The sequence below is a fragment of the Syngnathoides biaculeatus genome, chromosome 2, assembly GCF_019802595.1.
Source record: "Syngnathoides biaculeatus isolate LvHL_M chromosome 2, ASM1980259v1, whole genome shotgun sequence".
In the NCBI taxonomy this organism is placed as follows: Eukaryota; Metazoa; Chordata; class Actinopteri; order Syngnathiformes; family Syngnathidae; genus Syngnathoides; species Syngnathoides biaculeatus.
Window position 1 is genome coordinate 26,056,834 of NC_084641.1, and position 143,266 is coordinate 26,200,099.

The following is a 143,266-nucleotide window of genomic DNA, read 5'->3' on the forward strand; positions in this document are numbered from 1 at the left end:
AAACTCTAAATGTGCGCGCCCTCAATTGGTCGAAGGACAATAATGACGGATTCATCTTGGGAAGCATTGTTTTAATTCCTGAAATATTTCCAGTACACGACTCTAAACCAAACGCGAGTTTTTCCACGCCAAGTCGCTAAAACGCGTTTGTTGCTGCCGATTGTTGCCTGCAAACCTGGGCGTCCCGTTAAAACCGAACTGGCTGCGGTGAAGACGGTCCGGTCCACGTGTTTCTTTGCTCCGTGTGGAACGATGGCGGCTCGCCAGAGGGTCACAATCCTGGAATTACGGAGGCGCTCCGCCTGACAAAGGCCTGCTTTCAAGCTTCCTCACCTGGCCAACCTCGAGCGCTTCGTAACAATGATCACATGGGCGATGTTTTATCACCTCGGAGTTTCACAAAAGACAGCGGCGGCGTCATTATTCTCTCTAAAGATGAAAGACATCAAGAAAGATTACGGTACTCCAAATTCATGCAACCGATGCAATTGTTATATAAAATGAACCAGCTGCTCTTTTCCCAAAATATACACGAAATATGCGGGTAAGCCTTCATAGAACTGATAGAATGTTTCCCTCGTCATCACAACTTCCCGTTAATTGCCTCTGTCCAAACACGGCAATGTCCCGGAACGTCGGGCTGCGCTGCGAACGCAACCCCGTTGCGATGCCCACAGACCAGTTGAACGCATAAAAGTTGTCTAATACCCAACCGTTTAATCTGTAATCCGCCGACTAGACCGGGACAAAACAACCCTGCTGACCCAGCGCGAGTTTATCGGGCTCTCGGCCTTTCATTCTTTCAGAAACTTGGGAATTTTCTCCGGTTGGGGATTTGGAAAGGTAACCTATTGGTTTACGCAACAAGTGTTCATTTGCAATTTCAGCCATTTTTATTTGCTCAGTCAGTGCTAACGAGTTAGCAAAGACATTTTCATTTGGACAATATTAGCATGATACAAATGGATTTGAAGATGGAAGGAGAAAACGCCGAGCAATCAGTGTGGCGTGACGGTATGGATGTTACAAATAAGGTCTGTTGTTAAGTAATCAGGAAATATTCTTCCAAATATCGTGAGAATGGCCCAGAAGTTATAAATTATTCTATTTGAGTTGATATCACTAAAAAAACAAAAACAAAAAAACACTAGAATCCTGCAAGCTCGGCTTTCCGAAAGAAAGTGAAGGCGCATCACTTGGCCAGACCGAACGGGTCAAGGGAGGAAGGTTTAAAAAAAAAAAAAAAAAAAAATCCCTGGGAGAGTATGTGGTACCGGATTGAGGGGAGGGCATGTGAGGTTCAGGTTTCAGCTCGACGGGGGGTCTGGGGGAAGGACTGGCATTTTGGAATATACGAAGATCCACGCAAGACGCAGCGGACATAAAACCGCGGTGCTCGCCCTGACGCGGTGGGTGCAGAGTGCCGGCTGGGGCCCCGCGTTGGATTCCACTTCAGTCTTTGGAGGGTTTGACTGCATGGTGCCTTCGGTCTCTGGGAACACGCATTTTACACAGAACTGACCGAACGCCTCGTCCGTCCCTTCACACGTCACCCGAGCTGTCGCATGTCTAATATTTAGACATGTTCGGCTTTGTGGATTCAAGGACTGTTCTGCTACTTGTAGCGTCCCAACTTGTTTTACTGGCTGCGGTCAGGTGTCAGGAAGAGGATGACCGTGAGTAGTCGACTTTTCTCTCTTCTTCTCTTGAATTCCTTTTTTCTTTTGCAGATCAAAATATTAAACACGACCGATATTTGCCAAAGATTTGCCAGACTATTCAAGTCTGGAGTAGTATTTTAAATGCAGTGGTGTTCTTTGGGGGGGGGGGGTGAAGTAAGAAGACGCTATTCTAAGTATTCCAGTGCGTCCTCTGTAGACTTGATGAGGATGTCAAGACCGGTCTTTGTGGGATGGTGGACCAGGTGAACAAAGTACTCATTTGTACTCACCTGGGACTGACTGTACAGAGAGTTTTTTTTTCTCCCCAAAATTCTTCAGCTCAAGATCCAAATCAGTGTTGCCATCCCCGCACAAATGAACGATTAAAAAAAAAAAAAAAAAAAATGCCCATTAAAACGTAAACCTACTTGACGATTGGCGAAGTAGCTCGGGGCGGTGTCGCTTTGAGAAGCCGTCAAAACACCGAACCCAGGACCGATTCTGGTTCCCAAGGCAAAATTTCGCTGCGTCGTTTACACTTGTTTCCCATTCTGTCGTTTCCCTCAGCAGGGACACCTGTATGCTCAGTTCAAAGGTCACGGCAGGGTGGGATGATTATGTAAGTAATTGGAGACCCGGTCATCGCCGCAAAAGCAAAAAGCATCGTCGTGATGCGAAGTGACAGGGTCAGGCCGTGCGTGACCTCCGTCTAAGGAGCCGCAAACGCCGGCAGGAAGTCAGCGGCGCTTATGAACGGAGTCGGTTTATCGCAACATGATTTATTTTTTATTCATTCAGACGCTTAGCTGTGAAGTGGATGGCGATGTTTGTCCTGAGCATCAACGCCTCAAATACCGCAAAAAAAGCAAACAGCGGCAGTTAGCAGTTGGCCGGACAAACAAATTGGCCTTTCTTCAGCCGCCGGAGTGTTTGTACTGTCCCTCGACGCCACGACGTGGTCCAGATGGAGAATTTTGGGACACCCCCTGTTTACCCAAGGCAGCGGCTCGTCAATTGGACACAGTGTTCCTGTAAGAGGCTTTCATTCATCGGAGCAGCACAGGCCCAACAGATGAACTATAGTCAGCGATTCCAAAAAAAAAAACAAACAAAAAAAGGATAAATTCATCTTAGCTGCAATTATTTAAGACTTTTGTAAGTTTGTGATGTAGATTTCAAAGTTCTGCGTTTACGGTTTCGTGGGCAGCGTCGATCACCCCGACGAATCTCTGCGGGTTTTTTATATTTTGAAAGATGCGCACTTTGCGAGGGTTTCCACACCTGCGACGTACACTCCACAAGTTCTCCGTCTCACCCCCGATGTCGCGCCTGCCGGCTCCTCCTTTTCGCAAACAGTTTCCAAACGTCAATTGCGCTCGGCTAAATTCCTGAACTTTTCCTAACTTTCTGCGCAACTGTCTCCTTGCCCGGCCAACCCCCCCCCCGTGCCACGCGCCGCAGACGAGGGAGGTGGCTGCGCCCAGGACAGCCGGCTGTTTCGCGATAAGGATGTGTGGAAGCCAGAGCCGTGTCGAATCTGTGTGTGTGACGGCGGAGCGGTTCTGTGTGATGAGATAATCTGCGAGGAGATGAAGGAGTGTGCCGACCCAGTCATCCCATCTGGAGAGTGCTGCCCCGTGTGCCCCGCTGATACCAGTGCCCTCATTGGTTGTAATTTATTTATTCACGTCGCCATAAATAAATTACTCTAACGCTCTGGGGGAATGGGGGCCGCCGCATGGTCCGACCTGGCCGCATGATCGCCTCTCGCATCAGCTCGGAACTCTTTCAAACCTTTTCGCTTGTTTTCCAGAATCCGTGCTTCAAATCCAGACTAACCTCGAAACGAGTAATTGCAAAGGTGTCTGCATTTATCACGGCCGGGTTATTGGACTCGGTGTGAAAACCACGATGCATTTGGTCCAGATTCGAATAGAAACCTCACAAGGATAGAAGATCGTGAATTCCAAAAGCACTCTCATATGAAATGCTGCCATCTATTGGCTCATGCGTATATTGTCGTTTTTATAAAAGGAGCAAAACTCCACCATAAACTTTTTCTTCTAACCTGATTTCTCTGAATATGCAAAAAGAAATTTTGACTGCTTTGATGTTTGGTATTAAATGATGCTCTTCATCATCATCATCATCCTCCCATGCTTGCATTTGCTTCAGCTCCCTCCGCATTACACTAACCAAGATGGGTTGGCCTGTGGGTTTTGGTCACCAATGAATCAACACATTTGATCATTTCTTCTCTCCTTAAACTCAACGGTAGATTTAAAAAAAAAAAAAATCCCCAAAATGTCACGAAACGCTTTTAAATGTGTCCTTCTTTCTCTCCCACCACCCGTCTCCTCGACGACATCAGAGACGATCGGCACCAGGGTGAGGCGCCGTGAAAGCGAATTTGTCGAGCGTTCTTGTTGCTCCGAAACTGAATTATAGCCTCCTAACGTTCTCTTTTTTTTTTTTTTTTTTTTAAAAATCAAAACAGGGTCAGAAAGGTGAACCAGGCGATATTGCAGATGTAAGTCAAGTCGCGCCGCGTTGCGGTCGAAATGCACTTTGTCATCCGCAGTCGGCTGAATCGGATTGCTTGCCTCTGACTGGCAGTTGCCTGATTATGCCCTCAATTATTTGCCCGACTTTTTTTTTTTTAAATTTACTGCCATTTTATTTCATTTTTGGAAATAAAAATTCCACATAAAAGGTAAATTGATTCCCCGTTAAAGAGGCTTACGGTCATGATGGGCTGTCGACGCGGGTGGCTTGTCAGACTTTCTTTAAATGAGCGAAATCCTTACATTCCTGGGACACAACGAACCACATCAAATCCTCTTAGATGGTCTCAGCAGCTTCGAAATCAGGGCACACGTCAGGTGAATCAAGCCAGTTCAAACGGAGGTCAAGCAAAAGTGTTGTTTTCCGCCAAACCCGGCCTGTCAAATGAAATTTTTCACCATGGACGCCACAACTACAGTACCACATTGTCTCCCCCCCCCACCTGCAGGTAGTCGGACCAAGAGGACCAGCAGGCCCCATGGTAAAGTTCAGGATCTTTTCGACACCGTTTGGCCACTTTGAGCAGGCGACAGCCGCACTCGGGATGCTGCTGGGTTGAAGAACTTTTTTTTCTGCTCTGGCAGGGCCCACCAGGTGACCAGGGAGTACGTGGACCAGCCGGTGCAAAGGGTGACAAGGTTGGAGACCACAACAACATACATTAGCAAGACTAGATTTGAATACTTTTTTTTTTTCAAGTGGAAATATTTCAAAATAACCGATGGGTGGACTCCCGTGATCATGTTTTGCTTTTTCATCCTTATTAGTCATTCCAGTGACGTGTCGCTCAAAGGCCATTTTTTTTTTACCCCGGCCTTTAGGGAAATGCTGGACCTCGTGGAAGGGACGGCGAGCCCGGCACTCCCGGAAACCCCGGACCCGCTGGCCCACCTGGCCCGCCTGGAGTCCCAGGCCTTGGAGGGGTGAGTCTGCAATCTGTGGGTCACAATTTTTCAAAGCGTGCTTTATGTTCACCTCAACGTAGGTATTACCTGAAATAAAGCCGTCGTTCGCTATACGCCGAACAGTACCTTGATTGTAGAACAAACCGAATCTTTATTATTATTTTTTTTTTTAGAACTTTGCTGCACAGATGTCTACAGGTTTTGATGAGAAGGCGGGAGGTGCTCAGATGGGTGTGATGCAGGGACCGATGGTATGTGCTGTGTTTATTCGCTGGAGCCAAATGTTTGCAATGCTGCCCTCTTGTGGTAAAAAAAAATAGCGCCTGTTTTTTGGAGCCTCACAACGAATCGTATTGCAGAAATATGGTGCTTGAGAAATAATTTCTCCTAATATAACCGTGATATTGTTTCTCTTGCAGGGTCCAATGGGTCCTCGCGGTCCCCCCGGACCTAGCGGAGCCCCTGTAAGTGTGTGCACACGGCGCAAAATGCAAAGAACAGCAAAAACAAAAAATCATTACAATTTATTTATAAAGAAGCTTATAGATTTGCTAACGAATGTGTTATTGTTTGCGCAGGGGCCACAAGGCTTCCAGGGTGCCCCCGGGGAGTCCGGAGAGGCCGGTCCAGCTGTGAGTTTTATCCCGCAACGAATGTGAATGAATATATCGCTCATAATTTCCATGAAATAACACCACGAAATGTTATTTCTTCATTATTACGAGAGCACGGCTGCATATTAACGTTATTTTGGCGGATTTTTCCTCAATGACCGTTTGCTTTATAATAGGGAGCGATGGGACCCCGAGGACCACCTGGACCTTCTGGAAAACCAGGAAGTGATGTAAGGATTTTGAAATGTTCTGTTAAATATTTCTTTGCGACAGGGGGTCACTTCAGAAACATGCTAACGTTCTTGTTCTTGGGTCAATTTAGGGCGAGGCTGGCAAACCTGGCAAAGCTGGTGAGCGCGGACCTGCTGGACCTCAGGTTAGAGGAGAAGTGGAATGACTTGATGATCTCATGCGAGGAGGGATCTGAACTTCATCCCTTCGCTCTCTTTGTGCGTTCATTTCAGGGAGCTCGTGGATTTCCCGGGACACCTGGCCTTCCTGGAATCAAAGGACACAGAGTAAGCGTCCCCTTCCCACTGGAAATGTAACGATAGCGCAATGTGGCCCAACCACTCTCGTCACTGTCGCCTTGCAGGGCCATCCCGGTCTGGACGGAGCGAAGGGGGAGAACGGTGCTGCGGGAGCAAAGGTGAGCTGGTGCCACGCTTGCAAAACAATATTCAGCCTTTTGCCCCCGCCTCCGCTTGCGTGCCAGTCTTATGCCCTCTCGTTTCTTTGCGACAGGGTGAGGCTGGAGCTTCTGGAGAGAACGGCGCCCCCGGACCGATGGTGAGTGCTTGTAACGGCCATCGCTTTATTTTGAAGTTCGTAGTGCGGCTGCAGGTTCCGAGCTGATTGTCTGTCGTTACAGGGCCCGCGTGGTCTGCCTGGCGAGAGGGGACGCACCGGCGCTGCTGGAGCCGCAGTGAGTTTTCATCTCTGCTTCGCGTCGTTCGAACGCTGTCCTGTCTCGTCCCTGACTTTCCGGTCCCAACTCCGCAGGGTGCCCGTGGAAATGATGGCTTGCCTGGTCCTGCTGGTCCACCTGTAAGTTGTGTCATTTCAAAAATATCTCATTATTTCACTGGCTTGAGCTCCTCCACCATTTAAAGTGCTTAAAATAGCACTGACCCGAAGGCTGTTCTTGTGTCTGCAGGGGCCTGTTGGTCCTGCTGGGGCTCCCGGCTTCCCAGGATCCCCAGGAGCAAAGGTGTGTACGGAACGCCACTAGATTTTATGGTTAAAACCAACAAAACAAACGAAAAGCACAACTTGGTAATGTCTCATTGTGGAGCTACAAATGTTATTATTGTGTCCTGCCAGGGTGAAGCCGGTCCTACTGGAGCCCGTGGAGCCGAAGGCCAACAGGGCCCCCGCGGAGAGGCCGGTACGCCAGGATCTCCCGGACCTGCCGGAGCATCGGTTCGTGGCTACTGTCAACTGCAGCAGTAACTCCGACTGTCCTCGAGATCTTCTTGTAACATTTCTCGTTCATCCCCGTGGAACAGGGTAACCCCGGAACTGATGGCATCCCTGGAGCAAAAGGATCTGCTGTAAGTTCACTCTCAGATATATAAAAAAAACACTTAAGGTGGAATTGATGACACAATGCATGAGGGCAGGTGCTTGAGCACCACTTGGGGCCTATGTGCGCACACGGCTGAATACGGAGCATGCATTGTTTGTCTCGATTCTGACTTTTGGTGTGTCCTATCTTACTTTTAAGGGTGGTCCTGGTATTGCCGGTGCCCCTGGCTTCCCTGGCCCGCGTGGGCCACCTGGACCACAAGGGGCAACGGGCCCGCTGGGACCCAAAGGACAGTCCGTGAGTCACTTGAGACTGATCCGTAAAGCTATGAATGTTGTTGACAAAGACTCAACCCGTTTTGATTTTCATGTCTGGTTTAGGGTGACCCTGGTCTTCCTGGATTCAAAGGTGAAGCTGGACCCAAGGGAGAGCTTGTAAGTGCTCAACATTGCAACGTAATTTAGTATTCAATTATCGCGATGCTCAACAGATATAACCTGATGTTTCCAGGGGCCTGCTGGTCCCCTAGGTCCACCCGGCCCATCTGGTGAGGAAGGAAAGAGGGGTGCTCGAGGAGAGCCCGGAGCTGCTGGACCACTTGGACCACCCGGAGAGAGAGTAAGAGATTCCCCTCTATTTAGCAACCCGGCTTCAAAAAGGAACATATTCAATCAGATGTGTTTATGTTATACTCATTCTGATTACGTTTCTACTAATCCTCACAGGGAGCTCCTGGCAACCGTGGTTTCCCGGGTCAGGATGGTCTTGCTGGCGCTAAGGTGGGTCCTTCGCTTGCGTTCAAAATCCAAATTTCTTGAAGCTCAGAAGACCACACCTCTGAAAACAATGGTTGGAATCAGCAAGGTTGCAAACAAGCGTAAGTGACTTTGGAGTCTTGCTGTTCTTCAGGGTGCCCCAGGTGACCGTGGTGTACCTGGTGCTGCTGGGCCTAAAGGTGCAACAGGGGACCCAGGACGTACAGGAGAGTCTGGTCTTCCCGGAGCAAGAGTGAGTGCCGCCTCACGTCATCACTTCAAATGAGAGGAGCAGGAATCTCCATTTTTTTCCTCACTTCTTTTAGGGTCTTAAGAATCGTTTTGTCTTTCACAGGGTCTTACTGGCCGTCCTGGAGATACCGGTCCTCAGGGAAAAGTTGGACCATCCGTGAGTACTCTTTCAAGCCCCACTTTTTTCTCCCTTGTATTTTTTTAACTCCTTTTGGAATTACAATACAGTATTTCCATCGAGCCATCCATCCATTTTCTTCACCGCTTATCCTCACAAGGTTCGCAAGAGTGCTGAAGCCTATCCCAGCTGTCATCGGGCAGGAGACAGGGTACACTCTGAACTGGTCGCCAGCCAATTGCAGGGCACATTGAAACAACCACACCTAGGGGCAATTTAGAGTGTGCAATTGATGCGGGAAGAATCCAGAGTGCCCGAAGAAAATCCACACAGGCACGGGGAGAACACGCAAACTCCACACAGGGAGGGCCGGGATTGAACCAGAGTCCCCAGAATTGTGAGGCCGACACTTTACCAGCTGCTCCACCGTGCCGCCCAATACAGTATTATTAATGATAATAATGTGCCGGTATTTGGGGCTATCACACCATCACAAAGTCAACAAAAGCTGATCAGTTAAAAGGCAACTTTTGCAGTAAAGTCCTCGTTTCAGAATTTGAACATAACAATATAGAGAAATTTTACAATACTTTCTCAGTTGAGCGTCATGGTTCAAAGTCCTGCTTGTGATACAATGTAAAAAAAAAAAAAAAAAATGGCAACAAGTTGCTGGAGAGATGCTAGCCTGCTTCCTGGCGAGTCTCGAGGTGCCTTTGAGCAAATATAAATACAGAATATGGGGAAATAAATCATGGCGGACCGGCTAGAATCATCCTGCTGCCTATAATTCGTTAAATAGCATTAGCTGGTTAGCATAGTTCCTGAAGTCATATTTGAACTTGGAAAATGGACGGATGGAAGAAAAACGATTTTATGTGTTTATTTTGAACATGTATATGTATAACAATAACAACGGTTAGCAGAAGTAAACGTTTTGAAAAAAGACAAAAACAAACAAAGCAGCGGTGAGAACAACAAAAGAGAATCGTCAAGCCAATTATTGGTAATAAATGACCCACATACAGTACACAGGGGGGAAAAAAAGCGTGGGAAGAAGTATAAATTGATCCGTTCTGAGCTTTTCAATTCATCAATATATCAGCAATATTTGACAATTTTAATATAGTCCTTCCATGACATCCAATACACTTTCTTATCCACCAACCATATTTATATGTTTAATTCTGCATAGTGGAGGCACAATGGGGCCTCGGCTGGAAAAGCGTTGGCCTCGCAGTTCTGAGGTCCCGGGTTCGATCCCGGACCCGCCTGTGTGGAGTTTGCATGTTCTCCCCGTACCTATGTGGATTTTCCCCGGGGACTCCGGTTTCCTCCCACATCCCGAAAACAGGCAACATTAATTGGACACTCTAAAATTGCCCCTAGGTGTGATTGTGAGTGCAGCTGTTTGTCTCCATGTGCCTTGCGATTGGCTGGCGACCAGTTCAGGTTGACAGCTGCGATAGGCTCCAGCACTCCCCGCGACCCTTGTGAGGATAAGCGGCAAGGAAAATGGATGGATGGAATTCTCCGTAGTGTATTGGACTATAGTACATAGCATACAATTTGATGTGACTGTAAGACAGTTCATCTAATATTTAATGATTAAAAAAAACATGGGCTTTTTCATAACAATAACATATTCCTGTAACAACGATGATTAGCATTAGTACGACGAACTACAAACAAGAAGAATTCAGTTGACGCAATTAAATGTACCAGAGTACCAAGACCTGGATGACTGAGAACTACTCAGACACAATTTTTGGCAATCACGTCGATATTTTAATAATGTTGTGACCGTAAGTTAAAAATGACTTGGGAAATTGTCTTTTGGGCTAATGATTTTTGAATAAATGTTGGCAAGTAAATCAAGTAACACGACGACACCGTTCAGTTTTGTGTCTTTGGTTGACGACAGGGCGCCGCTGGCGAGGACGGCCGCCCCGGCCCCCCTGGCCCTCAGGGAGCCCGTGGACAGCCGGGGGTGATGGGATTCCCTGGACCAAAAGGAGCCAATGTAAGTTTGCCAGGCCGGAGATGGAAATATCGGAACTGGTTTCATCTTTCGTCATGACGAAATCATTCGTCGTGTTTCTCTCGCTGACTGTTTTGCGCTCAACAGGGTGAGCCCGGAAAGCCCGGAGAGAAAGGTCTTCTGGGTCGCACTGGTCTGAGAGTAAGTGTCCTTTCTCCGTTCCTAATCTATTCTTCTCCTTTCCGCCCATGCGTGGGTTTATTGACACATGTTTTATCAAAATGCTGAGCCAAGTCTTCCTTTCTGAACAGGGCCTGCCTGGAAAAGACGGTGAGACTGGATCTGCCGGACCACCGGGCCCCGCTGTAAGTCCTTCATTCTCCGCCACTCCGCCAGATTGCGCATCTACTCCACACTATTATTTCTCTACTGTCATCGTTATTATTATTTACTTCTATCTCAGGGACCTGCCGGAGAGAGAGGAGAACAAGGTCAGCCCGGACCTTCTGGTTTCCAGGTAATTTCCTTCACCAAAGTCCGCAATCACGTTGAGGACCCACACGATGTAAAAGTATGAAAGATGAAGTGTGGTTATTATTCTACAAATGGAGGGCTGCACTGTTAAGAGATTTACACTTGTAGATCGAGAATAAAATATTTCAAAATAGGATCCTTGAAAGCAAGCACAGGGGTAGACGAGAAAAGGACTAGTCGATCAAAACCAGGACTGGCGGAAAATCTTAGTTTATGAGAATTCTCCCGTGAAGTCGTGTGTTTTCAAACTTGTGACGACGTCTAAACACAAAGAAGTCACTCAATAACTTCCCAACTCTCTTTTTGCCCGACAGGGTCTGCCTGGACCAACTGGTTCCCCTGGGGAGGCTGGAAAACCTGGAGACCAGGTGAATGCTTTTTTCAGTCGGGGATCTCCAACCTTGCTCTTTGGATGAAATTGTATGATGCCAGAATGAGGTGGTCTTGTCAAAGATGGCAGCTGAAGTAGAGAATTTGAAGTTGAACAGGAATTCAAGAATGATTCTCACCGTACTTTCTTTCTGTACTGCATTCTTGGACTGAGTTCGGATTTTCCCGAACACACCACCAGTCATGGTTTTTCATGCTAATGCTAATGAAGTCATACAGAAAAGTTACCCGGCGTTCCATTTTAAAATGATTCCTCCAACCGGAACGAACCTGTTTTCCGTTTCTCTCTGCAGGGTGTTCCAGGAGAGGGTGGAGCTCCCGGTGCTGTTGGACCCAGAGTGAGTTGCCATATTGCTTTTCTGTGATTTAGAAGCGAACGTGTATGGAGAAATGTTTCATGTTAAGGTCACGAAGAAGGTACATAACATTAATTCAGTGTACCTGTTCCCTAACAGGGTGAACGTGGTTTCCCTGGTGAGAGAGGTGGTGCTGGTCCTCAGGGTCTTCAAGGACCTCGTGGACTTCCCGGAACACCTGGAAGTGATGGACCCAAGGTCAGTGAGAAACTAAATACTTTTCTTTTCGTCGGACTCCTCAACTTGCACTGTTGATAAATTATGAAAACCGCCACACACCCTCCATTCTCTCAAGTTTTAATGCATGACCCACCGCATGTTCATGGTACAGGGGATCATTCTTGCCAGTCGAAAACTTGGTAACCATACAATAGTTGGGCTGGGTGGTGGATGTTCAGATTTGGCTCTTGGCTTGACTCCTGGGGCTGTCCTGCCCTTTTGTCCCATTGGTTAATTCTTGGATGTCCTCACCTTTATAACATTGCTTGTAGTCAAATCTCTAGACCCTCTATTGTTTTTTTTTTTTTTTTTTTGTGACGAGCACCCCTACTTCTCCTTGTCCATTCTGTGCCTCTGTCTGTCCCACTGCATTTTCAATAAACATCAGAATCTTCTTCTTTTCCTTTCGGCTTGTCCCGTTAGGGGTCGCGACAACGTGTCATCTTTTTCCATCTAAGCCTATCTCATGCGTCTTCCTCTCTATAACAGCCACTCACCTCATGTCCTCCCTCACAAGATCCATCAACCTTTTCTTTGGTCTTCCTCTCGCTCTTTTGCCCAGCGGCTCCATCCTCAGCACCCTTCTACTAATATACTCGTTTTCTCGCCTCTGGAGGTGTCCAAACCATCGAAGTCTGCTCTCTCTGACCTTGTCTCCAAAATATCCAACGTTGGCTGTCCCTCTAGTGAGCTCATTTCTAGTCCTATCCATCCTATTACCACCAAACGAGAACCTGAACTTCTTCATTTCTGCTACCTCCAGTTCTGCTTCCTGTTGTTTCTCCAGAGCCACCGTCTCCAATCCATACACCATGGCCGGCCTCACCACTGTTTTATAGACTTTGCCTTTCATCCTCGCGGAGACTCTCTATCTCATAGAACACCAGAAGAGAAAATAAACAGAATAATTAAGAAAATTCAAACGTAAGCACGGGGAGTATTCCAAACTACAATACAAAAGGCAGACATATTCACCATTCTTCATGACCATGCAGCTGAAGAGGACTGGTTAAAACAATTATGAAAAACTAACAAAACCCGCTGTCATCGGGCCAAAACCTCCAATGTTCAAAATCGAGTGCACATTATTTTCAAGAAATACATACTATTGGAAGAAAGAGTCACTGATGGTGTAGTGGTACACCCGCCTGCCTTTGGTGCGGGCAGCTGGGGATCGATTCCCGCACAGTGATGGTGTCAATGGTGGTATCTGCCCTGCGACTGACTGGCGACCAGTTCAGGGTGTAGTCCGCCTTTCGTACAAAGCTAGCTGGGATAAGCACCAGCTTTCCCACGACCCTTGTGAGGATAAGCTTGGATAACGACATGACATACTATTGGTCAGTCCCCACATGGGCACGTTATTAATGAATTCATTCATGTTCTGCGCCACTTATCTTGACTTGGGTCGCGAGGTTGCTGGAGCCAATCCCAATCCTGGGTGAGAGGCGGGAAACGCTCTGAACTGGTTGCCAGCCAAACACAGGACACATGCAAACATAAAAATAAATAAAAAAAACCATTCGCTCCCACATTCACACCTATGAGCAATTTAATCTTCAATGAACCTACCATGCATGTTTTGGGGATGTGGCAGAAAACCCACACAGGCAAGGTCGGATTTGAACGTAGTCCTCAGATCTGCGAGGCTGACGTGCTATAACCATCATGCCTGAAGGGCCCGTTATTATTATTATTTACAAATGATTGACCAGTGCTAAGTGTTGAAATTGAAACTAAACATGGGTTTCCTGAAAAGTGTTGGTTTTGAAGATGCGCGGATTCTACCCGATACCAGCACCAAACTTGTCCTGAACCTCAAACAAAAGACAGATGTCCAAGCGATTTTACATTTTGTTCCACTAGCCATTGCGCGACTGGACTAACAAGTGACATAATTGTCATTCAGGGAGCCATTGGACCTGCTGGAGCTGCTGGACCCCAGGGACCCCCCGGCCTGCAGGGTATGCCTGGAGAGAGAGGAGCCGGCGGCATCCCAGGAGCCAAAGGAGACAGAGTGCGTGGCCGATTACATCTTGCTCAAAAAGACGTGTATTTTTACCTTATCATGAATATCGATAATGAATAATTATTTGCTTTGTCTTCAACCAACAGGGTGATAATGGGGCTAAGGGACCTGAAGGCGCTCCTGGAAAAGACGGTTCTAGAGTGAGTCCACAGTGGAGTTGTCCTTATTAATTTTTTCCCATCTCTCCTAGCAACTTCTGTAACACTGCTGTGATCCTTCTCAGGGTTTGACTGGTCCCATCGGTCCTCCTGGTCCCGCTGGACCCAACGGTGCCAAGGTAAGAACAAGAGTGCCGCTTCTTTATTGGGAAAGAACTTTCCATTTAAATTTAACAGCCCGAGACCAATCCGCAGTCTACCGTCCAAGTTGTATGTTATTTATTCTGAGTGGCTTGACGGTTTTTCTTCCATCAAGGGTGAAACTGGACCTGCGGGACCTTCTGGTGCTCCTGGCGTCCGTGGTGCTCCTGTAAGTACACCGCAAGCATATTACGAGGCTTATGGTTTTTGCAACATTCCAACGAAGGTAGCAAAGGTCGATAATATTTCGAGAAACTTTCCATGCAAGGTGCGCATGCTAATATTCAGTTTTCGAATTACATTTGTGTTAATTAATGAATTATAATTGATTATATATATAATTATAATCAATTAATGTATGAAAAAAAATTCCCCCCATTGATAAACAAAAAATATTCATATTCACCCCTAATGGGGTTGAGGCCGAAATAGTCTATCATATATATATATAGTGTTATGTGGCATACGGTATACGTGGGACTGAGGGGAAGAGACTTAAATCAAATTTGTATTAAATATTGTTTTAACCAACATATTTGTTCAATAACATTTATTTTCACTAATTTCTTTTAGTTCCTGTCAATATTTGTATAGTCACATTTGTAACTCTAATAAGCGATGGCTCGGCCGTCTTCAAAGCATTAGTTAGTCTAAGTTGGACAAAGCATCATATTAATAGTAGTAGTCATCATATATCATCATATATTCGTATTTATCATCATCATCATGATAGTATATTCATATTGATGAGTGCTGTTTACATTATGCCTGTTGGATACAATAAAGCATGCCCTGATTGAGACTCTTCCAATCGACCACAGGGTGACCGCGGTGAGGGGGGTCCTCCCGGGCCCGCCGGCTTTGCCGGACCTCCTGTAAGTACACGCGACGGACTGGAACCTTTGTCCCGAGTCCTCTTGAGCAAATACGCCAACGTTGCTGCTTTGCGCGACACGTCCAGGGTGCAGATGGTCAGCCCGGAGCCAAGGGAGAGCTTGGTGAGAGCGGACAGAAGGGAGAGGCCGGCGCTTCCGGACCTCAAGGACCATCAGGAGCACCCGGACCAGTGGTGGGTACTCGGCCTCCATCGCAAATTGAAGCCAATCACTATGTGCGTGGAGTACAAGTAATTTATATTTGGTGTTTCTCATTATCAGGGTCCAACTGGTGTTTCTGGACCTAAAGGGGCACGTGGTGCTCAAGGAGCTCCTGTAAGTAAACCAACAAAAAACTTTACAGGAGCAGGCGAATTTTTTTTACCGGCTTTTGTGATCAATCCAAGCAGCACGGAGCTGGAACTCATGTAATTAAGTGACGGGCCTGGGCACTGCCGGTTGCCCGGATTCAACTGTGCCCTGAGAGCGCTTCTGGCGACCCATGGGAAATGATCAAATTTCACTTAATTGTTATGTTGGGTTATGGCTGAAGTACGAGTCTAAAGGTCTGGTGTCTTTGACAGGGTGCCACTGGTTTCCCTGGCGCTGCTGGTCGAGTTGGGTCTCCTGGCCCTAATGTAGGTTCATTTATTTTCATCGTAAAACTCAAAAGATTTCTTCGAGACCGCCATCGGCCAATGGTGTTTTCTCGGTCGTAGGGTAACCCTGGCCCCGTTGGACCTGCTGGACCTGCTGGCAAAGACGGGCCAAAGGGTGCTCGTGGTGATGCCGGAGCCCCAGGAAGACAGGGAGATGCTGGTCTTCGGGGACCCGCCGGTGCACAAGGAGAAAAGGGAGAACCCGGAGAAGATGGACCCCCTGTGGGTCAACTTTTCAGATTGATTGTTTGTAATTCCCAGGCGGAGATCTGTACTGGAAGCATATCTTGTCTGTCCGTGTAGGGTGCCGATGGACCTTCAGGGCCTCAGGGCTTGGCTGGATCTCGTGGTATTGTTGGTTTGCCCGGACAGCGTGGCGAGAGAGGCTTCCCTGGTCTTCCTGGACCTTCTGTGAGTGCTTGTTTCAACATCCATTGAAATTGAATCATAAAATATTAGCTATATTACAATCACTATATTATAATTACAATCATGTAAAATAGGACCTTGGATTTCAATCATCGATACAGTATAATTAATTTTTGGAATCATCTCAGGTCATAAAAGAGAAACCATAATTCAAGGACACTGAGGGCGCAATGAAGGGAAAAGATTACTTGTAAACTATATAATCGCTTCATGTTTAGGGTGAACCTGGTAAACAAGGATCTCCTGGCTCTGGTGGTGACCGTGGACCTCCTGGACCTGTAGGACCTCCTGGACTTACTGGACCTTCTGGAGAGACAGGAAGAGAGGTGAATAAATGAAACTTGGGCAAACAGACATATCAACCACTGAACTAAGACCACACAGTAATAACAAATTGAGCAGCGTAACAGAGTAACAATATACATCTGTGTTTCAGGGTACTCCTGGATCAGATGGACCACCTGGTAGAGATGGATCTGTTGGAGTCAAGGTGAGAGAAAGTAGTCCAAGTTCTCCCAATCTGGGTGGGAAAAAAAATCCAATCAAATAAAAGGCAAACTTGATGGCAGCGACTGAGTCAGTGAGTTTGTCTTCCTGCAGGGAGAGCGAGGTAACACTGGACCCGCTGGTGCCCCTGGAGCTCCGGGTGGCCCCGGTGCCCCTGGCCCTGTCGGACCTCTTGGCAAGCAGGGAGACAGAGGAGAGGCTGTGAGTAACACACAAACACGCTAAGCAGGCTTCTAAAAATGCTAGTTTGGGGCGCACCAATTGGACATAAGCAATGGAGAAATGCACCGAGCTGAACATGAACACGAGAAAACATTCTTGTCAGGGTGCACAAGGACCGGCGGGACCTCCTGGACTTGCAGGTGCACGAGGAATGGCTGTAAGTATCAGAATTTCGAAAACAACTTCAGCTTGAAGTTGATCATTCTAGTTGAGCACAACCTGAATTGATGAATTTTGAGACACGTTTCGTGTACTCCAGGGACCCCAAGGACCACGTGGAGATAAGGGAGAGAGTGGGGAGGCTGGCGAGAGAGGACAGAAGGGTCACCGTGGATTCACTGGTCTGCAAGGTCTTCCTGGACCTCCCGTAAGCAACACATAGCCGTTTAGCATCTTTAATAGGTCTTCTCTTTGTTGCCTAATCTGTTATTTCTTCAAACAGGGTCCCGCTGGTGATGCTGGCGCTTCTGGACCTGCTGGACCAAGCGGAGCTAAGGTGGGAATAAAGAGAGGAAAGAAACAAGTCGCATATTTTCCTTCATGCAGTTAGTATCAGCGAGAAGATTTGATGCTAATGGGGGTTAAAGGGTCTCTGCGCAATTCTCCAATCACTTGACAAAGATGGGGACGCCAAAGTGCGATGCCTTTAATTACCCGCCAGTGTGATAAGATGGGCAGCGGAGGCATTTTGTAATTAGTCTTCGGAAGGAAAAGAGGCTGACGGACAGGCGGAACCTGTTGAGATCAGAAGAAGCTGCGATAGCTCTTGGAGATTAGGGAAGTAGAGAGGTTATGATAAGAGAAACGAAGGAAAATGTCATCACAAATTATCTTTGTGCATAATAAAGGGTCTGGAGGTCCTTGCAGTAATCGAGAAAACCTTAAAGTACATTTTGATGACTTCATCAGACTTTTGGGTGGCATTCTAGCAGGGAAAGTTTTATTCTTAATATGCAAAGTTTAGGAATTATTTATATTTATGTCATGGCCACAGGTTTTAAATTATCACTCTGTTTCTTTTAGGGCCCACCTGGACCATCTGGCCCTGCTGGGAAAGATGGATCTAACGGACAACTTGGCCCCATCGGACCACCTGGACCTCGTGGACGCTCTGGAGAAAGTGGTCCACCTGTGCGTGACACTGAAATGAATTTCATTTCAGGTTATTTATTTTTGGATAGTACTGCCCCTTCTAGAGCCTTTGCTCTTTTTGGCATTCTTTAGGGTCCTCCTGGAAACGCTGGACCCCCTGGTCCTCCTGGCCCCCCAGGCCCTGGCATTGACATGTCTGCCTTCGCTGGTTTGGGCCAGACTGAGAAGTCTCCTGATCCACTGAGGTACATGAGAGCTGATGAGGCCTCCGGCTCCCTGAGACAGCACGACGTTGAGGTCGATTCCACACTCAAGTCCCTCAACAACCAGATTGAGAACCTGCGTAGCCCCGACGGCTCCCAGAAGAACCCCGCTCGTTCCTGTAGAGACCTTAAACTCTGCCACCCTGAGTGGAAGAGTGGTGTGTATATTTGATTGAAAAATAAATTTAGGGCAGTTATAGAAAGATAGATATATTCTTGCTGCCAAACAAACAAACAAAAAAAAAAACGTATTTTCCGCACTATAAGGCGCACCAAAAAGCCTTTAATTTTCTGAAAAGCCGACAGTGCGCCTTATAATCCAGTGCGCCTTATATATGGATCAATTTTTAGCCTTTAGTGCAGCTCCAACTAATGGATGCATGACGTAACCCCAGCCTCTACTGCAGCGTCTATTCTATGCGCCTTATAATGCGGTGCGCCTTATATATGAAAAAAAGTCTTAAAATAGGCCATTCATTGATGGTGCGCCTTTTCATGCGGTGCACCTTATAGTGCGGAAAATACGGTAAAACTGAATTCCTCATGCCTTGCTAGACTAATTAAACAAATGTAAAATGTGATTTGATCTCAAGCTTTAGTCAACATTTCTATTTAAAGCACAGCATCTTATACAGTATATTGGAGCTCCGCATATTTGTTCTTGGCATCGGTATGGAGTTCCGTAATATGTGAAACGGGTAATAAAAATAGACTGATCGTATCGATGGTTACTGTTCTCATAATTAAGGAAGATTAACATTGAGCTAAGTACTAATACCTGCCCAAATGATGATAAGGAATTATAAGTAGCAACAGCTCAGATATGTGCACCCGTGGTAACAGTGGCACTCGTGTATTAATCAACGGCCCACATTTTCCCACGTCTCAAGGTGACTACTGGGTTGACCCCAACATCGGAAGCATAGCTGATGCCATCAAGGTCTTCTGCAACATGGAGACCGGCGAGACCTGCGTCTACCCAAGCATCGCCAAAGTACCAAAGAAGTCTTGGTGGACCAGCAAGAGCAAGGATCGTAAGCACATCTGGTTCGGAGAGACCATGAATGGAGGATTCCACGTGAGTGTACTTGAACAAAACTACCTCATGAGGTGCTTAACATACTGTAAAAGCGCTTTTGGAAAGTTACTCATCATCTCCCCATCTTGGATGGTTACAGTTTAGTTACGCTCAGGACGGCCCTGCTGCCAACGCTGCAAGCGTTCAGTTGACCTTCTTGCGACTCCTTTCCAATGAGGCATCCCAGAATCTCACGTACCACTGCAAGAATAGCATCGCTTACATGGATGAGGCCACAGGGAACCTGAAGAAGGCTTTGCTGCTGCAGGGCTCCAACGACGTGGAGATCCGCGCGGAGGGCAACAGCCGCTTCACATACGGCGTGTTGGAGGATGGCTGCAAGGTGAGTCCGAATGCCAGAAAACAGTATTTGATAAAGGATAAGTGAGATCAAATCTGACGCGTTTCTGTATTTTCTGCCGACAGAAACACACGGGCCGGTGGGGCAAAACCGTCTTCGAGTACAAAACGCAGAAAACCTCCCGTCTGCCCATTGTGGACATTGCTCCTATGGATATCGGAGGAGCAGATCAGGAGTTTGGTGTGGATGTAGGCCCAGTCTGCTTCTTGTAAAAGTGGAATATCACCTTGACCCCCCCACCCCCAGAATAACAGGAACAAAATAAACTCAACCACGAAACATTACACACGATTCCACAATAAAAGACGACTGGAAATGTTAAAAGAAAAATTGATCTCACAATGAAGTGCTCTCCAGGTTGGATGCTAGCACTGAAGGGCATCGGCAATAAGTGTACATCTCTGTCAACCCCGCTTCCTGAGATCCAGTCATGTTTCCCATGGCCCACTGTTGACAGGATCGAGTCCGGAGGAAGAGGGACCGAGCAAAAGTTGTGGAGAACTGAAACATGACTTGATGTCACTTATTTATTGTCTCATCTGAATGGGCAGAGATGAGGTAGGACTGGAGGGGTTCACTTTGTAAGTACGACAAGACCCTTTCCACTCCAGAACAGCCGCATAACCTCTGTCAGTCCTACTCCACCTCCCTCCCTGTTCCCTCCTGTCACACTAATATGGCATTTTTGAATCCGTGTAGACCAATAAAATATTCTCAAAATCCAGGTACTCCACGCCTGTCCATCGTGAGCAGGAGCAAAACCTTTACTGTGTATTATAAAGCCTCGGTTCTATGTTGTAAAGGTCTGTGTTTATAAGCGACCGGATGGTTTGTATGTGTATTTCCAAATTATGTGTGTACATGTGTTTATATGCACACCAACACTTTTTGAAAAGTGAGGTTACATTTGGGGTGTACGTTCCAAAGTCCTGTACCCCTTCGCCGCGCATCAGAGAAGGGAGACACAATCGGCTCCTCATCCCAAATTTGCCATTTCTTGTAGACACCCAGATGGTTTGAAGCTACCTCATGCTGGAAAAACAAAGTGAAACCGTAGCGATGGAGACAAAACGTTTCTACGATCAGGCAAATCCCAATGGCTGTCTTTGCTTTGGGTGGCTCTCTCTTCTGAAGGTGCTATGAGTTCTGTAATAGTCGTTACCAAAAGACCCCCCCCCCCCTCCCGCCATCCCTAATTCCCACTACTAAGCCCCCACACCACACACTCACACTCCGCCCTGAAAAAAGGGGGGTGCCGCCGGGTAAGACAGGTGGAGACCGGGGCGACTTCAAGACGTCCGCACACCGAAGCTGAACCAGGTCACTTAATAACAACCAGGGTGGGACGTCTCTATGTGCGTGAGGGTGTGTACATTTTTTTTTAAATTAATTTTATTATGATCCATCTTGTTTTTGTTTTGTTACTCTTCTTATTGATGTAAATTGGAAATAAAAGGAAAACGGAATTAAGAAGTTGATTTTTTTTTTTTCGTTTGAGTTTTCAATAAAGTATCACAGTCGTGGGAAAAGCTTTCTTCCTTTTTTTTTTTTTTTTTTTTTTAACCAAAACATTTGGACCACATTACTTTAAGTTTTTTCCCCTTACTAGTTGAGGCGAGCTACATCCTGAAATATTTAGAATATGACACAAATCTGAAGAAAAGTACTGTGTTGGTTCTTCGCTTTCAGGGTGCAGCTGAGCATCATTATATGTATATACTTTCCATCCAACCATTTTCTTAGCCGCTTATCCTCACAAGGGTTGCAGGGAGTGCTGGGGCCTATCCCAGCTGTCAATGGGCTACACCTTGAACTGGTTGCCAGCCAATCGCAGGGCACATCGAGACAAACAGCAGCACTCACAATCAATTTAGAACTTCCAATGAAGGTTTTTGGGATGTGGGAGGAAACCGGAGTGCCCGGAGAAAATCCACGCAGGCATGAGGAGAACATGCAAACTCCACACAAGTGGGGCCGGGATTGAACCCGGGTCCCCAGGACTGTGAGGCCAACGCCTTACCAGCAGATCCACCGTGCCGCCTTAGATCTGTATATATACATACGTGCATATCTGGTGAGGTGTCCCGGGAAGGTCCCACCAGAAAGAGACCTTGGGGACGAACTAGGACACTTTGGAGAGACTATAACTCACGACTGGCCTGGGAAAGCCTGGGGATCCCTCCGGAAGAGCTGGAGGAAGGGAAGCCTGGGTATCCCGGTGTGACGGTCTGAGCGCTCCCAATGCTGAAAAGTCTCCTTGATATTATATTTTAGTATATATTAGTATAGTGCTCCAGGGAGAAGAGATGGCGAGGGTGGACGACGTCAAATACATGGAGTCAACAATCCAGAGCAATGGTGAGTGTGGTAAGGAAGTGAAGAAATGGGTCCAAGCGGGGTGGAACGGTTGGCGGAAGGTGTCTGGTGTGCTATGTGACAGAAGAGTCTCCGCTAGGATGAAGGGCAAAGTTTATAAAACAGTGGTCAGGCCGGCCATGATGTACGGATTAGAGACGGTGGCACCGAAGAGATGACAGGAAGCAGAAATGAAGATGTTGAGGCTCTCGCTCGGAGTGAGCCGGCTGGATAGGATTAGAAATGAGCTCATTAGAGGCAGAGCCAAAGTTGGATGATTTGGAGACAAGGTGAGAGAGAGCAGACTTCGATGCTTTGGACATGTCCAGAGGCGAGAGAGTGAGTATGTTGGTAGAAGGGTGCTGAGGATGGAGCTGCCAGGCAAAAGAGCGAGAGGAAGACCGAAGAAAAGATTGATGGATATTAGTGAGGGAGGACATGAGGACGGTGGGTGTTCGAGAGGAAGTTGCACGAGATCGGCTTAGATAGAAAAAGATGACACGCTGGGGCAACCTGTAACGGGACAAGCCGAAAGAAAGAAAAAAAGACAATAGAAAAATACCAGGCATCAGGGAACCCGTTTAAAAATGCATTCAACACATTTTATTGATTTATTGACAAACATGACGAAAAAAAAATACTTGTGACAATGTGATTGACAGTCATGACATGAGCTCAGTAAAGAGCGATTGATTGGCTAGGTCGGTATGATGTTCCTGAGGGCGTGGCAAAGACGGGCTTCCATTGAGCCCGGACCGGCCCATGTTGCCACTTAGGAAGTAGAAAGGAACATGACTGATTCTTCCCGTAGACCAACACTATTGAGGGGAAACACTTGATAAATGTCGAAATGGAATATGAGAATCAAGTGGATTACTGACCACAGTGAGCAGAGCTCCATGCTGAAAATTTGGGCGGAACTGCATGAGTCTTGGTTGTGCACCGGGATCCCCTTGAACAAAACCGCTATAAGGACAGGAGGGACAAACTCATATTAACATTCGGATACATTTCCTTTGAAACTGCAGCACACGTGAAATGCAAGCACAGATGGAAACACCTACCACGGCAAAAGTTCGAAGATGGGTTTCGTTCTGGTCTTAAACACGGGAATTATTGCAGGTTGCCCTGGACCACCTAAAAGGTCAGCAGTTAGTAACTGTCCGAAGTCATGTCGACAATACCTTATTACGGTTCATCTTTAGTTGGCAGTGTCCTGTGCAGAGTGTGATCATTATCTTGTCAACGTAATAAAGAAAATCTAAACTATCCACAGTCAATGTTGGGTTTTACAGCAGGGGTGCTCAATGTGTCGACAAGTTGATCACGAGGCAGTCATGGTCGATCGCGGGACGACAAAAGAGACGTATGTCAGCCAATGTTCCCTCTAATCTGCGCGCGTGCGCAGTTGTGCACCGCTGATGCAGTCTCCTCGCAGATATTCTGCATCGCGCACAAAAAAATCCAATGCAAATTGAAAGAATTACATACACTATTCAGTTTGTGGCATTTTGCAATGTGATTCGATGAATGAGGGATGACTGGTTGTTACATCCAATGGCACAAGTCACATACGTACTGTAAAAAATGAAAAGAAGAAGTCACTGGTTTCTTTTAGGCAGCACAAGGAACTTTCTCTAACAACGACCACTGCTCCTTTCCTAGTTTATCTTGTAACCCCCCGCCATGCTCTTAAAGACATACACTCATAATTATGCCGCCCATCAATGCGTTTTATAATGACCTCGTCCACCACCGCTGCTTTAATTAGCAACACAGTCTGGGCGACGTAGAGCAAAGACGAGCTAGACATGCTGCTTATGTTTACTTTTGATATTAATGGAGAAAGTTAAAAAAGAAATGTTGTTTTAAGATGAAACGACTCTCTGAGTATGTGAATAACTGAAGAAAAAGTGATTAAACTGGACGATATTTTCTCTTTTCCAAGTGGGAAACGTCTGGTCTGAAGCCAAAGTAGAAAGTCCAGGATGAGATGGTGTGTAATTTCAAATTCCACCCTGGCGCAGGCTGATCCAGAATGAAAGCATAGACTATACAGTGTAAAAAAAAAAAAAAAGCTAATTCTGGATTTTAAATGTAGGAGGCAACATAACATTGACCTTAAAACGGTTTGGGAGCATCATCATTATGCCACCCCCACCCCCCCTCCCGCGTTGTCGGTAGCTCACGAGAGCCTGGTTGCTTCAAAAGTAGATCTTGGGGTAAAAAAGTCTTGGCAGCCCTGTTCTACAGAATGAGGTTGGAAACAAGACAGATGTGCAAATACCTTTGAGAAGCACAGCAAGTCTTTCTCCTCTCGGATCCCACGTCAGAGACTGGATCTCTCCACCAACACTGCACGGATAAAATCCCACAATCACATACACTTTTTTTTTGTGCAAGCTTTTCAGATTACAGTTCTTACGTGACATCTCCCTCGGGTGTTTCAAATGTTGTCTGTGACAGGTCGGCCACCACTGATGCTGCTTGTGGCCCTTTTGACGTGCCTGATGTACAATAAAAGATTTTTAGGGACCCAAGGACACTAACAGATTGGGGTGATTAAAATTTGTCAGTATAGATCATCACTTTTGGAAAAATGCCACAATTGGTCAACTTTATTTTGTCTTTCATAAATTGCATCTAATATTGGTCAGTCTCTACGTGGCTTTGTCATTTTCACAAATAATAACCAATTGAATGTGTAGAAAATGGCTTGCTTTCTTTGATGATGCCATGTTAATACACAGCTCAACAAAAATACTTTTGGGGGATATTTTAAAAGGTGGCGGTTTAAGATGCCTGAGAATTCCCCCCAAGGGCAGTAATATGAATGCATATCTGTGTACAGTTTCCCCTCGTTATTCGCGGGGATTACATTCCTTACTAAATTTGTGAATAATTAATGCATTACCATGTTCCATATTTTTGCAATGCAGTGAGGAACAATTGCAATTTTACATTTGTGAGCAGAGGAAGCTGACATTGCCCCACACACTGCCAGTATAGGCAGGTCATTGCTGATGATGCTGGTCACACTCACGGTGTCACATTAAAACTAAAATGATCACACCACAGTAAACAGAATAGCATAAGCAGGCAAATAATAAAACAAAAGAATGACTGAAGAAATAATTGGCAAAACTCGCAGCAATCTTTGCGGCACTCCCAGCATGCAAACATCATTTAAAGTACAGTGATGCCTCGGTTCTCGACCACACTCCGTTCCAGAAAACAGTTCGAGAAGCGGTTTGTTCGAAAACCGAATCGATGTTTCCCATTACAATGAATGGCAAAAGAAATAATGCGTTCTAAGCCTAAAAAATTATTTTATTTTAAAGCATTTTTTTAGTTTTTCCTCATAATAAACTGCATGGTGGAAATACATGAATAGTTTAAATACTTTATATAATAAAATAATCTAAGAAATGTTTATTTTTTGCTTAAAATGTATGCTTTAGTAGTAGAGTACGCTAGGCTGGGAGTGCATTGCTGTATCTGTAGCGACTCGGCCCCCAGCCTTGTAATTTTTTTTTTTTTTTTTAAACAACAAATGTGCAGAATAACCTTAAACAAGCAACTTGCCTTCTTTGGAGCCATGATTGGGGGTTTACATGGTAGTCCTCGATAAGAAGAAAAACAACAGTCATTAATGGGACACATCTGTGCCGTGGGTGGGTCAACTGGTTGCGCCCCACGCATGATGTTATTTCCGGGTTTTTGTCGGGAATTCACAACAAAGCGCGTTGTGGTTCAGTTGGTCTGCCCGCGCGCAATACGGGGGCGTTTGAGTAACGATTTTCGTTTGAAAACAGAAGCAAAAACGATCTCAAAATTTTCCTTTGAAAACTGATTTCTTCGAAAACGGGGACGTTCGAGAACTGAGGCTTTACTGTACTTGTGCAGCAGAAAGATGAACCTGTCAAATTTACTGGTCGAATTATATTCCTCCCCTCACCTATGGTAACGAGCTGTGGGGTAATGAACGAAAGAAAAAGATTGCGACGACAAGAGGCAGAAATTTGCAGAAATGTTTCCATATGACATACTTTTCCAAAACTGGAAATGTATGGAATCAAATTCCATATGTTCCATGCATCTGTAGGAACCCCGATATAATGTACAGAACAAACTTAGCATTTTTCTTGAATTGAGGTTATGAACCAACATTAGTCACCAAATTGATTTGTGAAGACAATCGCATGGCACCAAATTAGTGACATTCTTACAAACTACCCCAATTTATATACCTGGTGTGTCAGTAAATGTGAGAGCGTAGATAACAGTTTCTCCCTGTACGGTGAAGAGAAGTCGGCTCCCATCCGGACTCCAGCAGCCAGACTAAACCCCAAAAAAAAAAAAAAAAAAAGTTTCTTTACAGTAACAAAACTTCGGAAATGTGGGCATCGTTGAAATGTGGTGGTAATTTTTACCTGGCAGCGACCCTTCTCACACGGCCAACGCTCACACGTCCACATTCTGGTCTCCCAGACCCTGAGGAATAATAAATTCATTTTGTGCACCTTGCATGCTAAACAACTATAATAGTGTGTATAAAAGTATCAACACCCTTGTTCAATTGACAGTTTTTAGTGATATAAAAAATGAAAAACATTGAACCGTAGTCACTGATGGTGTAGGGGCACACACACCTGACTTTGGTGCGGGCAGCGCGAGATTAATGGAAATTTCTGACTGGCGATCTTTCGTTCCGCCCCCTTAGCTACATTTGCTATGTCCCACAAGCTCCCAAAATGGCGACTGAACAGAACAGGTTTGAAGTGGATTCTCTAACGTGTATTCCAGATATTATTGCGGTATGTTTTTTGCCAAATGCCTCAGACTTGTCCAAGAGAGTTTTACAGAGAGGTCTCAACTATTTCATCCGAGGACATGTACACGGAATTAAGATTTTGGACGGAGCGGGATGCAATCTTAAATGTTGGCGATCGATGCAAAAAAAGTTTGAGGCCTCACAAACTTCATATTGAAATCCAACAGGATAAAATAGTGGAATAGTACTGCGCATGTAAAGCAGGGTGAGTACTTTTTGCTTGAAAAGATCACGAGTAATATAATATATTGTCGTCTTTATAAGTGAGTTAGGTTCGATTTTCTACATTTGCATCAGTACCGTAGCTTTTCTCAGGTGTTCAAATACTTATTTGCAGCTGTATCACACAAATAAATCGTTTGTAAAAAAAAAAAAAATCATACATTGTGATTTCTGTATTTTTCTTTTTAGATTATCTCTGTCACAGTTGACATGCACCTACGATGAAAATTTCAGAGCCCTGCATGATTTCTAAGTGGGAGAACTTGCAACACAGCAAGGTGTTCAAATACTTATTTTCTTCAGTGTATGTGACTGACTGGCGAAAAGTTCAGGGCGTAGGTCGCCTTTTGCCCGAAGTTAGCAGGCATGGGCTCCAGCACTCCCACAACCCTGATGAGGATAAGTGACTTGGAAAATGGATGGATGGAGAAATGGAACATCTAACCATTATGTGGCCTTTAATGGATACAATCTAAATTGGAGAAAATCAAAAAATATTTCAGAGCATAAGTAAAAAGTCAGGCTGCCACCAATTAAAGCTGAGCTCTGATTAACCGCAAATAAAAATTGAAGTAAAAGATGTTCTACTAGGCTTTTCCTGCCCTTCCTGGAGGTTTAGTGATAAAACTGACTTCCATTTCGATTAGTTCCTTCTAACTTGACTTCGGTCAACAAAAACAGTCCTACATCATGATGCTGTCAATGTATGAAGTTCTTTTGGTAATGAGCAGTGTTGTCTTTGCACCAAACGTATTTTTTGGAATTATGGCTCAATTTTGAATGCAATCAAGTTTGAACTTCCGGGCCATAATTCCAAACCGTAACACATTTTTAACACCACAAAAACTAGGATTTGAACGGAGTAGCGGTGTGTACAGCACATGTCGCATATTCACAGTATATTTGGTGAAAGGAATGTTTTCCAGCAATGTAGACATAACACCGTAAAGGATAGAAATGAGACTCAAATGAGACTTGAACCTGAAGAGAGCAGAAGGCGTTGAAGCAAGAAGGTGGCTCCCATCGGGGGACCACGACAGAAAGCTGACCCCGCCGCCTCCGATTCGCTGGAGGGCCACACAGCTCTCTGCTGCTACATCCCATACCTGGAAGAGATTATAGAAGCCAAATAAGATTTAAGGTAATTACAGTGAAGAAAATAAGTATTTGAACACCCTGCTATAGTGCAAGTTCTCCCTCTTAGAAATCACGGAGGGGTCTGAAATTGTCATCGTAGGTGCATGTCCACTGTGAGAAAGATCATCTCAAAAGAAAAATCCAGAAATCACAACGTATGATTTTTTTTAATTTATTTGTGTGATACAGCTGCAAATAAGTATTTAAACACCTGAGAAAACCAATGTTGATATTTGGTACAGTTGGCTTTGTTTGCAATTACAGAGGTCAAACGTTTCCTGTAGTTGTTCACCAGGTTTGCACACACTGCAGGAGGGATTTTGGCCCACTCCTCCACACAGGTTAGTGGAATTATGACCAGAAAGTTCCATTTTGGTCTCATCTGACCACAAAACCTCTGTATCATCCAGATGGTCATTGACAAACTTAAGACAGGCCTTGACATGTGCTGGTTTAAGCAGGGGAACCTTCCGTGCCGTGCATGATTTCAAACCATGACGTCTTATGTTGTATTACCAACAGTCGCCTTGGAAATGGTGTACATATAATACATGGAGTGGAGGTGGACTTTGAAAGGCGGACTAACAGGTCTTTGAGGGTCAGAATTCTAGCTGATAGACAGGTGTTCAAATACTTATTTCCCGCGATATCACACAAATACATTTCTAAAAAAATCTTACATTGTGATTTCTTGATTTTTCTTTTTCGATTATCTTTCTCACATGGGACATGCACCTACAATGAAAATTTCGGACCCCTCCATGAGTTCCAAGTGGAAGAACTTGCAATATAGCAGGGTGTTCAAATACTTATTTTCTTCACCGCGGCTTCATACGACAAAATACGTAACGGATTTCTCACTTATGTACCCATTTAATTGTCTTTAAGGCACAAGGATGTGTGTGGCTAGGGAGAAGTACTGCGTGGTCAGGCTATATGTGCAATGGAGCCACATAATATTTTGACCGCTCTCAATTTTTTCTTTTTCAGTCTCATTGCCTCATTTTTTTTTTTTAAATTCTGTGCCCTTGCTTTTACTTGGAAGTAAACTGGCAAAGTCTGGAGCCCAAGCCAGCGGACTTTTACATGGAAAAAGATGACATGCTGTGACGACCCCTAATGGGACAAGCCAAAAGGAAAAGAAGAAGAAACTGCACAAAACTAACAAGAGCGTCTGGAGTTTAATTTTATCATATCGTATTTATGGACACGAGGAAACGATTGACTTGAGCGTCAAATTTAACCCACGTAGGTCAAGGTGGTAACAGACTGACAATGTAGCAATTTCAGGAGATGATGCCAGTTTAGGGTAAAAGTTTTTACCATCATCGATGTGTCCATAGGCGAGGCCGACACGAGGAGGGAGCCGTTTGGTGACCAAGCAATGGAAGTGACTGGAGAGTGCCCGGGATGAGCTAAAACCTGTGCACATCCGGACGAAGGCCTGTTCAAGAGGAGGGAGGCACACACACAAGACATTTCATCGTGATGATGTACATTCCTCACGAGGACAAAATTCAAGTACCAGAAGTTAAACCATTCTGTTATTTGACCCTGGTAGAGCAAATGAGCAAATAGGTAAAGATGTACAGCAGTCACTCACATTTGAAAAATGTACGGCTGTGGTCAGTCATGCTCGCAGATATAAAGTTACAGGTGTGGTCCGCCGGTCATGCCCGCAGATATAAAGTTGCGGGTGTGATTAGGGATGGAATCTCAAGACCATAAAATAACTTACTGGATTTATATAATACAATTGTAAATTAAAAATAAAATAATCAAATACATAACTAAAATAGAAGAAAAAAAATTTCAATCAGAAATTATCATTTCCAATTTCAACTGATATTAGTAGAACATGATATAAAACGGTATTTAAAAAATTTTCATCAATAAAAGTTCTTGATCTGGCAAACTTTATCTGAAGAAAAGTTAAATGTCAAGGAATTACCACGAACAGTCTATACCCGCAATATTTTGAAAATACTGAAAGTTTAGTTCAACATAATCGGCGTCAGTGGCAACAAGCTAGCGATACATTGTAACAAACATTCCTGTCAGCAATCGTGATGTATCGTTATGATCTAGCGTAATTCACGGCGGTATCTATTGTCAATCCATTGTTGAAAGATAGCAGTAGATGATCTATATCTTCCTAAAGCATGTAGAAAAGAAAAGTTTTCAACTTCAAGATAACGCGTACCACGGGGTAAATGACCGTTCGCATTCAGATATATGGACAGACTAGTCTAACGTTAGAACTTAGATCAAGTCAAAGTAAATCACAATCTCATACTTATGATTGTTAGACACTTAAACATTACCTGTGTTATATCCCAGAAATGTTTTCAGTGTAACTGAATTTCCTTTGACATGGCTCGTGATGTCGATGACTTTCGATGTAAATTCGCTCGCAGTACGTGAAGCAGCTGTGAACATGCGCTTTTGGCCTAACTTCTGAACATGCGCAGAACGGTTAACTTGCATTTCCTGTTTCCGGGTGAATATTGATTGTTTAGGAGCAGGTTTTTTTAGTTAACAATGTTTGTGAAATAAACACGTAAATTAATGTCTAGACGACACAAAATAAGCAACGTCTTTCAATATCTAAGTATTTCTACTCGAAACAAATTTTACGCGAGTGATTTTTTTGTGCTTGACTGTAGATTTCCGAGGGCGATCACGCTCGTCAATTTGACCATGAACCTGCCTGGTGGACAATGAGCAAGGGTCCACATGCCAGACCAGTAAACAGTTCTGGCAAGCCACGGCCAGTCCAGAGGCACACAGCGGCTTCCACTGCACTGCTGCCACGCTCCTCTGGAGACGGTGCTTCAGGGTGGGAGTCGTAGCGCTAAGTTAATACAAACAAAATTGGCCGTCAAATCGGAGCAAAACCTTCACTGTCTCTGAAAATGTTACAAGCAACGGAGGCAGATTACCTTTTGGGATTGTAAATCTTAATTGAGTCATCCAAAAGGGCAACAGCAAACTTGTCAGTATGAGGATGCCAGGCAAAGGCTCGCACCACGCAGTCTGACCTGGCAAAATAGAACACGCACAGACACACACATATTGAACAGATTTTTCACTCATTTTCTAGATTAACTCAATCATAAAGCTTGAGTGCTGAAAACTGAGATAAATTGTTGCAAGTCAAAGAGGGTTAAGACTTTTTAACTGTTTAACTAACACTTTCCACAGTATATTTAAATACGAAAGTTAATTGTTTTGCCTTGTCGTGTGTCTTTTGACATCAGTCTATCCATTTTCCGAGCTGCTTATCCACACAAGGGGACAAGGGAGTGATGGAGCCTATCACAGCTGTCAAAGGTCAGGAGGCGGGGTACACCCTGAACTGGTTGCCAGCCAATCGCAGGGCACAACGAGACAAACAGTCGCACTCACAATCACACCTTGAGGCAATTTAGAGTGTCCAATTAATGTTGCATGTTTTGGGGATGTGGGAGGAAACCAGAGTGCCCGGAGAAACCCCCCCCCCGCAGGCACGGAGAAAACATGCCAAGTCCGCACAGGGGGGGGGGGGGCCGGTATTTGAACCCCGGTCCTCAGAACTGTAAGGCAGACGTTCGAATCAGTCGGCTGCCATTGAAATGCTCCCACACACCGCAAGTCAAAAGTACGAATCCTGTCTTGATGCGAGCCAATCGGAGGCAGAGTCGGGTGGGATCCATAATGGTATTCTGAAGTGTTCCTGAGCACATGTTACAAAATTATTTTTTTAAAAAAACACATGTGCCCCCCGCTAGGAATCGAATGTCACCAAGCATTCAAGCAATGTTGGTTTTCGCCCTTGCTGCTTGTGGTTTCTCCAGATTTACAGAATCTTTTCACTATAAAATGCACTGAAAATGATGAAATTCACTACATTTCTTTCAATTGTACATTGACAAACATTGTTCTTAAACTGGATTATTTGTTCTCACAGATGTTGCCAAAGTGGTTAGATTGCCCTGTCCTTGTGCGAGAAGAACTGAGGTTTTTAGAGATGCTCTTTTTTTATACCCGCTCAGGACATACTCAACTTCATTTAACCTGTTCAACCCCCCCACGTGGGTGCCCCACTATTTGGAAAGGACATTTCGAAACATTTCAGCGGACACAAACTAATTTTATACAAATGTAAAACAAGATAAATAAACGTGATGGAACAGTCATCATGGCGGCACGGTGGCTAAACTGGTAAAACGTTGGCCTCAGAGTTCTGAGGTCCCGAGTTCCATTCCGGACCCACCTGTGTGGAGTTTTGCATGCTCTCCCCGTGCCTGCGTGGGTTTTCTACGGGCACTCCATTTTGTGCCCACATTCCAAAAACATGCAACATTAATTGGACACTCTAAATTGCCCCTAGGTATGACTGATTACTCTCGATGTGTGCAGCGATTGGCTGGCAACCAGTTCAGGGTGTACCCCAATCCTGCCCGTTGACAGCTGGGATAGGTTCCAGCACTCCCCGCGACCCTCGTGAGGATAAGTGGCAAAGAAAATGGATGGATGGATGGAATAGTCGTCATATATTTCATATGGCCCTAAAATGACTGGGGGAAAAAAATGAAAAGGACCCTACTCAGACATGGGTTCTCCTCCCCTCCTACCTTCATCTGTGTGGTTTTAGCCAAATATCGGCCTGATAGTTGTCACTCACCAATTCAGCACTTGTGAAAATTCTGCGATCATGTCCTCGCTGCTCAACTGCAGACCACAGGACAAATAAAAGCAAATTTCAATGTCACGCAACATTGCATTGCATTATGAGGCAGCGCTTACTGTGAGATGGGGAAACAAGGAGCTATGAAAGGAAGAGATCCTCTGCAGCAAAGCCAGGATGCAGCCGGTACTCACAGACAACCATTTGGGCACTGTAGGAGATAAAAATAGACGACTGAATGTTACTGTACATGTCAATCACTTATAATGACTTACGCACCCTCTTCACCGGAATTACTGATTTCATTCAGTAGTCCTGTAAAACCAGCATCCCGCCTAAAGGAAAAAGAAAGAAGCTTGTTTGACAGATGTGTCCAAATAATGATCGGGCGATGACGTACAAACCCAGTTGCAATGAAAACGGGACATTGTTAAAAATAAAAACAGTATACAGTGATGCCTCTGTTCTCGACCAAAATCTTTCCGGAAAACGGTTCGAAAAGCGAATTGTTCGAAAACTGAATCAATGTTTCCCATTACAATGAATGGAAAAAGAAATAATGCGTTCCAAGCCTAAAAAATTAGGCTTTTTAAAGTTTTTTTTTTTTTTTTTTTTTTTAGCTTTTCCTGATAATAAACTGCATAGTAGAAATACATGTATACTTTAAATACTTGTATAGTAAAATAATTCAAAACATTTATTTTTTACTTAAAATATATGCTTTGCCACCACTCCCTGCTTTTTTGGAACATGTCGCAGCCATAAAATTGTAAGTTAATGACTATTTGTGGAAAAACAACAGTTTATCCGTTTGAACATTCAATATATTGTCTTTGTACTGTATTCAATTAAATATAAGTTGAAAATTATTTGCAAATCATTGCATTTTGTTTTTAATTATGTTTAACACAACGCCCCAAATCAATTTCAATGGAATTGGGTTTGTACTTCAAATCAAAATACAGCTACAATAATAACTTCAAAGTTTAACTCTACCATGCAGTTCTAATCCAAAAACGCAATTTGTGAATAATGCGCACCTATGTATAATACACACCCCAAAAGTTGACCACAAAATTCTGGAAAACACTTTCCCTCGTGTATAATGCTTTTTCTATTGTTTTACAAAGCATGATTTTGCTTTTAGGCATGTGATCAAAACAAAGTACAGTATTATCTTTAGTTTGTTCGTTTTGGCTAAGAATTTCTCAAAAGCACTATTTGAACATGTAATACTTGATTATTCACTTGCTCTTATTTTGAAGTTCACAGTCCTACTTTTATTTCGTAAATGGGAAAGCACAGCTGTGCTCATTTTTTTGTATTAAAATGAAAGTATACTCCTCTCTCATACCTCTACGTGGTGGAGGCATATTGGAAAGAAAGGGTACAGCTTTTTCATAACTTTTAGATGGTGGCATTAATTTATAAAATGTGAAAGCATTCTTCATTTTCCCTTATACCTATGTATAATGCACACTATTGACTTTTGACATTTTTTTTCCCCCAACAAAACACTGAGACACACCACTTCCGGAACTAGAAATCATGTATCTACGCAGTTTCTTCAAAACATTCCAGAAATAAAAACCCTGTCACTGCCAAGCCGTGCATTCAAAACTGTGTTCCCATTGTGTCATTATTCAGGGTTTCACCATGCGCTGAGCAATGTGCGTACCAAGCTGCTGCACTCCTCATCCACAACGTCTCAGAGTGGTCCAGAAAGGCCGCCTTACTGCTGCTGCTCTCAGTACGACTGTGAGGCTTCAGGGACTCTCGAGCGAAGTACAAACTCTGAGGACTTGACTCCTGTGGAGAACATTTATTACAACCATGAGATGAAACACAAACCAGCATTTCATAGTGCATTAAATAAAAATTAACACCTTAATAATTGCACCAAATATTTGTTGAGCACCTGCTATTTTGTTGTAATAAATACAGTAATTCAAATTCAATACGTATGTCTAACACCAATAATTCCAAACCGCTGTGGTGTGGCGTATTAGTGCGCCATAAGAGATCAGGTGTGCTTTAGGAAATAATCCAATTTGACTCAATTGGTCAAATAAACAAACAAATAAATACAAAACAAAACAAAAAAAAAACAATAGAAATTGTGTATCTTTGGTCATCTATCAATGCCAGTACTGTTTAGTGACAGGACTTGTATTTGATACTTGTTCAATGTACATTGAGTATGTTTAAAATTATTCTTGTCGGGTAACGTATTCTAATCAGTCAGGTCAAACCAACATTACAACATGACTGGACTTACTGAAATTAAGTTACTTAATAGTAATGAAATTCCTTCACACAAAATTTGAACTTCAGAGCAGGAGTCAGCAGAACACAAGCATGTTTCTATACAACCGCCAGTGCTAGCAATAGCTTGGTGGGCTGTTTTAACGTTTTGTTGCCTGCTTACGAGCGGTATCGTATTGAAAGTACTTTAGCATACCTCAAGCAAGCCTTTCATGAAAGTCCTCCCCTTTCCTAAGCACCAGTGACCACCAACACAGATCCAGATGCAAGTGTTCAAGTTGTCCAAAACTATGATTACGGCATACCCCCATCAACCCCAGCAAAAACACATCGGCTCTATAAGTTACATGTGAATGGTAAGTTCTGCAATTAAACCAGCGATTTTCACCCAATGATTTACATCGTTTGCGTCGTTTTCCACATAAAAAGTGTCATACAACCCATATCCGTCCTTCAACCAATGATATCCTTTACTTTATCTTCTTTTCCTTTCAACTTGTCCCGATTAGGGGTCGCCACAGCGTGTCATCTTTGTCCATCTAAGGCTAGCTTTTGCATCTTCCTCTCTAACACCCACTGTCCTCCTGTCTTCCCTCACAACATCCATCAACCTTTTTTTTGGTCTTCCTCTCGCTCTTTTGCCCGGCAGCTCCATCCTCAGCAACCTTCTACCGATATACTCACTCTCTTGCCTCTGGCCATGTTGAAACTATCGAAATCTGCTCTTTCGGACCTTGTCTCCCAAACATCCAACTTTGGCTGTCCCTCTTATGAGCTCATTTCTAATCCTATCCAACCTGCTCACTCCGAGGGAAAACTTCAACATCTTAATTTCCGCTTCCTGTTGTCTCTTTAGTGCCACTCTTCTGTCACATAACACACCAGACACCTTCCGCCAGCTGTTCCAACCTGCTTGGACCAGTTTCTTCACTTCCTTACCACATTCACCATTGCTCTGGATTGTTGACCCCAATTATTTGAAGACATCCACCCTTCCTATCTCTTCTCCCTGTAGCCTCACTTTTTCCCCTTCCACCCCTTTCATCCATTCACATATATTCTGTATTGCTTTACTGTGGTTATACAGGTGGCTTGTAATGTTTGTAATATACTACACCTATAATGTGGAAGTTACCTCTGTTAGTATATACATGGGAATGGTGCACAGGAATGTTTTTTTTTTTTTCAATGTGTTAATTGTCCAATGATTTGCTATTGCTTGCGCTGATTAAACTAAGTTAGCTTAGGTTAGACTTGACTAGACGAGACCTGTTGTAGCCGATCCTCCACGTTGGTCCCCGCCAGGAGCTCGTTATTAGACTCGCACAGGGTCGTGTGTCCGCTGGGGAGGGGAGGAGGGAACAAAGCCAAAGAGCACATCTTTTGGAGGGAGGCAGGGGAGGACAAAGCCTGAAGTACAAATAAAAAATGCAACGGTTTGTTAGAACCCGGACTCCCCACTGTCGATGTGTTGTTGACAGTGTCGTGCAGTAGCTAATGCTACTGCTAGCAGGCGAATTGTTGCCAAATAAAAAGTCGCACGCTTCCTGTAACAATATTTGTTCTTTGCTATAACAAGACATTCAAATTACCTTTTGCCAAGTCAAATATTTGACGAATGTAAACTTGACACTTCGCTATTTGACGCTTGAACTGCTTGAATCCCGCCGGGGAAACTACGGGTCCCCAAGAAGTACAAACCCGAGTCCGCAACATTTGCAATCCTGCACACTCGTGCTGCCCTCTTCAGGAAAGGGGTTCGCATTCCATAACAATTTTCCCAAAAGACAATGTCGAGTCCACTAATCCACTAAATAAAAAAATTAAACGAATACACTATACTCTAGTTATTCTGTATAAAATATATCTCGCAAGTAGCACGGTGTGGTTCTGTGATCCAATCTACGTTCTGACCTGCCTGCGTTGACTTTGCCCAATTTCTCCGTCCTTGTGTGGGTTTTCTTCACATACTCCGTCCAGCTTCCTCATACCGTCCTGCAAACATCCATGTTAGGTCAAATGAAGACTGTAATTTGTCCCCAGATGTCAGTGACTGTGTGTATTTAACGTTTCTTTGTACTGATTCAGTTTACTTTAATCAAGTTTCCATCTTACAAATCGCATTATTTTCAAATGCATTTGTATCCTTGGTGCAACCGTTTAATTTTGCTGTGTGTTTGAAAGGTGGTCTGCCTCGACCCAGCCTCTCCCACGCCGGACAGAATTAACAGAGTCGTCCTTTTGTTTAGGCAGACTGGCTGAAAGGACGCTGGCTGCCAAAGAGTGCTTGGAAGCAGAAAAGTACCAATACTGTACTTCATTCTAGACCTGAGCAGATTTTCACGTACTGTATCTGCCATGAGGCAAACCAAAACACGATGATCCACGATGATAGTAGAGCAGCGCCCCCTCGCGGCACACCGCGTCACCTCCGTGACGTCAATTCAGCACTGGGAGTGAGACAGCTCCCAAACCCCCCCACGCAAACCCAGCGCGCCTGCACGTCGCATGGGTTCTCGGCTATCGATACACATTCGCCCGCTGGGATCCGTCCCGGCGACGTAAAACCGCCGGAGTACGGGCCGGGAAAGAGAAGAGACGGACGGGAGAGGGGGGGGGGTGGGGGGTTGAGGGGAACGAGTGGCTGCTCATCGTGAGGATACCACAACGCGGAGCCCACCCTTTTACTTGACAACGCGACAACAAGCAGACAAACGGTATGGGAATGTCACACTAGCCGCTTAAACGCGAGAGAAGCTCAAGGTCTGCAAGACCAGCGCGAGCTTTTCCGCGTGATGCTGACGCCACGCGAACAAAACTGATGCCGTCGAAGGGACCATCGACAATTGATGCTCGCGGGTCGTATGCGCGCGACGATCGTTTGCGCCGGCGCCAGCGTTGAGCAAACGGACCGTCGCTGCGGCACTTTCACTTGGCACGCAGCGTAGTAGCTTTGCAGTGCACGCTGCACGTCGGCCGCTGAGTGTCAACATCACATCCTCGGTTATTTTAAGATCGAGCTTCCTGCATGCATGCGTGCATGGGCTCTCTCTCGCGCGCGCGCGTGCGCCTATCACAGGCCCGCTGATTGTTTATTGCCTGAATTTCCGCGCTCCGCTTTTCCGCCGCGGTGCAGTCCAAGACAAGGAGCCGCTGCGGGATCCGCCGGATGAAAATGGGCACATGCGCCCACCACCCCCACCCCGTTCTCTCCCTGTACACAAACAGCCTCGCTGGGGGGGGGGGGAAGCTGGGGGGTGGGGGTGGGGGGTTATGCAATTCATCATTTTCCAAGCATGCACGCACTACTTGAGACTTGTTGTATGGCGGGAGACGTTCGGGTCGCGGGGGTGTTGTGTGCAGTAGTTTTCAGTCAAGTGCAGGTAACGGACGAAGCGGCACGGCCGTGCTTTCGTCGACTCATTCATAAAGCCCATTTCCACTCTGGTTGATGGCTCCACCACCTCCCATTCATAGGCAGCAAAATGAGGACTTTCCGACAGAGCTTTTAGTTTTTCCTTTTTGGAAATGGGTGATTCGACTGAAGCCTGGCAGTTTGCCCAAATGATACTTAGTCTGCATTTTTTTTTCTCTCAATCCATTCATTTTCTCTCAGATGCGCGTCCTCTTTTGGGGGGGATAGATGAGCTCGAGCCTGGCCCAGCTGACAAGAGACACGGTGTACCTTGTGTGCGCACTGGGTATACAAACAACGAGGGTACTCAATGAACTCCGTGTATGCACGTTGTTAGAATGTCAGAGGAGGAAACCGTGGAAAGCCCACGCAAGCACAGTGAGGACACTTAAACTCCACGCAGGAGGGCTGGCATTTGAACCCAAAACCTCTTGACCATAAGACAAACATGCTAACTGTTATGGTACCACCACACCTGGCAAACAAGTTTTTTCCCCCCATTGCTTGAATGACAGATATGTTCATTTGACATAGAGTATGCTTTTTTTTTTCACTAATAACATTCATTTTTCATACATTATTGTCTTTTAGGTCATATTCTCAGCTGCTCATCCTCCATCCACCCTAACCTACTGGGTTGGGGAACCCCCTGATGAGTGGGACCTGTATCCATGAGCCCCGTGCCCCTTCCCCCTCCCTGTCAGGCTTCAGTACCCCAGTTTCAGAACCCCCCTACCGAAGACTTGATGGTGACACTCCCGCCTGCACCCCGGAAACGGATCTGACCCCGACGCAGTGTGTCCTCCGAAACGTGTTGTCCATTGACACCAGTGGGCCGGGGGCACCGGGAGGCACCAGTCCCACTCCCAGTGATGGACCTTCAACCCACTTTGAGAACAGCGTGCTAAAACTACACGAACATGACACCTGCCAGTGCGGCAGCGGCGCCGAGGCGGGCCACAGTCCGGAGGCCGGTGCTGTCCGGAGCCATTCGGAGAACATTCGGCTCCAGTCAGGTAGTGGAGGGTTTTTGGAGGGTCTGTTTGGCTGCCTGAAACCTGTTTGGACCATGATTGGAAAGGCCTACTCCACTGAACACAAGCATAGCCATGAAGGTACGTGAGATCAGAAACGGTCTGCTATGGATGTCCTTATGACGAGAAGTTACTTGTTTACATCGTTGTTGTCAGTCATTGATTGGTTGAAGTGAATCTGATTAAGACACCCAGACGGATTCGAAACTAAAGGCTCCGTCACACCATGACGTTCTGGTCAACGTTCTCAGAAGATTTCAATCGTTCTATTTTTCAGCGTTCTCAAATGAGGATGATACATCTGGCGTGTGATTAACGTGTGTCTAACGCATGCCTGACCTGTGTCTAATGCACCAGAAGCGTGTAACAGCGACCAAATAAGATATCCCTAAAAAACATTAGCGTGTGCTAACGTGTCACTGGCGCGCGACGAGCGATTTGTCAACATTAGACGAGCGTGTGACTAAACGGACGAATAACGACAGAATAGCGTTTTGCTGTGTGTAATTTTTACAGTGGAACGGGAACGAAAAGGTTGGAAATTTCATACTCACTTCAGTTGTTCTCGTGAGTTTGAACAGTCAGCATCATGCCGCCGAGACAAAAAAAAAAAGGTGGGGTGCGGACTTCAGGAACTAGCGCTGCAAAGCATCGGTTTATATACCCATATGCATGGACGTTCGGGAAACGCTCGAATGACGCTCAATGGACGCCAAAGGACGTTCGTTTGACTTTAGTTACATGCCGTGTGCGCTAGGGGATTGTTCAGTGGGCGTTGACAGGTCGCCAGTGAGTCGTTCACGGCAAAGCAAACGATTAAGTAACAACCAAGTAACGCTACAGTAACGGCTGACTAACGATAGACAAACGCGTGCAACGCTCGGCGAACGTTAGTAAAACGTATCACGAACGTTCTTGAACGTTCTGCAGCGTTTAAAATTATACGTTGATGAACGCTGGTCTCGGTGAGAACTTTTGTGCATGCTCAAAACTTTTTTTCCGGACCGGCGTTCTCCGCCGATTCCCAGCGATCATTGATGTTTACTCTCGTTCAAACAACGCTCTTCCGGGCCGACTACCAACGTTTCCTCAAACGCTATAGAACGCTGACCAGAACGTCATGGTGTGACGGGGCCATTAGAATCGTTTTAAAGGTGCTGCCTAATGCAGCTTCCTCTTATACACAACACCTCTAGTTGTTATTTGTAATGGATTGGAATGGAATCCTCCCAAGGTAAACAGAACTGCTTGTTTGGAACTTTTGTATTGTACCTCATCAATTAGTACAATCGTGTCAAATGTTGGCGCCAGCGAGTATGCGCGTCAAAAGTTTGGATACTCGTTCTTATGCTGTTGAATGACAAAGCGTGCCCGTGTTTTTCACAGGTACGGTGAATACTCGGTTGTCGGACATCCTTGTTCTTGAACAAATCGTTTTTTGAAGAAAATTACGAGATTTTTTGCTTCTGTTTTCGAACGAAAATCGGTACTCGAACGCCCGCGATAAATAACATAACGCGCGCAGTCCGACCATCTGACCCACGACCCGCGTTGTTATTGTAAATTCTAAGACACCGCGAAAAAATCCAGAAATAACATAGCGCGCGCGGCCCGACCAGCTGATCCACGACGCGCGTTGTTATTGTGTCCAACGCAGCCTCAGTATGCAGACGTGGGAAATATCGATTCGGCGTTCAAACAAATCGCTTCTCGAACCGCCTTCTGGAACGGATTGTGGTCGAGAACCGAGCTTGTGCTGTACTTAGAAAAGATGTCATTATAAAAACAGTGGGAAAGGTCAACCAAGTAATGAAAATAGATTTCTAAAAAGGTTGTCACGGGATTGAGACGTCGCCAGCTAACCAATAGTGTACAGTGTTTTAATTGTGTGCATCAGCGGCAGTATTCCGGTGTTGTCTGTTAACACACGTCAGATTGAGTGACTTTTAGCAGCTAGCTGGAGTGGGGGGGGGCGTTTGTGTGCATCCGTCTCCGCCAAAGCGAGCCTCCAGAGAGCTTCACACTTCAGTGGACCTCATAAAGAATAGATTTGCTTCTCTCTTTGGCTGCATTTCTCTTCAGCGACCAAGTTAGTGAAGGTGCGGCGCACAGATGTTTTGCCCTCAATTTTCATTTTTACAAGAACAACAATAATAAACACAATATCAAAATACAGACTTCTCTTTCGGGCAAAACAGAAAACCTGGTTTCGTTGTTTGAAAAGAAAAATCTTAAATGTTAGTTGCCGATGTATCGAGGTTGCATCGTAACAGACAATATGATACGTTACGATATTGCTACTTAGTGTCACCCCTTGTAAAAATATGTTGCTCCGCTGATTGGTTGCCACGTCATTTATTTGAAAGGGCAACCTTTTTGTCGCAAGATGTATGTTCTATGCTCCATTTCCTCGATGCTATCGGACAGAGGGACAGAATGGACCTTTCAGACTGGTGATCTTAAGCTCCGCCCCCTTTGCTACAGTCACCATGTCCCACAAGCTTCCAAAATGGCGACTGAACAGAACAGGTTTGAAGTCGATTCTCTATCGCGTATACCAGATAATATTGCGGTATGTTTTTTTTGCCAAATGCGTCACACTTGTCCGAGAAAGTTCTACAGAGAAGTCTCAACTATTTCACGCAAGGATATGTACACGGAATTAAGATTTTGGACGGAGCAGGAGGCAATGTCAGAGTGACAGCGATACGTTGGCGATCGATGCAAAAAAGTTTGACGCCTCACAAACTTCATATTGAAATCCAACAGGATAAAATAGTGGAATCGTACTGCGCATGTAAAGCAGGGTGAGTACTTTTTACTTGGAAAGATCCCGAGTAATATCATTGTAGTCTTTATAAGTGAGTGGCTGTATTCATTAGACTTGGCTCATAATCGAACCCAGTTTTGTCTTAAAAGTCTGACAAATAGGAATATAGACATTTCTGTTGCATGACATGGCGGATTTATATATCACAAACCTGAATCTTTGGCATAAAACATTATAAAATTCATTCAGCAGGTCAGTGATACTCTAACAAAGTGAAAGTTGTTCTCTTGCAATGCATAAAGCACTGATAATAATTCAATCAAACTCAGAGAAGTTACTTCTCCCTCACTTGCCTTCGAACATACAGTCTTGTGTTGTCTCCCTCACTTAACCGGGAACATACAGCCTTGTGTTTGTTGATATTGTTCGCATTTAGTTGTACGTGCGCTCTTCCGCGAGGCTTAATCCATGGTAGACACTTCGTCAACTGTGTTTTAGGCTTTGGAAAATGAATCAAGCGGGCCCCTTGCAACCTAGCTGGATATCTTTCATCAGAATTGCACGTTCCCCAAGCACATCTCAGAACCATTTTTTTCATAACATTAACTTTTCCAGGCGCACGCTACTGACAAGCAGCATTGCTTGTGGGACAACATGGCGGCAGGGGCGTGTCAAGACAGTGCGGTTATCTGATTGGCTATCATTATACGAGTGATTGACAGCTCGGAAAGGTCCATTGAATGAAATGTTTCTTGCTTGTCAGGGAGCCGCAGTAGACACGTTGGCGTCATTTCAAAGCCATTTGGTGATACTCGCGTTTACCGAGGTTAATTGGTTTCTCCTTGTCGGTCTGTGTTCAGAGTGCTGGGAGGTTCCGTTCGAGGAGATCTCAGACCTGCAGTGGGTGGGTAGCGGCGCGCAAGGCGCCGTCTTCCTCGGCAAGTTCCACGGAGACGACGTGGCTGTAAAGAAAGTGCGAGACATCAAGGAGACTGAAATCAAACACCTCCGCAAACTGAAACACCCCAACATCATTACCTTCAAGTAGGGAAACTCCGACATCCTATATTCACGTCGTGCATCCACATCGTCCGCCATTAACGTCGTGCTCTTATCTGCGTGCGTGTTTCCATCCAGGGGCGTGTGCACCCAGGCTCCTTGTTATTGTATTTTGATGGAATATTGTGCCCAAGGGCAACTGTATGAGGTACTGAGGGCCGGTCGTAAGATCACCCCCTCGCTCCTGGTTGACTGGTCCATGGGCATCGCAGGAGGCATGAACTACCTACACCTTCATAAGATCATACACCGAGACCTCAAGTCCCCCAAGTAAGCCAACAAGTCTTGACATCCCGCTTTCAGGGCGCTTTTAGTAAAAAGAGGATCTTATAAAATTACTTATTTTTTATTTTTTATTTATACGCGTCCACACAAGAGACTTGTGTCTTATTCTTGTACTTTCGGGTTTAAATGTAGTATTTATCGCAAAAAAAAAAAAAAAAAGACCAACGATTCCATTCTAGATTATCAAGTATTGGGATATTTATTTAAAAAAAAAAGTCATTTGATGGGGTTTAATTTTCCAGTATGCTGATCACACACGATGACCTTGTAAAGATTTCGGACTTTGGAACCTCAAAGGAGCTCAGCGACAAGAGCACAAAGATGTCGTTTGCAGGCACCGTAGCTTGGATGGCTCCTGAGGTCATTCGGAATGAGCCAGTGTCAGAAAAAGTGGACATCTGGTAGGTGAAATTTAAAGGACCGAGCATCTTTCCGGTGGTTAATATATTCTCAATCGTCTATCCTGTGTCACTGTTATCTGTGATTATTTTTAATATCACATTCTCGCGTTTTCTCTTTCTCTTTTTGACCTCTGTGAGACTGTATAAATTCAAGCTTTAACCTGACTTTAAGGTCGTTCGGAGTGGTGCTGTGGGAGATGCTCACCGGTGAGATCCCATACAAAGATGTGGATTCATCCGCCATTATCTGGGGTGTCGGGAACAACAGCCTGCAGCTGCCCATACCGGAGAGCTGCCCCGACGGCTTCAAGATCCTCCTCAGACAATGCTGGTGAGCAATTATTGGATGTCGGAAGTGAGAAGAGGCTCAGAGGCATAAATTAAAAAAAGGGTTTTGAGTCATGTATGCAACATTATAATTTCAGAATTCATGTGCCGCACGGTGAGTCAGCTGATAAAGCGTTGGCCTCACAGTTCTGAGGAGCCTGGTTCAATCCCGGCCCCGCCTGTGTGGCGTTTGCATGTCCTCCCCGTGCCTGCGTGGGTTTCCTCCAGGCACACCGGTTTCCTCCCACATCCCAACATTAATTGGACACTCTAAATTGCCCGTAGGTGTGATTGTGAGTGCAGCTGTTTGGCTGGCAACCAGTTCAGGGTGTACCTTGCCTCCTGCCCGTTGACAGCTGGGAAAGGCTCTGGCACTCCCTGCGACCCTCGTGAGGATAAGCGGCAAAGAAGATGGATGGAATGTGTCATGTCATTATCCAAGCCGCTTATCCTCACAAGCGTCGTAGGAAAGCCGGAGCCTATCCCAGCTAGCTTCGGGCGAAAGGCGGACTACACCCCGAAATGGTCCCCAGTCAGTCTCAGGGCAGATTTCGACACCGTCAATGAGCGGGAATCGATCCCACGCTCCCCGCACCAAAAACGTACATCATGAACAGGACACTCTAAATTGCCCCTCGGTGTGATTGGGAGTGCGGCTGTTTGGCTGGCAACCAGTTCAGGGTGTACCCCGCCTCCTCCCCGTTGACAGCTGGGATTGACTCCAGCACTCACCGTGAACCCTGTGAGGATAAGCAGCAAAAAAAATGGATGGAGGGATGGATGGATGTTAAAGTGCAGTGAATGCATACATGCCACACAATGTGGTTTTTCTGCAGGAACTGCAAACCCAAGAATCGGCCCTCTTTCCGTCAGATCCTTCTCCATCTGGACATAGCGTCAGCTGATGTTCTGTCCACTCCTCAGGAGACGTACTTCAAGTCCCAGGTATCGTTCCTTGTCTTATTCTCGAACGGATTAAAAAACTGTGTATTGTATACGATACATGAAAATGTGGCACAGCTGGAAAGCGTTCCCCTCACATTTCTGAGGACCTGGGTTTGATCCCGGCCCCGCCTGTGTGGAGTTTGCATGTCCTCCCCGTGCCTGCGTGGGTTTTCTACGGGCACTCCAGTTTCGTCCCACATCCCAAAAACATGCAAAATTAATTGGACACTCTAAATTGCCCCTGGGTGTGATTTGTCTCTACATGCCCTGCGATTAGCTGGCAACCGGTTTAGGGTGTACCCCGCCTCCTGCCCGTTGACAGCTGGGATAGGCTCCAGCACTCCCCGCGACCCTTGTGAGGATAAGCCGTGAAGAGGATGATTAGATGGACGGACATGAAAATGTGCACACGCACACACGGCCATTACACCACTCGGTCAAAATGTGAAAAAATATGAATTTGCCCCTGCCCTGCCCCTACTTCTACTCTTCTAGCAAGAATTTCACTTTGGAGTGTGTCTTGTAATTTTGGTTTTGTCAAGTCTGTAGTCAACAAGGCAGGTGTTCACATCTGACAAGTGCATGTGGAAAAACAAAATCTTGCTTCTGCACAATACGCATCCAGCATCCTGCAAATATGAATGTGGACAATCACCCACCCAGGCTCGCTTAGCCGTCTGTCAGCTCGGGCGATCTCCGTGCGGCTGCTTAACAGAAATGTGCTCACATCAGGCTGAATGGCGAGAGGAGGTGAAACAGCACTTTGAGAAGATTAAATCTGAGGGTACTTGTCTGCACCGACTCGACGAGGAGCTGATCAACAGACGCAGAGAAGAGCTCAGGTGCGTTTTTTTTTTTTTTTTAATGCACACACGCCGCTTCCTTTAGGCAGTGGCGTTCTTATTCTGTTTGTACACACGAATGAGGCCACGCTGTGCCAAATTTTTCACGCCGCTCCTTTTGTCCATCCCGCGTGCGGATGAAGCGCCTCGAGTGCACGCCAAGTCGCGGAGGATTGAGATGCTCTCATGCGTACGCGCGGTGACGTCAGCCGGCTCTTTTCTCTTTTGTCAGACATGCCTTAGACATCCGCGAACACTATGAGAGGAAACTGGAGAGGGCCAACAACCTTTACATGGAGCTCAGCGCCGTCATGCTGCAGCTGGAGCTCAAAGAAAAAGAGCTGCAGAGGTGCCACTGAGTTCATTTGAACATTCCGTCTTTTTGGGTGATGTTAATTTTTCTTTTTTTTTTTTTTACATGACCACTTGCTACGTGTGTATCTCCAGGAGGGAGCAGTCCTTGGATAAGAAGTACCCAGGTTTTTTTAAGCACCACAGCTCCAGGCAGAGCAGCTCTTCGAACAGCATGGACAAGCTCATCAAGAAGAGAAATGTGCCACAGAAACTGCCCTCAGGAAAGCGGTGTGATCTTTTTTTTTTTTTTTTTTGGTCCAATTTCTTAAACCAAAACACCGATTAGCTCCTGTTGAGATTTTAGATTTCACTTGTTGTTTCCCTCTCTTGCTTCCAGGCCAGACATCCTTAAGTCTGAGGTAATCATTCCCAAAATGGATTCGTCCGTAATGCAAGTCACTATCCCAACCTGCCCCGCCAGAAGCGCCACTTCTCCCGGTCGGTCTCGAAGGGTAAAAACCCGCCACCGTAAGCCTGGAAAAGGCAGCAGCGGAGATCTGGCAGCCCTTAAAGCCAATCAATCGTCTCCCAATAGAGAGACGGTGGCCCAAGTTAACAACTCGGCCGCTTATACCCCCAAGCAGCTCTTGGAGCCCTCTGCAGCCCTGCGGGGCCTCAACCATGAGCAGCAGCAAAAGCAGATATCCTCCTCCAGCCCCGACCTCATCTGCACCATGCTGGAGGTGAGCAGCCAGGGAAAAGAGGATCCACCCGCCAGTGGACTGGAAAGAGTGGGAAGCCTCAGCGCCGCGGCAGGATTAGGGGAAACAGAGGCGGGGGTCGCCGGTCTGGAGGATCTCACAGAAACTCCCCCACGCAGCGATACGCCGAGCGAGGATGCGGCGTCGTTCCCGTTCTCTAGCAGCCCCGACTCGCCTTGCGGGAGGGGGGCGGCAGCAGGGCGTGGCTCTCTTGGATCTCCCCGCCTGCCACTTGATGGGGGGGAAGATAAAGAGGATGGAGCAGGTGCTGTGAGGTTGCCCCGGGGGGCTTCAGGGGGGATTGGGAGTCAGCACCTCACACCTTCAGCCATTCTGTACAGGGCAGCTATTACACGAAAACAGGTACAAGTACAGAATCGGTTCCCCTGTTGTCCGGTTAAACGATTTGATCTTTTTGACATTTGATTACTGCTGGCCACTACAGAGGCGTGGGGTGTCATCAGAAGAAGAGGAGGGGGAAGTTGACAGTGAGGTTGAGTTGCCACGGAGACGGTGAATAACTTATCGTCTTGAAATGAGTGAATGAATTGTGAATTTTGTAGGTTCAAAAAAACTGAACTTGTCCCATTCTTCAGACGGCCGACGAGCATCACCAAGTGTCAGTCGGTGTCAACCTTCAGCTCGGAGAACCTGTCGGTTTCGGACGGCGAGGAGGGCCACACTACAGACCACTCCCACAGCGGCACCCCTGATGTAGTCAGCACCAACACGGATGACAGGTTGGACTACCGCAGCGACGACCTCCTCTCTCAGGGCTCAGAGATCCCAGCAGACAACACGGACCCCGTGCAGGCTTCCGAAGGCCTGTCAGAGAGAGACGGAATGCTGGGTCAGGCCAAAGCAAAGCTGGAAGGCGAGCGGAATCCAAATGAGGTAAAGGGAACTTCTCGGGATCTGGATGTTTTTTTTTTTTTTTTTGCTGAGAACTGTAACTGATGACTCCCACTCTTTCCTCAGGGTCGGGTCCTGTGCGACGATTCAGACTGCGACAGCGCTGAATTGGACCAGTCGGGCAGCGGAGAGCCAAGCCGACCTCCCAGCGCTGGCGCGTGGGTCCCGCCCAACCAAGCCCACCAAGGGTCACCGCAGGCATCTCACACAGGACCCCAATAGACACCGGGACTTAAATACCTCTACCGCCATACACTGAACCGTCACATTAGCGCACCTGTCGGCCAGTGCAGCATGTCACGTGGGATCACAGCTACGACGCGTCTTTAGCAAAGTCACGAGGGCTCCCAAGTACAGTGAAGAAAAGAAGTATTTGAACACCTTGCTATATTGCAAGTTCTCCCACTTAGAAATCATGGAGGGGTCTGAAATTTTCATCGTAGGTGCATGTACACTATGAGAGAGAGAGAATCTAAATAGAAAAATCCAGAAATCACAATGTATGATTTTTTTAACGATTTGTTTGTATGATACAGCTGCAAATAAGTATTTAACACCTGTCTATTAGCTAGAATTCTGACCCTCAAAGACCTGTTAGTCCGCCTTTAAAAGTCCACCTCCACTCCATGTATTATCCTGAATCAGATGCACCTGGGTGAGGTCATTAGCTGAATAAAGACACCTGTCCACTCCATACAATCAGTAAGACTCCAACTTGTAACATGGCCAAGACCTAAGAGCTGTCCAAAGACACCAGAGACAAAATTGTCCAACTCCACACGGCTGGAAAAGGCTGCGGAGAAATTGCCAAGCAGCTTGGTGGAAAAAGGTCCACTGTTGGAGCAATCATTAGAAAATGGAAGAAGCTAAACATGACGGTCAATCTCAATCGGAGTGGAGCCCCATGCAATATACCACCTCGTGGGGTCTCAATAACGCTTAGAAAGGTGACGAATCGGTCCAGGACTACACGACGGGACTTGGTCAATGACCTGAAAAGAGCCTGGACCGCCGTTTCCAAGGCAACTGTTGGTAATCCAACATAAGACGTCATGGTTTGAAATCATGCACGGCACGGAAGGTTCCCCTGCTTAAACCAGCACATGTCAAGGCCCGTCTTAACTTTGCCAATGACCATATGGATCATACGGAGGAGTCACGGGAGAAAGTTTTTTGGTCAGAGGAGACCAAAATGGAACTTTTGGGTCATAATTCCACTCTCCATATTTGGAGGAAGACGAATGATGAGTTCCATCTGAAGAACACCACCCCTCCTGTGATGCATGGGGGTGGTAGCATCATGCTTTGGGGTGTTTTTCTGCACATGGGACAGAACGACTGCACTGTATTAAGGAGAGGATTACCGCGGCCATGTATTGTGAGATTTTGGGGAACAACCTCTTTCCCTCAGTCAGAGCATTGAAGGTGGGTCGTGGCTGGGTCTTTCAACATGACAATGACCCGAAGGAAAACCAAGGAGTGGCTCCGTAAGAAGCGTATCAAAGTTCTGGTGTAGCCTAGCCAGTCTCCAGACCTAAACCCAACAGAAAATCTTTGGAGGGAGCTGAAACTCCCGTGTTTCTGAGCGATAAGCCAGAAACCTGTCTGATCTGGAGAAGATCTGTGTGGAGGAGGGTGCCAAAATCCCTCCTGCAGTGTGTGCAAACCTGGTGAACAGCTACAGTAAACGTTTGACCTCTGTAATCGCAAACAAAGGCTACTGTACCAAATATTAACATCGGTTTTCTCAGGTGTTCAAGTACATTTTTGCAGCTGTATCACACATATAAATCGTTGAAAAAAATCATACATTGTGATTTCTGGATGTATCATTTTAGATCATCTCTCTCACAGTGGACATGCACCAACGATGAAAATTTCAGACCCCTCCATGATTTCCAAGTGGGAGGACTTGCACTATAGCAGGGTGTTCAAATACTTGTTTTCTTCACTGCATATCAGCTGGCGGAAGGCCACCACATGACACAATTGTCATAACCTGACATTCTATTTTTTTGTTCTTTTGGCAGCTTGGGTGATAATCAGATAACTCTGACATAGTGTTTTGTAGTCTACATAGGTACCAAGGTAACCACCAAAAGTCCTTTAGTTCACTAACACCCACTGTGGAAGCATCCCCATACACTAATGCATCATAGACGAATGAAGAATACAGAAATGTAAATAACGATGACGTACCACATGAGAAATATTTAATTTATGAGATAAAATCCAAGAAGAAACGGTTTGCAGCCCTGTGAACAAATGCATGACTATATGTTTATAATTTATGATTCGAATGTATCCGTTTTATATTTTGTGAAAGTTTACACTTTTTTAATCCTGAACGTACTTCCCCTGTTCTTCATGTTAACAACTATTAGCACTAAAAAAAAAAAAGAGGGAAAATTGCAATGAAAAGTTCACAAAAGACAGTTATAATGCGTGTTTAGGGTTTCTCAGTAGATTTGATTTGATTTGATTTTTTAAACACTTCTCCCGCCAAGTTTGAAGCACACAAAACTTGCAGGAGGTTTCCACAAAGGTCATAAGATTTGTGTTAGAATCGAGACCTTTCAGTTCACTCAAAAGGACATGGATGTTATCGTGCAGTAGTAATTCCCAAGTGTTGTCTTTGGTGAGTGTAAAAAGTATTGCCCGCGCTCACAGGGACAAACTTCCTCTGACGTGCACTGAACCAGGACCAGGACTTACGCTTCAACTGCAGCAACACCGGTACAGGTGCTACTAAACGTGAATGTGCTTTTGTAATGAACTTAAAGGAATCATGATGTTCATTCTGTCGGTCGGCTTCATCAAAAAACCTCCACGATCCCCCAAGACCCTTTAAGAGTTCTTCAGGAGTAGCCTGGTAGATTATATAGAGCACTTCTTTGTGGTCACTCGTCGAAATGTTATCCTTTGAATAGAAATGTTTTGTTTTTATACTGCATTGCACATTGTACCTGTAATATAGGAACTATATCAAAAGAAAAAAAAATACAAGCTACAATAAATAATTTATTGGTTAAAAAGTCCATGTTTTTGTTTTTAAAAAAATAAACAGAGGATCCTTGATAAAACGGATGCTGAAAGGAACATGCTATGTTTCGTACAGTAACGTTTTTTTTTTTTTTTTGTCATGCCGTCAGTCTTTGGCATTTTTGGAATTATGCAGCACACTAAATCCTTACGGCTCATAAAAGGAACAAACTCACTTATGATGAGTACTGTACGTCAATAAGATCACCATGACTAAGCACACTGGCATGGCATAAAAATATGAAACCTTCAAACATTTTCAAGTTGTTTTTTTTTTTTTTATAATTTACAACTTTGTCCTGTAGTGGGCGTTTTAGACCACAAAAAAAAAATTAATAAAGTGGTTCAATGTAATGGACCATCAGATCGGCTATTGTCCAACGCCCACATCCCCTATTCGTCTATTATCAAGGTTCCTCTGTATATGCCTCTCTAAAAACAATAAAATCTATTTTCTGAGCTACTTATCCTCACAAGGGTCACAAAGGTGCTGGAGCAAATCCCAACTGTCACGGGGCAGGATACACCCTGAACTGGTTGCCAGCCAATCGCAGACCACATGGAGACAGATGACAGTCGCACTCGCAATCACACCTAGGGGCAATTTTGAGTCTCCAATTAATGTTGCATGTTTTTGGGATGTGGGAGGAAACCGGAGTGCCCGGAGGAAACCCACGCAGGCACGGGGAGAACATGCAAATTCCACACAGGTGGGTCCAGGATCAAACCCAGGACCTCAGAACTGTGAGGCCAACGCTTTCCAGCTACTCCACTAAGCAGCTTTTCAGATTTATATTCAGTTAAAATTACTGTATGTCCGTTTCAATGTACATCACAATTGCACATGTGGACCAAGTTGTCGGGACCCCTCGTTCAATGGATTAAAAAAAATATATATATTGAACCACAAAATTGCCTCGGTTACATTTTCAAAAAATGTGTATTACTTTTGTCAGATTCAAGTTATTTCGGTGACCAATGTGGGTTTTTCCTCTTCGACAAGGGCGTACCAAAAACTTTGTCCACGTATTCTATGCATTGTCAAACTTTCAACACTAAAAAAAAAAAAAAAAAAAAAAAACATTGAAGTTCACAATCGTAAGGTCACAACTTGTAGAAAAGTTCAATGGGCATTGAATAATTTTTCAAAAGACTGGATTTATGCCAATGATGTGTATGTAAGTTTCTAAACTATGCGCACTAAAGGTCAAAGTTCATACAAATAAAAGTAAAACAGTGTTCAAGCATCTCACATCTTTTTATTTTTCTTTAACAATTTAATTGCACCCAGATCTACAATAGTTTGAAATCGTGCACAAAACATGTTTCTTCATCCTGCAAAGAAAAAAAAAAGCAGGAAATGATTTCTTCTATAATTAATTTTCCTTCTAGTTTTATCATAATTTATACCTTGGGATAATATACTTTTAAAGACCACCGTTTCTTTTTGTAGCCTTGCATTCCCCAGCCCAGCAGTTAAAAAAAATATTTCCTCTATTTAAAACAAACATTTTAAATGTTACCATAATTAGTATGATCTTTAGTAATTTCGGAAAAATGAAAAATATTTCCCTCTTATTCAGACCCATGCCTGGCAACCAAGGTCCACCCACCCCCATCAGAATGCAGTACAAAACAATAGTCAAAATTTCTGATCGAGAAACACAGGAATGACAATTACTCGGAGGAGAAATCAAACATAGTTTAAAATTCATACAATGGCAAACTTTTCCATTTTTTTTTTATTTTTATTTTTCCCTGCGTTCAACTTCTACTGAGGCCATTTTGACCCATTAAAAACCCGTCAAACCCAAAATGCATTGCTCAAGCAGCACAGCTCCAAATATCAATAGATTCTCTTATTACAAGGAGCCGTCTTAAATAAAAATAAATATTTTTTAAAAGGGAAGGGAAAGAACAGTCCATTTTTCATGTTGCGTGGGGTTTTTTTTCTTCATTTTTGTATTTTCTAAGAAAAATCTGACATAAAAAAAGATTTATGCATTTTCAGATTTTTCTAAAACATTTGAACCTTTTATCGAGACCATAACGATGTACAGTACAAGGAAAAAAAAAAAAGCAGAAGTCTGAAGAAATTATTGTAATGGGAATTTCAACCTTTATAAATAAATAGAATACCATGATTGTGAGGATACCATAGTGACAACCGAGGCGTTTAGAACTCAAACTAGAGGAGACCAGTTCATGGAGTTCATGGCATTTTTGCATGAAGTTCAACAAGGGACCTCTTGGTAAAAAGTCGGGGTGGGGGGGGGGGGGGGGCAAAGTTAGATGCTGATGAAGATTCTCCATGTCAGTTGGCTGCGAGTCCGCTGGCTTCAGATGACAGCCTGTGTGGTATGACAAAAACAGGATGCTTTCAAATATGAATTCCAAAAAAAAAGATTTACATCATCTTTGCAAAACCCAAAATCCTCCCACAGCAGCTTTACAAGGACAGAACATCCGAATTAAATGCTTTAAATTTGAAATTAATGTAACACCTGTGCATCCATCCATATTACAAGACAGTTGTAAAAATATAGAAGTGTGTGGGTAGTCCTGGGCTATATTGGGTATATGGGGGGGGGGGGAGATCCCCATCAAGATCCCCCCCACTCCCCCACATCAGTTATTAATGTAGAGTTAAAAGCAAATGAAAAAAAATACTATATTATCAACTGATTACGGTAACACCTCGTTTCTTGACCACACTCTGTTCCAGAAGGCGGTTCAAGAAGTGATTTGTTCGAAATCCGAATCGATATTTCCCATTACAATTAATAAAAAAAGAAATCATGCATTCCAAGCCTAAAAAAAAAATGGCCTTTTTAAAACCTTTTTTTTTTCTTTAGCTTTTCCTGATAATAAACTGCATAGTAGAAATACATGTATAGTTTAAATACTTTGTATAATGAAATAATTTAAGAAACATATTTATTTTTTTCTTAAAATGTATGCTTTAGTGGTAGAGTAGACTAGGCTGGGAGTGCATTGCTGTATTTGTAGCGACTCGGCCCCCAGCCTTGTGAACTTTAACAAAAGTGCAGAATAACTTTGAACAAGCAATAATGTCAGGGAAAAAAGTAACATACAAAAACATTAACTTGCAACTCAAGTTAATGAAATCTTTGAAACCAAACAAAATGCAGAAATCCTCATGGACCAGAGCATTATTAAAGTTCACAAGAAAAAAGCAATGCAAAACTATCAACTATCAAATCTCTTCGGTGGGGGTGACTCGCCCCCTGGAAGTTCTTTTCTTTTTTCTAAGAACTCATCTAGTGTCAATTCTTTGGAGCCATGATTGGGGTTAAACAATCCTCAATAGGAAGAAAAAAAAACAGTCAGTAAATGTAGCTACCAGAACACGTCTGCGTACAGAGGCTGCGTTATACACAATAACAAAGCGCGTCGTGGGTCGTGTGGTCGGGCCGCGCACATTATTTTATTTTGAACTTGTCTTTGCTCTACGTTGCCCAAGACTGTGTTGCTAACTAAAGCACTTGGTGTTGGACGGTGTTTGTAATTATGAGTGTACGCCTTTAAAAGTCGGATGGGGGCAGAGTCAGGTAAAGTAGGAAGTAGAGTGTGTGGCCAGGTGTGGCCGAGCAGTAGCTCGTTGTGAGAGGCAGTGTGCTGTCTTGTTTAGAAAAAAAAAAAAAAGGCCGTCAATTCACTGCGCTGTATCGGTTTTCATCTGCACTGAGAGTGTGCAACAAGTGCGCAAATGCGCAGTTGCGCAGCTTAGAGAGAACGTTGGTACTCACTATGTTCTGTTACTCTTAACCTTATAAATAGGTTTGAGCCTTGGCAACCGATTGAAACTGGGACAAACCTTTTGATCGCTGATAACATTTCAGTTCCCAGTTTCAATGCTTTGTGTCCTTTGACCACGAAGAACAAAGTGGTGAAAAGCAATAATGAGGAACACCCATGAAGATGTGCTTCTGCCCAATGACAGCAGCCAACTAAAGTGTGAACTAGGTACAAAGAAGCTTTTACAACAAAGTTATCCCGCTGATTATTTGCAGTCTGGCAAAACATGGACAGAACCAAATTTGTTTCCCTGGGCCGTGAGCCACCCGCAAAATGCCTTGAGGATTCCCCGGCGTTCAAGATTTTCTTCTATCTAACATTTTACTGAACATAATTTCTACTATACGTGACATATATGGATATTGAATCATCACCAAAGCCCCATGTGGGAGTAATCCTTACCGAGCATTGATCAGGTACTCAGCAAGGTTGATGCTGGCATGGGAGCCAGTGATGGTGACCTGTCTGTCAGTGGAACCCTCCACGGGATTGGCAATCTTGATCTGAGCGCCTGACATCTGACGGATCTCATTAATCTTCGCCCCCTGACGGCCAATGATGCAGCCGATGAGCTGAGAGAATATGAGGGATGGGAACACAAACTGAGACCTAGGAAAGACGTTGTGGGAAGATGACGATACTGAAAACAGGTGGGCTTTACGTCGTTTGGAATGGTGAGCTCATGTGAGCCAGTTTGTGCAGAGGCATCCATCCCAGCTGCAGAATTGCAAAGAAACCCCGTCATAGAGCAGAACGCGTGACAGATCTAAAGCAGTGTCTGCTGACCTACCCTGGAAGCCCTGGTTGCTGTGCGCAATGGGGAAGGGGCTCTGCTGCATGGCCAGCTGGTGAAGTTTGGTGAGCTGTTGAGCCAACAGAGGAACAAACAGACAGACAGAAAACATCTAACTCAATGTTGAATATTACAGCTCAGTGACAATGAGAGGAATGTATGAAATGAATCATCTATCCTTAGGTCGTAACACAAATGTACATTCCTTGTATACATGATAGCGGTGTCTAAGTGAGACGGAGGTGACTGGAAAACTATGATGATGCTTCTCGGGACCAAACTTGCAAATATATTAGATCACTTACAGAGGGCCCTTCACTTACATCAGGCTGAGGAATGCTATGCTGCCCTTGGACAGCATATGCCTGCAAGGAGGAAAAAAAAAAATACACTCAGAAGGTTATGATAGTGTCTTCAATAATCAATCATTCCTCTGTCCTTGGGTTGCTCACAAAGCAAAGTCACGCACACTACAAAATGTGAGAACGGCTACGTTTACACTCAAAACAAATGGAAATAAGCAGCTGACAAGACTACAAACCCGACAGAAATTTAACTCCAGTCTATTTTAAACGAGGTTGGCTTTTTCCTGGCGTGTGTTAGGCAGATTCGGCACAGTGGGGAGAAATTTTAAAAATCTGACATCTTGCAAAGTAGTGCCCTCTCACTGTAAATGAGTAGATGTCACCACACATTTTATTATGTCAACCTGCGTCGACTACGTACACAGTAATGTCCATCTTTGGTGAGTTCTGTCTGAATCGAGTTTGGCTCTAATTTAACAAAAAGTTGCTGTTAAAGAGCTTACATCAATCACAGTGGTCAAACTTTTCTAGGGATCCTTTACTGGGACACATTTCTTCCAAAAAACCCAATGAGACTACCACCAATTTAATGGAACTACAAAGGGTACCCCAAACTGACAGGATTTATTTTTTAACTTTTCAACCTAAATATTCATGGGGTCACTGATGGTGTAGTGGTACATGCGGCGTGCATGGGATCGATTCCCGCTCAGTGATGGTGTCAATGTGTGTCCTGCAAGTGACTGGTGACCAGTTCAGGGTGTAGTCCGCCTTTCGCCCAGAGTTGGCTGGGATAGGCTCTTGCAACCCTTGTGAGGATAAGTGGCTGGGAAAATAGACTCTGTGGTCTGGAAAAAAATATTCATGGTCTGTTAAATTAAAAAAAATAAATAAATAAAAATAAATTGAATTCAAATAAATATTAGGACCTACAAACCCTGTCAATGCAGCCAACCTAGCCATTTGTAGCTGTATTCTGGCAACATTTCTGATGGCTTTAGCCACCAGAAAAAGTAAAAAAAAAAAAAATTAGCAACAAATAAACCTAGCTACTTATTCATTCAATAATTTTCCATACTGGGACGTTGGTCTACTGGAGCCTATCTGAGCTGACTCTAGGGAAGAGGTGTGGTCCACCCTGAACTGGTTGTTAGCCAATTACAGAGAACCTTTAAACAATCATTCGCCGTGCGCCATTCCCCTAATTGAAGGTATGCATTTGGGGACTCCAGTTGGAGTACCACAAATCTAGAGAGAGGTACGAGAAGACCAAATAAACCAATCCCTACCTGACCACCTGCAAAGATGACAGGAGAGCCTGAGGGTTTGGGTCGGTATGGGATGGTTACTCCCTTCGGAGGGGACTGAGGAAACAAGACAGTAACAGAGCTGAATAGTGAACTTGCAAGTAAAAATAAACTAAATTAAACAGTAATCCCTAGCGGATCTCAAAATGTTCTTTTGCATGAAGCAGTCTTTACCTCAAGCATGACAACACAGATCTGCTTGACACACTCAATGATGGACTGTGGGGTCCCTGCAACAGTGATGGCACGTTCTGTTGAGTTGGGCAACATGTCCCCTGCTACTTGTACCTGAGCTCCTGCTGACTGTGGACACAGACAAAAAAAATAAACTACCACAAGTGTCCTCTTATTGGCTGTGACAAGAAAGCATGAAAGATTCTTCTACATTCTTTACAGACAAGTCATTAAGCCTGTGTTTTGTTACTCAATACCTTATCTTGAGACCGGGGGCGTGTATTTATTCTACAGAGTACCAGATATGTTAAACCCAACTTCATTATTGACAACAATATCCATTTTTCATAATGACTGTCTTTGTCAGAGTGGCAGTTGAGCTCGACCCCATCCCAACTGACTATGGGCTAGATGCGAGGTAAACTTTGGATTGATTGGTCGGTTGCCAGAATAACGTTATTGGTCAATACTTTTTTTTTTCCCCCACAATAAATCATTTTTTCACAATTTGCATTTCGCATTTACACAGTATTTTTCCACCCTTCATCGTCATCTGCTGCATTTATTCATTAACTACTGCTTTGCAGGTCGTATGTGTTATGGAAAATGAGTTGAATCTACCGCAACACGTGGGGGAGATCAAATGTCATAGCAGTGGTTATTGCTGCTAACCGCTGAGCATGCTACTTTTGTCTGAGGAGAAAAAAATGTGTATTTTCAAAGTGGTGGTGGCTATTTATTGCAATGCAAAACACACAAGGGAATTATTTGGGGCATGGCGTCTAATCAAGCGGAGGTTATTATTTGAGAAAAGACAAAATATGGAGTCATCACACCACTTGCATTACTTGCAATGCAGTTTTTTTTTTAAACATCTTGAGCGTCGCTTGCCCCATATGCAAAGCAATGGACCTTTCCAACCTGTCAATCACTCGAACAATAGCAGCCAATCAGATAACCGCACTGTCTTGACACGCCCCTGCCGCCATGTTGTCCCACAAGCAATGCTGCTTGTCAGTAGCGTGCTCTTGGAAAAGTTAATGTTACGAACAAAATGGTCCTCAGATGCGCTTGGGGAACGTGCAATTCTGATGAAAGATATCCAGCTAGGTTGCAAGGGGCCCGGTTGACTCATTTTCCAAAGCCTAAAACACAGTTGATGAAGTGTCTACGATGGATTGAGGCTTGCGGAAGACTGCACGCGCAACTAAATACAGACACTATCAACAAACACAAGAATGTATGTTCGAAGGTAAGTGAGGGAGAAGTATCCTCTCTGAGTTTGATTGAATTATTATCAGTGCTTTTATACATTGCAGGAGAACAACTTCCACTTTGTTAGTCTATCACTGCCCCGCTGAATGAAGTGTCATATTTCATGCCGAAGACTCGGGTTAGTGAAACGTAAATGCGCGATGTCACTTCTGCACGGTCTCACTTATAAGGACTGCAATGATATTACTCATGATCTTTCCAAGTAAAAAGTACTCATCCTGCTTTACATGTGCAGTAAAATTCAACTATTTTATCCTGTTGGATTTCAATATGAAGTTTGTGAGCCGTCAAACTTTTTGGATCGATCGCCAACGTTTCGCTGTAACTCTGACATGGCGTCCTGCCCCGTCCAAAATCTTAATTCCGCGTACATATCCTTGCGTGAAATAGTTGAGATCTCTGTGTAGAACTCTCTTGGACAAGTCTGACTCATTTGGCAAAAAAAAACATACCGCAATATTATCTGGAATATGCGTTAGAGAATCAACTTCAAACCTGTTCTGTTCAGTCGCCAGTTTGGAAGCTTGTGGGACATGGCAAATGTAGCTAAGGTGAAGGGGGGGGGGGGGGAAGCTTAAAATCACCAGTCGGAAAGGTCCATTGCCGAGCTGACTATGATTAATAAAAAACAGCTCAGCAAACCAACTATGAAGATGAATTCCACAATCAGACTATTCAGAAACACCTCTCTAATTTCTTTGATCTTGCAGCCTCCTTTGCCAATGAGCGAACCGCACTGGCTGGCAGGCACGACGAGGCGCATGGTGACTGGCGGTTTGCTGGTGGCTGTACTATTAGTCATTGATGTGCTGATGTCCTGAGAGAGAAAGCCACATGCGGTTGTTCATGAGAAAAGTTCACCACCAGGACCTATGCTCATTTTCAAAAAGTAGTAGCAGAATCCAACCTCCTCCAATTTCTCAATGATCATGGAAAACGCTTTGAAAATGGATGTGGTGGGTCCTGCCAGGGTTATGATCCTCTCCGGACAGTTGCCCTCAGAGATGTTGATGCGAGCGCCGCTCTGCGCATACACACAAGCCACGTGGCACATGATCTATCAGAATAATATGTTATTGTTTTCTTGCATCTTACCTCTTCTCTCATTTTCTTAACAGACTCTCCTTTCTGCAGGGCAGACAAATACACACTTTCATAACAAACTAGAGTGTAAGATGTAGCGATAACACTCATCTGATGGTTAAAAACAAAACAACATACCTTGCCAATGATACTACCAACCTCCTACAAAGGAAACGCACACAAAAAAAAAAAACCAATCAGTAACATTGTGGATTATTATAAGATTAGGAAGCACTGCATGCAACCACACTCACCTTCCCATGCATGAGTAACCTGATAGTTAAGGTGACATTAAGTCCTCCTTCAACCAGACTTGGGTCCATTGATGCAGCTGGATGAGACAGACAGGCGTGAATCTTTTGTCACAGGCCAAATGTCTGAAAAAGCATGGAAAGGAGGATCGTCAGAGACAACCACCACAACTGAGCAGAAAATGTAAAACGCTGAACGTAAGGTTGACAAAGCTTAATAGCGCTTAATGTCCAAAAACTGCAATCCATTGTTACCAAAATGTGTGGGCTTCTCTACTCGTGCCCACTCGAACCTGTGAAAATTTAAACTGAAACCCCAATATTAGGGATTTTGTGTATACATCAGTAATTGACGTTTTTCTGTATACCGCGTACCTATGGAGAGGAACACCCTTAACGTACAAAAAAAATTGATATTGGGGTTATCGTTTTCAGAAGTTAAAGTGGGCATGTGTAGGGATGTCCACATAAATATTGGTGACAATGACGTCAGTTTTTGCACATTAAGCATTCACTAACTGAAGCTAACGTGCCACCAAAAGCGATTCACATCCCTTCACTTTTTCTAAATTCTGCTATGTAGCAAACTTTTTCTAAAGCTGATTTGAGTATTTTCTTTTTCTTAAAGTACATAAGATATCCTAAAATTACAAACATTTTCAGAAATGTGCAAAAATTTATATATAAAAAAAAAATTTAAACATTCAAACGATGGTTACATGAGAATTCACACTTATAGTGGGCCAGCCAGAGGCCAGACTCAAATCCAATCAAACATCTCTGGAAAGGCCTAAAAGTGGCCGTCCATCCAACCTGATTTATCTGCAGAGAATAAGGGGAGAAAATCCCCCAAAATACATGTGCCAAGCTCATAGATATATACCCAAGAAGACTTAAGGCTGGGATTGCTGTCAAATGCAAGAAAATATGAAGCCAGGGGTGTGAATACTTATGCACCTATTACCTTTACATGTTTACATTTTGAATTAACTCGCACAACTGTCTGAAAATGGTTTTACTTTATGATGGATTTTTTTCAATTCAAAGAAAACTATACTCAAACCAGCTTTTGAAGAAGTGTAACTGCAAAATAGAGAAAAAGTGAAAGGGTTGTGTGTTGTTTCTGGTGACACTGTACACATCAAAAGTTGGGAGTTTCTTGAAGACCATCCTCTCAGTCAGTGAAGATGGACGAGCGACAAGCAGCGTTTGACCTTACGGAGAACAAAAACGGCAGTTTGAAACCCAGAGAGAAAAAGAAAGAGAAAGACATTCAACTGTTGTAATTCACATTAGACTGGCGCGAGTCCACCTATTCACGGCAGTACAATGACCCACTGTCTACGTACGGCGTCGACTATTTCATGGTACCGAGGAGCAGAAGGGGCATATGCTACATGTAGGGAGAGGTCATTGCAAGCGTAAACACTTGGTAGTATGCATTGGGATTGGAGTGTCTTCATGCCAAGTGCTTCTTAACGGGCAGCGGGGGGGGGGGCTCAAAAGTCGGATGCTAACACCTACACTCTAAGGTATGCACAAACACATCACGAAATGTCTGTCACGCGAGCAAATTTCCAAGTATAATTCAAACTATATTTCCATCAACACCACGCGCGGTTTTAGATGTGACTGCCCGGTTATTCGTCACGAGCATAACAGCGCAGCAGACCTAAGAACCGCGATCGTTTCTTAGCGCAACCGGTTATTTTCCATCCGGCTTGCTAGCTTCAACGTCGCCTCCTCCAGGAACTAGTCACAACCCGCGGCCTTCGAACGCACCGAGGAGCACAGAGCTAGCCGCCGTCCTTCACTCGCAACAGCAAACAGCATCAAAACCACAACATATGACCGTCTTTGGAATGCTTACCCGAACCGTCCGTGGAAGTGTGTCCGGGGGGGGGGAGGGGGTGAGGGTAGGGTGGCAAGGGAAGAAGGGGGAGAGGTTCGGGAGGGACTTTGAAAGGATTTGGGGGGAAAAGGGAAGCGAACGCCGCGGCTCGATTCGATGCGACTCTTGACACACTCGCACTCTTCTGTTAGCGAGCACAAAAACCAAGCCGGATTCAACTTTGACCTCTCAGCGGCCACGCCCCTTACGTGGGCTCCTTCAAAATGACAGAAATAATCTACAAATAAAATTCATTTTTTCCCCCACACGATTAAGTGATGCCAAACTTAAAATACGCGTTTGTAGAATAGGCGAGATTTTCCCCCCAAAATACTATTCTTAATTATTTTACTTAATTTGCCAATTCACCAAGTCATCTCTTCATATTTCTTCACTGTCTTAATATAAAATAAATAAAATATTATCGGTGAATCAGCTGTAAAATGTTGGCCTCGCAGTTCTGAGGTCCAGGGTTCGACCCCCGAGGTCAGTGTTCTAACAAGTCTTTTTTGGTACAGTGATCAGTTGTTTTGCAGCACAGTGGGTCAGCTGGAAAGCGTCGGCCTCACAGTTCTGAGGTCCCGGGTTCAATCCCAGACCCGAGGAGTTTGGATGTTCTCCCCGTGCCTGCGTGGGTTTTCTCCGGGCACACCGGTTTCCTCCCACATCTCAAAAACGTGCAACATTCAGTCATTTTCTTAGCCGCTTATCCTCACAAGGGTCGCGGGGAATGCTGCAGCCTATCCCAGCTGTCAACAAGCAGGAGGCGGGGTACACCCGCGACCCCTGATGAGGATAAGCGGCTCAGAAAATGGATGGATGGATGTCTTTGGGATGTATGTAGCCAACGTATTATGTGTATCCCACTAAAAATGTTACCTGAGTTCCATTCATCCATCCATTTTCTTCACCGCTTATCCTCATCAGGGTCACGGGGAGTGCTGGAGCCTATCCCAGTTGGCAGCAGGTAGGGTACACCCTGAATAGTTTGCCAGCCAATCGCAGGGCATGTAGAGACAAATCACACCTCGGGGTGATTTAGAGTGTCCAATTACTATTGCATGTTTTGGGGATTTCAGAGGAAACCGGAATGCCCGGAGAAAATCCATGCAGGCATTGGGGGAGAACATGCAAACTCTACACAGGTGGGTCCGGGATTGAACCCTGGACCTCAGAACTCTGAGGCCAATGCTTTACCAGCTGAGCCACCGTGCCGCCACGACATTAACTGGACACTCTAAATTGTCCTGAGGTGTGATTTGTCTCTACATGCTGTGCGATTGGCTGGCAACCAGTTCAGGGTGTATCCCGCCTCCTGCACCTGCACCACGCACTCCCAACGCCCCTTGTGAGGATAAGAAAGTGGATGCCTAAAAAACTTCTTGACGCAATTGCGAGACTGGTGATAAAGTAGCTCTACTGAATATAAAAGTTGAGCCCATTGATGTTGTTTGAAACTGTAGATTATCGGTTCTCACTATGCCCAGTAGGGGTCTCCCCTCTCCTAGGTGTTATGTGTTGGGTCCACTCATCCAAAAAATAAAAACATTAAAAAAAAAAAAAAAGACTGGATAGCGCATCCACATCGAGCGGTATGTCGATCGTTTGAAGCCAGTTGGTCGCCATATTGGTACTCCCAAAACGAGTGGAGGACACGGTTTACAGGTTGGATTATGACGCTGGTTTTCTTAAAGTTTGGCATGTAGAATTAAAATTGATTGTGTGAGCTTGACATTTTTTCAGTTCTGGTGACATGAAGGATTTTTAATTCGACTTGGTAAGCCAAAAAATGCTAAGCGCAAAGGAAAAACTTAACACGGTGACTACCAAGAAAAGCATATTACCGAGGGCCAGATTTCGTGACATGTTAACTTTTCCCAAAATACGCTCTTAAACACTATCATTATAACGTAGCAAAAAACTAAGCATGTTTTGTGATAAAGCATTACATTTTAAGTCATTCAGTTTGATATAGTTTTGGAAATAAGGACTCGCAATGGGAAAATATATGCTAAGCGCATTGTTCATTTGTTGTCTCTGCAACGTCTTATTTCAGACAAAATTTAAACTTGATTACTCACATTTGAAAATCAAATTCAATTTGCAGAGTTCTGTACGATGAAGTTCATCAAAAATTTTGCAGAAAATGTGTTTTCTTGCTTATCCACTGATGAAGTTTGGGAAAATATTGACATCGCTTTTTCATGTAAAACCGTCTGCCTATAAAGGTGAAGCAGAGAGTGAACAGTGAACAACAACAACCGAAAACAAAACTTTGTTCAAGTGAATTAAGATTATCAGAAAATTAAAAAAACAACATTTACAAACAAAATTTAACAGTGTCAAAGTGAATCTTTGTAATTTACTGTGGAATCTTTTCTCACAGCCACGAAACTGGCGATAAACTCACAGGTCGGCATGGTTGTTTTGGGAGTATCAAGATGGCGGATGGCGAGTCCAGTTTTGGTGGCCAATGAGCCATCCAGTCTTTTCTTTTTAATTTTTTTTTATTTATTTTTTTTTTACTCCAGTAAACGCTCATTGCAACAGAAACCTGGAAAAAGTTTTTCCTTGCTGTAGTAACTTTCAAATCCACTAGATAGCAGAGTTATACCAACTACACAGGAATAAACACTTGAATTCCTTCTGCCATTTTTTACCCCCCATATTACAATATTCACACATTGATAGCTAGACGTGTTGATAGACCCGGCCATGCTTATAGCATAAACAGAAAACAACTTATCAATAATTAAACAATTATCATGGGTATCTGAAACATCCAGTATTCAGTAGTAATTCAGTCTTTGGTTCTACATCGCTGCGCATGGCCATACAGAGGAATACAATATCATGAATTTTTAATAAATGCACGGCAAGTAATATGTCTACAGTGTCCTTAGGGTTAGAACGCGAGTAACTCAGTCTGTATTAATAGGGCATGGGTATGAGTCCCGCTGTGGACAAAAATGTTAAAATGACGAGTCGTTGGTGGAGGGACGCTCGTCTGCTTGCTGGCTACTGTCAAGGTTCCCTTGAGCAAGACCTCTGATCAAGTGGTACAGAACTCTATTCACAACACCGTGCACACACTGAATCTCTCCTTGCATGCCACTGCATTTGTGTGATTTGTGTGTGGTGCGCAACACAAAGTATATGTCACATAGAGTTAAATTTTTCTGGAGTATAAAAACATCCAACCATTCAATATCCAAGCTGCTTATCCTCACAAGGTTCACAGGAGAGCCAGAGCCTAACCCATCCATCTTCGAGCAAATGGCAGATGACACACTGAACTGGTCGCCAGTCAGTCGCAGGGCAGATATCAACACAATCACAGAGCAAGAATCAATCCCATCTGTTCACACCAAAGTCAGGCATGTGTACCGGTACACCATCAGTGACCCATATGAGGCCAGCAGAACAGCGGTGAGATCTGCCGAAGCTGTGTCAGGAGAATTTAAGGTGGAGCTGGGACTGCATCAGGGATCCACGCTGAGCCCCTTCCTGTTGCGGTAGTAATGGATAGGCCGACAGATGAAGTTAGAGTGAATTCCCCTTGGACCATGATGTTCGCAGATGATTTTGTGATCTGCAGTTAAAGCAGGGAGCAGGCGGAGGAACACTTGGAAAGATGGAGGCACGCACTGGAAAGGAGAGGAATGAAGATGAGCCGAAGTGAAACAAAGTATATGTGCGTGAATGAGAGGGGTGGTGGGGGAAGAGTGAAGCTCCGGGGAGAAGAGATAGCGAGGGTGGATGACTTCAAACTCTTGGGGTGAACAATACAGAAGTAAGTGAAGAAAACTGGTGCAAACGGGATGGAACAGCTGGCGGAAGGTGTCTTGTGTGTTATGTGACAGACGAGTCTCCGCTAGGATGAAGGGCAATGTCTATAAAACAGTGGTGAGGGCGGCCATGATCTACGGATTAGAGACGGTGGCACTGAAGAAACAACAGGAAGCAGAACTTGAAGTGGCAGAAAGGAAGATACTGAGGTTGTCGCTTGCTATGAACAGGTTGGATAGGATTAGAAATGAGCTCATTGGAGGGACAGCCAAATTTGGATGTTTCGGAGACAAGGTTAGAGACAGCAGAATTCGATGGTTTGGATATGTCCAGAGGCGAGAGATTGAGTATATTGGTTAGAAGGGTGCTGAGGATGGGGCTGCCAGACAAAAGAGCGAGAGGAAGACCAAAGAAAAGGTTGATGGATGTTGTGAGGGAGGACATGAAGACTGTGGGTGTTAGAGAGGAAGATGCACGAGATATGCTTAGATGGAAAAACATGACACACTGTGGCAACTCCTAATTGGGACAAGCTGAAAACAAAAGAAGAAGAAGATAAAAAAGTCAATTGACTGTGGTGGCACGGTGGATGAATGGTCACAGGGTCTGTCATGAATCCTGGCCCCAGTGTGTGGAGTTTTTTAATTTTTTTTCCCGGGCACTCCACTTTCCTCCCAAATCTCCAAAACATGCATGCTGGGTTCATTTAAATTGCCCATAGTTATGAATGTGAATAGTTGTTTGCCTCAATTTGCCCTGCGATTGAATGGCAACCAGTTCAGGGTGTATCCCGCGTCCTGCCCAGAGTTAGCTGGAATAATCTCCCGCGCTCTCGTAACCGTTGTGAGGATACGTAGCGAAGAAAATGGATGGATGCACGGATGAATACACTGAATAGATTGAAGAGTGGAGTGACAGAAGAGCCTGCCTCACAGTTTCAGGGTCCAAGATTCAAATCCAGGCTTTTTGCGTGGCATTTGCATGTTCTCCCCGTGACTCCGTGGGTTTTCTCTAGGTACTCCCGTTTCCTCCCACATCCCAAAACATGCATGGTAGCTAACTGAAGCCTCCAAATTGCTCAGAGGTGTGAATTGTCTCTTTGTATGTGTTTATACGCCCTGCATTTCCTTTGGACCTTGGGTAGCTCGGTGCGCCCCCCGCTTCCCAGTAATCAGCAGCACTTTAGCCGTGCACCTGTTGTTAATCAGCCTTTATTATTACTGTACCTGTATTCAAGCCCGGCAGATCCAGGACTCCATTACCAGAGTGTTCACGTCCACCTGTGGCACACTGGCGATCAACTCACATGAAAGCTCCGCCAGTTCTCACAATTATTCTGATCTCCATCCATCCATCCATCCACCCATCCAGCCAGCCATCTACTGAGCCGCTTATCCTCACGAGGGTCGCGGAAGGCCTGGACTCTGGGTTTTCTCCAAGTGCTAGAAGGCAGATCAGCGGGAAGGCAGGGATCGGTAAACGGGAGATCAGGAACAGGATTGCGAGAGTGCGGGAACGAGGCATTAAGCAATGATCTGGCAAAAGCCAGACCGTACGTGTGGTTCTATATAACTGGGACGTAATTACTAAAGAAGAGGCGCAGGTCTGCGCCTCCGCTGATTGCGGGGGGAGCGTGCCGCCCCTGGGACCGGTACGGCCAGGACAGGGACCGGCAGGCCCATGACAGATTATGAGTGTGAATCGTTGTTTGTTTCTATGTCCCTCGCGTTTGGCTGGCAACCAGTTCAGGTTGTACCCGCCTGCTGCCCGAAGATAGCTGGGATTGGCTCCAGCTCTCCCGCGACCCCTGTGAGGATAAGCGGCTCAGATAATGGATGGACAAATGTATCGTGACCAAAGTCTCCGAGGTTGTAAATGTGAGCGTGAATGGTTGTTTGTTTGTTATCTGTGCAAGCAGTTCAGGGAGTCAGCTCGGATGTCCCCAAACCTCATAAGTAGTAAGGAAAATGAATGGCTATTGAAGTAAACTGCTGGTTGTGAATTTAATCATATGATCAACACGTGTAGCGCAGTTCAATTGGCCTTCTCTTTAATCCCTATCAGGGGCCCAGGGGTATTTTAAATATGAATTAGACTAAATGTACCTTCAGGCTCCGTTGATGCGATTTGACATCATTCAAGTGACTCAAGATAATACAATCTGCTCCAGCGTTCATTTTATTATTGATGACTTCCGCATTTACGACAGTTTTGCGCTATGCAATGGCATTGTTTGGGCAGTTTACCAAAAGATAACTAAAGATAGGAATGAGGGGCTCAAAACTGAAATCCAAAGGACCACATAATGTTAAAACGCTATTTATAAACTGAGGGAGGAAAACATATTTGCAAAATGGAACAGTATAGCCCTGTAACCATGTTTTCATGGTCTGCTTGCCATATATTCTGCCCGACTGCACTCAGTACGCGTTCATTAATTTGGTGCACGTCAGAGCACCCACAATGCAATCGGTCAATAGACAGAATAGCCTGCTATCATCTATTAAAAACATATTGACTCCCTGGAATGGTTCATCTTTTATAAACTCAATTCGCGATTGCAGGGGCATCGCTAGGCTCCTTTGTTTGGGGTGGCTTATTGCCTCGAAATAATTCATTGTCGAAGGGGGTGGGGTGGAGTGAATTTTTGGAGACCAATCTTTGTTTAGGGCTCTGGGGATGCGTTTTAGGTGGCGTAGGACAATAAACCTTTGCCGTAAACAGATGATACCAAATATTTTTGGCTCAAGCCCCCCTTAGAATAGCCCGAGTAACGCCATTGCTCTATAGAGCTCGTGCACGTGACGCCGTATTCCCGGTCAAACAGAGCCGCTCGACGTTGTGGGGGACGTTGAACCGGAGGGGAATATTTGCAATACCCGAGAACCGTTGTGCTGCTGGTTGTCACAACAGACGAGACAGATCTTCAAAGAGATCATTCTACGGAATACCAGCCGAAAAGACCAGAAAAGATCGATGGATTTCGGCAATTCAACGTGATTGATGGTGCCCAACAAAAGTACGCACACGTCTGTGTAGCGATGGCTTCATTTCAGGTTGGAATTATTGTTAATCTCAAATGATGAGGCATTTATAGTGGAAAATTGGCTCATTTGAGAACAATGTGTATGTCGCCGAGGTTTACGGAGGTTATTGTGGCCGCAATCGCTTCCGTGTACATTCCGTGGAAATGACTCCTTTTGATTATTTTTCAATCATAGTTAATGAATGCAAGTTTGTGTAAAACCAGGGGTCATTTATTTAAATATTGGTATTTGGATTGAATACTAGCTGAAAAGATCGATGGATTCCGGCAAAGGTTAATGTGTGGCCGAACACGCTTCCTCGTTCACGAGCCGTCAACCCGTCACTACGTGGGATTTATTCCTGATTGAGAACAGATCCAGAAATGAAGTATTTGTATGGGTCCAGACTTTTATACGCTTTCAAATTTTTCCGTGTAAATCTCGACGACTTGCTCACCAGATTCATGTGTAGATCCAGTTGTCCAAGACAAGCGGAAGCGAATTAACAGTTCAATTTCTTATCAGTGAAAACATCGACTTCGGCATTATATATGGGTCATCTATGCCGAGTTTATAAAATTTTTTCCACGTACCTTTGTTTATTTTCACCTTCTAAATGTCTAATGGTGTCGGACAAGACTATCCGCGTCGTGCTATAGGACGTTTTCGTGTCGTCTCCAACCGACTTACCATTGAACAATGCTTTGCTAGACTGGCAATATGACGATGTAAAGAAAAGTCACGTGATTTTATGACCCAGGTGCACGAGCTCTATTGTACGTGATGTAGTTTATGCATTAGTTTTGTCATTTGGCACGTACATTAAATCAAACATTTCAATAACATGTCCCCAATTTGGAGGAAATCAAGCTCAAATTTTGATTCTCTTCTGGCACGCAAATTATAGACAGTCGATGTTATCTTGTGAAGTCAGCTGGAGAGCTGCATGATTGTGCCCGCCCGGTCGTTTCAAATGCAGTCAGATTGGTCCCAACCAAATCATCTTTTGCTCACTTCTCAAACAAAGTACCCTACAGTAGCTTTTAATTGAGGCAGAAGCAAATGAACTTAATTCCAACGAAGAGTGCGCAAGAATCATGGAGGGTCTTCAGTTTTCCCACTGGTTGCACAGTTTGCTTTGCTTTCACGCGTCTCCATGGCGCGTGGCTGCTCGGTTACATAATTACCTGCTTACTTTTATCGCAAATTTTGCTCTATTACACGTTCCCGTATTCTGTTGTACTCCCACCCGATGCAAACACCTCGAGTTTGCTGTTTTTCTCCTTGGGTGCTTTTATCCCCGGTGCTCTTACTGTCTCTCCTGGTGCTGGGTGGTCATTGATTGGGGCACATGAAATGAACAATGAAATGCCTCTCGCCCACCTAACACCCTCATGTCGGCGGCCCCTGACAACCCACTCTCCGTGTGTATTACAAATTGTGCGTCTAGTAATATTGTTGTGCGGAAAACAGATGCAATATCGGGTTATGATACTGTATATCTTAGAAATCAACTATTGTACACCATTAATTTTCTTAGCCGCTTATCCTCACGAGGGGAGTGGTGGAGCCTTTCCCAGCTGTCAACAGACAGGAGGCGGGGTACACCCAAAACTGGTTGCCAGCCAATCGCAGGGCGCGTAGAGACAAATCACACCTTGGGGCAATTTAGAGTGTCCAATCAATGTTGCATGTTTTTGGGATGTGGGAGGAAACCGGAGCGCCCACTCGGAGAAAACCCACGCAGGCGGTAGGAGAACATGCAAACTCCACACAGGGAGGATTGAACCCGGGTCCTCAGAACTGTGAGGCCTTTCCATCTGATCCACTGTGCCCCCCACTATTTTACACATTTATAAATTATGAGAGCAGCTGCATTTTGTTCTCTTGAGCTTGCAATTTCCGTTATATTTTAAGGAAATGACAGCAAGGAACTGGATGATATACTCAAAATCAGAGAAATGTTTCCAATTAGTCATCTCGTTACTGAACAGGAAACAAATGTTGGCGGAAATATTAAACATCTCATAATAGGATAGAGGGCGGAAGGGTGGAGCAGCTGGTAAAGCGTTGGCCTCACAGTTCTGAGGTCCTGGGTTCGATCCCTGCCCCTCCCTGTGTGGAGTTTGCGTGTTATCCTTGTACCTGCGTGGGTTTTCTCCAGGCACTCCGGTTTCCTCCCACATCCCAAAAACATTCATTGGAAGTTCTAAATTGCCCGTAGGTATGATTGTGAGTGTGGCTGTTTGTCTCCACGTGCCCTGCGATTGGCTGGCAACCAGTTCAGGGTCTACCCCGCCTCAGGCCCGTTGACAGCTGGGATAGGCTCCAGGACGCCCTGCGACCCTCGTGAGGATAAGCGGCAAAGAAAATGGATGGATGGGATTAATTGGACACTCTAAATTGCCCATAGGTGTGATTGTGAGTGCGGCTGTTTGTCTCAATGTGCCCTGCAGCTGGCTGGAAACCAGTTCAGGGTGTACCCTGCCTCCTGCCCGGTGACTGCTGGGATTGGCTCCAGCACTCCCCGCAACCTTCGTGAGCATAGGCAGCAAAGAAAATACACGGATGGATGGAAGGATAATAAGATATATGCACGGTGGAAGATTAACTAGTGAAATGCAATACAGTATCAGGTCTCTTGGTTTAACAATCTTCACATTGCACACAGTGAGTGCGTTTTACGTTTGTGTCCGGCATGTCGTCGGACGGAGCGGAGTGGATGTGTTTGGTCGAGCCGTGGGCAAGTTTTACAGATTTGTTAACTTTCCAAAATTAGACTGAATTCTCTCTCCAGGGGGCGACGGCGATGTCACAACGCTCCCACAGTTCCAGAAGGCCCCGGAGGGTCGCGGTGGTGATGGCCGCCCCACAGAAAGACGGAGCAAAGACTTCCATCGTTAGGTTGCTCCCACAGAGACAAATAATTGGCAGGGTTTCTTTGCGGCACACGCGTGAGGAGCCGCTTGGATTTTAACGCCATTACCGGACAAAGACAAAAGTTACACGTCATTGGGCATGCTCTTCACGCGGTACATTTGGGCAAATGTATGCAACTTTTCAACTCGTATTGTTATTTCTTCTCAATGACAGCCTGATTCTCTTTTTAAAGCCCAAGTGTCATCCCTACAAACATTCTAAAATATATATTAAAATGAAAGACACATAACATTATTCACTTCAATGTCTATACAAAAAAAATAAATATGAGTGGAGAGCGCGTTATCCATGTACAAAGTTTGCCAAGTGTCATTCGACATCCAAGTGGTTGTCATATTAGCTGCATCTACTGCCCGTGACATCACCCCGGCCATTCGCCATTGAAAACACGCTGTGGCCCCTACCATGGGAGACGAACACGCCCTTTCTGACACGAAAGCTCTTTTCCAAGAAGAGAACATCTCACAACCGAGTGAAGTGACTGGGCCAATATTACAGTATCGTTTTGAGCCATATTTAGATGATATGCGGATCACTTCTAACTAACAACAGCCTCCCAGACAGTATGTATGAGCCAGCCTGGCCGAAGACGTGCTCGTCCGCGAGGCACGGCTTCGGCTGCGGCTCGTCCGCCCACCTACTATGGGACACGGAAGCTCTTTTCAAAGAAGAGAACCTCTCGCAATCGAGTGAAGTGACCGGGGCAATATTACCTTATTGTTTCGAGCCATATTTAGATGATATTCGGATCACAGCCAAACCTCCCCATCCGATTCACCTCCGCACAGCATAGATGAGTCACCCTGGCCGAAGCCATGATTGGCGGACACGGCGCTGATGGGCACATCGACACATTTAGCACCTCGGACGCGGATCTTTTGCTGCGTTCTGAAAGGATTACGTCCTCCGCCCAACTATTGCTTTTTTTTTAGTAGCTCTACACACACCTACCTGTCATTTGGAACCCACGAAGCTCTCGTCCTTTGCACCCATGCAATTCATTTTTCGCGACGAACCGGGTCTCTTGGAAACTTATGTAGGGTAAATCCATCCTCCCGAGTGTTCGAGCGACATCCAGCAATGCAACGAGCCGGCATTTTGGCTAACACGAAAAAACAACTAGCTACCTTCCCCCAGGTAAAACTAATAGAAAAAAAACAAGTCCGCTTGAATGCGTTTCTGCCCTGTACGTCATTTCCTGCTTCTTCTCCAAAACAAATCCCTAGAGAGGATTTTCATGGCGGGAGTTACAAAAAGCCATACACGTCAAAATCATGTTTTGTGGTGAAAAAACGCATGGGTCCATACCGGCTACCGTTTTATCATTCATAACATACTAAAAACCATGCATTTCATAACAGTGGATCTTTTCTACTCTATTACTTTGTTCTTCTCACATAAAATTATGAAAACGTAAAACTTTTGTTGATGGATTGTATTCCTTTTCCTCAATGGATTTTGATATTAAGTAGTTCCTTGATCCATCTTTTCATTTTTCGAACGGCTTATCCTCACTAGGGTCCCAGGCATTTTGGAGCCTATCCCAGCTAACTTTGCGCGAGAGGTGGGGTACACCCCAAAATTCGTCACCGACCAATCGCAGGGCTGTGTTGAGTTTACTACCATGCATGTTTTGGGAATGTAGGATGAAACCAGAATACCCAGTGACAGCCCAAGCAGCCACTGGGAGAACGTGCAAACTCCATGCAGCAGGGCCAGGATCTGAGATGCGGTGCTCAGAACTGCGAAGCTAATGTGCAAACCGTTAGTTCACCGTGCTCCCATATGTGCGTTCGAGGAACCCTTCTTAATTAGAAAAATATATTTTTCTTTTCCTTTCCGCTTGTCCCCTTAGGGGTCGCGGGCATATTACTATTTTATATATATATATATATATATTTTTTTTTTTTTTATGTGTGTGTGTGTGTGTGTGTAATGATGTGTTTTAATTCAAACTTTAAACAGGTACGGGTATATATTTTTATTATCATCAAGATCATGATAAGCCACATCCATCCATCCATCCATCCAGTTTCTTGGCTCCTTATCCTCACAAGGGTCGCGGGAGTGCTGCAGCCTAACCCAGCTGTCAACGGGCAGGAGGCGGGGTACACCCTGAACCGGTTGCCAGCCAATCGCAGGGCACATGGAGTCAAACAACAATTTACAATCACACATAAGATCAACATCAGCCCCGCTAACTGCACAACAGTTCAATCGGGTTGGACCAAGTTGCCTGGTGGACGGTACATAAGTGCTGTAAACATTTTTTGTACTGAGCCGCCTTTCAAGCATTTCATGATGCTGGAAGGTCTCTGACAAATGGTCTGAGCACAAAAGCTGTATTATTGTTTAGCATCGCAAATGTCTGCCTTATTATGGTCTTTGAAGTCCCATCACAAGACAACCATATTTGAAAAATAGCATACAGGAGTCCCATTCAACGATCTCAAACTCTGATTGGACTGGTAATTTGCAACATGCAGCACTTGAACTGGCTAAAAAGTGGCTTGAGCCTCTCATCAAAATCATCATCTGCTTAAAAAAGAAAAATGAGACCACATTTCAATTTGGAAGCTTCAATCCTGACTGTGAAAGTGCCTCCAAAAAAGCTCACATTGGTACTTTCTTGCGGGTGAATCATGCGAGATCTGTGCAATTGGCTTGCTGATAAAACACGCACGCGTGGTGATTCATCCGCCGTGACGGCATCATTACGGCTCCGCTGGGTTCATTTCGGGGGCTGAGTGTTTGGTCGTGGGCCCTCGGACGCCCCCACCTCTACCCCCACCCCCGCCGACTGCACTCATCCCACGTCTCGTCGGAGCGAAAGGGCTGCTGCAGCATCAGGGGCAGCCTCTTCGCAGAGCTCCCCGTGCCGCCGCGGGGCTGAGCCGGTCAGGCGCATCCAGAGGAGGGCGGCTCAGCATAGTGTGACTTGCGTTTTTCCTGCCGTTGCGGACAGACAGAAAGTCGCTTGGCTTGGCGGGGATTTGGTCGACATGCAAGAGGAGGAGAATAACTATTAGCGGGCTGCCGGCAGCAGCATCTGCTCACTGCAATCAATGGTTGAGAAGGTAAGCTTGCCGTTTTCAGCCGGGCGTTGCGGCTTTCTGTCTCCTGAAACAGTCTCCGACTGCGCGATCGGAGCTCGCCGGGCTGCATTGTTGCATCGCCCAGCCCCCCACCCCCCCCCCCACCATCCAGTGACGATTTTCGGTCGCCGTCGCGGAGTATGACCGTGCAAGATCTAGAAATGTGATTTGTAATTGTCACGCCGCTGAGCGCGGTTCAGACCAGGATGCCTGAGGAGCGCGGATCCGCTCCTCAGCTGATTGAGGCAAATGTCTGCACAGGTGACGTTTACATGCGTTTACGTCCTCTAAGGCAAGTTTTGGAAGGATGCGAATCTCTGTGAGTGCTCTTAACTTGATACAGAATTTGAAATTACCAATTTGTGAATGATCTTGATTTTTTTTTTCCCCATTTCCATAATGTGCCTACAAAGTTTAATTGCTTAAGAGATTGGGTGGGGGTGGGTGGGAGGGGGTGTTAAGTTTGCCTTGTTCTGCATCGCATCTCTCGCCTTCTTTGCTGCTGTTGACGACGGTGCATTGGGTTCACCGATAGCCAGTTTGGATGGAGGCCTGCGTTTCAGTTGTTGTCAAACAGCAACGCCGACAATTAAACGCCGGCTTGTTAGCGGAAACACGATTAATAATTCGTTGCCTCGATGGGACCACAAATCCTTTGGACGGCACACGGTGGGATGTCAGTTCTCCGAGACACATTGAGAGATTGGCAGTCTGACAGCCGAAGGTTTGCTCTTTCTGGAAATAACACCTCGTCTGGTCTCGGAATCTATAAACAGGTAAAACCATGCACTGTTCTTGCGATAAATAGGATGGGAATAGTCCACTCTCGGGCGTCAGGAGAACACGGGCTCCGATTTGTCCATGAATACCACACGATTGCAGTAAAAAGGAAGCTGAGCGTTTCTGTGACGCAAATCTGTTACAATCATCTTAACAAGATGTGATTAGACAAGACGCCGAACATTTTCACGCGTCGCATGCGAATATGAAGTTAAAAGCAGATCTGCGACATCTGAAGTGCAAAAAGTAATTGTGATGGTGAATGGATGAGAGCGGCTGGCGCGGTGCGAAGTCTACTGGAGCTTTCTCTTGTCTGATAAAGGATTTGCATCTATTAATTAATAAGCATTTTTCTCAACTCTCAGAAGAACTCAAAAGTACAGATGTGCTCCCTGTCTTCCACCACATCACTGGGACGAATCTAGACTACGCAATTAGATTTTCGATAATATGATCGGACGCAGGCGGCACAGTGAAGCAGTTCTTGAATGTTGGCTTCACGGTTCTGAGGACCTGGGTTCAAATCCCGGCCCCGCCAGCTTTTGCGTGGGTTTTCTCCGGGCGCTGCGGTCCCCCCCCCCCCCCACATCCTAAAAACACACATTGGAGATTCTAAATTGCCCGTAGGTGTGATTGTAAGACCGACTGGTTGTCTGTATCCATGTGCGCTGCGATTGGCTGGCAACCAGTTCTGGGTGAACCCCGCCTCTTGCCCGGTGACAGCCGGGTTTGGCTCCAGTACTCCCGCGACCCTTGTGAGGATGAGCGGCACAGAAAATGGACGGATGGAGGATTTGACGCAATAGTCGGTGATATTTTTAGCGTGACATGTTTTATGGGAATAGTTCAGTATGTGTTTGAATTTAAATCATCATCGAGAAAAACTATGCACATATTTGATGATAAACTGACAGAAAGTGGACAGACTGAAGTTATTGTCTGATATGTGAAATGAGATTCTCCGCCGGGAACACTCGACTTGACGTGCACACCGGTAGATATTTCGTATACGGCGGCAAAAATGTAACACACCATAAATTATGTGGTAAAGATGCAAGGGTCCGTTATTATACGCATGGACAGGAGGTGGTTTTCGTGCGCACATTAAGCATAATACATTTAGCCTTTCCTTGGCTAAAGTGATACAATTGTCACTGTCATTCTACCGCATACAAAAAATGTCTGAGTTTCTTGAAAACAAAGAGCAATGATAAATAAATTGATAGAAATGACACACATATTTAACGAGCTCCGGCTAACATGACCACACATTTTTCGTGATATTTAGGCTTAACATTTTCATCACGTCACCATCTTGACATTTCGTGGGGCAATGCATGCTGGGAGCCGTGCGGGTTCTCCGACAAACCCCCTGATCGACAAGTTAGAGTGCAGGTGTCAAACTCAAGGCCCGGGGGCCAGATGCGGCCCACCACGTGGTTTTACGTGGCCCGCGAAGGCAAATCGTGTGTATCAATTCCCATGATTTTTGTTCAAATTTCATACTGTCATATCATAAATGATGACGTTGATATATTGCAAACATTTTTGTGTTACCAAACATCAACAATAGTTGAAAAACCCACTACGCTACCTTCTGATTCCAAAACTAGTTGATAAATTTAATGTGCGAATATGATGTGTCAATTAAAGATTTTCATAGTTTCAGTCATAATGGCCCTCTGACAAAAACCGTAACTACTACGTGGCCCACAATAAAAATGAATTTGACACCCCTGAGTTAGAGCAAAAAAATAAATAAATGGATAATTCCCCCCAAAAACAGAAAGGAATGAAGCAACGGCAACGCACGGTATGTAACGCTTGTCGAAGGCCCGGATTGAAATCGCGACAGTGGCCTGCCAAAGGACATTCGGACTCGGATAACAATGAGCCTGATCCGGATTCATCCTTATCTGGGAGCAGCGGGACGTCCTCCCCTGTGCTTCCGGAAAGTCATGGCAGAGGTAAGCGCTTGCTAACTTCAAAGCTAACATCCGCAGCCTGACTGATTACTCCCATTACCATTTTTATCATGCTTCGTGCGCATCTAAGCGTGACAGTTTGTTTACAAATCATGCATCCTGAAGACAGCATCGATAGCAAGGTGAATTCCATTTTTAAAATTTTTAATGGTAATTCTTTTATTTATTGGCAGGAGCACAGAAAAACACAATTTTCGGACAATGTGATGTGTTTTTTTTTTTTTTTTTTTTTACATTTCCTCATCATATTGTGGCAACAACATGAATATTTTGTGGTCATTTTACATATTATACAGATATAAATATTTTGCGGCAGCACGGTGGTCTCAGCTGGTAAAAGCGTTGGCCTCACTCTTCTGAGGTCCCGGGTTCAATTCCGGCCCCCGCCTGTGTGAAGTTTGCATGATCTCCTCGTGTCTGCGTGGGTTTCCTCCGGGCACTCCGGTTTCCTCCCGCATCCCAAAAACAGGCGACATTAATTGGACACTCTAAATTGCCCGTAGGTGTGATCGTGAGTGTGGGTGTTTGTCTCTACGTGCCCTGCGATTGGCTGGCAACCAGTTCAGGGTGTACCCCGCCTCCTGCCCGTTGACAGCTGTGATAGGCTCCAGCGCTCCCCGTGACCCTCGTGAGGATAAGCGGCAAAGAAAATTGATGGATGGATGGATGGAAATATTTTTCATAAATTGTAGTTGGTCCATGCAGCAGCAAATGCACTCCCACACCTGTTGGCAGGAAAGATGAAAAAAATATATTTTTCTCCACACTGGAGCATGTTTCAGTTTGATCCCAATTGCGGACATTTGATCATTTATATGCTTTGCATCAAGCCGTGTTGGGGCTGTTCATGGATGGTTGCCTGCTGACTGAGGAACCCACACAAGTGTCTTTAAACATCAAAGTAAAAGTTCTGCTTGAGATGCATTTTTTTCACCAAAAGCTCATTTTTCCAAAACGGAATTTTCAAGAAACGTACCGATGTTCAACTGGTGTTGACTGAAGAATGTTAAAAAAAAAAAAAAAAAAAAAAAAGTTTTTCCTGCGGAAAGAAGAGAGTTCAATCTTTCTTTTGGTAGGTTCCATGTTTCTGTAGCCATTCATCCATTTTCGGAGCCGCTTATCCTCACAAGGGTCGAGGGAGTGCTCGAACCTATCTCACCCGTCAACGGGCAACCCTGAACTGTTTGCCAGCCAATCGCAGGGCACATGGAGTCAAACAGCCGCACTCACACTCACAATCACACCTTGGGGCAATTTAGAGTGTCCAATTAATGTTACGTGTTTATGGGATGTGGGAGAAAACCGGAGTGCCAGAAGAAAACCCACACAGGCACGGAGAGAACATGCAAACTCCACACAGGCGGGGCCGGGATCGAACCCAGGACCTCAGAACTGTGAGGCCAACGCTTTACCAGCTCAACCACTGTGCCGCCAAGAAATAGTTTAAAACATGAAATATGAATGTATTGTACTTAAAGTTGAATACAACTGGAATGCACCATTAATGTACAATACTGAATTAAAAAAAACCATTTTAAAGAGATTACAAAGCTAAGCACAATTTGAACATTTCATTCGGTGATTCCGCGTAACACACTTTGTGTTCGAATATATATATATTTTTTTCAAATTGCTATGACTCTACTATGTATTCCTGTTTTTGTCTTTTTTTCAGGTTAGCGTGAAAGACGATGTTTTCGACATCATAACAATTGTATATTTAGGCGCTTGTTGTCATGTCAGTAATTACCGCGCAATAAAGAAGTGCCCTTTCACCAAATAACAGAGAAGCTGCGTTGGCATTTAAGAAGGGTTCCGTACGCCTCAGACCGTGCGGGGTCATATCGCGCTGCAACATATCTCAAGTGACCTCGGGTGAGACACGGTAATCACGGGCAGGTCACCGGTCAAGTAAAAGGAAGCCGAGTAGAAATGGTAAAGCCAACGTGGAGTCTATTGAAAGCCCCTTCGTGATGAGAACACACAATTTCCACGTACCAAATTACCAGGATGTTGTAGGCCAGTCGTGCCCAGACTTTTCTTTTTTTTACCCCAAGATCTACTTTTCAAGCAGCCAGCCTCTCGCGATCGATCAGGGGGTAAATGTAAGTTTCTGTCCCTTGCATATATTGCACAACACAACATAATTAACTTTAAACATTTTGGGTAAAAATCTTCACTGAACACCGTCCGAGTGAAATTGCGCACATTGGCCCGTCACTCACGTTGGTTTGATTCGTCAAACTCGCCGTACTTACAATCTCTGACGTCCTTCCACACATCAGCCATGGCTTCCCAGCGCCGTGTAACTGTACTCCTTGACAGCTCCAGAGCGGTTATCGAAGATAATATTTCCGCCTTATTTTTTAAAGATAAGAACAACGAGTCAGCTGTGCCCTTTTTTTTTTACCATCTCACCGTCTTGGAAGGATTTCTTGTTATTAACGATGATGCGACGAACACGGAAACGATGCTTCGGTGGCGGCTTTCGCTGTTGAACTAGATTGTGTGAAAAAGTGACTGCTGTGCGGCCAGTTGGGTTTTCACTTCGTTCACTTTTCTCATTCTTGGCTTGCTTTTCGGCGGAATGTCGGTGTCGTATTTTCCATGACCAGTTCGAAAACGCCGCTCCACATTTCCCTTCTTTGGTGTTACAATCAGGCGGCACGGTGTCTCGGCTGGTAAAGCGTTGGCCTCGCAGTTGTGAGGACCCGGGTTCAATTCTGGCCCCCGCTTGTGTGGAGTTTGCATGTTCTCCCCGTGCCTCAGTTGGGTTTACTCCGGGCGCTCCGGTTTCCTCCCGCATTCCAAAAACATGCAACATTAATTGGACTCACTAAATTGTCCCTAGGTCTGAATGTGAGTGCGGCTGTTTGTCTCTATGTGCCCTGCGATTGGCTGGCGACCAGTTCAGGGTGTACCCCGCCTCCTGCCTGTTGACAGCCTGGATAGGCTCCAGCACACCCCGTGACCCTTGTGAGGATAAGCGGTGAGGAAAATGGATTGGTAAATGGTGTTACGATTGTACTCTGGGAGATGAGGCAAACTCACTTAAAAAAAAATACAGTGTTTGTCTTCTTTACTCCAACATCCATAATCACGTTTAGTAAGATTTCTTAAGCGAGGGTTTAAAATAGGTGGGAACTCACTGACTAGAGTGTTTTCTTGTAGGAAGTGTCGTTGTTTGCACATGCACAGTGAACTGAAGGTAAAAAAAATAGGGTTTTCTTTATTTTTCAGTTTTGCGATCGACCCAAACCGCCTCGCGATCGACCACGAGGGCCCCTGTTGTGGACCCTAATTTGTCTGAAAGAACAGTAGAAGTATTGTCATTGAGTGTAAAAAGATCAAAATATCAAAATTTACAGGAGCCCAAGTGTTTCTTATAGGAGCTAAATGTTTTTTTTTTGTTTGTTTGTTTTTCTTCCAAAGAGAACGTCGCAGGATTGTGTGTCTAGCCTACGGTCTTAGAATATTAGAGGATTGTAAGGCGTTCTCATACAGAATGTGACTGCCCACGCGAGGGTAAATTAATTGCAGTGGAGGAATGTCACTAAAGTGAACTGTCTCATTTGCACAAACTACAGCATTGAACGCAAGCCCCTTACGATATTGTGTATTCTGTATTGGCTGCGTTGGGTGGGTGTAATGTCAGGGGCGTGGAGTGCTTATTCGTGTATGACCTCTGCCTGGAATTAAAACTCCCTCGAAAACCATGTCACTACCTCGGAGTCCTGCATTTGGGTCCTCCCCCTTGTTCCCTTGCTCGTGGCATGTAAAGTCAGTGGACGTGCACTCTCCAGCAAGGCCTATCCTCTCGCTTGTGTTGTGTTGTACACTACTGGATGGTTTGGGGCTCATCATTTTATATTCTATACGGTGCAACGCAATGCAAAACTCACTGTGGCATTTACTCGTGTGCAGTCACACGCGAGAGCCTCGCTGGGGTTTGCAGTCGAACATTGCATGCCAGTCCTGAATTAGATATAAAATTGTCCAAATACATTAGATGTCTCATGTCAAGCTGTTGTTCCTCCACATTTACCATAGCAACGAGGCATCAGTGTAACTTGAGTTCAGCCTCGCGCGTGGACTTGTGTGTACACTTCCTCCCTACCCCTGTTAGAAGTGTCTTACTGCTCCATCTGTTCAGCTATTGTCTTAACATCGGCCTTTCAAATTTCTGGTTGAGAGGCCGGAAATGGAGAGGCAAATGCTGTGGGTTGTGCCCCCCAGCCCTATATATATATATATACCTGTATATGCATCCATCCCTTTTCTGAGACGCTTATCCTCACAAGCGTGGTGGGAGTGCTGGAGCCTACCCCAGCTATCGTTGGGCAGGAGGCAGGGTACACCCTAAACCGGTTGCCAGCATATCGCGGGCCACATGGAGAAAGACAAAAGTCGCACTCACAATCACACCTAGGGGCAATTTAGAGTTCCACTTAATGCATGTTTTTGGGATGTGGGATTCTTGACCGTGGTGGAACGGTGATTCAGATGGAAAGCATGGGTCTCACAGTTCTGAGGTCCCAGGTTCAATCCTAGACCCACCTGTGTGGAGTTTGCATGTTTTCCCCGTGCCTGTGTGGGTTTTCTCCGGGCTCTCCGGTTTCCTCCCACATCCCCAAAAAAACATGCAACACGAATTGGAGACTCTAAATTGCCCCTAGGTGTGATTGTGAGTGCGGCTGTTTGTCTCAGTGTACCCTGCGATTGGCTGGCAACCAGTTCAGGGTGTACCCCGCCTCCTGCCCATCGACCGCTGGGATAGGCTCCAGCGCTCCCCGTGGCCTTTGTGAGGATAAGCGGCAAAGAAAATGGATGGATCCTTGACCATTAATAGAGGTTGAACTCCCACCGTGTTGCTGAAGATCTGAAGTCAGATGCTCCTTCTTCTTCAGCTCATTGTCCGCCATAAAGGGGAGCTCCACCAGTGTGGTTTTCAGGAGCTGTTCCAATGAATTTTTAGACTTGAGTCCAGATCCTTGAGCAAGCTTTAGCTGGGGAAGAAGTTGTAGCAAAAGACAACAGACAGTGTTGGGTCAGGAATGGTCTTGCAGAGGGTCCACACCACGTTGGCTCCTAGCAGAAGCTTCTCTTCTTCCTCACTTTGAGTGACAGTGAAGAACGTGGAGGGTCCTTGGTACTGGTCCGACAGTAGGTCTTGAAGCCACTCCTCCATTAGATTGAATAGTGCGACAATCATGTCAATGACTCGAGTTTGCCAGTATTTCATATTATTCAACAAGATCCATCACCTTTTCCTTGCCTTCAGAAATTAGTAAAGGTCAGCGGTCATTTACCAATACCAGTCTGGTTACCCAAGGCTTGTTCATAGGATGGATGGTTGGACACTCATGTCAACGATTCAAGTCTTGAGAGTCAGTAAAACTCAGGATATGAATACTAAAGTGTCATGAGCAAGGCTGGACCACGGCCAAGAGTGCCGTGGCCTGGCCGCCGCTCCGAGTGGTTTCATCTCTGACACCTGTCGCCGGTCACAGCCGTGTCACATGACGCACTGTGATTAGGCAATCTATTTAAGTTGGAGTTTTGTCACTGGCTTTTGCCAGGGTTACTCCGCCACTGCACCATTATAGTCCAGTCATGCTTTTGGTTATCCTCTTTAGTTGACTCATGGTTATCGGACATTGTTTCTTGTGTTTTGGATCCTGTCATCTTGGACTGGGTTGTCATGCACAACTTTCGTTTATAATCAAACCCACTGAACATCATGTCCTCGTCTTGGGGTCCTGCATTTGGATCCGCCCGTGCACCGTTAGTTCGTGACACTAAAGCTACTTTGTGCCTGCAAATTGACCAATTGACCGAGATCACCAAGCAGAGAATGTTCGCAGATTTATGTAACGTGTGTACTAATATGGCCATGATACACAGCATGTTTTTAAAACCTATTGCTTCCCTTTATTTTTCTTTTTTTTTTCTTCAACAAGTTAAATGATTATGTTCAGTAAGCATCCATATGACAAAGAAAAACATTCCAATCTTTGAAAAAACTAACCAGAAATATGTTATGAGCGAGGGGTATTTTTAGAAAAAAAATGCATCTTGCCGGGGGCCCTACTTAAAGTGCGTTATCACAAAAAATGTCTCAGTGTTCTTTTTGTGCATGACATGTACGGTAAGTATCAGAGGTTTAATGAGTTGAAGTTCACTTCCAAGCAAATTCCTAAAATTCAAAAGATTTTAACGTTAGGGTGCCAACCGGATACGGATGTTGTTAAAGGGTTAACCCCTCATACGCTGTATAAACAAACAACCATTCGCACCTATGGGAAATTTAGATTTTGCAATTAATGAACCATGCATGCTTTTTGGGATGTAGGAGGACACTGGAGTACTGTACCTGGAGAATACCCACGTAGGCACGTGAAGAACATGCAGACTCCATCCAGGCGAGGCCAGATTTGAACCCTGGTCCTCAGAACTGTGAGGCAGATGTGCTAAGCTGTCACCCACCCGTAATATTCAATATAATGTGTAGAGTACAGTATAGGTAATTAAATGTTGCTCCGACTGCTCAGTCAGTGACCTTTCCTGCCAACGGTTCGTGCGGGACGAGCCGGGCTCGTATGACAACAACAACAACAAACCAAGGATGGACTGAATCAAACAAGGACACACTTATGTAAAAATGTTATATAAAAATTTGACTATCACTGCGTCAAATGAAGCTGCTGACAAGGACACCACCTATGTCGTGTTAGCTTTAGCGCTGGTGCAAAATGATCTGTTTTGTGTAGTACTTATGCATCCATCCATCCATTTTCTTTGCCTCTTATCCTCACAAGGGTCGCGGGGGGTACTGGTTCCTATCCCAGCTGTCAACGGGCAGGAGGCGGGGTACACCCTGAACGGGTTGCCACCCAATCGAAGGGCACATCGAGATAAAACAGTCGCACTCACAATCACACCTAGGGGCAATTTAAGGGTGTCCAATTAATGTTGCCTGTTTTTGGGATGGATAGAAAACCCACACAGGCGCGGGAAGAACATGTAAACTCCACACAGGCGGGTCCAGGATTGAACCCGGGACCTTAGAACTGTGAAGCCGACGCTTTAGCAGCTGAGACCACCGTGCCGCCATTACTTATGTAAATGAAACAATAAAATAATTGAGGGATGTTTGATCAAACACCTGCGCTGATGAGCACTTTGTTTATTTTATCCCATCCCGTGCGATTGTCATTCTAAGATACTCCTTGACCTGACTCTCTGTCACAGATCCTCTGGCACACATTTACATTTTGAACCAAATGCTCCACAGCAGGGACAAATGCATAAGTGTGCAGCAATTATGAATTTCTGTCCCTCGGTGATTAATTACGTCTTGTGCGTCCGTTGAGCTGGAGATCCTAGCAACAGATGTGTATTCACTTCGCTCTCTGCGGCAGTCCACATGCTAATAGTTTCCTCAATTTATTTGTGCTCAAGCAAAACAGAAGTACAAATCAACCACAAATATAAAAATACATTGATGGAGACGCACCATATTTGCACGGCTTGCAGTTTACAAACAAATGGCCCCTAAATTGACTTTATTATGACTAAGAGGAAGCACGGGAATGAGGGAGAAGCTGCCTAAGATGACTGAATGACAATTGTGGCGTAAACGAATATAAGCAGGTAAATAGTGCCAGGGATGGATTGAGGGCAAAGCTCGGGGGATATTTTATTATATGACGAAAGAGAGAATTTGTGTACCCTTGCTTGGATTTCTACGGGAGTACTTGGTGAATGACTGTAGGCGGTGGCGTACGTAAAAAATGATTTTTGTAAGTGCAGGGGTTGGAGGACACAGCGCTTTGTAACAGTAATAGTAAAAGTCACGGCCTGCGAACATAAAGTTGACTGAAATGATTTCCACGTAACGATTTCCATGGAACACTCGCAAACAAGAATCGTCTTTATAGCCACTGTAAGGACACTTGTAGAGGGTTGAAAGCAGAATGGACCTTTCCGACCTGTCAATCACTCGTACAATAATAGCCAATCAGATAGCCGCATTGTCTTGACACGCCCCTGCCGCCATGTTGTCCCACAAGCAATGCTGCTTGTCAGTAGCATGCGCTTGGAAAAATTTACGAAGAAAATGGTCCTCAGATGCGCTTGGGGAACGTGCAATTCTGATGAAAGACGTCCTGCTAGGTTACAAGGGGCCCGTTTGATTCATTTTCCAAAGCCTAAAACACAGTTGAAGAAGTTTTTAGGATGCATTCAGGCTCGCGGAAGAGCGCACGTACAACTCGATGTGAACAATATCAACAAACACAAGGCTGTATGTTCGAAGGTAAGTGAGGGAGAAGTAACTTCTCTGAGTTTGATTGAATTATTATCAGTGCTTTATGTATTGCAGGAGAACAACTTTCAATTTGTTAGCGTATCACTGACCTGCCGAATGAAGTGCGTCATGTTTTATGCCGACGACTCGGGTTAGTGATCCGTAAATGCGTCATCTCATGCAAGAGAAATGTCTATTTGGCTATTTGTATCACATCGGACTTTTCAGACGGAAAACTGGGTTCCATTATGAGCCATGTCCAACCTACTCACTTATAAAGACGACAATGATATCACTCGTGATCTTTCCAAGTAAAAAGTACTCACCCCGCTTCACACGCGCACTACGATTCCACTATTTTATCCTGTTGGATTTCAATAGGAAGTTTGTGGAGCGTCAAACTTTTTTTTTTTTTGCATCGATCGCGAACATTTCGCCGTAACTCTGACATTGCGTCCTGTTCCGTCCAAAATCTTCATTCGGTGTACGTACCCTTGCGTGAAATAGTGGAGACCTCTCTGTAGAACTCTCTTGGACAAGTCCGGCGCATTTGGCAAAAAACATACCCCAATATTATCTGGAATACGCGATAGAGGATCCACATCAAACATTGTTCTGTTCAATCGCCATTTTGGAAGATTGTTGGGCATGGCAACTGTAGCTAAGGTGGGCGGAGCTGAAGATAGCCAATCGGAAAGGTCCGCTATTTGCAAGATCTTGACGGTCAAGTTAGCGTGAATACTGCGGTGACCAAACATGTGGAGGAGATGAGGGGGGGAATACATTCGGAGATGTTTGAGTTTGTTTGATTCTCGTTCTGATCATGGGTTTTTTTGCGAGCCGGTTTGCGATGGTCTCACAATATTAATGCGAAGTTTGGCTGCAGAAGTCATCATGCACGGACATGAGCCTCGATCGTCAATCAGAGAGCAGAGCCGAGCCGGCTGAAGACTAACACCACGGGACGTCGCCTTCTGCCACCGTTACATTCACTCACACTAAGACTGGACCTCGGGTGCGCCGGTGTCACGGTGGCATATGGACGCCACATTTCATGTCATCGGCCATATGTTGCCATTCTTAGTGTCATTAACCTGACCTGTTGGCACGAAAAGATCTTCCACTTCTCATGCAACTGGAGCAAAAGTAAAAAGAGATAAATAGAGATGATGAACTCAAGGTGACCGTAGCGAATGTTCATGCTGACATCGGATGATGCGATAATTAAACCCGCCTAGATATTAGGGTGAGTTGACTTGAAATTCATCAAGTGATGTAACATCCATAATTTCTCACTTATGACTCCATCCCTACCATTTATCCCGGGTAGAGGTGGGGGGCGCTGAAGCCTATTCAAGTGGACTTCAGGTAAAAGTCGGACTCCAACCTCAACTGGTCACGAGTCAGTCGCAGGGCACACACAGACACGGGCAACCCTTCGCACTCACATCCAACCCGCCACTGAGCTCGACTGAGCTGAACCCAAGCTGCCCGCAACAAAGTCAGGCCAGTGTTCCACGACACCATCAGTGACCCACTTATGACTCATTTGGTGAAAATAAATCAAGTCATGTAGCTACTAAAGTATAGACACCCCGAAATTCAGTTTTTAAACGCATTTCCCTGGAAAACGGCGGTATAAAGCTCGTCCACGTGACGTCACCAGTTTCACGGCGCCATATTGCTCGACAGTGTGGGGGACATTGAACCGGAGCAGAATATACACAGACTTGCTACAGACGAGACAGATATACAGAGAGGTCATTCTATGGAACACCAGCTGAAAAGACCAGAAAATATCGATGGATTTCGGCAATTAAACGTGACGGATGGTGCCCAAACAAATACACACGACTGTGTAGCAATTGCTTCATTTCAGGTAGGAATTATTCTTATCAATCTCAAATTACCAAAAGGTATTTATAATGCCATTTTGGCTCATTTGAGAACAATGGGTTAAAAAAAAAATACTGGGAGTCGTCTCCAACATACACGGAAGCGTGTTGCAGCCACACGTTAACCTTCGGTAAACCTCTCCCCGACAGACTTTTTTTTTTTTTTTTTTTTTATAATATGCATTGTTCTCAAATGAGTCCAATGTGTATTTAATAAAAGGAAAGAAACTGTCGGTCACAGTGATGTTTACAGTACGTAGGTTAACGTGTGGCCGCAACACGCTTCCGTCTACGGGGGCTGAAGCCTATCCCAGTGGTTTATTTTCATTTTTTAAATACGCAATGGACTCATTTGAGAACAATGCATATTTAAAAAAATAAACGACCTTCACGGAGATTGTTACTGAAGTTTAACATGTGGCCGTAACACGCTTCGTGTACGGACGAGCCAACTCCCTGTCATTTTTTTCCCACTCATACTTAATAAATGCGAGTTTGTGTAAAACCAGGGGTCATTTATTTAAATATTGGTATTTGTATTGAAAAATCTGAGTGGCTCGATCACTGTGTGGGATTTATTCTTGATTGAGAACAAGTATTTGTATGCGTCCAGACTTTTCTACGCTTTCAAACTCTTTCGTGTAATTCTCGACGACTTACTCACCGGATCCATGTGTAGATCCAGTTGTCCAAGACAAGCGGAAGCGGGTTAAAAGTCTACTTTTTCGGCGAAAACATCGACATTGGCATTAGATACAAGTGTGTTTCATTTTTCCACATACTTTCGTTTATTATCACCTTCTAAATGTTTAACGGTATCGGACAAAATTCTGGGCGTCGTGCTATGAGACGTATGTATTTTCCTGTCGTCTCCAACCGACTTAGCATTGAAGAATGGCTTGTTTGACCGACACTTCTGGCCAGTGACGTGATTTGGTGGCGTAGGTGCACGTGCTCTGCACAGCGTTGTCAACCAAGAGTTGTCATTCACAAGTTGATCTTCAACTCACATTATTTTCCACATTAATTGACTTTGACTCAGGCGGACTGCAGATGCAAACATCTGGCTGGCTCTGCGCTACGCTAGCTCTTTGTCAACTGCAGATTAAAATAAGCTTTCATTTGGAGACGGGGAGCGGGAAAGAATAACACCAAGACTCGAGTTTGACTTAATCCCGCGTGTGTGAATTGTCTCGCACAGATGTGAAGTTATAACGGAAGGCAGAATGTTCGTTTGAGATAACGGAAACAATTGCAGCGATATCGATTTCAGCGCGTCAAACAATTAACAATACATTCCGCTGAAGCTAAATGTTGTTCTTATGGCGTGAGGGCTTCATTATTTATTATTGGAAACTGAAGCTTCTAGAGCTACACAAGTTTTAAATATCAGAACGAAGGAAGCGTTCGGTGCATTTATCAGGAATGGTTTATTTGCACTTGAAGCGGTTGCCACGGTAACGCTTATCCACAATTTCTTGCTGTTTGAAAAGAGGATGCGGCTGTGAAACGCCTCTCAATGTTGGGTTAATCGCCCCAGGACACTATTAACTAGCATCGATGTATGTTGTTTTTTTTTTTTTGTCATTTGTGATATAGGGGAGATTCAGTTTAACATATATGATACGCAGCAAGAGTACTTTTACTATTAGGTCATGAAATAAATACACCGCAATATTGTGTACTCTAATAGCACTGCATATTTTGTTCTGTCACCCCGTTCTCAAACTGAAATGTTTGCAAACCAAGATAATGTTTCTCACTGAAATTAATGGAAATGCAATTAATCCGCTCCAGCCACACAACAAAGTAATATTCGTCTTATATTAATCGTCGTGTGGTTAAAAATGAATAATGTGCAACACAGACATGGTTGAAAACCCAATTTTTCTTGATGAAATAACAGTGGGTTCAACAACAAATCGCACCAGTAATGTTACTTCCTCTGTGGTTACTGCTAGTTCTAAATGGCTTACATCTCCCTTTTGCATTGCATTGTGGGATGTGGTGACCAATTTATTCCCCCCCCCAAATAACAAAAGATACTTGAAACACAGAGTCAATAATGTTTATATGCCGCGAGTGAAAAAAACAATTTTCTAACATTTCACAGCCATGATAATACTGTCAGTGAGCTGAAAATATTATTTTTCTTTAAAAAAAAAAATAAACCGAACTTCCACGCTACATTTCCTCATAAAACTCCCACTGACGGGTAGTAATCCTTCCACTTACAGTAGCGTCATAGTAGAAACTTTGTTTTCAGGCTGTTTCAACACGACTGAACAATTTCATCTTTTATGCGACCCTAGTGAGGATAAGCGACGTGGAAAATGGATGAATGGATGGATGAAAACATTTGGAAAAGTAACCCTTTGGCAACATTCATGATTGTTCGAATACTGTACCTATTTACAATATTTTTTGGGGGATCAATTTCACGGATCGAACAGATTAAATTTGCCTCTAAATTATCTGTTACAAAAAGGCTACAAGATCTTTCATCTGTCCACTTTTCATCCACCCATTTTTTTGTACTGTATTGTATATATGATGGCCCCTGGGCTACCTTAATGTTGATGAGAGGTGGCGTTCACAGGTGTCAAACTCAAGGCCCGGGGGCCAGATCTGGCCCGCCGCATGATTTTTTTTTTTTTGTGGCCCGCAAAGGCAAATCATGTGTATCAACTTCCATGGTTATTTTTTTATAAATCTCTAACGTTTCAGAGTCATATCATAAATGATAATGTTGGGATAATGCAAGCATTTTTTTCTGACCAAACATGAACAATAGTTGAAAAACCCGTTACCCTTGATTTCTGATTCCAAAACCGCTTCAGAAATTTAATGTGTAACTATGATGAGGCTGTTTAGGATTTTCATGGTTTGACAGAGGTGGCACGGTGGCTCAGCTGGTAAAGCGTTGGCCTCACAGTTCTGAGGACCCGGGTTCAATTCTGGCCCCCACCTGTGTGGAGTTTGCATGTTCTCCCCGTGCCTGCATGGGTTTCCTCCGGGCACTCCAGTTTCCTCCCACATCCCAAAAACATGCAACATTAATTGGACACTCTAAATTGCACATAGGTGTGATTGTGAGTGCGGCTATTTGTCTTTATGTGCCCTGCGATTGGCTGGCAACCAGTTCAGGGTGCCCCCCGCATCCTGCCCGTTGACAGCTGACAGCTTGGATCCCCTTGTGAGGATAAGCGGCAAAGAAAATGGATTGATGGTTTGACAGTGATAATGGCCCTCTGAGGGAAACCGTAACTACAATGTGGCCTGCAACAAAAAATGAGTTTGAGACCCCTGCTGTAGACCAAAAAAAATATTCATATGAATATATGTACATCTGCTCAATTACCCTAGAATGAAGTATTTTGGAATGTGGGAGGAAGCCGGGTACTGTGAGAAATGACAGCACGGGGAGGAAAAACCGGAGTTAAGACTCCGACCCACGTCATGTCAGAACTGTGAAGCAAACAGGTTAGCCAAGCTATTTAAAACAAGAGTTTTTGTTTGATCAAAACTACTGTAATCTGAAGTATTCATCATTTGAGGTCAGTGCTTCGGTTCGGCTCGTATTCAAACAAACTACCGTAATTTCATGCTTTCAACCCTGCGGTTTATTCGGTGATGCCGCTCATTGGTGTATTTATTTGCTTACGGCCGCAAGGGGGCGCCCGACCGGAAACGATAAAAATGTGACCGGTGGAATATTATGTGCAGAGGAAGTGACTGTGCTAGTGTTAGCGCTGTGCTAGCATGTTGTTGCTGTGTTACTGCCGTGTCTCAGTGATATTTAACGGTAGGTTTGATTTTAACCGGCACTGCTAGCATTAGCCCTGGCTTTAGCACGGCGCCAGCGTTAGCGTTAAACTCTTTCTGTGTACCGTTTTTCTTTGTAAATATGTCGTGTTTCATTGTGGGTTTCTATGTGGGCACTTGTGGCTTTTACACAGCTGCGGCGTACGTATGTAGCAAATGGTATTTCCTTTACAAATGTACTCGGTGAGGCTTGTAACCAGGTGCACTCTGTGTAGGCCGGGAATTGCAATATTGAACATCTGTTCTGTAATGTCTTAACTCATTCTGTTTGCCTTGAGGGAGTGTTGCAGTTTAACAATGCAATCAGTCCTTTGGTAAGTCCTGTTTTTTTTTTTTTTACATTTATTTAATGCTACAAATGAGGTATCTGGAGCTGTTTCACCCAAGTCACGGGAATTGCGATAGTATTGCATGAGAATGAGGTCCCACTTTGAAAGTGAACAATCGCATTAGCAATTGTGACGACTGCCTTTATTTCTCTCTGTCCTTGCGCCACTTTATTATTTAGAATTAAGCTAAGAAGCACTCAAATGGCATGAATAATTTTTGGACACTTGTATAAAATCCTGCCAAACTCTCAGTTGACTCTAATGCCTTGGCTGCCTTTATGGGTTCGATTCCCAGCCGCAGCCAGTTCCCAAAATATGGGTGGGTTATGCAATGGAGTGTACCAATTGTAACTGTCACTTTGGTGCTTTCAGAGTAACGCCTTGTTGGCTCACTGCATGGTACAATAGATGAGTTTTTTCCCCATGTGGTACAAGTAGGGGGGAGGGGGAGGGGGGGGGTGGGGGGACAGAAAACACCAGATATCTTCAGATTGGAATAGGGCCTCATAAGAATGTGGCTAAAATTCGATGCGTATTGGATGTGTGAGTGTAGTGTAAACGGAACAGATTGGATTCCAACCATACAAAGACAAATATGCTGATTGGTGATGCATAAACCCCAGCGGCGGACTGCGTATTTGACACTTGGGCCTTCTGTGCGGACTTAAGAGATTTCATCCACCTTTAATTACCATCACGATCAAGCCACGATTATAGACCCAATCGATACTTGTGCTATAAAAGTTCCAGGAGTGACTTTGCAAAAAGTGCTGTATAGACTTTTTCAAATCCATACTGCAAACTACAGGTTTTCCCCTTTGAAGTCACCCCCTGAAGTCCAACAGATATGCTAACAGTCTTTGCCACACCTTTTATACACCTGGAGTGATTCTTACGGGATCCTTTGTTGTCACAGCCACCTTGATGCAATTCGGTCTCTAAAACTGATACCCTTGACGACCCCACCGAGATTGAGAAAGAGGGGGAAAAAAATCCCACAAAGTCAGGTGAAATGAGTCAGGATGTTGCTCCAGAAGGGCAATGTCCTTCTCGGCCAGGAACTGTCAGATGCTCGGCACATAGAGCGCGGGCGAAGCTGCCACGGATTATCCTGCCATAACTCTTTGGCCGGAGGTTCTCTTTGTAGGCCTGCTGCTGGTTGTTTGTCTGGCCTACATCAAAAAAGAAAACTCACTTTATATCGTTTGTGAAATCAGTCCAGAAAGTCACTGATGGTGTCGTGAGATCGATTCCCGCTCGGTGATGGTGTCGATACCTGCCCTCCGACTAACTGGCGATCAGAGTGTAGTCCGCCTTTCCCCAGAGTTAGCTTAGATGGGCTCCGGTTCCAGCGTGACCCTTTGGATAATGGATGGATGGATGGCTGGATGAAATCAGTCCTGGAAATCTATGAGGGTATAGTATAGTACCATCCATCCATTTTCTTTGCCGCTCATCCTCGCGAGGAGTGCCGGAGCCTATCCCAGCTGTCAACGGGTGGGAGGCGGGGTACACCCTGAACTGGTTGCCAGCCAATCGTAGGGCACATGGAGTCAATCAGTCGCACTCACTATCACACCTATGGGCAATTTAGAGTGTCCAATTAATGTAATGTTAATGTTTTGAGGATGTGGGCAGTGCTCGGAGAAAACCCACGCAGGCACAGGGAGAACATGCAAACGCCACACACAGGTGGGTCTGGGATTGAACCCGGGACCTCAGAACTGCGAGGCCAATGCTTTACAAGCTGATCCACCGTGCCGCCTCTGTCAAAGCATTAAAATCCTAAACAGCCTCATCATATTTACACATTAAATTTATGAAGCGGTTTTGGAATCAGAAATCAAGGGTAACGGGTTTTTCGGGACCTCAGAACTGCGAGGCCAACGCTTTACCAGCTGAGGTACCGCGCCGCCTCGTGCAGTACAAAATAAATCATTATATATACATAATCATGCCGCTAAGTACTGGAATCAAGTACTTAGTACGCACTCATAGTCAGTCGTGCAATGTGACTTCCAATGGCTGCAAAATAAGCGACTCCTTCCGTCGATGTACGCCTAAAATTCAAGGAGGTTTGTCGACTTGCCCCAAATGTCACATTGTCCCATCTCTCTGGAGAGTGTCACTCAGCACGCAAGTCACGCTGAGCTGTCAGTCGGTTACTGTATCTATGTTGAGAATTGAAGGAGGGAATTCGTCTCTTCGCCAACAGCTGACCTCGTCTGTCCTCGTTTCGATTCCTTCCGAAAGCGCCACCCGTACACAACTGTTGCATAATTCACGGCAGGAGAGGGACAGCCGTTGTGCGAGAGTGGCAGTTCGTGTGGCACTAAAATGTTGGATGACTTGCAGCAAGGCCCGAGTATCTATCCGTGACTAGTGGTTATCTTCAACCCGACTTCAGCGCTTGACGCTTCGGCAACGAGAGTAATGTATGGTGCATGCGTTGTAAGGCTTTAGGAGCGAACAAGAATCGGTGTTGATTCAAATTCGCTTGCGAGGGCGGCCAGAACCAAACAAAAACCAACGAAGGATCCCAAGTCACAATTTTCAGATTCAAACACAAGAATAGCGGCGCAGCTCAGCTGATAAAACGGTGGCCTCACCGTTTTGAGGACCCGGGTTTGATCTCGGCCCCACCTGTGTGGAAAATGCACGTTCTCCCCGTTTTCTCCGGGCACTCGTTTCCTCCCACATCCCAAAAACATGCAACATCAATTGGTCCCGGGTTCAATTCCGGCCCCCGCCTGTGTGAAGTTTGCATGATCTCCTCGTGTCTGAGTGGGTTTCCTCCGGGCACTCCGGTTTCCTCCCGCATCCCAAAAACATGTGACATTAATTGGACACTCTAAATTGCCCCTAGGTGTGATTGTGATTGTGAGTGCGACTGTTTGTCTGTATGAGCCCTGCGATTGGCTGGCAACCAGTACAAGGTGTACCCCGGCTCCTGCCCGTTGAGAGCTAGGATAGGCTACAGTACTCCCCGCGACCCTTGTGAGGATAAGCGGCTAAGAAAATGGATGGATAGATGATTATTTCTTTATCTGCGGCACGGTGGAAGAGATGGAAAGCGTTGACCTCACAGTTCTGAGGACCCGGGTTCGCTCCGGGCCCTGCCTGTGTGGCGTTTGCATGTTCTCCCCGTGCCCGCGAGGATTTTTTTCCGCGTACTCCGGTTTCCTCCCACATCCCAAAAACTGGATTGGACACTCTAAATTGCCCCCTAGGTGGGATATTGAGTGCGACTGTTTGTCTCTGTGTGCCCTGCGATTGGCTGGCAACCAGTTCAGGGCGTTCCCCGCCTCCTGCCTGTTGACAGCTGGGAGAAGCTCCAGCACTCCCCATGACCCTCGTGAGGATAAGCGGCAAAAAAGAAAACGGATGGATGGACAGACATACGAAGACAAGACAAGAGAATTGGTTTGGTAAACCAGGGGTCATGAGTTCGTATCCCACTGTGGCCTCCGCTCCCCGAGAGGGGCTGCATCAGGAAGGGCCTCCGCCGTTAAAAACTGTACCAAACAAATATGTGCGCTCATCTGAGATGACACGCCGTGGCCACCCCGAACGGGACAAGCCGAAAGAAACTTCACTCTGTACGAAGTGCTGCTGCCGCGCAGTATTGCAATTCTTACTTCCTTTGTTTTGCAACCGCTGCCATTTTGGCTTGGTCTTCTTTTGACTTCTTGTACACGTGCGCCATTCCGCACGGGCTATTGTAAGCACGCGGCTGATCATTGAGCGCGGACGCACGTAGCCGTACCTCCCCCCGGGAAGATAATCTCTGCGGAACAAGGGGTGCAATGGCTGAGCCCGCGGAGCTGGATGAATTTTCATGACTTTGACCTTGGCAGAATGAATGGGGAGAAAATTGTAATTTGTCACATTGCGGCGGACGATTGCTAGCAGCTAGCACTAAGTTATTCAATGAAAATGCCTCACTATTTCTCGCTTTATTTCTGGAGTGACATTATATAGGGCAGAACAGTGGGGTAACTGGTTAGCACATTTGCCTCACAGTTCTGAGGACCGGGGGTTCGAACCCCAGCCCTCCCTGTGTGGAGTTTGCGCGTTCTCCCCACGCCTGCCTGGGTTTTCTCTGGAAACTCCGGTTTTCCTCCCACATCCCAAAAACAGCCACGGTGGGTCGATTGCAGACTAAATGGCCGTAGGTTGAAATACGAGGGCAAATGGTTGTTTGTCTCGATGTACCCTGCGATTGGCTGGCGACCATTTCGGGGTGTAGCTCCCCACTCGCCCGAAGATAGCTGAGATCGGCTCCAGCATGCCTGTGACATTTACAGACCTTTCACAAATTAGAATTTGCATCCGGTCGTGCTGCAATTAGTGAACCAGTATACGAATATATATTTTTGCTTGGGCGGCACGCGTTGGCCTCACAGTTCTGAGGTTCGGGGGTTCGAATCCCAGCCCTCCCTGTGTGGAGTTTGCATGTTCTCCTCACGCCTGCCTGGGTTTTCTCTGGAAACTCCTAAAACATTTCCATATCTTTTTGCTTCACAACATGAAGGAGGAAGCAAGAATGATTTCATGGAAAAATAAAAAATAAAAAATCTTGACTTATATATTTTTATTTTAAGATTGGACGGAGAATTTATGAATGTCGGAAGTTGAATTTTTGGAATCTGTTGATGTTGTCATGATGCTCCCTGGTGCACTTCCACCCTTATCACTTCTGTCCCCATTTTTTTTTTTTTTTTCCCCTGCCTTATAAGATCCCGAAAGCTCAACCACAGTTGACGTTACCGCTTTGTCGCTACGTCTCTTTCGTGTTGCGCCGTCATTCAGACAATTTGAAAGTAACGAGCCTATTTTGACAAGGTCGGGTGGAGCGTAGGCACCGTACAACTCTTCTTCAACGTAGGACGTAAAAGACAAATGAATATGCAAGTCCAGGTGCTGGATTTTTAAAAAAAAAAAATCGACGTAAACGCAATGACAAAATGTTTGCGCTTTCCACCACTGTAAGTTTCAATGACGTTACAAGAGGAAATGCGCTTTTGTACATTTTCTGAAGGAGCATCTGCGGATTAATAGTGGCTCTGCTCGTGATGAAAGTGTGCGCGCGATCGATTCCCCTCCATGCGCCGAGCCACTCTCATTTGTATGGGTGTCAGCCTCTCTCCTTCAGCTAAAGCTGCCGCGCCACTACTGTAGTACAGCTCCTTGCCGAACTGCCGCATTGTACCCCGCACGGATGATGAGAGACTGTTTCCCACCAAGGATGAGTGAAATGTACTCGTTAGGTTGAAAATGTTTGAATGAAGGATGACACAATTCACACGGATACAGTATATACGCTGAACCCCTGCTGTGCCGCCGTTCAGCTTTTGGGCCTGTGCTATTTCGCAGGTATTTACAGTTTTTACAGGAATAGGAAAGTCGGAATTGCCAAGGAAGCGCTGTGCTCGACTGGATGGAAATGGGTCAGAGGATGTAGGGAAGGGAAAGAGAAGCAGAGAAACTTTCCTGGGAAAGATATACAGTAATACAATAGTGACGGTGTGTGTTATCAATGTCCGACACAAAATCTGACAAAAGCGTTACTGTTTTAGGTCAATGAGGATTAACAAAATTATTTCTTTGCCCAATGCCAGAACAATGAGAGACGGGTTTATTTGGGGACAATTTTAATTCCTTTATTGAGAGCTAGAACTTCACATACATTTTATTAGTACTTGGTAGCATTGTGTTTCTTCTTCTTCTTTTCCTTTCGGCTTGTCCCGTTAGGGGTCGCCACAGCGTGTCATCTTTTGCCATCTTAGCCTATCTCCTGCATCTTCCTCTCTAACACCCAACCGCCCTCATGTCTTCCCTCACAACATCCATCAACCTTCTCTTTGGTCTTCCTCTCGCTCTTTTGCCTGACAGTTCCATCCTCAGCACCCTTCTACCAGTATACTCACTCTCTCGCCTCAGGACATGTCCAAACCATCAAAGGCTGGTCTCTCTCACGTTGTCTCCAAAACATCCAACTTTGCCTGTCCCTCTAAAGAGCTCATTTCTAATCCTATCCAACCTGCTCACACCGAGCGAGAACCTCAACACCTTCATTTCTGCCACCTCCAGTTCTGCTTCCTGTTGTTTCTCCAGTGCCACCGTCTCTAATCCGTAGATCATGGCCGGCCTCACCACTGTTTTATAGACTCCTCTGTCACATAGAACACCAGACACCTTCTGCCAACTGGTCCACCCCGCTCGGGCCTGTCTCTTCACTTCCTTATCACACTCTCTATTGCTCCGTATTGTTGACCCCAAGTATTTGAAGTCGTCCACCAATGCTATCTCTTCTCCCTCGAGCTTCACTCTTCCCCCTCCGCCCCTCTCATACATGCACGTATACTCTTTATTTTGCTTCGGCCAATCTTCACTCCTCTCCTTTCGAGTGTGTGCCTCCATCTTTCTAATTGTTCCTCCACCCGCTCCCTGCTTTCACTGATGATCACAATATCGTCTGCAAACATCATAGTCCAAGGGGATTCCAGTCTAACCTCGTCTGTCAGCCTATCCATTACTACCGCAAACAGAGCAGATCCCTGATGCAGTCCCACCTCCATCTTTAAATTCTTCTGCATTGTGTTTAAACTGTATTAGTTGGGTCAAACCTTTTGGATATCCTTCCAGAGGCTTCTCATAATAGCAGGCTTGGGTCTTAGCCCATTCTCCCTGACGGAACCGGTGTAAGTGAGCCAAGTTTGTTGGTGCCTTCCTCGCACATGCCTCTTCAGATCTGCCCATAAATTTTCCACAGTGTGGAGCTCATAACTTCAGCATGGCCACTTCACAATATTAAGTGTTCTCCTGAAGCCACTTTGTAACCCCCAAACTTTAACTTCCTGGTTTATGTCTTGAGATGTATCTTTATTATGGTTTAGTATTCAAGTTCCCCCTGTAGAAAAACAACCCCACAACATGATGCTGCCACCCCCCTGTACTTTAGCGCAGGGATGGTGTTTGGCGTTTATGATGGCTTTTTCCTCCAAACATATTGATGCTCAGTTGGATTTTAGTTTAATCAGACCACAGGAGAAGTTGCCAAAAATAAAGGTCTCTATCTCTGAGTGCATTAACAAATTCAAAGGTCTCTTATTTTGGTCAATTAGATCCCCAAAGAGTGACTCTCTAACATGGACAGTGAGCACTTTGTTTTTTTTTTTTCAAGATCCCGCTGACAGCTACTTCTGTTTGACCCAGTTTTGACCGCTCCCTTTCCTCTGATTGGTTGCCTCTGTGTAGAACACCAAAATTTGTAGCCAGCTCTCCCTTTAAAATAATCCCTACTCCATTTCTCTTCCCATCTACTCCATGGTAAAATAATTTAAACCCTGCTCCTAAGCTTCTAGCCTTACTCTCTTTCCACTAGCTCTCTTGGATGCACAATACATCAACCCTTCTCCTAATCATCATGTCAACTAACTCCTGAGCTTTTCCTGTCACAGTCCCAACATTCAAAGTCGCTACACTCAGTTGTAGGCTCTGTGCATTCCTCTTCTTCTTCTGCCGATGAATCCGCCTTCCTCCTCCTCTTTGTCTTCGACCCGCAATAGCTGAACTTCCGCTAACGCCTTGCAGGTTAACGGTCTGGGCGTTGTTAACCAGGGCATGATTGATCCAGTATGGTATTCTCATATTTATTTGGCACAGTTTTACACCGGATGCCCTTCCAGACACAACCCTTGCATTTATCCGAGCTTGGGACCGGCCTACAGATTGCACTGGCTTGTGTCCCCCCCACAGGGCGGCATTACTTGTGAGAGCACACGTATTTACGTTGATAGCGCTGGCTTGGGAGCAGAGAGGGAAGCGGAGATCTTTACTAGTGACGTTTTGTAGATAAGCTTGACAAATTCAAGTGACCTGATTTCAGGCAGAAAAACATCTGGAACTCGGGAATGTGTAGACAACTAACTAAATAATTCATATTTCACATTTACTGAGCCACCATAGAAACAATAATACAACCTAAATAGTAGAAAAGCTTGGTTTGATAAAATACGGCACCTTTAATTTGTCATTTTTGGACGTTTTTCTCCTGGAAGAGTGTCTTTTCAGCCCCATGACAGGACAGGATTCGTTTCACTGTGGATAATGTCACACTCTTACTCGATTCAGCCACGGATTTCACTAAGTCTTTTGTTTCTTTCTTGTGTTGATATGCACATTTTGGACCAATGCACACTCATGTCGGGGACAAAGAACCCATCTCCTTCCTGAACAGTATGATGACTGGACATTCCCATGGTGCACCTAAAATAGTTTAAACTGAAAATATAGTGCAGGTACATTCAGGGATCTGGAAATTGGATACAAAGATGAACCAGAGTTGTGCAAATCCACAGTTCTCCTCCTGAAATCTTGCCTAATTTCTTTTGATTTTCCCATGATGTTACACAAAGAAGCAACGTGTTTCAGATGTTCCTTCGAATTCTTCCACAGGTTCTTCTTCTTTTCCTTTCGACTTGTCCAGTTAGGGGTCGCCACACCGTGTCATCTTTTTCCATCTAAGCCTATCTCGTGCATCTGCCTCACGAACACCCGCAGTCCTCATGTCCTCCCTCACAGCATCCATCAACCTTTTCTTTGGTCTTCCTCTCGCTCTCTCTTCCTTGGCAGCTCCATCCTCAGCACCCTTCTACCATTGTACTCGCTCTCACGCCTCTGGACATGTCCAAATCATCGGAGTCTGCTCTCTCTAACCTTCTCTCCAAAAGATCCAACTTTGGCTGTCCCTCTAATGAGCTCATTTCTAATCCTATCCAACCTGCTCACTCCGAGCGAGAACCTCAAAATCTTTATTTCTGCTACCTCCAGTTCTGCTTCCTGTTGTCTCTTCAATTCTTCCACAGGTTATGCATTCATTTTCCTCACACATCGTCAATAAACCCATCAGAAGCTTGCCAGGTTTTTCTAAATTGTTGAAGAGCATAGTCATCTTGCTGTATGTAAACTTCTGACTTTGAAGAAAATAATGAAAGGCTGCCTAAAAATACTCATTACTCTGCCAAAACACAGTAATCCATCCGTGGTACGATGAATGACTGGTTAGCACGTCTCCCTGACAGTCCTGAGGACTCGGGTTCAAATCCCGACTCCGCCTGTGTGGAGTTTGCATGTTATCCTCATGGGTTTTCTCCGGGCACTCTGGTTTCCTTCTACGTCCCAAAAGCATGCATGCTAGGCTAATTGAAGACTTTAAATCGCTCAAAAGTGTGAATGTGAGTACAAATGCTTGTGTGTCTCCACGTGCCCTGCGATTGACTGGCGACCAGTTCAGGGTGTACCCTGCCTCCCGCCTGAAGATAGCTCAGATGGGCTGCAAATCCCCCGAAACTATGGTGAGGATAAGCAGAATGGAAGATGAATGAATAATCCATCCCGCCATCGCCTTCTACTTATCCGAGGTCGGGTCGTGGGGGCCGCAGCTAAAGCAGGGAAGCCCAGACTTCCCTCTCCCCAGCCACCCGATCCATCTCTTCGGGGGGATGCCGAGGTGTTCCCCATGTTCTGGGTCATCCCCGTGGTCTCCTCCAGGTACAACATGCCCGGAACGCTTCCCCTTTCTGTGATCCTAGCTTTAGTTTTTCAAATTACCATTCACGTTCGCATTAAGATGTCAATTTTACAAATGGGAGTTACGAGTTAACAGCCTAAAGTAAGCGCACTCCCTCTTGTTTGGACAACAATTCAAGGGAGAGAGTGAGAAGTATGTAATACGTTAAAAAGGGCTTTTCAATAAATGTAAGTGTTTAAAGCAAAAGGGAGTGTTACTTTTGTTTTTGTTTTTTTATAACGTTTTCATTTTGTCTCGACACTGTGGGTTTGTAGCCGTCATGGATGGGTGGAACGGATCCCCTAGGAAAACGGGGGTTCGAGTATTCTGAATGGAAGTAAATTCAGAATACAGCTAACCCTTGTTTTCCTGGGGGATCCGTTCCACGCTCATGTACGCTACACCCATGACAGCTACAAGCACACAGTGTAGAGAGCGCTCAAATGTTGTGAAAAGCCAAGAACGCATGGATGGATGGATGGATATTTGAGCCCTTGAATGTTGTCGTCTAATCCTTAACCTTTCTCCACGTCTGTTACAGGTACGAAAACATTGTAACAAGATGAAGTTGAGCGAATCATTTATTTTCCGAACTCTGACAAATTAAATTGGTCCCTGTGTGAATAATCATGCCTAATCTCAACGGGTGTATCAAATTCCATCCGTCCAGCCATTTGCCGAGCCGCTTATCCTCACGAGGGTCGCGGGAGTGCTGGAGCCCACCGTAGCTGTTATCGGGCAGGAGGCGGGGTACACCCTGAACTGGTTGCATCGGGGCAAACAGCCGCATTCAAAGTCACACCTAGGGGCAATTTAGAGTGTCCAATTAATGCTGCGTATTTCTGCGATGTGGGTAGAAACCGGAGTGGCCGGAGAAAACCCGCGCAGGCACGGGTAGATCATGCAATCTCCACACACACACACAGGGAGGCCGGGATTTCAATCCGGTGTGTATCAGGTTCTTTTCCCTCAAAACAAAAAGTGTCAGCGTTGATCTTGAAAAGGTGACAATTTTGACCGAATTACCCTTTTTGCTCTATGTTCGGCGCACCTGAGTAAAAATGGGGAAGAGGGCTCGTAACGCAAGCACAGCGATTTTTCTTTCTGTGTACATTCAAGGACGTCAGCCTTAGGCCCTAGGATAAACCCTGCACAATATGCTGCCGTGTCATCACTCTTGGCTTTCATTCATTCAGCCATCAGCTACATGACAGGAAGATGAAGCCTAACAGCCTTTGCAAAGTCACCTGATTACGCAACGTTCCCTTTTTAGCTTTCACAGCATCAGCTCCCCGAGTCACGCTTTGCTCGCTTCCGAAGGCGATGCAGCACAAAGCGGGGCGGGGGGGCTGGGGGGGGGGGTGTGAAACTACCGGAGGAATTGATGTAATAAACACGTCCGCGAAGCTCGGATTCGCCACGCTGCGATTGCCGGGACCCCGCTGCGTAGTTTGCCCTCTTCTGCTAAATCTAACTTCAAGACACCACATCATTGTGGTTTCGCAGCATTCCCTCCCCCGCCTCCCACCTGCTCCATGTTGCACTCGCAGTCGGGCTGGGAATTTTTCCCGGCATGACTCAGAGACACTGACGCGCACCCATTTTGTTCCTCATGTGCTCACTGTGAGACATATTGACACATTATCGAAGTGCTCCTGGTAATGCATTTGGTGCTCGCTAGATAAGAGGCTCATACATCAAGCCGCGACAGGTGTATCAAGCAGCATCATCGCCTCATCACTTGTATTCTCTCATTCATCCCTGACAATCATTTCTGTCAGTGTTGCGTCCATGTTTTTTTTTTGCTGACTGGGAGTAATTTGTTACAATGTGCAGGCAGTTTGTTATTCTTAATCTATTCTCTCAGCTTCTACTTTCTGTCTCTCTCTCTCTCGTTTCCCCTTTTCTGTCCCCGCTTATCAAGCTGTGTAACTGACTGGTTAGCAAGTCTGCCTCACAGTTCTGAGGATGTGGGTTCAAATCCGACCTGGCTTGTGTGAAATTTGCATGTTCTCTGTAACTGATTTTTTTTTCCAGGTACTCCGGTTTCCTCCCACATCCAAAGAACATGCGTGGTAGGTTAATTGAAGCTTCTAGATGACTTTGTAGGTGTGACTTGTTTGTTTATACAGTGACGAAAATAAGTATTTGAACACCCTGCTATATTGCAGGTTCTCCTACTTAGAAATCATAGAGGGGTCTGAAATTGTCATCGTATGTGCATGTCCACTGTGAGAGAGAGAATCTAAAAAGAAAAATCCAGAAATCACAATGTATGATTTTTTTTTTTTTTTTTTTAGCAAATTATTTGTGTGGTACAGCTGCAAGTAAGTATTTGAACACCTGTCTTATCAGCTCAAATTCTGACCCTCAAAGACCTGTTAGCCTGCCTTTAAAAGCCCACCTCCACTCCATGTATTATCCTGAATCAGATGCTCCTGTGTGCGGTCGTTAGCTGCATAAAGACACCTGTCCACCCCATACGATCAGTCAGACTCAAACTTGTAACATGGCCAAGACCAAAGAGCTGTCCAAAGACACCAGAGACAAAATTGTACAACTTCACACGGCTGGAAAGGGCTACGGAAAAATCCCGGGTCTGGGTTGGGTTGCGGGAGAAGTAGCTTCAGCAGGGTTACCCAGACTTCCCTTTCCCCAGCCAGTTCTCTTCCGCAGGGATCCCTTGGCATTCCAAAGCTAAGCAAGAGACATAGTCTCTCCAACATGTCGTGGGTCGTCCTCGGGTTCTCTCTCCGGTGGGACATGCCCGGAACACCTCACCAGAGAAGCGTCCAAGAGGCATCCGAATCAGATGCCCCAGCCACCTTATTCGGCTCCTCTAAATGCAGAGGAGCAGCGGCTCGACACTGAGCTCCTCCCGGATGACCGAGCTTCTCACCCGTTCTCTAAGGGAGAGCCCGGACACCCTGCGGAGGAAACTCATTTCGGCCGCTTGTATCCGGGATCTTGTTGTTTCGGTCACGACCCACAGCTCATGCCCATAGATGAGGGTAGGAATGTAGATCGACTGGTAAATTGAGAGCTGCGCCTTTCGACTTAGATTCCTCTTCACCACAACAGACCGATTAAAAAGTCTGCATCACTGCAGAGGCTGCACCGATCCGTCTGTCGATCTCCCGCTCCATTCTTCCCTTACTCGTGAACAAGACCCCAAGATACTTGTACTCCTCCACTTCAGGGAGGATCTCATCCCCAACCAGGAGAGGGCGGACAGTACTCTTTTCCGACTGAGGACCATAGTCTCGGCTTTGGAGGTGCTGATTCTCATCCCAGCCGCTTCACAATCGGCTGCGAATCGTTCCAGTGAGAGCCGGAGATCACGGCTTGATGAAGCCAACAGAACCACATCATCCCCAAAGAGCAGAGATGCGATGCTGAGCCCACCAAACCGGACAACCTCTACGCCTCGGCTGCTCCTAGAAATTCTGTCCATAATTGTTATGAACAAAATCGGTGGCAAAGGGCAGCCTTGGCGTAGTCCAACTCTCACCGGAAACGAGTCCGACTTATTATGCAGTTAATAATTGTTTTGATTGTATAAAACTCTCTTCTGATTACGCATGTATTTTATATTATGGCCTTAAACACTGAAAAGGTAACACTCTGATTATAATATCCAATGATAATAACCACGCATGAAAAAGTATTAAAATTAATTGAGACCCTTTTTTTACACTGACTGCTTTAGGTTAATTGAAGGTTAATTTATCTTTTATGCCCCCCAATCAATTTGGAGTCATGAATGTGTTAAGATATCAGTGTAAAACATAAAATGTATCAATGTTATCCACACCGTGGGCCATATCAGTACATCATTTTATTGGTAAAAGCGAATCTTAAATTGGTCATTTCCATTTATAAACCTTATTCTGCTGCCAGCAGTGCAAAAGACAAACATACAGTTGTTTATAGTCTGTTTGTGAATGCAACCGGAATGTTGATGATATCTGGTTTTCATCAGAATAATCCTAATTCTGTTACATTGTTGTCCTCTGCTTCAAATGGAAGGAATGATCTTAATAATGCTACATGCATGGAATTATTTAGTGGATATGGAAGTCTTTCATTGTGCGTGCGCACAACAGATAGCCTTAAAGGCCTTTGTGTTTGTCCACGTGTGTGTGTGTGTGTGTGTGTGTGTGTGTGTGTGTGTGCATTCATTTGTGTCTGCTGCCGTCCACAGTAACGATAAGTGCATAGATCGAGCTGATACCGGGTCCTTGCTCACTTGGAGTGGATACATTCCTGCAAGTGATCTGAACCTCGGGCTGACATAAACTAAAAGCATTCGAGAGCACGTGCCTATGACACTTTAAATATCAGACTTGTGATGACCTTGTGTGGATCGTCCCCAAGATGGATGTGAGCGTCGTACTGTCCCGGGAGTAATGTTACGAACCGCTCTGTCTTTTTTTACGGTATGTTGATCGATCTCCAATATACATCCATCCATTATCCAAGCTGCTTATCCTCGCAAGGGTCACAGGAGAGCCAGAGCCTATCCCAGCTAGCTTCGGGCGGAAGGTGGACTACAACCTCAACTGGTTGCCAGCAATGTTCCCTCTAATTTTTGACGTGTCTGAGCAAACACACTAAAGCCGTGAGTGCTCCTTTTGACCACTGTGAGCAACATCAGACGTACGCACTGCGGTCAATCAGTGTCATCCATTGAAGTTACATAGCTTCAGATTACATTTCCATCAGAACATTTTTAAGAACAATTTTGTGTTTTTGAAAACTTACACTGAAAATGTCAGCAAACAAAAAAATACATTGCTCACCAAACCAAGCCAACTATGGACTATAAATTTGAAATATCGCTTCCAACTTTGTTTTATTTTTTTTTTTTTTAAAAACCCAAAATGATATCCCCGTCTGTTTTTCTTGGTGTAAAACTGAATTATTGCTTGCAGAATATCTTTGGCAATGTTGAAAGCTGAATGATGCTCCTTAAACAGTTTTAGGGTTCATGTTATGTTGGCTCCAATATTTAAAATACAGAATTAGCTTTTTGGGCACTGTATCGTCGGTGCTTTCATCCTCGATGAGGCTGCGCCAAAGGGGAATTTCAACATTACACACCACTTGTAATTACCCCTTTAAGAGCGGAGGGGGCGGAGTAACGTAAATAAGGAAGTAGAGTGTGTGTGTGTGTGTGTGGCCTGTCAGCAGCTCGTTGTGAGAGGCAGTGTGCTGCTGTAATTAAAAAAAAATAAACATCAGGCTGTTGTTCACTGCGCTGGATCTCTTTTCATCTGCGCTTAGAGTGCGCAAATCCGCAGTTGCGCAGCTTAGAGGGAACATCGGTTGCCAGTCAGTCGCAGGACAGATATCGACACCATCACTGAGCGGGAATCAAGCTCACGTAGCCTGCACCAAAATCAGCCGTGTGAACCACTACACCATCAGTGACTCCCCAATACACGTTTATAAAGTTGCGCACCAATCCGCTTTAAACGCTGCACTTTAACGGAGATGCTATTGGTGGCCAACTAACTGAAACTTAGACTTAGACTTACTCCAGCCATTGGAGTGCAAACGAAGAAAAGTACTAAGTTCAAGGGAGAATGTGTGCAGAATGCCTGCAGGGCCAGATTTTACAGGAAATTACCATATTTAGCCAGGGTGTGTACTTGACTTTGGGGTGTCTAAATGACAGCAATTAAGTGTCGGGAGAGTTCACGGCCATAAAAGCGTCCAGCTGAGCTCCTTTTCTCTCTTGCGCACAGGAAAGAGCGTGGCCCTAAATGCACAATGCTAACACTGAACATAGAAAGCCAAAAATTTTAAATATGATTCTTTCCAGAGCGCTCGTTGCACATAAAACTGAAAGGACGTGAAAAAGATTTCAACAATTATTTGAATATTTCAAATAGTCCAAACCCTCAGATTTTCAGTCAAATGTGAAGAGATTTTTAGCTGAAAGATGAACATGAAAGCAATTTTACTCAGTATAAGACATTCATGAAGATCATCCTATGGGAACGTGATCAACATGTTTGCCCATTTTCTGATATGTTTTGAATCAAATACAAACATCACTCACTGGTTCTCAGCGTTACAATGCCGTCCTTTCGTTAATTCCAAAGAAACTGAATATTTCTGCCTCCAACAAACAGCATGGCCTCCTTGACTATTGCATAACTCCATGACCACTTTACACCTGAATGTATCATTTCTACCGAATGACTCTGTTTGACTAAGAATGGCTTCTCCATAAAAGGCGAAAGATCCTCGAAGACAAACAGAACAGTCCAGTTGAGATCGATTGGATGCCCTGAAAAACTACCCCAGTCGTTCTTAACTGCAACAGTGCCAAGGCTCAATTTAAAATCCTCTGAGGCTTACCCAAAACTTAAAATGAAACTCCAATCCACATGTCACTATCATCATCTATCCATTTTCTTAGCCGCTTATCCTCACAAGGGTCGAGGGAACTGCTGGAGCCTATCCCAGCTGTCAACGGGCAGGAGGCGGGGTACACCCTGAACTGGTTGCTAGCCAATCACAGGGCACAGACGACAGCCACACTCACAATCACAACTTAGGGCAATTTAGAATGTCCAATTAATGTTGCATGTTTTTGGGGTGTGGGAGGAAACCGGAGTGCCCGGGAAAACCCACGCAGGCACGGGGAGAACATGCAAACTCCACACAGGCGGGGCCGGGATTAAACCCCGGACCTCAGAACTGTGAGCCCAATGCTTTACCAGCTGAACCACCATGCCGCCACGCTATCATCAATAAATCCTAAATACCATATATCAGGGGTCGAGAACCTATGGCTCGCGACCCATATCTGGCTCTTTTGATGGTTGCAAAAGAGCAGAGCCCTCATAACAACAATCTGTACGTGTCATTTCTGTCGCGTAGAGAACGCAGATGCACCAGTGACGGTTTGTCCTCGTAGGGTAGCCGTAGTTTGCTGTCCAATATGGCAGTCGATGTGCGCAGGTGCAGAAGGGTCAAACGCAGATCACGTCGGAACAACTAATTGTGGAAACACTTTTGACAAAGTTCGCTCAAAGAAAAAATGGAGTACCGCAGTTTTTGGCTAGAATGGACAGAGGAATTTGACTCGGTGGAGAAAGAAGGTTCTGCTGTGTGTCTAAGTTATAATGACAAAATTGCAACGATGAAATGCTCAAATTTACTTTGACATGCGCCATACTACGTTTGCATCAAAATATCCTGCGCGGGCAGCAGGAAGAGCGCACGTCAAGAGTTACTTTCAAAACTCCAAGTTGGTCAGCAGCAAATCCATGTTTGGACCCAACCAGGTCAATGGAATTCAGTTAGCTTTGCTGGCGCTTGAGCAGTTGTGATGGGGAGTATCTGAAAGCATTCGTACTTGACGTTGCCAAGGAACATTTTGCCAACGTCGTATAAAGACAAGATAATCAAACGGATAAAAGACACGCCTTTGTCCGCAAGAACTGGCAAATCAAATTGAATTACATTCACGATTAACGGAAGTGGAAGTCTCAACACCTGCACGAAGCTGAATCTGACGACATATGAAAACCGGGCAGCACCAGAAGTCGCATTCATGATAAGACGTACTTTTATCCACATTGGTTAGCAACAGCGTAACAATGTTATTTAAAAGGCCGACGACAACCTGAACTGGTCCCCAGCCAGTCAGAGGGCAGATATCAACACCATCACCGAGTGGGAATTGATCCCACGCTGCCTGCACCAAAGGGAGGCATGTGTACCAATACACCATCGGTGACTAGCTTGGAAATGCGTGTAGCAAATTGATTTCTTGAAACTGATTGGGGGTGAAGGATAGCATGGGGGTGAGAGAGTCACTGGTGCAATTGCCTGGTTTCTCTGCCCCGGACTCCGATTAAACTTATAGGCATGCCTCTGCAGCACGTCATGCAGGGAGCAATCATTTGTCTCTGACCTTAACACTTCAACACCCATCCCTGCGCAAGTCTGGATTTGTCAGTTTGGACGAACGCGTGACTCTCCGTAACACTTTCAGTAATTCTGGTCGGCTCCGATGTGCACGGAGGATAGTTTTCACGACCTTCGGGTCTTTATACTGGAGTTTACACCAGAGACGTCTTTGCAGCTGCGTTGTGGATAAGATGAACACTTAAGCAAACCCAAACGGGCCTTTGGGTCCTGAAAGTGTCCTAATCACACTCACAGCTTAGTCCAAATGGATTTTCATGTGTGTGCCACACAGTGCCAATAAAAAAAAAAAAAAAAAAAAGAAGCCCATAAGTGTTCTCCTGCACTTCTGTGTTGTTTCTAACCATCCCAGATACAAACAACAGGTGAGCTTGACAGTTTTGGCAGTTTTGAGGTGCTAAATTGTGCTACAATATGAGTGCAATTCTTACTTAATACTTGAAACTGTTGTATTGTTTTTCAGTAGTTTATACTTGTTGCAGAAACAAAGCAACAGATCATTTTAAATCCAGCCTTTAGGATTCACATTGGTTTGATTTTTGAAAAAACTAATCTAAATCTAAGGACACTAACCGTTGAAGCTTTGTACTGTAGCTGGATTCTTCCCCATTCTTGCTTGCTTGAATTTCAGTTGCTCAACAGTCTGGGTTCGCTGCTGTGCTTCATAATGCACCACGCAGGTCTGGATTGCTGCCAGGTCAGTTTAGTACCGGTACTCTTTTACTATGGCGGCATGCTGCATGTGCAATTTGTGGCTTGGCATTGTTTTGCTGAAATAAACAAGGACATCCCTGAAAAAAAGATGTTGCTTGGATGACAGTACATGCTGTTCCTTTTCTTCTATTGGAGGACATCCACATTTTCCAAAAACAATTTGAAATGTGGACTGGTCGGAGCACCAACACACTTTTACAGTTTGCATCAGTCCATCTCAGATGAACTCGGGCCGAGAGCAGCCAGCGCGTTTCTGGGTGTTGTTTATCTGACTTTAACTTTGCATGGTAGAGTTTTAACTTGCATCTTGCAACTGCTAACTGCCGATAGGTTTCTCAAATGTTCCTGAACTGATGTGTCAGTACTGTCATCCTCACCCAATGATGGCAGTTTTTTAATTCAGTGCCACATGAGGGATTGAAGGTCACGGGCATTTATTGTGGAACATTCTTTCAGATTCTCGGAATCTTGTGATGATATGACGGATTATAGATGATGAAGTGCCTACATTCCTTGAAATTCTACATTTAGAAACATTATTCTTAAACGGTGGGACGATTTGCTCACACACTTGTTCGTAGAGTGGTGAACATCGCCCCATCCTTGCTTACACAACGTCAAAAATCCCAACTTAATTGGAATTGTATTTTGAACTAAAATACACCTAAAAGACAGAGAATTGAATAAAACTCAATTCCTTGTTTTTGTTGTTGACCACTCTACTTATCCTTCCATTCGCTATTTGTTTATTGTGGCCAAAGGTCTACAAAGGTCATTGTAAACCGACTCGCGGTGGCAAAAGAACAGCAGTAGTGTAAATATATAGTGTGTGTATGAATGATTGAAGTAGTCATAGCTATTTGACAGCTTGTACATGTACGTGTGTACGTTAGTAGCTCCGGTTATTACCAGTTACCATTTACACAAATGGTTAGGACTGTTTTGTACGGCACGTGTGACTCGGACGCGTCGCAAATCACCGGCAAGTCACCTGAGCGCTGTTTTTTTTTCCCTGCACGACGTAACCGATGATTCGTGGTGTCATACTTGAGCCAAATTGTAGTGTATCATCTCAACCAATCACCAAACAGTTTCCTTGAAATACGTGGTGTGTTGCAGAAATTGCCGTGGAATTTGTTGCATCTTGCAATTGATTGTACAAATCACTGTCCAATATTGTAATCCTGGCCACAAATATTCTGAATTCCACACTCTTGGTGTCTCGTATTCCCCACTGCGGCATGTTTATTTTTCCCCTGTACGTTTCCAAGCAGGGTAGTGCGACTCATCTGAAAAACAAATTAACGCTCACTGACACTCATGTCTATCAGGATTGACCTTTCAGTTGGATCCCACAGTAACTGACGGGTAAATTACCTGTTTTCATACAGCTTAAATTCCGAAGGTTTTGACCCTGTAATATGCAAGTATTATGTAAGGCTTGTACGTGTTAATCGTTTAGGTGCCGGACTATTTTCAGATGATTACTTTTCAAGCTTTAATCCAATAAGGGCCTGTGATAAGCATAGTAAAAAAAAAAATAAAATAAAGGGTCACTAAATGTATCCCAGTGGTGCACGGTCGTTGCTATGCAGTTAAAAGCTGCTCTTCAGTTTTGTTTTTGTTTTTTTTATGCGCTTGCTCACGCACCAGTGCACCTTCAGTCTGCCGTGTTCTCATAAATGTACAATACAGTTTTGTGTCGAGCATCTTAGCGTTTTTTTTTTTTTTTTTTTTTAAAGCAACGAGAGCAGAGGAAAGAGCAGCCCGGCCACTCGTGTAGTCATGCAGAAGGAACAACAACCTGATGTGTTCTGTAGTGACGAGTGACTTTTATCCTCCTCTCACGATCTGAAAAGGCCCCGCAGAATCAAACTGCTTGCTCCAGAGTGAAGCGTTTAAGTTCCACAATTGTGTGCGAGGTTTTCCATTAACAGTATCTCACAAAAGCGAGCACTTCCCATTTTTGTATATCTTTTATCTTTCATGTGAGAGGACTGAAGACGTGATGCTTTGCTACAATGTAAAGCTTGTATAACCGTGTAAATTTAGTCTCCTCTGAAAATAACTCAACAAACAATCACTAGTATGATTACACCCCGAGTAAAAAAAAAAAAAAAAAAATATTAGCATGTCTCGAGTCCTGGAACCCTATTGAGGATCTGTAGAGGCATATGGAAGATGGACTAGTACAAGTTCTCTCCCATCCGCCAGAGCTGTGACGTGGTCATGGAGGAGTGGATGGAAAAGGGTTTTGTTGGCCCCCTGTGAAGTTCTTGTGAGCTCCAAAGGTAGCCGCACAAAGTATTGACACACGGGGCATTATTTGGACGTTTTCACTTTGGGCTGAACTCTTTTTTTTTTTTTTTTTTTTTTTTAATATAGTGGTTTTGACATTAACGTTATGTGTTTTGTTATTTTGAGGGGACAAAATACTTAAACTGTTGTGCAATCGTAGACCGACAATTTTACATTCTCCCAAAGTGCCATTTATTCAGCGTTATCCCATGAAAAGACCGTAATTCCCGGCCTGCAAAGCGCACCTGGTTACAAGCGTCACCGAGTACATTTGTAAAGGAATTACCATTTGGTACATACATACGCCGCAGCTGTGTGAAGGCCACAAGTGCCCACATTGAAACACGAGATATTTACAAAGAAAAACGATACACAGAAAGAGTTTAACGCTAGCACGCTAGTGCCGCACTAACGGTAGTGCTATCACTAGCGCCGCACTAAAGTTAATGCTAGCGCTAATGCTAACAGGGCCGGTTCAAATAAAACTTACCGGTAAATATCGCTGAGACGCCAGTAACACAGCAACAACCTGCTAGCACAGCGCTAGCGCAGCGCTAACAGGGCTGGTAGAAGTCACTTCCTCGGCACACACATTCTCAGTCTCATTCTTAGCTTTTCCGCCCTAGTGACCCCCTTGCGGTCGTTAGAAAAAATGCACAAATTAGCCGCATCACCGCATAAACTGCAGGGTTGAAAGCGTGTGGAAAAAAGTCACGGCTTGTATGCCGGAAATTACGGTAATAGAATATTTACCCAAAAATGTGCGTACTGTTGTCATTTTAGTTATATACTGTAACGACACAAGCGCAATGTACACAGTTCTGGATGAAGCAAATGTACGTGCACACGTCATAAATCCCCATCACGCTCACCGATCTTTTCTTGAACATCTAAGTCGATGTGCTGAGAGAGAATTGTCCCACACTTCGACAGGGTTACTGTCATAAAATGATGATATGAAGTTCATCTAATATTGAAAATCATCCTCGCTTGGATTCATAATTCATTATCTAAGTGAAGATGCGCCGCATGAAAAGGATTTGGATTAAAAGCTCAGTGGCGATGGTACTCAGGGCGAGCTAGATAAAACAACGCCGCACAACCAGGTGCTCTCATTCAGCCGCCACTTGAGATCGCTGCCTATGACTCTCGCGACGTTCTCTAAGACGCGGAGTTTAAGCTGGTTTTTCAAGCAGGTTATCTCTGTCTTTAAATGCGCTGCCACAGTCACTGCATCGCAGTACTTATGCTAATTAACCAGAGAAAGCTAATAAAAGCTTTTTTCATCCCCCCCCCCCCCCCCACGTTTGACACGGAGCAGTAGGTGACTTGTCTGAGTAGGGACGTGGAGCCTCAGATTGCTTTCCCTATTCCCGTTCCTCTTACAAAGCCTAAATCACGAGAGTGTGGCTTCATTCTGTCATATTATACAACAGCAAACATGCACGCGAGCGACTCTGTGAGGCCACACGTCTCCCACTGGAGATGCTCACGGGTTCAAGTTTTATGTCGCAAAGCTCATTTGCTGTAAAGAAATACAGTTTGCAGAGAGCAGATACTGAGCCACTGAACAACTGGAGTTGAAGTCATCCATCCACCCGTTTTCTTTGCTGCTTATCCTCACAAGGGAGTGCTGCAGCCGATCCCGCCGGTCGACGGGCAGGAGGCAGTGTAACACTCTGTACTGGTTGCCAGCCAATCACAGGGCACGTAGAGACAAACGGCCGCACTCACAATCACCTAGGGGCAATTTAGAGTCTCCAATTAATGTTGCATGTTTTTGGGGTGCGGGAGGAAACCGGAGTGCCTGGGAAAACCCACGCAGGCACGGGGAGAACATGCAAACTCCACACAGGCGGGGCCGGGATTAAACCCCGGACCTCAGAACTGTGAGGCCAATGCTTTACCAGCTGAACCACCATGCCGCCACGCTATCATCAATAAATCCTAAATACCATTGTTACTATTGATTGTTGATGTTTGGTAACGCAAAAATGTTTGCAATATATCAATGTCATCATTTATGATCGGACAGTATGCAATTTGAACAAAAACCATGGGAATTGATACACATGATTTGCCTACGCGGGCCACATAAAATCACGTGGTGGGCCGCATCTGGCCCACGGGCCTTGGGTTTGTGATTTAGTGTGTCCAATTGACATTGCGTGTTTTTGGGATGTGGGAGGAAACCGGAGTGCCCGGAGAAAGCCCACAGGCAGGCACACGGAGAACATGCAAACTCCACACAGGCGGGTCCGGGATTGAACCTGGGACCTCAGAACTGTGAGGCCAACGCTTTGCCAGCTGATCCACTGTGCTCACTAGTATTAAAATTTTTTATGCAATTAATGTTCTGTAACATGGTTTTATCAGAGTATTTTATCAGGAAGTCGTGCAAACATCCTCAGCGCAATATGGTGTTGTTTGGATTCGGGACAGCTGTCCGTTTATTGTCATTTGTTTGTGCTAAACACAGAACGGTGATGAACGAAGACAAAACAGCGAAGCGAAACGTAACCACGGCGGAATCTTATCTCACAAATGGGAACGTCAGCAGCGAACGGGGCCCAATGTGCGAAAACACTGGTTGTAATTTGAAAGGTTGACTCAGTGATTTGGACGCATTGTCCAAATACCAGCAGTGTTTGTACAACGGTGTGTGCCAGTACTATCAATCATCCCACAAATATGAACGTCAATCATAGATTTTGGAGTATTCTACAAGGAAAGAGAGAGCTGTTGGGCCAGGATGAACAACCAAATTTATCGGACGGTGGCGCTGGCGGAGGAACGATCAGTGCAGTTTTTACACAATGTCTTCCTTCTGCCCGTCGACTGTGCGCTTAAATCCAGACTGCACTTGAGAAAGCACTCCAAGAATCCAACGCACTTTACAGCAAAACAAATTTATCAAATGTAACCCCCCACCCCACCCCACCCCGATAAAAAAAGCCATTTTGTAGAAGGAGCTGCACCCGGTTTTCCGTGATGAATAATTCAAACGAACCACAAGGTCCCTTTTTGATTTCGATGTTCAGTGCAGCTATGTTTACTGCGCCATCCCGTTCGCCGTCAGCAATTTCTTTTTCCAGTCGGTGCGGGCGCTTGATGACGGAAGGTGTGACGAAGACGCTGGCGTGAAAGCAAGCTTGGGCGTGATTCAGGATGAGCAGCAACTGAAGGGGTCTCGCGGTGTGCGAGTGTCACATTCAATAAGTCTTTGGTCCACCTCTCAAGTTGATCGGTGGGAAATGGATCAGTCAGAAGTGGTTTCTCAATGGCACATGAAGCCGAGGCAAGGTGAAATATTTCACGGCGATCTTTCAGTGCGCTACATTAGTGGAGCGTCACAGTCGCATAATTTAATAGATAGTGCTGTATCACCCTCGATTAGAACGGTAATTGTACCTGTTGTTGCTTAATTTAGTGTATCTAATGGCCCCGTCACACTATGACGTTCTGGTCAGCGTTCTATAGCGTTTGAGGAAACGTTGGTAGTCGGCCACGGTCGCCGGAATAGCGCCAGAAGAGCGTTGTTTGAACGCTAGTGAACGTCAACGATCGCTGCGAATCGGCGGAGAACGCCGGTCCGGAAAAAAAGTTTTGAGCATGCACAAAAGTTCTCACCGAGACCAGCGTTCATCAACGTATAATTTTAAACGCTGCAGAACGTTCAAGAACGTTCGTGATACGTTTTACTAACGTTCGCCGAGCGTTGCACGCGTTTGGCTATCGTTAGTCAGCCGTTACTGTAGCGTTACTTGGTTGTTACTTAATCGTTTGCTTTGCCGTGAACGACTCACTGGCGACCTGTCAACGCCCACTGAACAATCCCCTAGCGCACATGGCATGTAACTAAAGTCAAACGAACGTCCTTTGGCGTCCATTGAGCGTCCATTGAGCGTTTCCCGAACGTCCATGCATATGGGTATATAAACCGATGCTTTGCAGCGCTAGTTCCTGAAGTCCGCACTCCCCCTTTTTTTCGTCTAGGCGGCATGATGCTGACTATTCAAACTCAAGACAACAACTGAAGTGACTATGAAATTTCCAACGTTTTCGTTCCTTTCCACAGTAAAAATTACACGGCAGCAAAACGCTATTCTGTCGTTATTCACCCGTTAGTCACACGCTCAACACGCTCGTCTAACGTTGACAAATCGCTCGTCGCGCGCCAGTGACACGTTAGCACATGCTAATGGTTTTTAGGGGTATCTTATTTGGTCGCTGTCACACGCTTCTCGTGCGTTAGACACACGTTAGTCACACGCCAGATGTATCATCCTCATTTGAGAACGCTGAAAAATAGAACGATTGAAATGTTCAGAGAACGTTGACCAGAACGTCATGGTGTGACGGGGCCTTGAGAGTTCGAGAGTTCCGCGGCTGATTCCAGCATTGACTAAATTGGGAATAAAATGATATTGTTTGTTGTGGATCTGAAAGGTCCTCAAATTAATTAGCACTTTGTCAACTATTAGTCACAGCTAGGATGGCCGTAAGAGGAGAAACTAATAACAATTGGAAGGGGTCGTGACTGACAGGGGCGCCGGGGAAAGGATATTTGAAGAGTTCAGATACGTCTGAACTCTTCATTTTTACTCTGCAGCGCTGAAGTAATGGCATCCAAAGTGTTACAGTACAATTTCAGGGAGCCCCAAATCTTCCACTCCCTCAAGACATGCTTCAAGAGGTGCTCTCAATACAGTTCCAAATACACTCCAGTGAGTTTCTCATTTTTTACGCGAACGCTATCCAACCTCAGTCCTCTGCAACCCGCATACACTTTAAAGGGACATTCCGGTGGTTTGGATTAAAAATGCATCCAATAGGTCATGTCATATGTACTGTATCTTGAAAATAAGATATTAATCCTCTCTCATTTAATGGCGTTTAGAGAAGATTTTTTGCTGATAAGGCAACTACGAATTTTCATGGGCGCAAGTCACATGACCTATGTGCGCGGGTGTGACGTAATAGGCGCGCAAACAAAGAAATACTTGCCGGTTTGTAGCGTCTTCACATGCGTTACGACCACGATCGGACACGGTAAAATGCCTTACTGTATCGCTGAATTTTGCCATAATTCGGATAGAAATTATCGTTCTGCCCAGTAAGAAAAAGAATCATTTAAGGACCGGAAACCGGAGTGCCCGGAGAAAACCTACGCAGGCACGGGGAGACCACGCAAACTCCGCAATTCTCCACAGACACATGCTCACAGAAAACTCCCTAAAAAAAAAAACAATACTCCACAAAAATCCAACCCAGGTCCTCAGAACTGTAAGGCCAACACTTTACCAGCTGAGCTACCGTCGGCGGTATTAACTTGCACCAAGCCAAAGATCATTTCGTTCTCACTTGGACCTCGGCCACCCTGTTGGGTAAACGTTTCCCACAATATAAGGCCTTCCTTTCACTGATGGGTTCTACCATCCTTCATGGCCACGAGTGCTGTCCTCAGTGCAGTCCATGATTGTGTAGGAATGTAATCGAACCTGTGTTTATGCACTTAATGTTCCGCGTGTCAGCCGAGTAGTCAGACTCGCCGTCATTCCCGTCCGAAGAGCCATCTGAAAATTCTACATTTACAGCCACAGGTTCAAATCTGTATGGAAGTATTCCTCCGTCTACCCGATCAACCGATACTGGTATTCGGATAAATCCGAGAAATCAGCGCTGGCCACAATTGTTTCCCAACGTAATCGAGCCTTTGTTGCCGCGCCTATTACGTCACATCCGCAAACGTAGGTCGTGCGACTCGCCAAAATGGCGGCACCCATGAAAATTCGTAATTGCCGATAAAAATCTTCTCAAAAAACATTACATGAGAGAGGATTAACATCACATTGTCAAGATACAGTACATATGACGTGACTTATTGGATGTATTGCTAATGCACGTTATGTTCACCATAAAGAGCGCCCTAGCCATTTCCTCTTTGTATTGTCGTGCATTTTTTTTTTTTTGAACAATATGCTCCCACCGCACACAAAAAAAAAACATTACAGTGACCGAACTGTTGCTAGGCCTTCATTCACACCAGCCATTTTTAATTGCTGCTTGGTTGGGTGCTGCTGCTTTCACACTTCAACTTCAAGAAGTGAAAAACCTTCCTTTGGACCTGAAATTAGGCCACTGACTCGGTGATTCGAGAATATTCCATTTGTTTTCCTCCGCAAAGTCTTCAGTTGCTTTCATGCAGTGGCCGAGGTTATAATTTGTCGCCACTGAAAACTACAGTCCTGTTATCCATTCATCTGTTTTCTTTTCCGCTTATTCTCACGAGGGTCGCGGGCAGTGCTGGAGCCTATCCCAGCTGTCAACGGGCAGGAGACGGGGTACACCCTGAACTGGTCACCAGCCAATCGCAGGGCACATAAAGACCAACAGCTGCACTCACAATCACACCTAGGGGCAATTTAGAGTTGTCCGATTCATGTTGCATGTTTTTTGGGATGTGAGAGGAAACCGGAGTGCACGGAGGCACGGGGAGAACGTACAAACTCCACACAGGCAGGTCTGGAATTGAACCCGGGACCTCAGAACTGTGAGGGGAACGCTTTCCAGCTGATCCACCGTGAAGCCACAGTCCTGTTAGTTTTGTATGAATTTCTTTAACATGAGCAAAGACAAAACCACCCAATTCCTTTGTTACTTCTGTCAGCAGTCTCGTCAGCAATAAACCTAAGCAGAGGTAGGTAGAGGAGCCAAATACTATACTCCACTAAGAGTACTGTTACTTTTGAATAATATGACCCAAGTGGAAGTAAAAAGTAGTCCTGTAAATGTAAGGGTAAGAAAGTACACAATGGAAAAAAAATAGAGTAACTAGTAAGTAACATATGAACTTCAAATGAAATGAAAATGTGAAAATAAGACCCAAATTTGCTAATTCAGATGTTGCTGAACAATATCACTTAACCCAAGAGAACCCAAGACATCCAAATCCTCTTAAATATGTGACCCCATGGGTTCGCCAGGGTTAATCATAAAATATCAAATAAATATTTTGTAAAATAACAAATTAAAGCACATTCAGTCGTGACCGAAAGAACAAGATCCCGGATACAAGCGGCCGAAACGATTTTCATCCGCAGGGTGTCCGGGCTCTCCCTTAGGGATAGGGTGAGAAGCTCGGTCATCCGGGAGGGGCTCAGTGTCGAGCCGCTGCTCCTCCGCATTGAGAGGAGCCAGGTGAAGTGGCTGGGGCATCTGATCCGGATGCCTCCCTGGTGAGGTGTTCCGGGCACGTCCCACCGGAAAGAGACCCCGGGGATGACCCAGGACACGCTGGAGAGAGACTATGTCTCTCAGCTAGCTCGGGAACACCTCGGGATCCCTCCGGAAGAGCTGGAAGAAGTGGCTGGGGGAAGGGAAGTCTGGGTATCCCTGCTGTAGCTACTTTCCCCGTGACCCGACCCGGAAAAGCTTTGATGGATGGATGGATGGATGGATGGATGATGGATGGAGGCACATTCAGCTCCACGAAATTGTTTTGTACCATATTGTTTTCTACTTGTTAAATAGCACATCGCTGTAAGCTCGCCAGACAGATCACAAAAACAGGAACAAGGCTGCAGTGGCTATAAAAAGTCTGCACACCCCTGTTCAAATGCCGGTTTTTGTGCTGTAAAAGAATTTTGATCAAGATAAATCATTTTCAGACTTTTTTTCACTTATTGTGACATAGAATTTCAACTCAACTGATTGAGTTCATGTTTTTGAGAGGGGAGGTGAAAATAAACACCTGGAATAAACTTCAATGTGTTTGATTTGGACTGAATCTTTAACTTATGGCCTTCTTGGCCACGTCACAGTGATGTTCTGTTTGAACTGTTCTTGTACCTGGATAAATACATTTTATCTAAATTGCCCCTAGGTGATTGTGAGTGCGGCTGTTTGTCTCTATGTGCCCTGTGATTGGCTGGCAACCAGTACAGAGTGTACGCCGCCTCCTGCCCGTTGACAGGTGGGATAGGCTCCATCAATCCCCGCGACCCTTGTGAGGATAAGCAGAAAAAAAAAACGGGTGGACGGATGAATTCAACTCCAGTTGCGTAGGTGTGATTGTAAGTGCGGCGGTTTGTCTCTGTGTGCCCTGCGATTGGTTGGCAATACCCCACCCGCCAACTGCCCGTTGACAGCTTGGATAGTGAGGATAAGCGGCAAAGAAAATGGATGAATAAACATCCTTCGGGTCTCACACAAACATTGTTTGCTAAAGATGCTCAAATGAATGAAGGAATAAAGAAGCTATTGGCTGTCCAGTGTGTGTGTGAGAGAGAGAGAGAACAGAACGTACCCTAAAATGACCATAAAATCGTGGCAACGTTGCCATATTCACTGCCAAATCAAAAGCAAAGACATCTGCAATTTAGCGCTAGGTGTTTTCTCGAGTTAGAAGTGGGCTGGCGCTGAAATATATCCAGATTTGGCCAGTGACGAAACTACGCTGCACGTTAAAACTGTTGTTTATTTGGAGTGTGTAATGTAAACACGAGTCGCGACTCACTTTGATGGGCCGGCGAAGCCCAGTGGAAGACTTACACACGTGACTTTCTTGGGTCGTTCGATTGTTAAACTCGAGTCAAACATCACTGTGGTAATCACGGCGCCCGACGTGGACGTCGAAAATGAAAGTCTAAAAATAGATCCGCGAGCAATTACGTATTGAAAAGCTGAAAGTAGCGAGCGGCATGTAGATTATTGTAAAATACAATACGGCAGCTGCGCCGTTCTGCAAAATTACAAACACCGGGCCGAACCTGCCCCTGTGCAGTTCCGCCACTCGCCGCGCCTGATTTAAACAATCCTTAAAAGTAGAGCAGACGCAGCAGGTGAGACACTACCCCATCACTGACCTCACAACTTGGATCTTTTGTCAAAAATGATGCTGCAATTGAGGATGATGGTACAGGAGAAGATGGCAGACATTTCGCTGACTTTCTCTCCTGGGGACCAGGCACATAATAGAGAAGCAAAACCTGCCCAGTTCGATTAGACACTCGACAAGAAAAACGTGAAATGGCACGTGAGCACTTTCTCCTGCCGATTAAAACTTTAACGGTCCGAGGCCTTGCACCCTGGTCCGCTTCTACTCGATTCGGCCTTTTTATCACGGGATAATTTTACCTGTCGACGTTTGGGGTGGGGGGGGAACGTAAATAAAAATCCTCTTTGGTAAATATTTTTATCACAAGCTAAGGTTCAACTCATGTCGGTACTTTTTAGGTGAACAAAAATAATATATGGAAATAACGAGTCAATTATCTAAATGTGCCAGTGTAATAACTGCATGCATTATGGCAGTGTTTTTTAAAAGCATTTTTGAGCCAAGGCGCACTTTTTTTTTTCATTCACACCAGCAGCAGATAATGTAAAAATGAATCTCTGTCGCCTATATGAACAATAAACATCCGTTCTCACCGAAGAATAGTGAGTAAAATTCAAACAAACAAAAACAAAATACATATAATAATCACATTTTACTCACTCAATGTGACACCCGGGCCTGTTTGGATGAACATAGTGCTGATATTCCGGCAGGAATTGATGAAAGACTCGCACAAAGCTCTTCCTCAAGAGCTCTTAGTCTCTCTCTGGTTTTGCTTTTTATAGTAGTCGGCCTTGAAAAGCTGACCTCACGGAGATGTTGTGGAAAGAGGCGGCAATGTCAAAAGCTTTGTTTGACAGAATTCGATACTCTTTGGCAGTAGCTTTAAACTACGATCCGGTCTCAGTTCAGTTAGTTCCTCCTGTTCCTGTAAAGTCATGTCCTTCCACCAACCGATGTGGAACAGCTTGCGTCCCTCAGTCGGCCAAGGGATTGAATAGAGTCTGAAGAAAAATAAAATGACAAGTGTTTCTAGATGTTTCAATATTATCTCACATAATGCTGCTGTGTTGACATTTTGCCATTGCATGGTGAGCATGAACATTTCATCTATTCATTCATATATTATTAATATATACTCTAGAGTCTAGAGTATCACATGATTCATCGCTTTAAACTGCTCCCTTTGCACAATTGTCATTGCACTGGTCTATAACGGGAACCGCAAACGGGCAAGGCCACTCTGTATAAGCGTAACAATAAATTCCTTGTGTGCTTCGACATACTTGGCCATTAAAGCTGATTCTGATTCGAAATTTCCACGTTCCAGAGTTGCAGCTGGAACTGTGGTACTGGATGCGCATGTCCGGTGTGGCGGAGAAATATGTCAGAATAGTACAGGACATGTATGAGGGCAGCAGAACAGTGACGAGGTGTGCCGTTGGTGTGTCAGAAGAATTTAAGGTGGAGGTGGGACTGCATCAGGGTCCGCGCTGAGCCCCTTCCTGTTTGCGGTAGTAATGGATAGGCTGACAGACGAGGTTAGACTGGAATCCCCTTGGACTATGATGTTTGCAGATGATATTGTGATCTGCAGTGAAAGCAGGGAGCAGGCGGAGGAACAGTTAGAAAGATGGCGGCACGCACTGGAAAGGAGAGAAATGAAGATTAGCCGGAGTAAATATTTTTTGGACATGTTCAGAGATGAGAGAGTGAGTATGTTGGTGGAAGGGTGCTGAGGATGGAGCTGCCCGGCAAAAGAGCGAGAGGAAGACTGAAGAAAAGGTTGATGGATGTTGTGAGGGAGGACATGAGGTCAGTTGGTGTTCAAGAGGAGGATGCACGCAATAGCCTTAGATGGAATAAGGTGACACCATGTGACGACCCTCAATGGGACAAGCCGAAAGAAAAAGAAGAAGACAGTTGCAGCTTTGAGCGGAATCCTTTTATTTGACAGTATGTGCTTGCAAGCAGGTTTTCATTTCAGCCTTCCCTGCATGTGTTCACTTCGTGCAGGTAAAATGTCAGCCAGTTATGGCAGGTTTGCACACCACTTATCAGTTGCAAGCAATTTTGCATAATCGGACCCTTCAAAGTTCACCAGTGTAAAAAGCAGTGCATAACAATTACATCGGGTTTCTTTCTTTCAGTCTGCTTGCAAAGTCTTCGGTGCGTCCGAATATGGCTGCGGCTCCATCAGTGCAGACACCCATGCAGTTTTCCCATTTAAGTCCACTTTGTTCAAGATATTCGGACGAGACGTGAAACATTTCCTCTGCTGTTGTTTTTTGTTGCAATGGCTTGCAAAAATGTTTTCTCTGATTGCAAATCTGTGAGCAAACATTGGCCAGGAACTGGGACTGTCCATTAAAGCCCAAGTGTCGTTTCGGCGCCGTGGTGGCATATAATGGAGCCGAGCTGTGCTGCTTTTAGGGGGATGTTCATAGCCGCCGCAGTACTCGATGAACACCGCCGAGCCGGGGCGCATTACTGCACGGCCGCGGCTGACTGAGGCATTCTTGGCCGGGTTCTATAGATTCGCCGCCATCCGCGCAGCAGCCCAACACTGTCCAACGCGCACATATTTCGTACGCGGATCTTTTGTTATGTTACGAGAGACCGATTACGTGGTCCGCCCCAAACTATTATTTTTTTTTAGTAGCTGTATACGCACCTACCTGTTATTTGGAACCCACGAAGCTCTCGTCCTCTGCACCCGTGAAATCCATTTTTCACAACGAACTGGGTCTCTTGCAAATTTATGAAGGGTAAATCCATCCTCCCGAGTGTTCAAGCAAAGTCCAGCAATTCAACGACCCTGCATTTTGGCTAACATGAAGGAACAACGAGCTACCTTCCCGGAGGTAAAACTAATGGAAACAAACGAGTCCACTTGGGGGCGCCGCTGTCCTTTACGTCACTTCTTGCTTCTTGTCGGAAACAAATCCCTCGAAAGGATTTTCATGGCGGGAGTTACAAAAAGCTGTATACGTCAAAATCATGTTTTGTGGTGAAAAAAACACATGAGCCCATAATGGCTGACGTTTTTTCATTAATAACATACTAAAAATCATCCATTTCATGACAGGAGTTAGTTTATCTTTATCTGTGGTTTTTTTCTCATCAACATTGCCTGTTCCTCCGCATGTGCACGAAGGCAAACAAAACACTTTGCATTCCTGTTCTGAAGTAAAGGATGTTTTGTTTGGAGATGCAGTTTGATCTTGCTTGGAACCATTGGTCCTGTGGATAGCTTTTCACCAAACGCCAAGCGCACACGGAGTCATGATTGTTGGATCCCCGGTGAGAGTAAATCCAAATGAAAGATGGCTTTTGCTATATTGCCTCACGCCAGACTTTCCACTCTCTTTGGTTTCTTTTGATCTCCACTCGTACTTCAAAGTTCATCTGAGTCAGAATTTTGTCCAGAGTCCAATTCCGTTAAGTTAGCATCTTTCCTTTTGAAAAACTTCCTCTGAAATTGATTGATTTCCTATGGCACATTAGATCTACGTCATTATGGTATATCTTAAATCAAGCTTGTTCTCGAAGTTGGGGGAAATCATTTCCTTGGCGATGGTAATAAGATCCTCGACCCGCCATTTTTTTTTTGTCCCACTTATCCTGTTCATAGTTGCTGAGTGCTAGAGCTCATCCCATCTCCCTTTGTGCCAAAGGAGACCACTCCCTGGACTGGTCGCCAGTCAATCACGAGGCACATACTGTATAAAGAGAAACGACCTCTCAGACACACAGTTACAACATCACTGATTAGGAATTGAACCCACACTCTCAGCAAAGAGGTCAGGCGAGTGAACCAACACACCATTGGTGGCTTGGTAGTAACATTCATTAAAATCATTACAATATTCATAAAAACTGTGAAGGCAAATGCTTTTTTTTTTCTCAAAAATCGATTCTTTCATTTGCAGGGGTTTAAAAGTTTTTTTTGTGCAATTGACACGATTGTGAATCTATTCATAATTTCAACACTTTAATGAAAATCATTTGTCGGCATCATTAAATTCTGAGACGCAGATTGGTCATGTAAGTGCTTTGATTTCAAGCCACTGAAGCATGCTTTTCACTTATTGATTACAAAGTCAAGGGAAGTCAAGGTGGCTGCAACGAAAGGCTGACAAAGCATCTCCGGGGAAACACTCAGAATCTAGTGTCTAGTGAATCTACGAGTCCTCACTGGTCTGAGCTAAATACCTGCAGAAATAATCAAAGTAATTACTTGAGTATGGTACATGCATTTTCTAATAGCTACTCATCTTCTATTTGGAGGTTTTTGGTGGATATATTTCATTAATAATTGTCCGTTGATGATGATTTTTGACATCTTCCTACAATGGACCATTCCGACTGGCCCCGTTAGCTACATTTGCCATGTCCCACATGCTTCCAAAATGGCGAGTAGGTTGGAAGTGGATTCTCTATCGCGTATTCCAGATAATATTATAATATAATGTGTTTTTTGCCAAAAGCGTCAGACTCCAAGAGAGTTCTACAGAGAGGTCTCAACTATTTCACGCAAGGATGTGTACACGGAATTAAGATTTTGGACGGAGCAGGACGCAATGTCCGAGTTACCGCGAAACGTTGGCGATTGATGCAAAAAAAGTTTGACGCCTCCCAAACTTCATATTGAAATCCAACAGGGTAAAATAGTGGAATCGTATTGCGCATGTAAAGCAGGGTGAGTACTTTTTACTTGGAAAGATCACGAGTAATATCATTGGAGTCTTTAGAAGTGAGTGGGTCGTATTCTATTGGCTGGCTCGTAATCGAACCCAGTGCTCTGTCTTAAAAGTCCGATGTGATACAAATGGGCAAATAGACATTTCTCTTGCACGACATAGCGACTCTTCGGAATAAAACATTTCACACTTCATTCAGCAAGTCAGTGGTACACTAACAAATTGAAAGTTGTTCTCCTGCAATACATAAAGCACTGTTAATAATTCAATCAAACTCAGAGAAGAAACATGTCCCTCACTTACCTTTGAAGATACAGCCTTGTGTTTGTTGATATTGTTCACATCGAGTTGTACATTCGCTCTTCCGCAAGCCTTAATCCATCGTAGACACTTTGTCAACTGTGTTTTAGGCTTTGGAAAATGAATCAAGTGGGCCCCTCGTAACCGAGCAGGACGTCTTTCATCAGAATTGCACGTTCACCAAGCGCATCTGAGGACCATTTTCTTCGTAACATTAACTTTTCCAAGCGCGCGCTACTGACAAGCAGCATTGCTTGGCGGCAGGGGCGTGTCAAGACAGTGCGGCTATCTGATTGGCTTTTATTGTACGAGTGATTGACGGGTCGGAATGGTCCGTTCTACAGTGTACGCATTTTTATAGACGTGGTAATAGTTGATATCTGTGAACTGGAAAAAGTTGACGACAGGTTTCAAAGTTGTCTCTTGTCTGAACTAAATAGACTTCAGATAGACAGATAGAGGCATCTTAAGTTGGAGAGCTCAAGGAAAATTTGGCTCTTGGTATTTGGCACATGACATTGACTCTATGGTGGCTCCGTAAACATGATTGTGAAACATGAATTAAAATTTGCGCATGCATTACTGAACTCCAGGCATTTTTCTGCCGAGAGGCCCGAAATCAGGTCACTCGAATTCCTTGAGCTTATCTACATCACTAACGAAACACTCCACCTACTGAACCTCTCCCCTCCTGAGTAGGCACGTAGCCAAATATGGAGAAAGTGAATATAATACCGGGGCAAGCGGAAGTACCTGTTAGAGGGGCCTTTTCTGGACACAAATATGAAAAGGTGTTTGTTTGTTTGTTTGTTTTTTTTTATGAAATTGACAATTTTATTCTAACTCCACGTTCGACAGTCACTCTATGGAGGTCTACCAGGTTTGTGTCTGATTAATCTAATTCATTCATCTCTTCAACACCTTTACGCTTGATCAACTCCTTTACAAAGTCCATCCCCCCCGCACAATGAGCCACAAAGCTCCAACATTAATATAGAAAGACCACCTGAATTGCAAAGTCTGTGGCTTCATCCCCCTTCCCTTGGCCTGCTCTTTCCGACCGCAGAGATTTACGTGCTGCTTCTTTTACATACTTCCTTATCTCTCCCGAAGTAAATTATTCATGTGGATGTTGAGAAGAGAGAAGACGGTGTGCCCAAAAGAGCTGCTGGATAAGCTTTGAAAACGTCTTTTTCGGGTGTTTGTCACCTGACTAAACATTATTGTAAGAACGAAGTGCAATTCAATCGGATTTTACGGTCTTAAATGTTTTAACGAATGCAGTCTTACATATTGTACTTTTACAAATTGCATTATACAGTACCAATATCCATACAAACTAAGTGTAATCCAATCAGTAATTTTGATGTTTTATCACATACTGTACAGCGAGCCCTCGCCCCATCGTTCGCTCCCCCGACTATTTGTCTCCAAGTTGTTTTTTTGTTTTTTTTTAATTTACCATGTTTTAGGATCGTTAAGATCTTAAATTCTCTTCTAAATAAACGAGGCCCCACGTTAAACATGGCGCCTTACAATACGGTGCACCTTATGCGCACACTGAGTTCCGACATCTGCAATTGTTGTGTGATTTGTCAAATAAAGCGCACCAAAATACACTGATTGCATGCCGTGTATGTAAGCTACCCTATGGTGGCGCTCACGAGACAGTGAGGAAGAATTGCATTTCTCATTTCTTTTAGCAAAAGCCGCTTTCATTGGCCTACAGCGGGGCTCCTAGATGCGTCGACTGGTCGATCGCGAGGCACTTTTGGTCGATCGTGTTACAGCGTGCCAAAAAAAAAAGGCGTCAGTCTATCGTCCACCTCGTCGCTTGATTCAAGTGTGGCCAATACGTCAATCGCACGTACATAAAGGCACGTTCTAGCAAGGAGGCCTCCTGTTTACGGCAGTCGCGGCGATGCGCGCTTGCCCACCCCGGTCAATCGCAAGAATCTGGCTGCTTGAAAAGCAGTCTGGGCAACATTACTGACGATGTTGTACACATTCACTGTGTCACATCAAAACTGAAATGATCCCACCACAACAAACAGAGTAGCATAACAAGCAAATGATAAAACAGATAAAAGAATGACTGAAGAAATAATTTAATAATAATATTTAGATGCTCCCAGCATGCTTTCCGGCACAAGCTAGCTTTTGTGTCATGTGAATGTGTTAATATTTAACTCGAAGGGATTCTGACAAGCTAACTTACTGGATGCTCATTAATATTATAACTCCTATTAGGAGACTGAGAATAAATAAATACCTCACTTCAAATAAACCTGTGATACTCTTTGCAGTGTACTCAATAACTTTTTGTAACGTGACGGTCTCTCTTTCCACGTTTGCTCGGACTTTAGCAAAGGCCTTCTACATTTTAAAGCAGTTTTAAACGTGGCAGAAATAGGCAGGAGAATGTTGTTGAGCATTTGTTTCCTCCGCGCATTTTCATTTCCAACCGCTGGAACTTTTGCAGAAAAACCTTCTTTAGCGCTGTCTGTCTGCCTCTTCGTGCTTGCATTCTTCATTTTCCCCTTTCTTACCTCTCCTGCATTGAAAGTTGTCTGTTCAGCTGGCTCCCCAAAGAACAAGCTAAGGTTTTCTAGGTCATATGCGTATAATCGAAATTTGAGCAGACCTCATGGAGCTTTCAAATTACAGCTCTTAATTATGCATGATGTGTGTAGTTTTAATGGTATGCCTTGTTGTGGAGAAAATGATTTCTTAATGGGCCACCTTTGTAAAGCTATTATTTTTTAAAAAATAATGTTTAATTATTTCAATGGGATTTTAATGTCATATTTTCCCTAGTTTAAATCTATTTCTTATTGTTAAACCACGATTGGGTATGGGATTTCATTAAAGCCCCTTGTATTATTATCGAGGAGATGACCTTTATTGATTGTCCAGTCGGTAATTACATGACTCAATGAGGTTTTGGTATTCTGGTTTTACATGCTGAAAATTTAGAACAGTACAGGTTGCACGATACATTGTAATATCTTGGCAAATAAGGACAGCAAAATCAAATAATCCAAATAGATTTTGAGAATCAGCACTATGAAAAATGGATGGCTGAGTCTGGAGCACCAGATCTCAGATGTGGTTTTACTGAATCTTGCCCACAGCCCTGCTGCAGGACTACATTGTTACATCAGTTGCTGCTGTTGACAAACTTACATAATCAAGCGGGCGTGAATTTTGTTGACATTAATACCAGTGACAATAAACTGAAAGCCAGTGGTCTCCATTCGGAGTGCGACGACACTGTGACCTTTAACACGAGTGCAAAGGCACAAATGAGATCCAGATGGAAAGGATGTAATACATGATGAGGATGCACATAAGCTGAGGTTAAGTCTCCACAGAGTGTCACAGATCTGGACCGCTAACACAGCTTGGTGCAAAGGCCGACCTCTCTTGACTAGATTGGCAGAGAGGCCGGTCTTGATGGAGCTGTCCAAGGGTTGCTGACCTGTGCTCAACTGAGTGTCTCTGAATTCTCATCTCCTCAAAATCCCTTCAAACCACTCAACACTGGCTTCAAGCGAGTATAGGTCATCTTTAATCATGTGCTTTATTCTAAAGTAGGCATTGCTTTAATAAAAGCTGTGAGGCAAATCTTATTCGTATGTGCCATGTATTATGCCAATCACAAACTTTTTGAAGGTACAGTTTGTAAAGGAATCAGAACAATTGGCCTTTCTAAATAAATACATTTCCCATTCTAACCATCGGGAAGATGTATTTTATAAGATAATAATATTTAATTGATTTGTAATCCTGTACTCAAATTGCTATTCTTGGCAGACAGAATTCAGATGACTTGTCTGTCTGATGTCTGTCCCATAGGCTAATGAAAAAAAATGTCATATTCCAACCAAACTGAGATTCTTTGAAAGCAAACTAACCCTGAGACAGAGGCAGAGAGAAAATAGAAATAGGAAGTCATAAAAACCCCTTCCAAAATGGCATTTTTACCATTAGCATAATTTGCCATGTATAATGCACACCCTTGTATAATGTGCTCCCCCAAAGTTGACCTCAAAATTCTGCAAAACCCTTCCACCCATGTATAATGCGTTTTCACAATGCATAATTTTGCTTCCATCCATATGATCAAAACATTAAGTAGTATCTGTATTTTTGTTCACAGTTCTGAGAACCCGGATTCAATCCCAGCCCTCCCTGTGTGGGGTTTTTATGTTCTCCCCGTGCCTGCGTGGGTTTTCTCTGGGCACTCCATTTTCCTCCCACATCTCCAAAACATGCAACATTAATCGTACACTCTAAATTGCCTCTAGGTGCGATTGTGAATGCGGCTGTTTGTCTCTATCTGCCCATTGATTGGCTGACAACCAGTTCAGGGTGTACCCCGCCTCCTGCCCGTTAACAGCTGGGATAGGCTCCAGCACTCCCCGACCCTTATGAGGATAAGCGAGTATGAAAATGGATGGATGGATTATCCAGACGTTAACCACTTTATTTGACGAAGTAATACTTGCTCTTTATTTACTTGCACTTATTTTTAAATTCGTAGCCGTACTTTTGTTTGGTAAATGAGAAAACACAGTTGTGCTTTGATGTTTGATTGCTCCAGCTAGAATTTGTAAAATGGGGGATTCTTTACAGAAAACATGAAAACACGTTTTATTTCAATGGGTTTCAAATTAAACTGTCAATCATTCCAGAAAAGCATTCTGAGTTTTAATGAGATTTTAAGCAACAAACTGGTAATACAATGCAGAAAGGGCCAGCATGTTATATTACATTGGGACCAATTTACATTATAAGCAACTCCGTATGGACAAGCTAGACCGGTCAAAACCACTTACAGGTGGTGGTTTAGTGCAATTCCAGCCTGGGCACAGACAGGTGAAACGTTACATAACAGCTGTTTGATAAGCAGAGCTGCATCGACTTTTCCTCGACTAGAATACTAGGATTAGCTTCTAGTGTTACCTTCTGATAAGCGACATTTGATTTTTATGGCAAAGTTAATAATGCCAATATTGTAGTGTCGTTTGCACTTTGTTGTGGTGAGCGTATACTTCACATTTTGCTCGTTTAGATGTCGCCTTTAATCTTCATGGTAATGATTCTGTATTTCCCACCGTCTCGACATTTGATTACAAGAAGACAAGATATGTCCAAGAGGTTGATGCCAGGCTTCCCTACATGCCAAGCATGTAGTATTTGCATATAGTTGTCATTTTCTTATACCCTAAGTCAGGGGTCACCAAGGCGGTGCCCGTGGGCGAATGGTACCCCGCGAGGACCATATAACATACCGCGAGGTATGTTCTAAAAATACCATAGGCCACAAATTGTTACTACAATTTGTGCTTTAAATTCTGAATCTGACTTGCTTACGTGAATTAAAATGTTAAAATACCTGTAATGTCATTTACTACAATAAATTAAAACAAAAATATTTTATGCACGTGCAACGAACAGAGTCGGAAATTTGCCGAAAACAGGTCACGTAGCCCTTCATACGATCGGTGCTCACGAAGTAGCCCTCAGCCTCAAAAAGGTTGCTGAGCCCTGCCCGAGGTTTCTGTTCTGTTTAGTGACCACCCCAATACGGGGAAGTAGGTGAGGTCAGGTCCAGGAGTCTCCAAAAAGGATTTCTTTATAAAAATGAAGAAGGGAAAGAGGGAAAAATCACTTCAGGGTGCATGGCAAAACTAGGGATGTGTGACATGTGACAGCAAGAGCAATGGACAGACTGAAAGAAGCCAGGAAATTGAATACTGGCTAATTGTCGAGACAATGTGCCAGTCCTGAATACGAAAGTGCCTGAAGGAGCTCATTTGTACAAAGAACAGGGTTGACAAAAGAAATGTATACACAGAAACCTAACGAGCAAGATAAGACATGAACCTGGGTCACAGGAAATCAAGACAAAAACATTAAACCAAAATAAATATAATCCAAACAAAAACTCGGATCATGACAGTACCCCCGCTTAAAGGACATTTTCCGAACGTTCCAAAAACGTCATAAAAATGTTTTGAAATGGCCCCTTGTACGTGGGTACGGGGTGTGCTCATCCTGGCCAGTCGACGCAGGGTGCTTGACCGGGCCTATCAGGATGCCAAGCACAGAGGTTTCCATGAGGCCGGACACAACGAAAATGCAGGGACCAGGCAAGAAAGTTGGGTGGCAGCTTCTGGACGAGCATTGCTGGAGCAGGGTTGGGTGGTGGCGGCTAAACAAGCACTGCTAGATTAGGTGCCTTGAGCTGCCGTAGTGCAGGAACAGGTGCCATGAGCTGCTGCAACGTAGGAACAGGTGCTGTGAGAACAGGAGTGGCATCTGAATTTGCCACTGTTCGGGTTGCGGAGCACAAGAAGAGACGTATACTGTGCAGGAACTAATGGATGATGAAATACAGTAAACTTGGGGTATGGGAAAAGGTGAACACTGGACCAGATTGAGCCCATTTGGGGGCAGATATTAGGTAGGGGATGACTTGGACAGAGATGTGGAACGTGCACATGACCGGATGGGCATGGAATAAGGTGTGTAAACAGGTGAAAAATTAACATCACTTTGAAACGGGCAAAAAAAAAAAAAAACAATGCCGAAACGTTGACCTTTACTTGAGCGCCTTCGTTGACTGTCACGCAGATGTCCAAGATAGATGGCCAAACAGGTGCCAAAATAAAGGTCACAAGGAAAGAACTTGGGCTTGGAGTCACGGGGATTGGAAAAAGATAATCTTGTCAAAAACTGACTAAGGAGAAGAAAAACAAAGGAAAGAATCCAACAGTATTGGCTGGCCCCAGAAAGACTGCCAGCAAAAGGCAGGCACCTTCATGTGTGTGCACGTTTTGTCAAAATATATCATGCTGCCCTTAAACATTGAATTGTTGCCAAACATTTTGCTGTGGTGCACCAATCTTTCAATTTTCTGAAATCTAGCACTGAGGCAGCGACCACAGACTAGTGCATTGTTTCCATCCGTCAGAGGGCCATTTGCTACGCCGCATTAAGCCTGCTGATGTCTGCAGTGTGACAATTGATGATTACCTGCGGGAAATTGATAACGATCACCACATTATTAATGCTTCCCTCGAAAGAGCGAAATTTGTCAAAACAGAATACAGTGCAGTTCTGTCAGGATTCAGGATCAGAGACCAAGCTGTAACCTCAGAAGTCGGTCTATGCTGCCTGCCCTCAAATACCCTTTAATGAGCATTTAAAGGTCAAGTGTCATTCCTATAAACATTCTAAAATAGATATTGAAATGAAAAATACATATAACATTATTCACTTCAATGTCTGCACAAAAAAATAAATATGAGCGGAGAGCGCGTCATCCATCCGCAAAGTTGCGGAAGTGTCATTCGACATCCAAGTGGTCGCCATATTGGCTGCATCTCCTGTCCGTGACATCACCCCGGACATTCGCCATTGAAAACACGCTGTGGCCCCTACTATGGGAGACGAACGCGCCCCTTCTGACACGGAAGCTCTTGTTGGAGAAGACAACATCACACAACCGAGTGAAGTGACCGGGGCAATATTACCCTATTGTTTCGAGCCATATTCAGATGATATGCAATCACGGCCAAACCACCTCCCCGTCCGAGCCATTTCCGCGGCGGAGATGAGCCTTGTCGGCCGGGGTGGCTCATCATGGCGCCGAGCTGGGCCGCTTTACGGCATTGTCGTAGCACGCGGCTGAGTGCACCATTGCCGGATTTAACATCCGCGAGCTCAACGCGGCAGCCTTCGCTGGCGAGCGGTCATGGCAGCCTTCGCGGGCGAGCCCGACGCGGAAGCCGTCCAATGCTCACATTGACACATTTAGCACCTGTGTCATATGTACGCGGATCTTTTGTTACATTATGAGAGACAGATTACGTGGTCCGCCCCAAGCTATTATTTTTTTTTTTTCGTAGCTGTATACACACCTACCTGTCATTTGGAACCCACAAAGCTCTCATCCTTTGTACCCGTGAAATCCATTTTTCACGACGAACCGGGTCTCTTGCAAGCTTATGAAGGATAAATCCATCCTCCCGAGAGTTTTAGCAATATCCAGCAATGCAACGAGCCGACATTTTGGCTAACACGAAGGAACAACGAGCTACCTTCCCGAGGTAAAACCAATGGAAACAAACGAGTCCACTTGAGGGCGGTCCTGCCACGTACGTCACTTCCCCTCTTCTTCTCGAAAACAAATCCCTCGAGAGGATTTTTATGGCGGGAGTTCCAAAAAGTTGTATACGTCAAAATCATGTTTTGTGGTGAAAAAAAAAAACGCATGGGTCCATGTCGGCTGGCGTTTTTTTTTTTTTTTTTCATTAATAACATACTAAAAATCATCCATTTCATGACAGTGGCCCTTTAAGCATAAGAAAACAAGACCTTCTGTATGTTGTCACATCCAGCCGGTGAAACTGAATTCTTCTGGTGAGTCAAAAGAGGAGGAAGGGCTCCAAAATAGCAATTCCTATTATGTTGTTTGGTTTTATTTAGTGTCCTTGACCTCTCACAGGTCAGTGAGGTGCACTGAGCTCAGTTGCATTGGCTGCAACATGTGTGCCACAATATGTTGCCCCTCCTGTTACTCGGCTTAGGGGGATCAAAATTCATATGTCACTGCTTCACTTTAAGAGTCCAAGTACTCGTGTGTTATGTTTGTGCGCGTCTATGTGAAATCAGGTGTGGAGTGTGCACAAAGACAAGACGCTGACGTTCATTTATGCATGAGGCGGCACTTTTCCAGCTGATCACTGATTTGATTTACCGCGTGATATGTCACGAATGGGATCTGCCGGACTGCTTCTGTCGAGCTGTATTAAAACAAATCACATTGTGTACAAATGCGGCTATATCTGTGAGCAATTTGTGAACCTGTATTTTTATGAATGGGAAATTGATTGAATTGAAGATTATTGTAATCCACTGGCTTTCCCAGATTTAATATACTCAAACTGATGTGATCAAATGACAAAACAGGAAAAAACAATCATTATTTTGGTCACTTGATCCAAGTGCTAAACCACGCATTATAAAATTAATGTCAGTTTGTTTACATATAGAGCTCATTCACCTACGTCATAAAAACACGTGACTTTTGTTTACGTCGCCATATTGCCGGTCAAGCTAAGCATTGCTCAATGCTAAGTCGGGTGGAGACGACACAGAAATATGTCTCGTAGCACGACGCCCAGAGTCTTGTCTGATACCGTTAGACATTTGGAAGGTGAAAATAAATAACAGTACGTGGAAAAATTAGATAAACTTGGCATAGAGGACCCGTGTTTAATGCCGAAGTCGATGTTTTTGCTGATAAGAAATTGGACTGTTAATTTGCTTCCGCTTGTCTTGGACAACTGGATATCCGCATGGATCTGGTGAGTAAGTCATCAAGATTTACAACGGAAAAGTTTGAAACCGTATAAAAGTCTGGACGCTGTTGCTGGATCTGTTCTCATCAGGAATAAATCCCACATGGTGACGGTTTTGACAGCTTGTGAACGCGGAAGTGTGTTTGGCGTCACATTAACCTTTGCCGGAATCCATCGATCTTTTCAGCTAGTATTCAATACAAATACCAATATTTAAATTATTGACCCCTGGTTTGACACAAACTCTCATTCATTACTATGATTGAAAAAATATAAGAGGATGGAGTCGTCTCCACGGAACGTACACTGAAGCGATTGCGGCCACACTTAACCTCCGAAAACCTCTGCGACAGACACGCACTGTTCTCAAAGGAGCCAACTTGGCATTATAAATACTTTTTCGTAATTTAAGATTGAGAAGAATAATTCCTACTGAAATGAAGCCATCGCTACACAGGCGTGTGTGTATTTTGGTTGGGCACCATCCATCACATTTAATTGCCGAAATCCATCGATCTTTTCTGGTCTTTTCAGGCTGCTATTCCATAGAATGACCTCTTTGAAGATCTGTCTCATCTATTGTGATGTCCAACAGCACAACAGATCTCGGGGATTGTAAATATTCTCCTCCGGTTCAATGTCGAGCAGCTGTGTTTGACCGGCAATATGGCGCCGGGAAAATGGTGACGTCACGTGGACGAGCTCTTTATAGATAACCCACATCCTTGATGTTTCTAGACCTCTTCCTCACCTGTAAGTCAGTTGATTTGTGTTTTAATTGACGATAAAATCAAAGAGTTGAAAGATAGATACTGAGATGCATTCTGTATGCCTCTTTCAGAACGTTGATCAAACACAATGCATATTGTGGCGTTGTCACCGTGGGCATATTTTGAATAAACGTCTTTTTGTTGCCTCTAGCCTTTAGTTGTTGTAGTGCACCGGCGATTGTGACTGCACACGAAGAGACGACAGTTAAAGTGGAAAAAAACAATTAAATAGCTAGAGGGGAGACCATTTTCGGATGCGCGAGTTCACATCGGAAAAGACAGCAAGGGTTACTTCGTGCATTTGCATTGTGTTTGGAAGCCAGCAGGGAGAGAGATGGAGCAGATTAGGAGGAAAATAAATCCGCGAGAGTGTGGCAGCGATTGGATGGCGAGGGAGACGGAAGGGAGGTGGCAGGCAATAAAGTGGCCCATCAGTCTGGTGAATGAGTGTCCTTCCCGCCGACACTACTTTGGGAAACGTAGCCTACTCCACGTTCATCAGTCACAGGTTTAGCACGCGGCCGGGCTTAATCTCGTTTTCCATTCCAACACTTCTTTATCGAGGAATGCGGTTAGCAGACATAATGTTTGGCCTGCAGTTTCTTCTTCCAATTGTCCACGTTGACAGCTTGAAAGGGGAATTCCGGTGGTTTGCATTAACAATGTATCCAATAGGTCATGTGGTATGCACTGTAGCTTGACAATCTGATGGTAAATCCTCTCTCGTTTAATAGTGTTTTGAGAAGATTTTTATCGACAACTAAGAATTTTCAGGGGCGCTGCCATTTTCCAGAGTCAACTGACCTCCGTGGGCGGATGTGCTGTGTTATGCGCCGCAACAAAGGCTCGATTACATGGGACACCGTTTTTGCCCAGCGCTGATTTCTCCGATTTATCCTCATCTGATGAAGAAATAGCAGTATCGGTTGATCGGGAAGACGGAGGAATATTTCCATACAGATTTGAACCTGTGGCTGTAAATAATGTTGAATATTCAGATGTTTTTTCGGGGGGAATGACGCCGGAGTCTGACCACTTGGAGGCCTACGCGTGGGACGTAAGTGCGTAAGCGAGCGGCGGAGGCCGAAGCTCGGCTGGCTCGTCAGACTCCGCGTCATTCCCGTCCGAAGAACCATCCGCGGCTGCCGACCCGGAGCCCCGGGGCCTTTGTTTACGCACTTATGTCCCGCACGTAGGCCTCCGAGTAGTCAGACTCCGGCGTCATTCCACCCAAAGAACTACAGCCACAGGTTCAAATCTGTATGCAAGTATTCCTCCGTCTTCCCGATCAACCGATGCTGCTATTTCTTCATGAGATGAGGATAAATCCGAGAAATCAGCGCTTGGCACAATGCAATCGAGCCTTTGGTGCGGCACCTTAGACGTCACATCCTCACACGTAAGTCATGTGACTCGCGAAAATGGCAGCGCCCCTGAAAATTCATAATTGTCGATAAAAATCTTCTCAAAACACGATTAAATGAGAGAGGATTTAACATCACATTGTCAAAATAGGGTACCTATTACATGACCTATTGGATACACTGTTCATGCAAGCACTGGATTTCCCCTTTAAGGTTGCGATGTGATGTGCTGTGGATTTCCTACAATCCGCTACGCGGATAGAACTTTGAACACACATTTTCAGTCTGTATCTATTGAGATCTGTCCGTCATAGTTATAATTAATCAATTAATGGATGGTTAAGAATTCTGGTGATTGTCTTTCGCACCACAATTTGATGAAAAGCACATTCATATACACGTTTTCAAATATTCTCTATGGGTCATATTCTTCGTCATTAATGCACTTAATGCCAGACGTGCATTCTGGGTGAAGGATTCTTAAAATATGGAAGTTCAAATCTGGTTTTCTGTGTCAATCTCGTGTTGAATTAAGCACTTCTCTCAAGCGCTTCAGAGGCAGTCCTAAGTAAAGTGCTTCAGGGAGGTGAAACGTATCGCACGTGCTAAAGATACACATATACAGTACGATACATACACACATATTAAAAATAATGTGAAACAGACTTGCAGAGAGCTATCAAATGTACACAGGGAGAGAGAGAAAGAGTGTTGATCAAAGAGGCACTCTGGGTTTAGAGTGAGCACAGAATATCAGGGCTAATGGACTTTATCGCATCCGTTTCTCTACATCCTCACGTACAACTATGAGGAGGAATTCTGCTGGCTGGCATTAAAAAAAAAAAAATGAGCATTTTGAGTTTTTTGAAAGAAACGAAAATTTCTTTGCAGAGAAACAAATGCAGGCCTCCCACTATGCACCCGTCTATCCGTTATCCGCACGCTACATAGTGTCATGTGCAAGGTTTGGCCACGCCCCTCTTGGCCGCGGCCAGGCCACTGCTCTGGGCGGTGTAACCTCTGACACCTGTCACAGCTGTTTCGCATTAGCCACTGTAATTAGACCAAGTATTTAGTTGGGGTTTTTGTCGGCGGCATTTGCCAGTTCATTGCCTTGTGTTAGTGAGTTGCATTCACTGCCCGTGGGACTCTCCGCTTCTATGCGTAAGTTAGAGCAATCCTCAGTCACAGCGATTCTGTGCCCTTTTGTTTGATCATGTCCTTGTTAAGCTTGTTAGTTTGCCCCATAGTCATCGGACCTTCCTGTATGTCATTTTGGATCCTGCCTAGCCTAGCGTTTTTGTGCCTCTGCCTTTTGGTATCGACCAGTTTCCTGAAGAAAACCACATTGAACATTATGCCTCAGCCTGGAAGTCCTGCATTTGATTCCACCCCCGCACCGTTGGATTCGTGACAAATTCAACGAGATATAGCCTAATGGTGAGTTGTATATTTATTCTTCTATGCCTCCCCATCACGATATCAAAATCGATCACTTGGTCTGTGCCTGGCACAACAAAATTTGATGGACCTCAAAACACATTCAGTCTGTAGCCAGAGCAGTCAACGTCAACCACACCCTTGCATGTGTTACACAAGGCATTTTCAAATTTCAATGACGTTTACAGGTCTAAAGTATTTGGAATTTCCACAAAACCTACACTGTCCATGATTCACACCTCCTGGGTTTTTGGGCATTCATTCACATCTTGCACATGGCGGGTGTGTCAAAAGCCAGGACAGCCGAATCCGCATAAATGAAAAGTTGGGCAAGTCCAGGTGCTTAAAAACGGACTCGCGCACCAGTGTGAGAATATGGCCCTTTGTCAACACAAGGCGGGCTTCTATGTAAAGAACAGAAGGCTCATAAATACGGCCACAGATGGATAGCCTTCATAATCAGTCAAATCTCCGAGGAGCGTCGGATGCACATTTGCCGGTCTTATTTTTCATTCTTTGCTAAATAAAACTCTCCATCCATGTGGATCTGTCCACCCCCCCCCCCCCCATTTATTTTTCTTTATTTAGCGCACGACTTCGCCTGGTTGGTCAAATGTCTCCGTGATCGCACAAGGCTCGGCGTGTACGGTATAATTTTGCCAGTCTTGCCGTGAGCATTTTCACTCGCCCTCACAATCCGAGCTGTCGACAGTGAGAAGGAACGAAGGATGTCGGCGCTCGCACCGTCGCGTCGTCCCTTCAAAATCACTCGTTAAGTCAGGAAAAAAAGAAATCAAATGAATGTGTGAAGTAGCCACACTTTTTAACTATAAGTTTTCCTACATTATTCTTAAAAAAACTATATATGTCAAGACACAGCAGGGTTCTTGAAAGAAAATTGCTACCCTTTTTAAGACATTTGGCAGCTCTCAAGTGGATTTTGAGCAAAAATCTGGGGGCTGGTTGTGGATGTTTAAAATCCTCCAGCTGTACATGGTGCGTGGTACGTGTTTAGTTTGATGTGAAGTGCGTGGAAAAAGTACTATTGTTAATTTCTCATATTTTCCCTCAGTTTCCTCAGTTTAACTTCAAATAAATGTAAATATTTATAGCTAACCCAAGCACCGTAAACGTAAAATGCTGATTTAAAATGGGATTTTATTTATTAAGGGAAAAATATTCTAAGCTGACTGGCTCTGTGTGAAAAGTTAACCTTGTTAAAAATTTAATTAGATTAAATGGAGGGTGGAATGGTGGATCAGCTGGTAAAGCGTTGGCTTCACAGTTCTGAGGTCCCGGGTTCAATCCCGGACCCACCTGGGTGGAGTTTGCATGTTCTCCCCGTGCCTACGTGGGTTTCCTCCCACATTCCAAAAACATCCAACATTAATTGGACACTCTAAATTGCCCCTAGGTGTGATTGTGATTGTGAGTGCGGCTGTTTTGTCTCGATGTGCCCTGCGATTGCCTGCCAACCGGTTCGGGGTGTACCCCACCTCCTGCCCGTTGACAGCTAGGATAGGCTCCAGCACCTAACCCCCGCGACCCTCGTGAGGATAAGCGGTGAAGAAAATGGATGGATGTATAAATGTGGCTAATCACATTCTTGAGTTCATTTTCAAGGAAGACAGCGAAACATGAGAACCTCCAGACTAGTTCAATCAAGAAATCTCAGAAACATAAGTATCACAAATGCCATGATCCAAAGAAATTCAGAAACAGATTTGACTGCATTTTGGTATTGACCCCGTTTTTGGAATAAAACCACTCCAAACATTATGGCTTTGCCTGGGAGTCCTGCATTTGGGTCCTGACACTCGACACTACAGTATATTTATTCAACACGCTCAATCAAATCGTGATTTCTTATTGTTTTGATACGCTTTACTTGTGCCTCATTTTACAAGTTCTTAACTGTCCAAGATTAGTTCAGAATGTGTTAATAGCGTACTACAAGTAAGAAATGACACTTGTGTTCAAAATGACTATGAAAGGGAAAATTGTAATTCGAAAGGATATAGGAAATATTGTACTGTATTTTGGGATTTTTTTGTTTTTATATATATTGCAGCAAAAAGCCAAACAAATGAGTTGTTGCTCCTACAAATATCCGGCCTGCACTGAAAACTAGAATTTAGTGAACGCCTCCTCCCTGTTCCAAAACTCTTGAGTCTGTGCCTAACAGCCGGCTCGGTGTGACAAGAAGACTCGGGAGACGGACCCAGTTTAACACTCTGTCCTACAGCATTTTACAGTCCCATGGGAAATGTATGCCGAGCTACTCACTTCCCCCCTCGAAAAGCTGTGATCTCACTGCAGAAGCATATACTTGACTTTGCGTTTTTCTATTTTAATATGAACTGATATACTTTGATTGTCAACATCCAAAAGTCTAGTCATCGATTCTGTGACACGAAATGAATTAATGAACTGAGTGCCGCTGCTCTGTCTACCTTTTGTTGCCATAGGGACGACTTTTGGAATCTTGTGTAATGTAGTAATAATTTGCCAAACGTGTACTGAGTACTATAATTTAAAATTTAGTAATGCTTATCATGAATCTCAAGTATATAATTCTTATGCAACGGGTGGAAGAGCCACATTGTAAAGACTAAATTGATTAAAATGTGTTCAAAATGGATCAGCTGGAAAGCATCGGCCTCACAGTTCTGAGGTCCTGGGTTCAATCCCGGAACCGCCTGTGTGGAATTTGCATGTTCTCCCCGTGCCTGCGTGGGTTTTCTCTGGGAACTCCGGTTTCCTCCCACATCCCAAAAACATGCAATGTTAATTGGACACTCTAAATCACTGGTACCAAATGCAAGGCCCGGGGGCCAGATGCGGCCCACCACATGATTTTATGTGGCCCGCGAATCATGTGTATCAATTCCCATGATTTTTGTTCAAATTTCATACTGTCATATCATAAATAATGATGTTGATTATATTGCAAACATTTTTGCGTTACCAAACATCAACAATATTTGAAAAACCCATTAACCTTGATTTCTGATTCCAAAACTAGTTGAGGAATTTAATGTGCGAATATGATGCGTCATTTCAAGATTTTCATGGTTTCAGTCATAATGGCCCCATGCCAGAAACCGTAACTACTACGTGGCCCGCGATGAAAATGAATTTGACACCCCTGCTCTAAATTGCCCCTAGGTGTGATTTTGACTGCGCCTGTTTGTCTCCATGTGCTCTGGGATTGGCTGGCAACCGGTTCAGGGTGTACCCCGCCTCCTGCCCCCCCCCCCACACTCTCGTGACCCTCGTGAGGATAGGTGGCTCAGAAAATGGATGAATGAACAAATAAGTAGTCCAAATTCTAAATCACATGAAAGAGTTCTCATTCTTTTACAATGCAAAACCTGGCATTTGAACAGGGGTGTGTGGACTTTTTATAACTACTTAAGCCTTGTTCATTTTTTTTTTTTATGATCTGTATGGTGAGCCTACAGTATTGTGCTATTTAACAAGTACATTAAATGGAATAATTTTGGGGGGGAGCTGAATCTACCTCAATTTGTTAATTTACAAAGATTTCACGTTTTTAACACTTTCTTTATATTTTGGAATTAGTGAAATTTCCTGCACCGAGCTGTTTTGAATGCGAATGTCAAACTCCATTTAACTCGGTTTTATTTCTGAACAAACTACAGTAGGTACCACTGTGCCGTGCACTTTGTAGTGACGGCTTTGCAACTCCTACAGTTATGAAAAGAATTTAGGGGGAAAAAAAAAAAAGACCAAGAATGTTTTCTGTTGGTCAAATATTTATACCTATTGATTTGTACCAAAAGGGTAAATTG

The 143,266-nt window shown here is 44.8% G+C and overlaps 4 protein-coding genes and 2 long non-coding RNA genes across 9 annotated transcripts; 2 read left to right on the plus strand and 4 right to left on the minus strand.

The window, feature by feature from the left end:
- The first annotated feature begins 1,582 nt into the window (after window positions 1-1,582).
- Window positions 1,583-21,116, plus strand: col2a1a (collagen, type II, alpha 1a). Its single transcript, XM_061843604.1, has 54 exons — window positions 1,583-1,676; window positions 3,123-3,317; window positions 4,033-4,049; window positions 4,159-4,191; window positions 4,675-4,707; window positions 4,811-4,864; window positions 5,048-5,149; window positions 5,305-5,382; window positions 5,551-5,595; window positions 5,710-5,763; window positions 5,922-5,975; window positions 6,068-6,121; window positions 6,210-6,263; window positions 6,341-6,394; window positions 6,490-6,534; window positions 6,617-6,670; window positions 6,748-6,792; window positions 6,902-6,955; window positions 7,069-7,167; window positions 7,254-7,298; window positions 7,472-7,570; window positions 7,654-7,707; window positions 7,784-7,891; window positions 7,999-8,052; window positions 8,183-8,281; window positions 8,384-8,437; window positions 10,320-10,418; window positions 10,524-10,577; window positions 10,688-10,741; window positions 10,840-10,893; window positions 11,225-11,278; window positions 11,594-11,638; window positions 11,756-11,854; window positions 13,785-13,892; window positions 13,991-14,044; window positions 14,128-14,181; window positions 14,319-14,372; window positions 15,025-15,078; window positions 15,165-15,272; window positions 15,361-15,414; window positions 15,663-15,716; window positions 15,798-15,959; window positions 16,041-16,148; window positions 16,385-16,492; window positions 16,603-16,656; window positions 16,767-16,874; window positions 16,999-17,052; window positions 17,155-17,262; window positions 17,338-17,391; window positions 17,919-18,026; window positions 18,120-18,408; window positions 19,141-19,328; window positions 19,429-19,671; window positions 19,755-21,116. Exons 1-54 carry the CDS (start codon window positions 1,583-1,585, stop codon window positions 19,899-19,901), a joined length of 4,461 nt encoding a protein of 1,486 aa, XP_061699588.1. The 3' UTR covers window positions 19,902-21,116.
- Window positions 4,863-6,481, minus strand: LOC133513161 (uncharacterized). The gene is made up of 3 exons (XR_009798408.1): window positions 6,316-6,481; window positions 6,084-6,243; window positions 4,863-5,162 (listed from the first exon to the last, which is right to left on the minus strand). It is a non-coding gene; the product is annotated as an uncharacterized LOC133513161 (long non-coding RNA).
- LOC133513156 (uncharacterized) lies at window positions 7,168-11,876 on the minus strand. The gene is made up of 3 exons (XR_009798407.1): window positions 11,742-11,876; window positions 11,571-11,659; window positions 7,168-7,278 (listed from the first exon to the last, which is right to left on the minus strand). It is a non-coding gene; the product is annotated as an uncharacterized LOC133513156 (long non-coding RNA).
- Window positions 21,117-22,632: 1,516 nt separating the features above from the next.
- On the minus strand, window positions 22,633-36,910 carry aaas (achalasia, adrenocortical insufficiency, alacrimia). Of its 2 annotated transcripts, XM_061809698.1 has the most exons (17): window positions 36,764-36,910; window positions 36,441-36,581; window positions 34,585-34,715; window positions 33,186-33,241; window positions 33,026-33,117; window positions 32,904-32,950; window positions 31,180-31,278; window positions 30,948-31,091; window positions 29,561-29,681; window positions 28,082-28,206; window positions 26,478-26,538; window positions 26,295-26,385; window positions 24,470-24,551; window positions 24,332-24,399; window positions 23,109-23,181; window positions 22,926-23,010; window positions 22,633-22,862 (listed from the first exon to the last, which is right to left on the minus strand). In XM_061809698.1, the coding sequence occupies exons 2-17, from the start codon at window positions 36,549-36,551 to the stop codon at window positions 22,707-22,709; spliced, it is 1,542 nt and encodes a 513-aa protein (XP_061665682.1). In that variant the 5' UTR covers window positions 36,552-36,581; window positions 36,764-36,910; the 3' UTR covers window positions 22,633-22,706. The 2 variants fall into 2 exon arrangements, with proteins under 2 accessions (XP_061665682.1, XP_061665691.1); XM_061809707.1 differs by lacking the exon at window positions 30,948-31,091.
- A 2,328-nt stretch (window positions 36,911-39,238) lies between these two features.
- On the plus strand, window positions 39,239-48,438 carry map3k12 (mitogen-activated protein kinase kinase kinase 12). The gene is made up of 13 exons (XM_061810246.1): window positions 39,239-39,701; window positions 43,251-43,434; window positions 43,528-43,719; window positions 43,977-44,135; window positions 44,308-44,466; window positions 45,299-45,407; window positions 46,140-46,249; window positions 46,482-46,598; window positions 46,697-46,831; window positions 46,941-47,667; window positions 47,750-47,817; window positions 47,901-48,198; window positions 48,283-48,438. Exons 1-13 carry the CDS (start codon window positions 39,239-39,241, stop codon window positions 48,436-48,438), a joined length of 2,877 nt encoding a protein of 958 aa, XP_061666230.1.
- A 4,045-nt stretch (window positions 48,439-52,483) lies between these two features.
- pcbp2 (poly(rC) binding protein 2) lies at window positions 52,484-62,346 on the minus strand. Of its 3 annotated transcripts, none has more exons than XM_061843653.1 (13): window positions 62,136-62,153; window positions 60,269-60,391; window positions 60,153-60,176; window positions 60,027-60,081; window positions 59,839-59,955; window positions 59,617-59,748; window positions 57,657-57,785; window positions 57,465-57,539; window positions 56,176-56,235; window positions 55,868-55,940; window positions 55,739-55,794; window positions 55,480-55,649; window positions 52,484-53,609 (listed from the first exon to the last, which is right to left on the minus strand). In XM_061843653.1, exons 2-13 carry the CDS (start codon window positions 60,274-60,276, stop codon window positions 53,573-53,575), a joined length of 936 nt encoding a protein of 311 aa, XP_061699637.1. In that variant the 5' UTR covers window positions 60,277-60,391; window positions 62,136-62,153; the 3' UTR covers window positions 52,484-53,572. The 3 variants fall into 3 exon arrangements, with proteins under 3 accessions (XP_061699637.1, XP_061699618.1, XP_061699627.1); XM_061843634.1 differs by having other exon boundaries at window positions 52,485-53,609; window positions 60,027-60,059; window positions 62,136-62,346; XM_061843643.1 differs by having other exon boundaries at window positions 52,486-53,609; window positions 56,194-56,235; window positions 60,027-60,059; window positions 62,136-62,344.
- Between the last annotated feature and the right edge of the window lie 80,920 nt (window positions 62,347-143,266).

Excerpts from the sequence above, each read along its gene's own strand:
- col2a1a (XM_061843604.1), top strand. The coding sequence starts at position 1,583 with ATGTTCGGCTTTGTGGATTCAAGGACTGTTCTGCTACTTGTAGCGTCC. Across the intron at positions 6,395-6,489 it reads ACGGTGCTGCGGGAGCAAAG|GGTGAGGCTGGAGCTTCTGG; the intron begins GTGAGCTGGTGC and ends TCTTTGCGACAG. Across the intron at positions 15,273-15,360 it reads CAGGAGCACCCGGACCAGTG|GGTCCAACTGGTGTTTCTGG; the intron begins GTGGGTACTCGG and ends TCTCATTATCAG.
- aaas (XM_061809698.1), bottom strand. The coding sequence starts at position 36,551 with ATGTGCTCTTTGGCTTTGTTCCCTCCTCCCCTCCCCAGCGGACACACG. Across the intron at positions 24,552-26,294 it reads CACATTTACTGACACACCAG|GCACGTCAAAAGGGCCACAA; the intron begins GTATATAAATTG and ends ATTGTACATCAG. Across the intron at positions 23,182-24,331 it reads ACTTGCTGTGCTTCTCAAAG|GTGGTCCAGGGCAACCTGCA; the intron begins GTATTTGCACAT and ends CTGACCTTTTAG.
- map3k12 (XM_061810246.1), top strand. The coding sequence starts at position 39,239 with ATGAGTGGGACCTGTATCCATGAGCCCCGTGCCCCTTCCCCCTCCCTG. Across the intron at positions 44,136-44,307 it reads TCAGAAAAAGTGGACATCTG|GTCGTTCGGAGTGGTGCTGT; the intron begins GTAGGTGAAATT and ends CCTGACTTTAAG. Across the intron at positions 47,668-47,749 it reads CAGCTATTACACGAAAACAG|AGGCGTGGGGTGTCATCAGA; the intron begins GTACAAGTACAG and ends TGGCCACTACAG.
- pcbp2 (XM_061843634.1), bottom strand. The coding sequence starts at position 60,337 with ATGGACCCAAGTCTGGTTGAAGGAGGACTTAATGTCACCTTAACTATC. Across the intron at positions 59,749-59,838 it reads TCATTGAGAAATTGGAGGAG|GACATCAGCACATCAATGAC; the intron begins GTTGGATTCTGC and ends TTTCTCTCTCAG. Across the intron at positions 57,540-57,656 it reads TCTGTGTTGTCATGCTTGAG|TCCCCTCCGAAGGGAGTAAC; the intron begins GTAAAGACTGCT and ends TTGTTTCCTCAG.